General features: G+C 34.3%; 13 protein-coding genes and 1 long non-coding RNA gene across 29 annotated transcripts; 10 read left to right on the top strand and 4 right to left on the bottom strand.

Annotated features, from left to right (window-relative positions):
- The first annotated feature begins 703 nt into the window (after positions 1-703).
- LOC100878135 (very long chain fatty acid elongase AAEL008004) lies at positions 704-17,936 on the top strand. Of its 4 annotated transcripts, XM_012298943.2 has the most exons (7): positions 704-846; positions 5,064-5,254; positions 6,242-6,322; positions 8,461-8,544; positions 10,989-11,045; positions 11,179-11,284; positions 11,858-17,936. In XM_012298943.2, the coding sequence occupies exons 1-7, from the start codon at positions 789-791 to the stop codon at positions 12,322-12,324; spliced, it is 1,044 nt and encodes a 347-aa protein (XP_012154333.1). In that variant the 5' UTR covers positions 704-788; the 3' UTR covers positions 12,325-17,936. The 4 variants fall into 4 exon arrangements, with proteins under 4 accessions (XP_012154333.1, XP_012154335.1, XP_012154336.1 ...); XM_012298945.2 differs by lacking the exon at positions 6,242-6,322; XM_012298946.2 differs by lacking the exon at positions 8,461-8,544.
- Positions 17,937-19,273: 1,337 nt separating this feature from the next.
- Positions 19,274-22,186, top strand: Arl8 (ADP-ribosylation factor-like protein 8). The gene is made up of 3 exons (XM_003700409.3): positions 19,274-19,726; positions 20,400-20,716; positions 20,810-22,186. The coding sequence occupies exons 1-3, from the start codon at positions 19,604-19,606 to the stop codon at positions 20,928-20,930; spliced, it is 561 nt and encodes a 186-aa protein (XP_003700457.1). The 5' UTR covers positions 19,274-19,603; the 3' UTR covers positions 20,931-22,186.
- On the top strand, positions 22,046-22,688 carry LOC100879732 (protein FAM32A). Its single transcript, XM_003700410.3, has 3 exons — positions 22,046-22,185; positions 22,342-22,474; positions 22,551-22,688. The coding sequence occupies exons 1-3, from the start codon at positions 22,100-22,102 to the stop codon at positions 22,671-22,673; spliced, it is 342 nt and encodes a 113-aa protein (XP_003700458.1). The 5' UTR covers positions 22,046-22,099; the 3' UTR covers positions 22,674-22,688.
- On the bottom strand, positions 22,342-26,084 carry udt (protein undicht). Its single transcript, XM_003700477.3, has 9 exons — positions 25,913-26,084; positions 25,352-25,600; positions 25,105-25,262; positions 24,889-25,036; positions 24,377-24,803; positions 24,147-24,301; positions 23,834-24,073; positions 23,533-23,765; positions 22,342-23,417 (listed from the first exon to the last, which is right to left on the bottom strand). Exons 1-9 carry the CDS (start codon positions 25,962-25,964, stop codon positions 23,238-23,240), a joined length of 1,842 nt encoding a protein of 613 aa, XP_003700525.2. The 5' UTR covers positions 25,965-26,084; the 3' UTR covers positions 22,342-23,237.
- Positions 26,085-26,361: 277 nt separating this feature from the next.
- LOC100878363 (nuclear RNA export factor 2) lies at positions 26,362-28,667 on the top strand. 2 transcript variants are annotated; one of them, XM_012298955.2, is made up of 2 exons: positions 26,362-26,969; positions 27,067-28,667. In XM_012298955.2, the coding sequence occupies exon 2, from the start codon at positions 27,105-27,107 to the stop codon at positions 28,539-28,541; it is 1,437 nt and encodes a 478-aa protein (XP_012154345.1). In that variant the 5' UTR covers positions 26,362-26,969; positions 27,067-27,104; the 3' UTR covers positions 28,542-28,667. The 2 variants fall into 2 exon arrangements, with proteins under 2 accessions (XP_012154345.1, XP_003700526.1); XM_003700478.3 differs by having other exon boundaries at positions 26,363-28,667.
- Positions 28,668-28,753: 86 nt separating this feature from the next.
- Positions 28,754-36,315, bottom strand: IntS1 (integrator complex subunit 1). 4 transcript variants are annotated; one of them, XM_076529904.1, is made up of 14 exons: positions 36,110-36,311; positions 35,764-35,946; positions 35,145-35,626; positions 33,787-35,076; positions 33,548-33,723; positions 33,316-33,468; positions 32,572-33,249; positions 30,716-32,503; positions 30,332-30,646; positions 29,796-30,258; positions 29,605-29,729; positions 29,380-29,543; positions 29,011-29,283; positions 28,754-28,937 (listed from the first exon to the last, which is right to left on the bottom strand). In XM_076529904.1, the coding sequence occupies exons 2-14, from the start codon at positions 35,927-35,929 to the stop codon at positions 28,822-28,824; spliced, it is 6,189 nt and encodes a 2,062-aa protein (XP_076386019.1). In that variant the 5' UTR covers positions 35,930-35,946; positions 36,110-36,311; the 3' UTR covers positions 28,754-28,821. The 4 variants fall into 4 exon arrangements, with proteins under 4 accessions (XP_076386019.1, XP_003700459.2, XP_076386027.1 ...); XM_003700411.3 differs by having other exon boundaries at positions 29,353-29,543; positions 36,110-36,310; XM_076529912.1 differs by lacking the exons at positions 28,754-28,937; positions 29,011-29,283 and having other exon boundaries at positions 29,391-29,533; positions 36,110-36,258.
- A 336-nt stretch (positions 36,316-36,651) lies between these two features.
- On the top strand, positions 36,652-40,843 carry LOC100878477 (leucine-rich repeat-containing protein 40). Of its 2 annotated transcripts, XM_003700479.3 has the most exons (10): positions 36,664-37,031; positions 37,727-37,920; positions 37,990-38,193; positions 38,267-38,390; positions 38,515-38,684; positions 38,884-39,026; positions 39,123-39,323; positions 39,422-39,754; positions 39,858-40,043; positions 40,105-40,843. In XM_003700479.3, the coding sequence occupies exons 1-10, from the start codon at positions 36,884-36,886 to the stop codon at positions 40,214-40,216; spliced, it is 1,815 nt and encodes a 604-aa protein (XP_003700527.2). In that variant the 5' UTR covers positions 36,664-36,883; the 3' UTR covers positions 40,217-40,843. The 2 variants fall into 2 exon arrangements, with proteins under 2 accessions (XP_012154347.2, XP_003700527.2); XM_012298957.2 differs by lacking the exon at positions 39,422-39,754 and having other exon boundaries at positions 36,652-37,031.
- Positions 40,410-44,183, bottom strand: LOC100878585 (dnaJ homolog subfamily B member 12). 2 transcript variants are annotated; one of them, XM_003700480.3, is made up of 8 exons: positions 43,850-44,180; positions 43,410-43,560; positions 43,130-43,275; positions 42,919-43,059; positions 42,705-42,835; positions 42,528-42,643; positions 42,207-42,370; positions 40,410-42,090 (listed from the first exon to the last, which is right to left on the bottom strand). In XM_003700480.3, the coding sequence occupies exons 1-8, from the start codon at positions 43,980-43,982 to the stop codon at positions 41,978-41,980; spliced, it is 1,095 nt and encodes a 364-aa protein (XP_003700528.2). In that variant the 5' UTR covers positions 43,983-44,180; the 3' UTR covers positions 40,410-41,977. The 2 variants fall into 2 exon arrangements, with proteins under 2 accessions (XP_003700528.2, XP_076386062.1); XM_076529947.1 differs by lacking the exon at positions 40,410-42,090 and having other exon boundaries at positions 42,367-42,442; positions 43,850-44,183.
- A 1,182-nt stretch (positions 44,184-45,365) lies between these two features.
- Positions 45,366-54,295, top strand: LOC100878697 (uncharacterized). Of its 3 annotated transcripts, none has more exons than XR_001097583.2 (10): positions 45,366-45,898; positions 46,197-46,431; positions 46,521-46,746; positions 46,819-47,135; positions 47,206-47,320; positions 47,399-47,687; positions 47,771-52,698; positions 52,807-52,959; positions 53,033-53,442; positions 53,753-54,295. XR_001097583.2 is itself a non-coding variant. In XM_012298961.2 (10 exons), the coding sequence occupies exons 1-10, from the start codon at positions 45,745-45,747 to the stop codon at positions 53,835-53,837; spliced, it is 6,702 nt and encodes a 2,233-aa protein (XP_012154351.2). In that variant the 5' UTR covers positions 45,366-45,744; the 3' UTR covers positions 53,838-54,295. The 3 variants fall into 3 exon arrangements, 2 of the variants coding, with proteins under 2 accessions (XP_012154351.2, XP_012154349.2); XM_012298961.2 differs by having other exon boundaries at positions 47,792-52,698; positions 53,033-53,253; XM_012298959.2 differs by having other exon boundaries at positions 45,367-45,898; positions 53,033-53,253.
- An 11,146-nt stretch (positions 54,296-65,441) lies between these two features.
- Positions 65,442-68,136, top strand: LOC100878808 (DNA primase large subunit). 4 transcript variants are annotated; one of them, XM_012298964.2, is made up of 8 exons: positions 65,442-65,698; positions 65,846-66,005; positions 66,125-66,462; positions 66,540-66,764; positions 66,839-66,976; positions 67,056-67,434; positions 67,529-67,687; positions 67,753-68,136. In XM_012298964.2, the coding sequence occupies exons 2-8, from the start codon at positions 65,852-65,854 to the stop codon at positions 67,764-67,766; spliced, it is 1,407 nt and encodes a 468-aa protein (XP_012154354.1). In that variant the 5' UTR covers positions 65,442-65,698; positions 65,846-65,851; the 3' UTR covers positions 67,767-68,136. The 4 variants fall into 4 exon arrangements, with proteins under 4 accessions (XP_012154354.1, XP_012154353.1, XP_012154352.1 ...); XM_012298963.2 differs by having other exon boundaries at positions 65,442-65,738; XM_012298962.2 differs by having other exon boundaries at positions 65,442-65,742.
- Positions 68,056-69,354, top strand: Sf3a2 (splicing factor 3A subunit 2). The gene is made up of 2 exons (XM_003700413.3): positions 68,056-68,750; positions 68,827-69,354. Exons 1-2 carry the CDS (start codon positions 68,205-68,207, stop codon positions 69,103-69,105), a joined length of 825 nt encoding a protein of 274 aa, XP_003700461.1. The 5' UTR covers positions 68,056-68,204; the 3' UTR covers positions 69,106-69,354.
- A 161-nt stretch (positions 69,355-69,515) lies between these two features.
- Positions 69,516-71,052, bottom strand: RpL27A (ribosomal protein L27A). Its single transcript, XM_003700415.3, has 6 exons — positions 70,979-71,052; positions 70,631-70,694; positions 70,439-70,536; positions 70,084-70,233; positions 69,866-70,002; positions 69,516-69,660 (listed from the first exon to the last, which is right to left on the bottom strand). The coding sequence occupies exons 1-5, from the start codon at positions 70,979-70,981 to the stop codon at positions 69,874-69,876; spliced, it is 444 nt and encodes a 147-aa protein (XP_003700463.1). The 5' UTR covers positions 70,982-71,052; the 3' UTR covers positions 69,516-69,660; positions 69,866-69,873.
- Positions 71,053-71,552: 500 nt separating this feature from the next.
- On the top strand, positions 71,553-120,247 carry eIF5B (eukaryotic translation initiation factor 5B). Of its 2 annotated transcripts, XM_012298965.2 has the most exons (16): positions 71,553-71,794; positions 72,711-73,042; positions 73,124-73,322; positions 73,442-73,774; positions 73,853-74,053; positions 74,123-74,574; positions 74,652-74,869; positions 74,940-75,142; positions 75,250-75,515; positions 75,597-75,678; positions 75,986-76,167; positions 90,589-90,665; positions 91,935-92,142; positions 92,401-92,496; positions 112,375-112,536; positions 119,634-120,247. In XM_012298965.2, the coding sequence occupies exons 1-16, from the start codon at positions 71,761-71,763 to the stop codon at positions 119,739-119,741; spliced, it is 3,153 nt and encodes a 1,050-aa protein (XP_012154355.1). In that variant the 5' UTR covers positions 71,553-71,760; the 3' UTR covers positions 119,742-120,247. The 2 variants fall into 2 exon arrangements, with proteins under 2 accessions (XP_012154355.1, XP_076393097.1); XM_076536982.1 differs by lacking the exons at positions 71,553-71,794; positions 72,711-73,042 and having other exon boundaries at positions 73,192-73,322; positions 73,420-73,774.
- On the top strand, positions 103,130-105,426 carry LOC143265360 (uncharacterized). Its single transcript, XR_013039833.1, has 3 exons — positions 103,130-103,468; positions 103,678-104,383; positions 104,460-105,426. It is a non-coding gene; the product is annotated as an uncharacterized LOC143265360 (long non-coding RNA).
- Positions 120,248-120,671: the final 424 nt, after the last annotated feature.

Here is a 120,671-nt window from a genome sequence, read left to right as displayed (position 1 = left end):
CCCGTTCAAATTGTAATTATATAATTTATTAGCTAGCATGATTTTACTACTGTACATAACATTAACACATGTTAATATCTTGTATTTCAACCCTGTGATGTCTGCAGAAACTTTCAGTGAAATCCTCGTCCCTGGTCATCAAATTAGGACCACATTTTGAGCACTTTACATATTTTCCATGAAATTAAAAGACCTGTTCAAATTGTAATTATATAATTTATTAGCTAGCATGATACCACTACTGTACATAACATTAACACATGTTAATATCTTACATTTCACCCTGTACTTTATACAATAACTTTCTGTGACATCCACTGAAAGATGCATTACAAATATTTTAAAATTCTGTACACTTATTATTTTATTCGAGAACTACTACATTTTAAAATACTCTACACTTATTATTTTCTTTGAAAACTAGTTAAGTAACCGAAAGAAAAATTAAATAGACTGGTTGTCCTCGGAGTACCAGTTGCAAGTCATTTTTTTAACGTTCAATTTCATTGAAATTGAAGGTTAGGTGTATCTTTCAAACAGATCAAGTTAGCAACCTGACGTCTTTCGAGGATCTTTCGTACAAGGCCACGAATAACGTTGTCCATTTTGTTTTTTTTATCTTTAATATACTTTCATAATTGACCTTCGTCATTGTATCTTATGATAACCTCTTTCTCCTTTTGGATGTTCCAGGAACACGCGAGTCCGTCGGTGAAAAGTTGCGTTGCCATTGATTTATTCGCCACGAATAAATTTTACGGAGGATCCCTGCGGGACAAGGAAGAAAGATGTCGATTATAATGCAGTACGTGGACCGGCTCCACGAGATACTCGACAAAAATGCAGGTAAGCTTATAAATCAGACAACTCCACCTGTATTTGTATCTTTACTACTCGTACCTTTATTACTCGAGTTAAATTTGTATCGTGGGCGGATTTTAACCCTCTGGGTTATTTATTCTGGGTTTATTTGGGTTTGTATTCAAATGATATCGGATGTGTTTGAATATTAATGGAGCTTGAAATAATACAGCAATTGTACAGATATGTATAGATTATTGTACAGATCAGTAAACCAGAGGCACCTTTGGTAGGCACGATCTCTCGAAAACTGTCTCTTTAAATTGTTCGTACAATCGAGCGGGAAATTTAAATCGAGCAAAACTACTTTCATTTCAATCTCTAATAATTTGGAATACATTTGTAATCAATTTTCTGTATATTACTAATATTGTCTTTGAATATTAATGGAGCTTGAAATAATACAGCAATTGTACAGATATGTACAGATTATTGTACAGACCGGTAAACCAGAGGCCACACTTTCTGTCGGCACCTTTGATCTCTCGAAAACTGTACCTTTAAATTGGTCGTACAATCGAGCGGGAAATTTAAATCGAGCAAAACTACTTTCATGTCAATCTCTAATAATTTGGAATATATTTATAATCAATTTTCTGTATATTACTAATATTGTCTTTGAATATTAATGGAGCTTGAAATAATATAGCAATTGTACAGATATGTATAGATTATTGTACAGACCAGTAAACCTTTGATCTCTTGAAAACTGCCCCTTTAAATTGATCGTATAAACGAGCGGGAAATTTAAATCGAGCAAAACTACTTTCATGTCAATCTCTAATAATTTGGAATACATTTGTAATCAATTTTCTGTATTGTCTTTCGAAGTATTTTGATCAATTTTACGACGTTGAAAAGTTGTGAAAGAGAAGAATATACCAAAATGATTGCTCTAGAAAATATATTTGAAGAATATGTATGTATGAACTGACCGAAGTAAAATAATCTTTGTTATTGTAGTGTCACGACAATATTTTGCCTCATTACGCTATTTTTGTTTGAATTTTTACTTGTTATGGAATCTCAAGATTTCCGTGAGGAAAGCATTTGTTTCAGTGTTGACAAACAATGATTTTCAACGAGACATTTTGCAATTGTATATTAATCGAAACCTTCGATCAACAAATTTATAAATAACTGTGCACATCCGACAATTTCCGAAATAAATTTAATGAAAGAAAAAACACGTGGATCACAATAACTTCTTTGTCGGGAAAAATGCATAACAGAATATAAAACTGCAACACAAAAAGTCGCATTTGCAAACTTGATATAATTTTTAGGATAAAAGTGTGTTTCCTCAATTTTGACTCCGCAGGCTGCAAAATCTTGAATCATAAAATTCCATGGATATTTTGTAGAACCGTCTGGAAGCTTGTGAAGATTGTATCTCATACAGATGTTTTCGCATGAAGATTTCGCCAAGGTTGCACAACCATGACCTTGCGAAAAAGATCTTCTAAAAAATAATACAAACACGTTCGTAATAGCGCAATCAGAGCACAAACGCTTCCTTTCAGTGTACGTAAAATGGTCAGAAACAATCCTCTTCATATCAATTCCCGTCAGAAGAAACTTTTATGACTTTTGGAGTCAGCTCACCAGGATTAATCCGAATAGGCTAATCGTTCTTTCGTAATCTCAACTTTCACCGCTTATTTCTTTTCCAAGCTTCCAAGTCAAAAATTCCTATATTCTTTACAACTGTGCGTTCAATTCCTATTCGTTAGATAATTCATACCGAATTCATTTTCAAGCAGTACAAATTAACATCCAAATTGACGTCGTCGAGATAAGTCCATGATGTGGTATGACAGTTCATGGTAATAAAAAATTTCAGAATTTTTAGAATTCCTGGTACAGCTATTTCCACCAGACAGGTTCATCTTTATTTTTTCTGGAAACAGAGGAATTGCGCAGCCTGTTTATTTTTGGACATTGAACAGCTCAAATTGAAAAGTGTTTACCTGCTGCATAGGTCAATAAGTAGTGAATATTTATGATTGCTTCAAAACGGAGTGTAAATTGTCCACTAATAGACTTGTGGAATATACAAATACTTGTGAAAGACTATACAGGTCTTGTATGTGAAACAGGTCAATATGTGAGGCATCTAAAGGCTACCTGAACTTGGCTGCTGTTGCTGATACAAATATTACCATCAGTCTTTACCATTTTCTCAAAGTAAATTGCTTAGGATGATCACCCTCATACCAAATAATTTTGGTCTTCTTTCCTATCAACAATAAGTTATTCAACAAGTGTCTCAACAAGTAATTCAAATGACTAATTTATTCAGACAATAAGTTATTCAAACTTCAAGTGTCCACCCTTTATTCTAATGCAGAAATATGACTAGAACTTGAACTTCATCCTAATCTTATTTCAAGTAATCTATTCTCGTTTCCATCAATATAACAACGTCCACAAGCACAATCCTGTTATAAAAATAATGCAAGCATCTGGAGATTTCGATGAACGCACAAGCACGAAAAATAAGGCTGGAATTACACGAAACAGCAGATAAACATCATCCGTCCCGGTGTGACGGTAGCTCCATCGAGAATGAATAATTCATATCGCGCAGCCGTACGAAACTTTATTCCTGAATCTTCCAGTTGTAGACATCGCTACGTGGAAGCTGAGAATCGGAAAGGCTTTCGTTTTTGATCGGTTTTCATGATTCACGAGCAGCCTCGAGCGCGCACCAAGGTCGCTCGACCAAGGACCGGTTAATGAAACAAATTTGACGACTGGTTTCAACGTAAATGACGCGGTAGTTGATTGAACTTCCGAAGGACGAGAAGGGTAAAGCAGGATGTGTCACGCGAGGAAATCTCAAGGTCGAGGTTATTACACTTTTACCGACTGGGAGCAGATACAGTAGATTCTGAGTAAATGCTCAGTTCGGAGTCGAAAGAATGTTTAATACTAGCTAATCTTATAAATAATTTTAGTTAAATATGTTTTGATTTATTTGTTACTTATAAATGAAAAATGTGTACATGTATGAATTATTACAAGCTCCATTACATTATTTTATAAACTAACACTGTATCTATCAGTTTCTTGGATCTTATAAATAATTTTGGTTGAATATATTTTCTTTTATTTGCTGCTTATTATGAATGAAAAATTTGTACATGTATTATGTATAAATTGTTCATACTCCACACTGGTACATTTTAGAGAAGAAGGAAATTGATTCACCAAAATAGATTGCCATTTTAAAAAATTCTCAACTCTTACACTATAATTGTGTAACATTTTAAAGTAATAATACTTACTGACTGACTTTGTGTAATTCACTATAGTAGATCATAAGCCAATATGATGTATATACATGTTTTTGCTTTCTTCGACAACTAAGTTAATTTAAGAGTAGTCCATTATAGTATATCACAAGCCAATATGATGTATGTACATGTCTTTGCTTCCTTCGACAACTAAATTAATTTAAAAGTAGTCCATTATAGTATATCACAAGCCAATATGATGTATGTACATGTCTTTGCTTTCTTTGACAACTAAATTAATTTAAGAATAGTCCATTATAGTATATCACAAGCCAATATGATGTATGTATATGTTTTTGCTTCCTTCGACAACTAAATTAATTTAAAAGTAGTCCATTATAGTATATCACAAGCCAATATGATGTATGTACATGTCTTTGCTTCCTTCGACAACTAAGTTAATTTAAGTGTAGTTCACTATAGTAGATCACAAGCCAATATGATGTATGTACATGTCTTTGCTTCCTTCGACAACTAAATTAATTTAAAAGTAGTCCATTATAGTATATCACAAGCCAATATGATGTATGTATATGTCTTTGCTTTCTTCGACAACTAAATTAATTTAAGAGTAGTCCATTATAGTATATCACAAGCCAATATGATGTATGTACACATCTTTGCTTTTTTCAACAACTAAATTAATTTAAGAGTAATTCACTTATAGTAAATCACAAGCAAATATGATGTATGTACACGTCTTTGCTTTCTTCAACAACTAAATTTATTTAAGAGTAATCCACTACACTAATTCACAAGCAAAAGTAATGTATGTACATGAAATATTTTATTCCTTAAAAAGAGACACAAGTGTCCTCAGACACATCAGTGTATCATGTCAGTCCAAACACTACAACCTATATCTTCAACAATTCATATTAAATAAAATAAATTGCATTTCAGATCAGAGGACAACGAATTGGTTCCTGATGAGTTCACCATTCCCCACTCTGTTCATATGTCTGACCTACGTGTACGTGGTCAAAGTTCTAGGCCCTAAATTGATGGAGAACAGGAAGCCGTTCCAATTAAAGAACGCTCTGATAGTCTACAATCTATTCCAAATGGTGTTTTCAGCGTGGCTGTTCTACGAGGTAACAACCCCGTCTCGATTGCATGTCCCGCTTCTCTACGTCTTCTTCCGTTTTCTTTCCCTTTCTGCCTTCTGCTCTTACATGTTTGTTTATCAAGTATGCTCTTGCATACTGTCTGTACGAGTCTATTGCATGTATGTGATATGTACCGTCCGATGTAAATCAGGAACAGATCTGGTGTCATTTAGACACTGTAGATGACGTCACCGATTAATCCATTTTTGTTTCTATTATACAAATCATTTGGAAGAAAAGTTTCGTGTTTGTGATGTACCATTTATTTAACAAACAAGTTCATTCTCGGTCTATTATTTTTTAACCTTTTCGCTATAAAGAATATAGTCACCCAACTAAACTTAAACTACACTCGCTTAAATTTTGCATTCATTTTTTTTTTGTTAGAACAGAATATATCTATATGGGTGTTAGTTTCTTGTATTTTATATTACGTTATGAGACTGATATGAAAGTTTGTTTAGTTGTATTATGAGTAAAATCATTTCTAATCTATTATACTCGGTGACCAAAGCAAAAGTGGCGCTGGACGTCACGTGACTCCTCTTGCGCGCGCAATTCAAATACCACATACAGTGCGCCTCCTATCCAGTACGATAGGAGGCGCGGTTCATCTTAACCACCCTATTTTGCTACAATTTTAATAAACAATTCATAATGCACCTTACGACAGACATGAAAAGTTCTTTTGGTAAAAAAATTTAAGCTTAAATTTAATTTAAATTTTCTCTATTAAGATTGACCCGTGAAAGTACATATTTGACTAGATCTGTAGTGAAAAGGTTAATACCCCACACATAAATAATGATCGGAACGTGTTAAAATGAATTAATCGGTACTTAACGCGAAAATCGAAGGTAAGGAGGGACGGTAAATTTCTCAAAGTATTCCAAACTCGTAAGTTTTCATTAGACATAAAGAATGTATAAAACGTGGTTAATTTTGTACAAAACAAATAACAAAAAACGACAGAGCCTGATGGGAGGATGGTGGGGCCATTATAGTTTCCGCTGTCAACCGGTGGACTATAGCAACGATCCAACAGCGGTTAGGGTAAGTTCAGCTTCTTCCTTCAACAGATGGATGGTCGACGATTCAACGAGACGGACTTCAACAAATGTCAAAATTACCTCCTTCATTTATACTTATATACGTACATGTGGCCATATGACTTTTATGTTACACCAGTCCTTTGACACCAGTTCAATTATGGTTCTTTTAAGTAACTCATCGAATAACATCACACTCTTCCTGAATTTAAAATTGATATAGACACATTTATAGACACAATACAATAAAATATATTTATAATAAAGAAACAATATAATTTTGTCAACGAAAAATATTAAAAATTATAACTTAATTATTAACGATAAATATTGTAAGTACACAGTTGCAGTACTATGTAAATGTTGCATCTGTCCGAAGAACGCACGAGTCACTGTAAACATTCTCGCAATAAATTATGTTAATCACAGGTTAACTGTGGCTACGTGTATGTATACGACGATTATACGTTTCACGTGTCTAAAACTGACTGGTAGCTTCTTGCTTTTGTAGGTAGACAACCAAGGGAAGAAAAACGGCCTGCGACCAACCAGTCAATCACGCTAATCTCTGCTTTACGCTTTTTTCTTTTCCGATTCACGTTTCTTTTATGTTGGCTTTTCTATGTTATTTCTGTGCTAATTGAACAGCTTCGAACGTCTGGCAGTTTGTTTCTAATTCTCCAGTGGATTTCTATTGATTATTAATGAACAAATACGAGCATGTTTCTAATTGTGTAATCCAGTGGATTGATTGTCGAAATCAACACATGTACTGGTATATCTCTTTACCCAGTAAATAACTGAATAAAGTATCGAGTACTTATATTTGCTGTACTAGTATCGTGTATAGTGACGAGCATGTCTAATTGTGATCCAGTAGATTTTTATTGATTGTTAAAAAAAAGTGAACGAATGTACCGGTATACCTCTTTTCATACAAAGTAAATAACTGAATAAAGTATCAAGTATGTACTTGTGTTTGCTAATAGTTGCGTAGTAGTGCAACGCGTTGGACTACTACGCGTTGAATATCCACGCGTTGGATATCCACACGCTGGATTACTACGCGTTAGTTAACTACGCGTTAAATTACCACGCGTTAGATTCCTACGCTTAGAATTACCACGCGTTGCATTACTACGCGTTGGACTACTACGCGTTGATTATCCACGCGTCGGATCACTACACGTTGGATATCCACACGCTGGATTACTACGCGTTAGTTAACTACGCGTTAAATTACCACGCGTTAGATTCCTACGCTTAGAATTACCACGCGTTGCATTACTACGCGTTGCACTACTACGCGTTGATTATCCACGCGTTGGATCACTACGCGTTGGATATCCACACGCTGGATTACTACGCGTTAGTTAACTACGCGTTAGATTACCACGCGTTAGATTCCTACGCTTAGAATTACCACGCGTTGCATTACTACGCGTTGGACTACTACGCGTTGATTATCCACGCGTCGGATCACTACACGTTGGATATCCACACGCTGGATTACTACGCGTTAGTTAACTACGCGTTAGATTACCACGCGTTAGATTCCTACGCTTAGAATTACTACGCGTTGCATTACTACACGTTAAACTACTACGCGTTGAATATCCACGCATTGAATCCCTACGCGTTAGATGTCCACACGCTGGATTACTACGTGTTGGTTAACTACGCGTTAGATTACCACACGTTACTAGTATCGTGTATAGTAACGAGCATGACCCTAAAAAATTTAATAGAGTAAAATATATAAAATTCTAGAATTGTAGTAATATAGTATACACCGAAGAAATAAATTACATAAAATATAAGAAAGCCATGCTCGCTGCTTTCCACACTTCTCGTGTTACTCTACCTGTAATACTTGTACTACCATTACGTAATTGTACTATTACAGCATATTTGTGTTTATTATACAGTATATCGATTAAATCCTAACCAGGACTTAATTCGGTCTAAATCCGCTGTCCTAACTCGATGTCCTTCTACAAAGTAGATTAGCGGGTACACCCTCAAACAGCGAGGACTTAGAATTTAATTCTGCTCCTTTTTAATCTCTGCCTACCTTTCATCTTTGATTTGTTTATTCTTTTCATTGATCGGAGAATGGTCTGTGGGCGGTTGTGGTTGCAGATAGCAATGTCCGGCTGGCTGACTGGCGACTATTCTATAAGGTGTCAACCCGTAGACTACAGCGATCGACCCCAAGCAATGAGGGTGGGTGATCATTCCCCAAATTAACACGCAAATCTTCACATAAACACCTTTCGAGATTTCTTACACTTATCAAAAATTAAAGATAATCTGTTAGGAAGGACCTGGGTAGCAGGTCAGAAACATTGGACTTTTACTGATGATTTAGTATTACTCTATTTGACGCGTTTTCTTGGAACATTTATTCGGCACACTTCAACACAAAAACTGCTCAATGTGCATTGGTACAAAATGGTTTAATTAATAGTTCGCTGTGATTCTTTTTTTTTAAACAATCATCACGTGAATGTAATATCACCTTCTAATGTCACGTGAATGTAATATCACTTTCCAAAGTTGTGTTCAATTTTTATATCTTTACTTGTACTATTTTTTGCCTGATAATTAGCAAGTTTTAGAAACATTCAATTACTATGAGCACTCAGTATGTATACTATGTTTTGTCACATAATATTTTGAAAGGAAAGAGCAAACATTTGAGTTCATTTTGAAGATCCTTCAGAACTATGTTTTATGTGATAAGCTTTTGAATTTTGTAAGTTAAAAAATTGATTATCTATCAGTGTCCACAAATGTACATCGCACACTATTGCTCTTATACGAACATTAAAAAATATTAGTACATAACTTCAACCACGTGTAAACTTACAATAAAATGGCCTTAGCGAACATGTTAATTAAACCGTATTAAATTAAATACAAGTTTGAAACGTCACACTAAAACTGATAGAACTCTTGTTAAACCATTTCAAAATTATAAAGCAAATATCTTTTTGCATTTCTCATGCATCCTCTATTACTCTATACAAATACCTGTAGTCGCAACTGTATTATTTCTTCTACATGCCACTAAAAATCTTCAGTAGCATTTGAATACATTGTAGTTATTGTAAATAAGCTAACACACTTCGAAATAGCTGCTTAATGCAATTAACACCATTTAACAGACTACGAATCGTGAACAACAGAAACCTGACACAGACATCATTTATATACATTACACGATGCCAGTTACACTGTTTACAATTCTTTTCATTTGATAACCCTGTAGGTACACTGACAGTTTATTGACGTATGTTACTCGAGAGCAAATCCTCGAAATTTTTTTTAACCTTGTCATTTGTTACAGATAATAAAACAGTGGCAAAATAATGGCGGTCTATGGCCTCATAGAGTTGATATAATTAATGAAGATATTACAGATTTTTAAATTATGTAATTTCCAGATCTCCAAAGATAATAATTACCGAAAGCTTTTCAAATTCTTAATCATGTAATGAAGTTTATACAGGGTTAAACTAGTGTCCCAGAAATGAGGAGGAGCTGATTCTGAATAAAATTTCCCTTTGCAAAAATGGAGTTTGAAGCACCGTTTTTGAATTATTAAGGAAAAACACGGACCAATCAGAGCGCGGGGATTGCTATGCGCTGGATTATTGCGCGTTGGATTACTACGCGTTGGTTAAGTACGCGTTAGATTACTACGCGTTAGATTCCTACGCGTTAGATTACCACGCGTTAGATTTCTACGCTTAGAATTACCGCGCGTTGCATTACTACGCGTTGATTATCCACGCGTCGGATCACTACGCGTTGGATATCCACACGCTGGATTACTACGCGTTAGTTAACTACGCGTTAGATTACCACGCGTTAGATTTCTACGCTTAGAATTACCGCGCGTTGCATTACTACGCGTTGGACTACTACGCGTTGAATATCCACGCGTCGGATCACTACGCGTTGGATATCCACACGCTGGATTACTACGCGTTAGTTAACTACGCGTTAGATTACCACGCGTTAAATTTCTACGCTTAGAATTACCGCGCGTTGCATTACTACGCGTTGGACTACTACGCGTTGAATATCCACGCGCTGGATTACTACGCATTGGATATCCACACGCTGGGTTACTACGCATTAGATATCCACACGCTGGATCACTACGCGTTGGTTAACTACGCGTTAGATTCCTACGCTTAGAATTACCGCGCGTTGGATTACTACGCGTTGGATATCCCCACGCTGAATTACTACGCGTAGAATTACCACACGTTGCATTACTATGCGTCGAATTACCACGCGTTGCATTACTACACGTCGGATTACCACGCGTTGGATAACTACACGTTATTCGAAGCTGTCATTCTCGCATCTGCGCATGCGTAATCCTCGCGCTCTGATAGCTCCGCATTTTTCGTTAATAATTCAAAAACAATGCTTCAAACCCCATTTTCGCAAAGGGAAATCTTACTCAAAATCACGTCAGCTACCATTTCAGAGACCTACATTGCTACACCCTGTATACTTCACTTTATTACTACTTCATTTTCAGTCAGAAAAGTAATTTCATAAAGTCAGAATCGTCGAGGATCTGCTCTTGAATTGTTTATTATACCACGATGATTAAAAATTTTGTCTAATTGATATTTTGCAAAGCGCAGATGGTGCACGCTTGTTGGTGGTATTACTTCTCCAAATTCACGGAGTTCATGGACACGGTAAGTACAAGACACCCGAATATACCTTTTGCATCGGAATGAATCAAATTGCGATATATGATTTGTTATTTTATTTCTCTTTTGGTGACTCGTTGTTGGTCTAAGATTTTCTTGTTGTACACCAAATTTGTAGATCTTCTTCGTACTGAGGAAGAAGAACGATCACGTGTCGACGTTGCACGTTATTCATCATGGTTGCATGCCAATGTCAGTGTGGTTCGGCGTTAAACTCACACCTGGTACGTAGGCGATCCTCTTTAATTAAATATTAATTTAAAAAAGAGAATGTACAAAAGAGTCGTGGAAACGGTTTACGAAAGAAAATTAATAAAAGGAACTGTATAAAAGGATATGAACTAAAATTCATAGCTAATGCTTAAAGATATTGTTCCTTAGAGTTTTACAGTTTTAATAACTCTTATTAGAGCTATAATAACTAGTAACAAAAGGCAGTTAAAACAGTTTTGAAATTACTTTTAAACCGCATGCTTAAAGTGATACTGTTCGTCCTAAAGTTCCAAGGTCCCAAGATTTCCAAGGTTCCAAGTTCAGAAGTAGCAATGTTCAAAAAGCAATCTACCACTGAACATGCTCCAGACATCTGCAGTTCAAAATACCATTCTTGCATCTGACCTAAATACCTGACCTAATTACAAAGAAGATATCGATTAAAGTTCAGTTTATATATCTCCGCAATAATTCTACCTTCTAAATCAAGTTCCGTCTCGATCAGCACCTGGTACCCAAAGAAAATCTAAAAAGCAACTTATCTCGCTCCAAATATCCGCAACTACAGCTTCCTTATTTTTCAGGCGGTCACTCTACCTTCTTCGGCTTGCTGAACACGTTCGTCCACATCGTGATGTACACGTACTATTTGCTGGCCGCGATGGGACCGAAACTGCAGCCTTACCTCTGGTGGAAGAAATACCTGACCGTCTTGCAGATGGTCCAATTCGTTGCCGTGATGATCCACGCGTTCCAGCTGCTGTTCATCGACTGCAACTACCCGAAGGCGTTCGTCTGGTGGATCGGGCTTCACGCGACCATGTTCTTCTTCCTTTTCAACGAGTTCTATCAACAGAGTTACTTGCAGAGAAGGAAACCTCGCAAGGATGGCCAGCAAAGTGTCCACGCGAACGGCGTAGCAAACGGAACGGTCAGCAACGGCAACAGCACCTCCTCGGGAAGAAGGGACGCGGCCGACTATTACGTGAAGGGCGACAGTTTGGCCGCTTCGGAGCTGAATCTTCGAAAATCGTACACGTCGACCGAGTGACCTGATCGCGTCTCTTCGTGGCCGTCATCGATTCGTCTCGTTTTTTTCCATCGATTCATCGAGTCGCAATCCGGGTTTCGCTCTTTCATCCTTCTGTTCTGTAACGGGTCCCTCGAAACCTGAATGGAGAAATGTACGCGAAAGTACAAAAGTTGTTCCGTATTGCGACCAATTTTAATGTGAAATGGTAAAGGGGAAAGAAAGAAAGGGAAGCATGTACGAGAGAGAGAGATATGTGTATATACGTATGAGTGTGTCACAGTACAAGTAGATGGTCAGTGAACATAAATTATTGTCTGCGAATGTACACCTCTGCCGAAGTGTGAAAATCGGTGAATGTTAATATATAAATCCACATTCACTAGTGTACAGTCCGTTTAGTGTTTTGTCAACCTTCGGCTCGCTAACGACCAGTAACGGAAATACGCTTTCACTGCGGAATGCGAACATTCACCGACCATCCGCTTCCACTGTAAGAACATACAGTATGTACATTTTACGTACGTACGTATAGAATGTACCCAAGGTACACCCGGATGTCGCGACTCAATGTCACGGATTCCTGTTGTCGCGATTCAAGTAGCCGTGACGTGTCTCTTCGGTTCGCTGTGCGTACACCTGCCTCTACCGATAAATCGGTTCCATCGAGTCGGCAAGCCGCTGTTACGAATATGGTACAATAACATACGTCTTTGCATTGCCATGATGAACGATAGACTGAATGCATCCGTTTCTCCTCCGATAACTTTGTATCGATATACTGGGAAGCATCCTGGGTTTTGCTAGGGAAAGTGGCGGTGTAAGGGATCGAGGAACTACCAATCGTTTTAATTCGTTCGCCGCAAACTGCGAACGAAGGTTCGCTGAGTGAACGAAATCAATTTTTTTAATTTAGGAATGTTGTTGAATTACGTACACATTCACTGTTTTCAATAGAAATAGATTTGAAGAGTGAATGGTACTTTGTATCATATTAAATAAATACCTTTTGTATTGCATTTATTATGTACATATGTGACATGTTTATTAATTAGAACTTCTTAAAGTAGTTCATCTATGAATGCAGATTTTATACAGCGTCGATGTTTGATCTGCCAAAATCAATTAGCAAACAAGTGGTAACACTCCTTCCTTTACACTCTTCCTTATCCGAAGGAAGCCTATGTTGCAACCGAGTGTACAAAAACTTTGTTTTAAAGATGCAACAGTTACATTACCGACCGTGGTAATCTTGGCCCGTGTTACGATGCAATATTCGTAATCGAGTAATGATTGTTTTCTTACTGACCGTGGTGAAATTGCGAGGCCTTCCGCAACATTTCTGTCTACAAGTAAAAACTACTCTCACCTACTTGGGGTCCGAGTGAAATTGCCTGATCGATTCTCCTCCCCCTTCCTAACCTCCAACCATCGACACTATTAGATATTGTTAAAAATATTTTTCGATTTATATAATTTTCAAGTATGCTGCACAAGACGATAGCGAACCGCAAAATGTTTTTGCTGTCATCGCTCGTGCGCCGCTCAAAGATTATATAAAAACAGGGAATTATATAAGAGGAGCTAACGGTGTGTCTTGGAGTAGGATTACGTAACAATGCCACTGACCGTTATCTCGTTACGTAATTTTAAAAGATCTTTGATTCTCTGTTTTTTCTTTCGGTTAGGGTCCTCAGGTGTTAGAAAATTCATGGTTTATTACAGCTGTACTCGTGACCTTAATTGGAGCGAGTTAATAGAACTGCCCACATATTTTCATGTCACACAATCATGAGTTACATAAACGCCACGGAAACAGGATTTTAAATTTACCAGTCTACAATGAGAGTTTAATTTCGCAAAACTATTCGGTGATGAGAAAATAATTAGGTTATGCGAGAATCGAGTTGTATATCTTTAGGCATATAGAATATTTCACTCTGGAAATTGAAGCTTAAAGTGGTTGTATCGCAGATTTTATTATAAAAGCTCTTTGAAATTTAACTGTTAATGAATGTAAATAACATGTACGCTTCTCTTCAATGGCTTGTATCAAATGATAGAAAAAAGATAAATATTTTCACCTATTTTATATTAAAAATTGTGTACTTTACAATCCAATTCAGGTCCTAACTTTCCAACTTAGTTGTCGCGATACAACCACCTTAAGAACAGTTGCTTCTTTTTTCCCCAAAAAAGTATATATGTATCTTTTATCAATTTTTTACTACTAGCATTTGTTAAATATATTATTTTATAGAATTGTAGCGTTGCCAATTCGTTTTGAAAGTATGCTCCTCGCGAACTTTGGAAAGTGTCGGTAAACAAATTCGATGGTTCTTTATCTGGCAGTGGTACACACAACTAACCGTAATTCAGCATTGTACATAAAATACGTTATCTGTCCGATATATTCGACTCAAAAGCCACTCAGTTAGGACAAAAGAGGGATACGTATTAACTAATCACTGACTGGCTTTTATGTCGATTATGTCGTAAGCATCGCGGAGTCACGCATAGCAAAGAAAACTCATATTGTCGAGGACATTAGAGTTTTCGGTTTCATGAAAGCGATAAGAAGCGTCATCCGTGCCTTGCGAGTAACAGATGTGCCTTTAACGTCTACGTAAGATGTTTTAGAATAGTGATAGACAGTTGTAAGAGGGCGCTGCGTGCACTCAAGGAGCATCGATGAAAGTTGACTTGCGTTATATTGCCACGGATACTTTCACCTACACTAGTGTACATGGAAGTCCATGTAAAGGCAAATGGCAATATAACGAGAGTCTATTGTAATAGTCTGCTGTAGTCGTCTAGTTGCCAAAAGTGGGGAGATAAAATCAATATCGTTTTATTTCTCGTACGCATTATCGCTGCCCGTGTGTTGTACGCAAATGCTCGCCGCTCTTCAGCGGGCATCTGTTTATCACTGTTCTTGACAGTGTACGCAATAACCGCCAACGAATTCGCATTGACGATAAACAAAGGGGTCGCGTTTCATTTTTGTAACACGGTCGGCAATGTCGAATCTGTGATTATCGACATATCGCGTCGTTAAACATGCGTTGTATCAGAGATGTCCAAGAAAGCTCTGTCCACTCTGCTCCAAATTGTACTCGTGTTCAATAGTTATAACACGTTATACGGAAACTCTTAGAGATCAAGTATCAGTAGTAGCACTCCATCTTATACCTTGTCTATGGTACATATTCTCCAGTGGTCACAAAATGACCACGGAATGAAACCAGAAGCTTCCTTGGACATCTTTACGTTATGATGCCACGTCCGAGTCTGCTGTTCAATCTTTCTTCTTTTCTTTTTGATGTAAAAATTATCTAGATTCTAGAATCTAGAATAGTCTTCCTTTTTTCATAAATAGAAGCATGTGGTTTTTGAGCCATTCGAATCCAAAGTAACAGGTATAGCCCTTAGAGACCTCTTTGAACATTGACATTGATTTGACCTGTGTTTGTAAACTCCAGTGAGACGTGTCAATAGTCCAGACTTGTAACCCATTCAAATTAGGCAAGTAGCTAGTCCGCAAGTGGCTTGGTAAGCTATGTTCATGCTCTTGAATACTGGCAACAGGCCAGATGAGCGGCTTGGCAAGTAACGTTCTTGTGTTTCTTGGGCGAAACCCAATTGCCTGGTTAGTTACTTGCAAAATAGCCGAATTTCTGAATCCCTAAATTCCCAAATCATATGGTACTCATATGGTACCTCCGTATGCTACGCACTTCATGCCACGCCCCATACTTTATGCAGATCTATTATTATATTTTAAAACTGCGCAGTATTACTGGCTGATTATCAAACATTGGTGAGAGAAAAAGGAGGGGGAGGACTCGGACGTGACAATACATACGGAATAAACTAGAGCGTTTTTGTATTTAAACCGCGAATCTCTGTAGTGCTAAATTGTTAATCGAATTGTTTAACCTCGTCGCCGGCGTTGTTAAAATCGTTGTTGATTAGTTAGGGGATGTCTACGAGCGTTTATAATGTTTTAACAGACCGTTTCGATTGGGAACACGAGGATCAAAGTTTTTATCGATTTCGCACACGTTAAACCTAACAAAGCAAAATACTTCTATTTTTCTAAGCGGGTGGTTTGTAATATAGGTCGTTTTGTATATTCCATAAATGAAATGTTTTTATGACTGTGAAAAAAAAAACGTTTGCGTGTGTCTCGCGTACGTGTTACGCGATATTTAATAACGGATACTTGCTCACCCTTTCGGCATGAAGGGATTTTATATACATAGCTGTTTGTATGCTAAAGAAACTGTTTGTACGTATTGCCGATAGAATTACAACAATTAACATAACGATTGTCGAAACGTTGTATTATAGTATCGTACAGGCAAACATACGGACGTCGTTCTATAAGTAATCGAATTCGAGGCTTCCCCAAGAATCGGTTATTTATCGAGCAGCTAATTAGACAAGCGCTATCCTCGTACCTCAACCATTCCAAAGTTTCTAAACTCTCAAATTTCTAAAGCTGCAAATCCTTACCTTACCAAATGTCAAATTCTTCAAATTTGAAAGTTTGTAAATTGGAAAATTAGCTATCTATAAGCAAGAAAATTACAAAGTTTTCCTTTCACCTCCACTCTTCCTAGGAAAACATATCAACTCATACAGTAGTATTGCAGTTTTATATATTTACGTAACCATCTCTGCCCATTACGAAATTTATAATTGAAAGTATTTCAAATTAACGGAGCAAAGAATGCACGCGTGAATAATGCGAGAATACGAGGAGCAATAGCTGTCGGCTACTTATCGAACGACGCACGTGATCGAATAGCATGACACAAAACGGTCCACTCGGTGTTTCGTTCGCTTTGCACGTTTCGTACATTTTGTACATAGGTAGGATAGTTTTGTACCGTCGTAAGAAACCTGCGAACAATCATGGTTACAGTCATTGCGTCATTGACGTTAGAGTAAAAAAAGAAAATACAAGAACAAAAAAAAATAAGAGGGATAATAAAGTCACGTAACGTGAGTACCGTGCGCATAATAATAATTTATACACAGATTTACATTTAGATATTACGAATAAAAATAGTTATTTAAAAAGAAAAGCAACAGCAACAACAACGAAAGAAAAACCTTTTTATTATGACTAATGAATCGTTCTGTAAATGCGGCTATGTACATAATAACGATTTACGAATGAACTAACAATAAGCAAAAGTCCTAGGCTCTCTTCAGAATCTTCCTAGAATATTCCTAGGTCCTGTTCTCTCATAACCTACCTATCTAGAGTCTGTCAAGAACTGTCCTAAAATTTCCTTAGAAATTCCCTAGAAATTTCTGACCCTACATTTTTTTGTAGCTAAAAAAAAAACTATGTAGTATCTGTCTATACAATTTGTACAATGTACAGATGTGTCAGCGATGTGAACGAGTTTTATCGCAAGCGACTAAAACCTTTCAGTCAAACAGTTTGCAAACATTCCAAATGCCCTTTCCTCTTGTCATCTAAAAAACAAAGATATGTTGTAATATATTTTTTACATCTATGTTATGTTTGATGAAGGAAGTTACCGATACAAAATCAACCGGCACTTGTTCACTTGACAAATCCTTTGTGAGAAATAAAGGAAGTTATTTGTTATTCATTCACGGTTTTAGTCTTGAACTAAAATACAACCGGCTAAAAGAATTACAGATCTCGTGCAAATTACAATAAGGATACGAAGGGATTAAAACGGAAGTAAGTATGCATACATAATTGATCGCGGACAATGATGAATGCAGTATTCAATACATCCTGACCTATTTCATGAATCAGATTTTACAGAAAGAACTGTTCTCTGTATGCAAAACAACTTGGTTCTCGTCGTCAGAGGCTTATAATAGTTGCTATGCAATCGCTGAAGTAGTTAATATAATGTCATGGATCAGTGGTGCGTAAAGAAAATATGGTCAGAATTTAAAATTCTACTAAAAATAAACTGAACTCGATCATACCGTATTCGCATTGAAATCCATTGAATACCAACAGTAAAGTTATGTGATTTTTACATATAAATAATTCAATCGAGACATTATAATATTGAATTGACTATATACAAAATAATTATCATATTACTATACAGAAAAAAAATTAATATGTTTCGAAATTTCTTAGTATTTATAATGAGTCGCTCTGTAAGAATTAAATTTTAAAGTTGAATACCACTGCCATTATAAGTTTCACGAGAGATCATACTCGTCGGATGAATTTTGATTCGTTCTGCGCATGCTAACTCTGATTGGTTGGATCATGCAACTAAGGACAATGCGCATACGTATTGTGCATTTCTAATGCCAAGTATGGATATATAGTGGTCTTTCGTTTTGTATGCTTTCTGCATCATTATCTTTTCTCGATATTCGTATATTTTGATCACTGAGTATATGTGAAATAGGAGAGCAATGGTAATACAGTAGGAAGCAAGTGCCCACTGTAGAATACAATGTCTATAAGCTATTATAGTAGATAGTTGCTATATTGCCGATTGAGCAAATCTTTTTCACGGGCTTTTAATAGCACATTGGCAACAGAGAAATTTCAAATTTTTAAATATTTAGATTTTCAAGTTTACAAACTTTCAATATTCGAACTTATGAATTTTCAAGTTTCTACATTTTCAAATTTCCAAAATCTAGATTTCAAATTTTTAAATCTTAACATTTTCCAAAGCCCTTGAATACGAGGGGTTGACACTATTAAGTTAGTGGACCTGACCCAGCCCAACAAAAATTTCAGTTACACCCACACAAAACCATACAATACCGAATAAAATTCCAGTTACTTAAAAGACTTTGTAGTATAAAAAAACCTGTAACAATGTGGTATACACGATGTTAAAATGCTGTCAGAAGCATGGAGAGAGGTCGCCTATGTTTCCTACTCACGAAATTATTAATTAACCGAGATACTGAAACGTGACCGACATCAGGTTGAGAACCACTGTAACGTCTTCTGCTGCGCGTCAATGCCCGAACTGTCAAGATCGTTCGACCACTGTCTGCCACCACCTACGATAAGCTTGTTTAGCAGCTGAGATATTTCTTTTTCATGAGATAAATTTGTGTATAACATCTTGTGACGCATCGTAAATAGCAGTGCCGCGCGATTAGTCAGCGCCAACCACTGACTAGCGCGGTACATACTTTCGGAGCTGACGGACTGACGTCGTACTCGAGTGCAAATGATTACATGTCAAATCCAGTGAGCGGTGTACTTTGAGTATATTTTTTTCTGCCGGTTAAAGCAAGAGTTCCTCCGAACGATTGCAAAATGTTGGCCCTTATTAATCGGATCTTGGATTGGTTTAAATCCCTCTTCTGGAAAGAAGAAATGGAACTCACTCTTGTCGGCTTGCAGTACAGTGGAAAAACCACCTTTGTAAACGTTATAGCGGTACGACAAATTCTTTTTGAAATATAATTTTCTGATCAATATTTTTATCCTCATTTTTGTTAATAAAATAAATTTTCAATGTAAATTCTATTCGTTCGTGAATTCTTCGATTTCAACAAAGCTCCAAAATGTTCATAGTTTTGGTTAGATTCTATACTTCGTTCGAAATAATTTTGTCATTGGTTCAAACTCGCATCCGCCCTTGCGTGAAAATTTAACTTGCACATCTTTGTGTATTAATTTTTTAATTGGAAACAATGATGATTCTTGTTACCATATTCCTTTTGTTACATAGATAAATGTAGATATTAAATAATTCCAATAAATATATAAACATCTGCTTTCCTTCAGTTCAGGGGTATCAAAAATTTAGCCCCTGAAGCACGAGTATTATCTCTTGGGGCTATGTCATATGAGATATTTAAGGCAATATCTTTGTTAAGCGAAACATACAAGGGCGCAAAAGAAAGCGTGTCATCATACGCTTTCCCATTTCACATTTTCTCTGTTCTCCTGATACAATTTAGCAAAATTATGCATGAATACTTTTTTAGGATGTCTTTACAAATGTATTAACTAGTCTTTGATATTGTTCTTATAATTTGAACAGCTCCATCTGAATAATAATTGTATTATCTTGAAACATTTTTATAAAATATTTTTCTTCTTTTAGTCGGGACAGTTTAGTGAAGATATGATTCCTACTGTTGGATTTAACATGCGTAAAATTACAAAAGGTAATGTCACTATAAAGGTGTGGGATATTGGAGGCCAACCAAGGTTTAGATCCATGTGGGAAAGATATTGCAGAGGAGTGAATGCAATAGTATATATGGTAGATGCAGCTGATGCTGAAAAAATAGAAGCAAGTCGCAATGAGTTACACAATTTGTTAGATAAACCACAACTCTCTGGTATACCGGTACTGGTTCTCGGTAACAAAAGGGATTTACCTCATGCTTTGGATGAGAATGGACTTATAGAAAGAATGTATGTATAGTTGTTCCACAATGAAACAATAATTATAAGTAAACTTTGTGTAAAATTGCAACTACATATAAACATAATACCTTTTTATTTCAGGAATTTATCAGCCATTCAAGACCGTGAGATCTGTTGCTATAGCATTTCATGCAAAGAAAAAGACAATATTGATATAACATTGCAGTGGCTTATAGCACATTCTAGAAGTGGTGTTCGCTAATACGCATAACAAGTTTTACATTCTCGTACATTCTTATCAAAAAGCCCAAGACATTGATAGCAGAATGGGGATCAAATGTGCAAGGGAGTGTTCAGCAATGATTTTATTCTGGATTGATTGATCGATTAATTAATTATTGTAGAAAATTTTTTTAAATCTAAGCTTTAGCTGTTCTCTGTTCAAATGTATAAAACTCATAGAAAATTTAACGAAAAACAAAAAAATTGTATTTAAGCCAAATATGCTCATGCAAATGATAATGAGACACGTACATCCTTCAAGCACCTTAGAAATAAGTAACAATTTTTTATATTGTGTTTTTAGATGATCTGTTAAGTAACAGTACCAGTTGTTCTATCTTAAAACCATCGAAGAAATGAAATAGCATTTAAAGATTAATGTAGAGACGATGGTAGCTAGTACGAATACAAACGCAAAATATCAATTATCATATAGAATACACGTTTTCAGAATTGTTTCATTAAGGTTAATACGTCACAGCATAGAGATTACAAATAATTGATTGCTATATGTACACAAATATGATGCTAAGTAAACTTGTATAATTAATGGAGAATTATTAACAACATTATACCAATTTATTATGATCCTTAAAATATGACAGTTGTGTTATGTATATACTTCATATATATGTATATATATGAAGAAGAATAAAATGATGTAATCCATTTTTTAAATGAAATGGCTTACCTTTAAACAAACTTTAGTATCATTAAAAAATATGAATAATAAAATATTTTATGTTTTCAAAAAAAACAATGTTTAGCAACAAATTTTAAATATAGAGATTTCATTGGTTTATACATATGACGTCATTAGGTAATCGATTATACGGTGTCGAGAATCGATTTGTTAGAGTGCGTTTAAACTAGCTGAGCAAATACAATCATTTGTCCAGATTAATTAGACGCAATTAAATCTGACTCGATTTAATTGGATACCATTGATAACACGATTCAATTTAGTACAATTCAATTCCATGCAATTTAATTTGGCGCGACTCAAATTAAAATGATTTAATTCGATGCATGCGCAGAACGTATAAAAACTCGTATGATGCATATGATTTCACGTTGAACGGAGTATAGCTTCAAGTGACGTTTTGCGTGTCAGAGAATAATAACAAAATAATTATATAAACAGTTAACATGCCGTCGGCAAACGACGATGACCCTTATGCACATGCAGCTAAGGGGCCCTTAAAGTTAAAAAGTGATCAAGGTGTAATTAAAAAGTACGTGAATATTAAATTTCATTTTCTTTGTAGGTTAAGTTTGATTTTGTTGAGATTGACAGATTTCTAATAACTTCTAAAGTTATTAATTATGCGCATAATAATCTTAATATACTAAGAATTTCAATTAATGTCGTTATGTTTTCTAAAAACTAGGAAGAAAAACAAAGAAGGCAAAAAGAAAAAGTTGGTGGAAGTAACAAAAGTTTTGGAAGAAGAAAAATCTAAGTCTGTGGAAGTTAAACGAACAAAAGCGGAAATAGCTTTTCAGAAGATGCAGGAAAAAATGGTAATTAGTTAGTTTTTAAATTTTTACTTTAAAATAAATCATTTTATTACATGCATTTGTATGTGATTGTTTGCAGCAAACTGAAAGAATAAAACAAAAGGCCTCAATGACACATAAACAACGGGTAGAAGAATTCAATAGACATCTGGATAGTTTAACAGAACACTTTGACATACCTAAAGTTAGCTGGACAAAATAAATGTTTTGCACATTTGTTTCATTTTATCCTTTATTTATACATATATAGTATAAACATAAACAGTATAATATTAAAGTTAAGTTTCAATCTTACATAGAATTGTACTTTATTACAAAAGTTTGTAAAAAAAGAATACTAAACTTCAGATCTTTATATATAATATAGTAATCTTAAAATATGTCTGATTATAATACTTCTATGCTTTTGACTTTTATGAACACTTAAAATCCATTTAAAAGCAAGGCACTTGTTTCTGACAAATACTACATTGTAACATATATAAATAATATATATTACTATGTTACAATATATAAATGTAAATGTAGGTTTCATATATAATGATTATTATAATAAATTGTATATACATAAAAATGTGTGGATTCGATTTTAATATTAGAAGTATAAAATGGCAATAGCTAAAATAAAAATACTAACACTCCTAAATGCAATAAAATGGACGGATTTGATATTAAGATTAGAAGTATAAAATGTCATTAGCTAAAATCGAAATATTAATATCTCTAAATGTAACAATCTGCCATAATATAAAAAGACATTAATATACTATGTAACAATGGAACGTATAAATACTATGTTCATTATTAACAATAAGGACGGACATGAGAATTCTTTTGTACCTCCATTTCCATAGTGAAATACTTGGATATAATTTTCAGTTTCTATCCAAGGATTAGTTCCATCATCAAAATGCATTGGACATCGATCACGTTCTCTTTCATACTCCTAAATTGTGAAACGTGAGTTAATAGTAATTTTAAAAGCAGTCTAACTATGTAACATTGGAATCAAAATCCTGCGTATATTACATCAAAATAAATATAGAAATATTTTATATTACCTGTAACTCTAATGCAACCGCTGCACCTTCGGTAAAATTGCTACTTGTAACATCTTGTTTAAGATCACAAAATGGTCCAATAGCTTCAGACATAAGGACTTTATTTAAGTCTGCTCTTTGATACACCCAACAACGATATTTGCTGAAAGGATCTAGCTCATCATACGTTATTAAATATGATTTTAGATTTTCTTTCCAGTATCCAATACATTTCATTTTGTAATCCGGTAAACCTGTGAATTGAAAATCAAACATGAAATACACAATTTTCTGCATGTTTCATCAGTACATTTAAACTTACTGTAAATGTCTACAGGTCTGCCTAAATGATCTACTGACAAACAATAAGTTTCGTCAATAGCTATCTCCTTTTGATCAGTATCACATACAGAGAAATCTGAAATATTTTGCTTGCAATAGATATTCGGGCGAGGAGATAAAGTAACACCTCCTAAGATTCTAGTTTCAAATAAAACGTCTCCTTTTTGATGGAACATATATTTTCCAGCCACGGGACAACGGACTGGTACTGGATTCCGGGCTAAAAATACGATAAATATTTGTAAGAAGAGATCAAATAAATATATTTGTAAAATATATATTTCATACTGAACCTAAAAATAAATCGTATTTCCAAGCTTCCTTGTTAGGAAACTGTACCCAAGAGCAAACTGTATGAAAGTTATCTTTAATAACTGCAAGACCTCGTCGATATCTAATAATATTGTGATGTCGTCGTACAAAATCAAAACAAACATAATCCTTTTGACTGAAAATAAAAAGTCAATTATTTAATAAAATACAATTAAACATATTTTCTATTAATCATATTAAATGTTCGTACCATCCATCAACGGTCAATCTCGCCATCATAACTCGTGTATCTCTCGTTTCGCGGCAAACGTAAATTGTACGCCTGTAACGACCTTCATCCGGAAATGAAGTTTCAATTATATGTGTTTCATTAATAAAAATGTCGGCCTCAATGTTAGCAGTGTTTATCCACTCTCCGCTCATATCCTCTGGTAATCTACATCCTGGCTCTACAACTTCTGCTTTAACAGGTGTTATTCTTAATCTTTCTGGACTTTTTTCAACAGTCTTTAATGTGTTACATTCGGCAGTAATAGAGACTCCAATATAAAGATCATCATCACGATTCTTTAAAAAACACCGATATTTTTCATCTTTTCGAGATTCTTTTGTATTTGCAACTGCAAAGAAGTGATTTTTGTCTACGAACCAGTCACCCAAACAATTATATTCCACCACTGAAATATGTAGAATATGATTATAATTAGCAATATTGTATAATATTTTGAAGCAACGAATTTACGAAAATAATAGAAATATTACCTCCATTAAAAGTGTCTTTCATACCAGGACATTGCTTGTATGTTATATTAAATTTTTGATTAGTTATTAAAAATTGTGTTCCTGCAGTTTGACATGATCGAATTTGAGCATCAGGATGATTACATTCTCCTGTGAACCTAAATCGATTCTGTAATGACAAAAATTTAATTTCAATCAGTTCATCAGTATTTCATTTTATTATTATTAAATACTTGCCTGATATGCAAATTGCCAAACACCTTCAAGAGATGATCTACAATTTACAGGGACATAATTTTCTGAAAATAATGTTATTAACTGTTGATCAGGTCGCAATCCTTTGCATACATTCTCCACAGTTGGTTCAACGCCATTAGGCAAATTCACACAGCTTACTAAAATGCAATAAACAATTATAATATGCTATAAATCAATTAAATTTTTTAATAAAAGTTGTTACTGTAAATTTTTTTAAAATGATTACCTTCAAGTTTTTCTAGTACATTAACTGTTCTGACAATTAATTTAACGCAATGATAACATTTATCATTCTGAAATACAAATGTATAATTAACGTGGTATTCTTCTAACATGTTCACACAAAAGCCACGATCAGTCATTGTTGCAGCATTTATTTCTGTTAAAGTATTCTTGCCATTTTCCCATGAAAACCATGATCCTCTTATGGTTAGAGGAATTTGACAAGAACTAGAATCTTGAAGAGATTGCGTGACTGAAAAATGTACATAACAATAGCATTACCGATATAAAATTCCATATTGTATTAAAATAATGAAACCAATTTGTTAATTAGGTACAAATTCTTAAGATATAATGACTTATGATGAATCATGTACGTGCAAGACAATACTTATATAAATTTTTCACCGTAACATATTCATAAATATATAACTATGTAATAAACATTAATTGTATTTATTCATTATAAATATTTATAGTGAATAGAATTTCCATTGTTTAATTAAATTTAAATTGTAATAATATGTACATGCACTAACAATTGTTTTGATTTTATGAATCTTACCTTGCCACATAAAACATGCAACAAATAAAAATGAGCGCAGTTTTTCTGTCATTTTGTCATTAAATTAAAAATAAGGAATGTAAATAAGTGGAAAGTTTATTTTGATTAGATCTAGTTATTTAGTTACAGAGCGTGTAAAAAAAGGTTTACAACGCCCTTTCCACTTATGAATCAAAACAATGCTGCCATCTAAAAATTTGTAACTTGATGTAAATACTGCCGTTCTGTGAGAGATCAGGTTTGACGAACAGTCGATTTTCGTTCACTTTGCGCACATTGATTCTCATTGGTTCGTAAAAAGAATAATGCACGTATGCATACGTGTATACCTAGTGATATTTTATTTTGTACGCTTTTTACGTCTTAGATCAACCGCGTTTTTGTACTACTCGTATATTTTGTCTACCATATATATGATTTATAAAATAGAAAAAAGACTCCATGAATTTAGTTGAGTTGCGCGAAATCATTCTTATTTTTGGACAAATCGACTGTGTAACTTTTTGAACGTATTATATGAATGCACATTAACCTTTTTATTGGACCTCCCAATAATAAACATTGAGTGCATACCAGTTATAATAAAATAGTCAAGAATTTCATTGTATAAATGGATCTAAATGATTTAGGAAAACTAAACTATGATAACGGAGGATTATTTTTAATAATCAAACACTTTATTAAAACTTCGAGTGTGATTGAAGTTTCACATTTTTTGTATTCTACAATGTTAAGTATTTAATAAAGCATATTTAATGCAAATTGCAAATTGTTGGAAAAGTGATGTTTTTCCTTACAGTTAATGACTTTGAATGGAACCTTTCATTCAATTTAACTATGCACCATATATCTAAATAAATGTATAAAAATTGTTCATTTCATAACTTCATAATTGTTTTATTTACAATTACATTTTATGAATGAAGTGATTATATAATTGGAAGTTAGTTATTGTTTGCTATAGTGAAACTTTACAATTTATAAAGTATTATTGTACATATCATCGAGAATAATGGCAAATACAGAATCAATTGAAAATATGCCAGCTGTGGAACCAGTAAGATTGAGTCATATTAAACCATCTTTTAGTACTCAAGAATCATCTATTGCATCACGTCAAGATTTGTGGCACAAATTTATTCTTTTTGGTGTAGGACAATACAAAGCAAAAGAAGTATTACGAGTTGTCATCATGGCCTGTGAACCTGAAATTATACTACCTGTTATGTACAAAGAAGAAGAACCGAACAAGAGTACTTTTTTAGCAAAGTGTAACTCCAATGCTATTGAAAATCTTGTGAAGCAAAGCTTATGTATAGCTTTGCCAAATGGACAAGAGTTACGGATAGATATTGTATTAGGATACTTAACTTCTCAAGATCTACAGTTAAATCCAAATAGAACAATAACACAAGCATTATATTATAGATACGAGCCAACAAAAAAGGTATTGAATCTTGATGATTTTGAAAATGAGAAATCATTGGGATCTATATTTTGTCCCATATCTCTGCCTAAAATACTGCACTTTGTTCTACGGTGTACCAAAATGGGAATTTTAAGTAATAATCGTGATTCGAAATTACCTGTTCGAGAACTGAGTTTAAGATACAATAAAATCACAGCCATTCTTCTTTTTGAGAAATTTTTTAATTATCACTTAACAAAATTAGATTTACGACACAATCAAATTGCAGATGTGGAATATTTGCGATATTTTAGTGAATTTAAAATAAGTGAACTCTGGCTGGATGGAAATCCACTGTGTACAAAGTACAACAAGTGTCAAGATTATGTACAAGCAGTAAAAAATGTTTTTCCTCATTTGCAAAAATTGGATGGAATTGTAATAGGCATGGAACAAAAGTTTGTTCCCAATATTCAGAGCAATTTTCTAAGAGATGGTACAAAAACTTGTCTTATCAAACAATTTGTGAAGCATTATTTCACTTTATTTGATCAAGATGATAGACAAGTAATGAATGGCTTATATGATAGAGATGCTCTGTACTCTATGACACTAGGACCAGTATCAAATTATGTTCATAAACAGTTAACTAAAACGTTTGTTACAAATAGAAATCTACTGAAATTTGTTGATTATGCCAAATGTCAAGACTTTTTATTGCGTGGTCCAGAGAAAATTATATCTGCATTCAGAAGTCAGCCACCCACTATACATCACTTTAAGTCATTTCAAGTAGATTTATTACATGAAGGAGAAATTCATCTTGCAATTGCTGTGCAAGGATATTTTTCATTCAGAGAAGTTTCGTGTCCACCAATGTTTTTCAACAGAACTTTTATTATTATGAAAAAAGAAGACAATGAATATTGTATTACTAATGATCAGTGTTATCTTGATGGAACACCTGCTAATAATAATTCATCAAGTGCACACAACACCGAAATAAAATTTGAAGCAAAAAGTGCACCAAAATTTATTCCGACTGTCTTTAGTGTTTCTGAAAAAGATCAACTACTTACGTTTTTACACGAATTAACTACAATGAACATGAAATATTGTCACCAATATCTGGAAGATGCTAATTGGGATATAAGGACTGCTATTACAACATTCATGAGCATGTATACAGTTAACAACGTTCCACCAGCAGCTTTTTTATGACTTAGATGTACTTTAGTCTATTATATATACTTGTAATACTATTTATAAAACAATAAGAACATTTTGTAACCTTGGGTACAAATTTATGCAAATAATATTAAATTACTGTGATTCTGTTGACACAAATATTGTTTGTAATTTATTGTTATAACATCAGTTCATTCCAAATACTGATGACCTATTACCTCAAGAAAATAAAGTAAGCGTTATAATGAGATTTTTATAAAAAAATTGTTTATTTTATTTTATACAAAATAAAAAATTACAATTTTTTATATTACTAACAACCCTGTTGTGTATTCAACAGAGCAATGGTCTTATTTATATACGGTATAGTATTCACATTTGAATTTACTCCTAATTCAAATACCTTCTGCATCAATGGTAGAGCATGTTCTGAAATAAATTAAATGTATTTACTAGTATCAATAAATTTATCATTAAATACGATAATAAAATAAAATTTTACCTTGCATACATAATACGATTTCTGGCAATTTCTCTAAAGCTGACATTAGGATATCGGCTCTAGAGCTGTCCAAACACCTTTGAAATGCAGACAGTATATTTGTATTTGATTCGGGACGATGTTTCAATGCTCTTGCTAATAACGTATGAGCAAGAGATCTTATATTACTTTGCGGCGATACAAGTAACTCCGCTATATTGTCTGTTACAGATTCCAAAACTGAAGGCTTACGGGACGATAAATGTTCAATTTCTTGAAGAGCACAAAATACATCTGAAACAGATACACGTTTATTAGATTATAATATTTTTAATGAACTTAAAACGTTTCTTAGAAGTATACCTTCGCCTTGCAATTTAGATAGTGTACTTAATAACGACGTCCAATGTTGCGGAATAGTAGGTTCCAAAGGAGGAGGAGTAGGAGGAATAGTAATTAAAACCTCTTCTACATCTTCTCCTTCTCTTAGCACTGGAATGCCCGACACAAGTGTTCTAAGTGAAACTAAATTTGGATAGTGTACCTGTAATTCACTACATGTAAGTGTAAGCTAATATCTGAAGTTTATTAAAAGAGAACAAAGCTGTCACTTACTGCAGAACCTGAGCGTGTTTCTGCAAATATTTCAGTGCTCTTTGTGGATCATAAGAAATATATCCCTGCAGTAGTGTAATGAATCGATTTAATAATGGTATCAGATCTTTTACTGGCCCATAATTCTAAAAATAAAAAAAAGTTTTGAGTTTTATAAAACTTAATAACATAGTAAACATTTTATAACATACTTGAAAGCACTGAAAGTAATTCTCTAATGTGTCCTCCAAAGCAGTTCGATGTTCTTCATTAAATAAATGTGGCTGTAACAGTTCTAACAGTCCCATTATTTGTACAAAGAGGTTTAAATGGTGGCCTGATCTGAACTGACTAAAATCCAGATAGCATCTTCCCATTAATGATGACGCTAACATGGGAAGCTGTCTTAGTACTAAAATAGGATGAACAGCAGCCATCTTTCTGGCACATAACTCAAAATCTTGGGATTTCGAATTCCAGGACTTCTGCCGTGGTGTAGCAGCTAAAGCTGTTAACAGTGAATGACTCATACAATCTAACACGGAGCCAGTCCATTCTGTGATCTTTGCTTCTCCAACAAACTTCTTAATTTGGAAAGTATCCAAGTAACATATCACTTTTGGTATCTTCATGTACATATGTAATAAAAATTGATGTGCCATATCGGAATCTACGCTAAAAATTAAACACACAATTTTATATACAAAAACATTTATCAAAGAAAAAAATAACATTGAAATATACATACTCCGAATCATTCATCATACGTTCAGCTAAATATTTTACAACGCTGGATACCATGTGATTATTCGTGGAAACACAGTGTAACAATAAATCGAGACGAGAATCCATTCGTGCAAGTGCAGCATTTCTATTCTGACAGTTGCATATAATAACAGCTTCTGCAACTAAATATGCTACCAATGTCAACAATTGTTTCTCATGTAAAAGTAAAATATTTTCTGGAACATAATGTTTTGGTGTAAACTTGTCTCTACCCTGCCAAAGTTTTGGATTGCAAGTTAGCGCCCATAAAAAATCTAACACGGCTGTTGGATCGTACCTGTGAAGAAGAATGTGTTACTTAAAAGAGTGCTGTACATTACTAAAATCTGAATTATTTTTCACTTACCCATCATCACATTTATCTAATAAATGACCAATACATTTGTACAAAGTTGCCCAACTCGCTCTGTGTGTTAATAACGTCAACAAATAAGGCCTAAACGAGTGTGAACTAACAATGTTGTTATCAACTTTCAATTGTATCTTTGTTTTTCCAAATAGAAGTTTCATTTGTAGCGTAGGACATATACCAATTAATTCTGGTTCCACAGATGCCAACCAATCTATCAATAAACCTGTTCGTGGTTTTAAAATACCTTCGTTGCTGTCGTTCACTAACAATCTTGCCATTGCTTCAACAAGGATATCAGTTTTCTGTTGCTTTAAACAAATATCCAATAATTTACGTCCAACAGCTTCTAAATTTACAGGATCCGTGCTTTCCAAAATAGAGCCAGGATCTCGATTTTGCATCAGCATTGTTAGCTCCATGCTTTTTGGCGTTTTGGTTAATTGAACATTTGCAAAGTCCCTTAAAATAGATAAAACCGGTGCTTTCACGTCCCCTATCAGTTGTATCAAATTCAAACACATGTTCCGTGTCAATTCGACCACTTGTTTCGAAGTGGATGATTTTTTTAAAGGCAACAATATTATCCTCATTAAGGTACAGGAATATTGTGGCATGTGAACAAGAGAAGCTAAGAACTGTTTAACTTGCATCGAACTCAGTACACTACAAATGTGTTGTATCGCTAAGACAACAGCTCCGCTTTCCTTGGCAGATTTTTGCAAGTCTTTCGCTAATGTTTTGTGCAATCGACGATACGCGTCTACCTTCTGATTCATCGGTATATTCTCAATAAATAATCTGTTGATCAAGTGCGGGACATCTGTTTTAACGGAGCACTGTATGACGGACTGCTTCTGAACCATAGCACTGGGAGGTAATGGTTCTTGCAACTGTCCAATCGTTACCGCGTTCTCGTCAGGTAACTGTGGTTCTAATAATTGCAAAACTTGTACAAAAACTAATCCGCCCGTAGCTCCTCTCCTATGCTGAACTTCAACTAATTGTGCCATGTAAGTCTTATCAAGCACCGCTTCGCCAACTGAGCTTGGGTCAATTTGCACACCAGCATCTAAAGTATGAAGCAATTTAGTCATCGAAGGTACAGGAATACCGAAACTTTGAATAAAAAGAACCAACTGTTGTGGTTCCAAGTCCTTGAGAGCTGCATCTATTAAACGTGGCACATTGCTTCTGATCATTCTCAGTTTCAACCAGTCTGGTATGAGCAAAGCTTCTTCGCTGGTATCGACAAGAAAAGCTTTTGGCGGTTCTGTATTTAAAGGAAACCACGTTTCCAGTAAAACTTCAAACAGCTCGTCGTCATCAGAATTGTAAGTCAAAAGAATTATCATGGCGTGAACAACTAGAATATGCATAGTGCATTCTTCTCCTGTGCTCCATTGCACTAATATTTGATCTTGACTTTCAGACCACGTGTACTCCTCTGCTCTTGGGGACCGAGCTTTCTCCAAATAGTTGCAAATGATTACCATGAAGGCATGCAGAGTTTGTTTAGCTTGGGGATTGTCAATTTCAGGCTGGGGCAGAATGGCTGCTATTATTGTACTCCGTTCGACCACCAATTGAGATATTTCGTTGGCTAAATCAGTTAGGTCGGGAAGATCGTCGTCTGTAGTATGCGCTGCGAGGTAGGATATGTAAGCGTGCACGAGATCGGGATTATTTTCAACTTGACAGGCTCCACGAAGCGCGGTAGAAACTAAAGAACGCACCGATAAGAAGTGAGGAATCGATGGCAATTTGCGAAGAAGCCAAACTTCCCTGGAACGAATTTGCATTAATTGGTTTCAAATAATATCACTGAACAGTGTAACTATTTATCAAATTACCTTTCATTTTCTCCGTCAATATCCATAGGCTCTTCTTCGGTAGGTATAGATCCAAGAACCATTTTTAGGCCTGTAATCGCTTGAAGACGACTACCAGTTTGTTGGCTACTCAATCTTCTTAAGAAATATTCTAAAACTTCGTAAGCATGTTGCCGATCTTGTTCCGGATCGGTTAACAACATTTGAAGATGAGCCAATAACTGTTGTTGTCTTGGTTGTTTTTCCACAGTTTGAGCGCTGGTAGATAACAAGAATTCGCAGAGGCATTGTACAGGTAATTGACTGAGAGATCCTTCGCTGTTTTGCACGAGATCCGCTAACCAAGGCATGCTCTGCGAGGAACTTTGTTGTTGCCTTTGTATTATGTCTAACAAGAAATCTGGTTTGCGAGATCTGCAAAGTAAGTGTCCCAGCCTGTGGGACACGTTCAAAGATTGTATTTGTTCCAATACCGCTGGAGGTGGCTTCCTGGCAATACCAGTTGGTTCCATAGTCATTAGTTGTGATAATAGTAAACTATTTTGTTCGGATATTTGTATCCTCGTTGATGCAGCGGCTAGATGTGATTCATATTCCAGTATCTCCTGTTTTTCAATAGCTTCAACTTGCAATTCCTTTGAACGTTCTTGTTCTATGATTTCGGGTAATGCCATCGTTGGTGGAGGGTACGAGAAGTGACTGTAGAGCATTTTTGCATTAATATACGTCTTTACAAATGACTTTTAAAAATAATGTAAAACGTACTTTGTGATACACATTTCCATAAGTGTTCGTAGAATGGGATATTGTTTCCATGCAACAGCACCAATAGTAGATGGATTGTGGGCAGCTAATATTAATAACATTATCCATCCTTTCCAATACAAATTAGATATTGCTAAAGTCGGTGGTACATAACTACACAGGAAAAAGTAAATCATCAATAACGTAAAAATACTAAAGTCGACTTTAAAATATTACAAATAATTTTAAATACTTTGATGGTATGTTTATAGTTACTGGAGGTTGATAAATACAAAGATTGAAAATCAGTTCAATTATATTTAATTTATCTGCCTGTAAGGTTGGAAAACTTTCTGTTGAATTAGCTGCTGCTCGTCGTATTAATTGATCTACTAAATCTAAGGTTTCTGAATGAGTAATACCATTTTCCTAAAATATTATAGTAGTTAATGTCAGAATTAAAACAGTGAATTTAGTATAGTGATTGTATACCTTAGAAAATCCAAGAAGTAACAGTCTTAATAGTGTATTCTGTAACAGTGGGACATCAGAAATTAGACGCAGATAAAATACTCTGTCAGACTCAGGAGGCCAGTTATCCAATTTATAGTACTGTTCTGGAGATTCGAGCAATAAAATTTTGTGTAAAGCGTGAAGCAGTTCATTTTTTCCAATAGAATACATCTGTGGTGCTGAATTTTGCAACCACAATACAGCTTCAAATTGTATTGTTGCCACCATGTTCTGAAATTGATGTAACAGAGCTATGTCTTTCTTGTCGCCTCTTTGTGCTAGAGCTGCGGCTTCTTTAACTTGTGGACTAATAGCTAGTAACATACATAAACATAACAAATCAGCGATCGAAATGAAAACACGCTCTTTAAATTCAAAGTTAAGCAATTGTTGTGCTATATCTTGTCTTTCAGCCATTAATGTACGTGCAAAGGTAAGTAAATTAATGTCGTGCCGACAAACACGCACAATTTCTCTGAGCAAAGCACGCAAAGGTCTCAAATAATCTTCGCGATTCATCAGCAAGTCTTGAAATATTTCTGCGAGTAATTTAGCCGCTTGTTCGGGTAACGTTTGAAACATTACACCCAGCATTGGCATGTTATTTGGGTTTCGTGCGTTTGATAATTCATTATAAATCGTATGCTTCAAGATGGTAGATAAATTCTCTGGGTGTAAACCGATTAATTCTTTCACACCATTTAGATATAAATTAATTACAGCTTTGGTCTTTAATCTCATTTTGACTAATTGACTAATAACTTCAACGTCCCTTTGTGTATGAGATGTACAATTATAACAAATGTAACTCAGCAGTTCTTGAGCAGGTCTCATCAGTTTTGGATTATGTAACCACATCTCCAATCTTGGCACGGCAATATTTCTGATTTCTACAAAACCGCAAGCAGAGGAAAGTAATTTTAAAAAGTTCTTAGTAATTGACTCTGGTTGCCGCCTATTCAACTGCTCTTTCACAGCTTCAAGAACAATTAATTCTATGTTTTCTATACAATGACCATATCTAGGAGTCACAGGAAATTCTATTTTTTCTTTTTCTCCGGAAAACTGTACAGACGAAGATCCAGTATCCTCGTCGTCAATCGTTGATGGACTGTGACAATCACGTGGTGTTAAAACAGATAGTTCTGGTTGTAAAATGCTTTTTGGTGGATGCTGTGTATTAAATCCAGTTAAAATATTGTCAACAAAACCTTTGCATTCTTCGTGATCAACCCATACTCTTTCACCTAAAGCATCCTCAATGTACAGCTATAAAATAAGAGAAATAAATAAAAATCAATTTTGAAGTTATAGAATAAGCATAACTGAAGAACAACCTTTACAAAAATTTCTGGCCAATTTCTTTTATCACAAAATCCTTTCATTAACAAATTAGCTGCGAGTACAGGGACCAATGGGTTTCCTTTAGCTTTATAATTATGTGCTTGATCTCGCTTTAATAATGATGACAGCGCATGTAATATACAGTCATTTGAAAAAATAGAGGGACGAATTTTTGCTAAATACAATAATCCCATATAAACCAATGTATCAGGTTTCCATTTTTGATTCTTAAGAGTTTTAATGGCACCACAAATAATGCCAATGACTTTATCGCCTTCATCGTTATCATTAGCTTCCAGAACCATTGGAACAAAGTCTGCTGGATCACTATCTATGGCTACTAATTCCCAAGCTTCTGCACTTGAGAATGGTGGTCGTTGATGAGTAACATGTGTTGCAAGTTTAGATTTCTTTTGTGGAATATACTGAAAGCTTTGAAGCGATCCCGATGGTGCTTCCTTTTTCCGATCATTACCTACATAAATTTTTTATAAAGAAAGTTATACAAAATAATTTTAATAAAAGATTTTGTTCAAATTTCTTCAAATTTTATAGAATCTTGTGCGTAACTTTTCCATAGACCTAATACTGAAATAAGAATAACTTATTTACCAGAAGTCGAAGAACTACTACTTGGCTTAGAATGAATAACCCCTGGTCTTTTAACATCAGAACTCTCACTACGCGAACTTTTGGATCCAAGTGCAAATAAATCAGAGGGATGCTGAGCAATTTTACTTTTTGCACCTCTGCCAATTCCTGCCTTGCTGCGATCCATTATAATACTTGTGCTTTCTAGATGTACAATAAACAAATTTAATAACTACAGTATTCCCATTCTGTGGCGCAAAATACAAATATAAAATAGTAACTTAAATGTTAGAATTATATATTTTGTTCAGTATTTCAGAATGTCATTAAATATTAAATTAGAAAATGTTTTTAATTTGGAGCTAACCTATTCAACATTTATAACGTAGATTTCCAAAAAACGTTTTCTTGGAAAGTATATCTAATATTGTATATGATTAACAACATTAGATCTATAAATTAATCTTTTATAATAAAAAATGTACATGTAACAGTATTTCTCGATGTCAACAAATTTATGCTTTACAAACAGAAAGTTATCGTAGCAGACACCGCTATCGATTCTGCTATTTCAAGATTCGATAGAATCGAATGATCACACAAAACGATTATTAATTTGAATACCTCAAGAGCGGTAGATAAAAATAGTTATTGGCATTACAAACTACTTTATTCTTCTCAATAGTTTTTATTTATTAATTTCAGTCATTAAAATTATACTTACATATTATGTTTTACATATTTAAACAATTTTTATTAATTTTTGTATTACTGTTTCAATAGGAAAGTCTGCACATGTCTGTTCTGATTGGTTCAACATGCTCTAACTTATAGAATCGCATATGCGCATTTATGATGTGATACCGAATGTATATAACCAGCGATATAATGTTTATTTGAACGGGGTATAAATCTATTGTTGAAGTATAAAATAGACCTATCATCCTATAGGATGATTCATATTTCATGTACTGAAATACCGATCGTACAAAATATCAAAATGTTCGTTGCGCCTCCTACGATATAGAGCGGTGGATTTAGGAATGACAATATATGCTCATGTCATCAACGCGCAATGAATAAAATAATGAATTAATATTACGCTTATCAATCTGTAAACAATGTGTGCACTAAGAACAATATGAGTGGTGTTAAAAAAAAAGTCAATCATTTGGCAGTATTTAAGCAACGAACAAAAACTGACGACAATGCTGAACTGTCTGAGGTTATTATTATATCCGCAAGAAAAACTGGAAATTTAAATCTCTCGTCGAGAGGCTTGTCTACGGGTACACACGATAAACATGAAACTTTATTCAATGTTATTTACACGAATTTTGAACTCATTTGAATGCTTGATACCTCGATGTTGCACTTATCCATAAATTGATTTGCATGCTGTTCGTATTTGTATTTCATCGTCGTTTTCATGATTTTTTTATTTACATTATTTTAGCATTTATAATCAGAATATAAAGTGTTTAACAATTACGAAGAAAGAAATCGTTTATTTATAAATCATAATTCGGGTCTCAAATAATTATATATTTTAGGGACATTATAATAAATTTATGGAAATTAAATATATAAAAAGTACATATAAAAAAGGTGCACCCTTGGCTTCAAGCTTTCCAATAGCATTGCATTACTTACAATTAAATTATTATTAAAAGATGGAAAGACAATTATATTATTACCAGTACTTTTACACGCTTTTATTAAATGTAGCATGTCATTTTATCCATTAAATAGGTACTACACACAACACGTTTTATAGTCATAAAATTATTTTTTTTATTTTCATCCATAGATTGCTTTGCATGTTAGACTATGTATAATGCAATAGAGCAAGCCATACTCATGATATCATGCAAGATTCTTAGATATGGGATGTAAGGTAAGTTATAATTTGATATGTTAGTATCCAAAAGTAAATAATTTAAAAAATTTTATGATATACTAAAATTAATTATATTTATTGTAGTACCTAATAAAGTATGGAGTATAAATGAATTGACCGATGAAGAGGTAAAGGAGTTACATTATGAACTTGATTATGTACATGAAAATGAACGATGGTGGGAGCAAGAATTACTCAAGACATTGGACTTGAGTTTTAACAGCTTAGTTGTAATTGATTCTAAAATAGAATGTTTATCAGAGTTGACCACATTGCTTGTAAATATTAAAATGACTATGAAGCATTAAGTAATAGACTCTATCTAATAAAATGATATAACTTTTCAGTTACATGACAACTTGTTGGAAAATCTACCTCCTGAAATTGGTAATTTAAAGAAATTGGAAGTGTTAAATTTATCAAATAACAAGCTGAAACAATTACCACATCTATTTTACCAACTGAATGAATTACGTGAATTATGCTTGAAAAATAATAAGTTAAATAAACTGAGTCCAGCAATTGGAGACTTAATTATGTTGACTCATTTGGTAAATTGTAACAAATTTTTTATATGACAACATATTTCTATATATACATATTAATTATATTTTTTTTGTTTAGGATCTATCCAACAACAATTTATCTGAATTACCAATAGGTATGGGATATTTAGTGAGATTGAAATCTTTGGATTTAAGTCATAATCTGTTAACAGAATTACCACCAGATTTAACAAACATAAGAGGTATGACTTAGTGTAACAGAAATCATAAAATAGATATCAGTAGGAAAAGTAAATAGTTTCACACTGTTTCTTCCTGCATAATATGAATATTTAATAAAAAATCTATGTCTTCTTTCAATGATAGCGTTACAAAAGTTAGATGCAAGTTGTAATCAGTTGGAAGTGTTGCCACCTATGGGTGATTTGAGGAAGGTAGAAACAGTGATGTTGCAAACAAACAAATTAACAACATTCCCTGATATGTCTGGTTGTACATTATTAAGAATACTTCACTTGGCTGATAATAATATTACTGTACGTATTATTGTATGTTGATCTCAGCACATATAGTGATTGTTGTGTAAAATCAGTATGCAACTTATATTATGCAAATGTATTTTAATGTAACTGTGATAATGTACACTTCATTATTACAAGCATAATATTTTGAATAAATACATAACGTGTAGTAATAATAATTGTATTTATAACTATCCAAAATATAATTTTCTAGGAAATTGATATGTCTTGTTTGGAAGGTGTGGGACAGTTAAAAGTTTTGACATTAGGCAATAACAAAATTGAAACAATACCAGAGGATATAATAAAAATGGTATATTTAGAAATTTTTGATCTGTCACACAATAAATTAACTATGTATGTAGTTTGAATTATATTAACATTGCATTTTATTTTATCTTATTATAATCATATATACATTATCATTATTTTATTTCAATGTTTTCTTCGTAGGATACCGAGTTATGTTGGTATAATGCCGAATTTGAAACAATTTGTAATTAATGGAAATGATGTACAGAATATAAGAGCTGATATAATAAGGTGTGGTACACCTAGAATTCTAAAACACATACGACAAAGTATCGAAAGTACAAACTTAAATACAAAAGAATGTGTGATATCAGATGCCAATCCAAGTATTTATCCAGATAAGTATGTACACATCTTTAGATTTTGATCTGAACGCTTTCAGAGTGGAATTGAGGGTATTAACAACAGAGTATTAACAACAAAATTATTTAATCATTTAGATATACAATGCAAAGTACAAAATTGCTTAGTTTGGCTGGACTAAACCTCACTGAATTGCCGCAAGAAGTGTTGGAGAATGCATGTAAAGCTGATGTAGGCACAGTGGATTTAAGTAGAAATAAACTCTCAGAGTTACCTGATCAGATGTGTGTTATTGCTAAAGTTGCTGATTTAAAATTGACATCTAATGAATTAACACATCTACCAGAATGGATTGGTGAAAAATATAAACATTTGCAAGCTTTGGATTTAAGTAGAAATTTTCTAGAATCGCTACCTTCCACGCTTAGCTTACTGAAATACTTGCGAGAACTTAATATTTCATTTAACAGGTACTATGTACATACTACATATAAACAACTTAACAAATACAATTAATGTTTACTTGTACGTATTTTTAGAAGTTTTTAAAGTATACAAATGTTTTTAACACAGGTATAAAAAAATACCGGAATCTATTTACGATATTGACTCTTTGGAAATATTAATTGCAAATGACAACTCAATCACGGATATTGATGTACCATCTTTACAAAAATTACAAAAATTAGCAATATTAAATCTTGGAAACAATAACATTGGATATGTACCACCGGAGTTGGGTAACTTGAAGAATATAAGGTAAATAAATTTTAATACTGAGAATTCGAAAATAAAATCATGCATAATCAAATTCTTTCAGGAGTTTATTCTTATCTGGCAATTTATTTAAGCAACCACGGCAAGCAATTTTAGCAAAGTCTACAGAAGAAATTCTTGCATATCTTAGAGACAGAATACCTCGTTCAAATTGAAGAATTGTTGAAGTGCATTTAAATGTTTAGTCCACTTGGATAAATGTTGTACAAGAAGTAACAAAATATTTAAGATGCCAACTAAGAATTGTTATTTAAAAATCACATTTTATAAATAGATTATTTAATGAACCATAAATGAATATTTTATAAATTATTTTTCCTTGATACATTCATATAAAGAAAACAGATATTTAAGATGTTTCTAAAATTTCTTTATTTTGAAATTAATTAAAATATTTTGACATGTGTAACATACATTTAAATAAATATGTGCCATTAAATGAATCCTAAACAAATTTGATATGTGCGATTCAGTAAATCGGATCATATAAATATTTTCAATTTCGAACATTAATCATCACAAAATTGTTAAAAAAAGAATAAAACAATTAGTATTGATAATCTTAAACATCACACAAACAGGCTTTCCACAAAACGAGTACATTGATTATCTATCCTATATTACCCATATGTAACATTGTCATTTATAATTAACAACAGATACACATAGTTATTTTATCTTAAAAATTTTGTTCAATTTTATATTCATATAAAAATCTGTAACACGTTAATGTGTACGGTTTCTCGTCAGCAACTTAATAAAGGTCACTTGTTATAATTTTATCAGTGAAAATAAATCTACATAATGATTCTGATGTGTTCCTCTAATTAAATAATTTCATAAGTAGAATGATATATATTTATGTACGTGTATGTATGCTTCATAAACTACTTGCTTCTTTTGTTGCTTACAATATACCGTGCATATTTTGTATGTGATAACAGAAGGAATGTAACTAGTGTCATACTGCATTGAAGGGTAATAATTTATATATTGTGATAATATTTTTGATATTAATACTGTGAATCTAATTGTTCATTCGGACGAACAACAAAACTGGTTTGAATATAACTATTAACGCAATCAACATAGGCCTTACAAACTGGAATTGCTTCTTCAACATCAAAACAATTGTTTGTTTCCTTTTTATTTAACAGAAATGCGTACAACAATTTCACTTGATTCCTTCTAATGTTAATGACTTTAGCATACATTGTATAATTTATTTTTATATATCTTTATAAATATAATTATGATTAACGTTTAATGAGTTTTCTAAATCTTTGTTATCTAGAGCTTCTCATGTATAATCAGCTTTAATGTTGCAACAATACTTCTATCAAAATCATGAGAATTATTATATCCACGTCGAGCTTCAATTGATTATTGAACTATTATATTCAATGGCCTCCCCGACACGATAAGATTTAAACATTAAAATTTTATTGGCATTAAAGTATAGGCAAATACTTTAAAATCAATATTTTTACAACTGACTATGCCACTGAATTGTTCACTTATAGAAATCTAGATAATTTCGTCTAATAATATGCATAAATCAATTAACTTTTATAATCGCGTTATCAGTCTGATCAACTTTAAATTATAGGTTTAACTGGATTAAATATTATAAATTTATATTTCATGCTCAAATTTATCATACATGCAACTGCAATGAATCTGTTAACAACGAATTTACGATTTGAGAATAGAATAAAAAGCTTATATTCCCTATGTGAAAAATTCATAATGGACTGTGAAGAATATTATTTATAAATCTGGATGCGAAAATATATAATATATATTCGCATGTGTATTATGCTCAATATTCTTCACTTCATTAAATAATAACTACACACGTGTAAATACAATATACACCTATCTACAATAACATTCTATTCAATTATATAGTGTCGCTATGCTCCTTGTAATTCTTGTACCTTTTTACATGAAGGTGTGTCAATATTTTTAGCTTTGAAAAATAAATCTTGGTCTCCAAAATTTCTTGCTTTCCACATCATTGTATCCCCTAAAGGTTAAAAAAATTTATATCTGTAGTGCACTGTTATTTTTAAAGACAATAAGTAATGTAATGTGAGAATTAAATAATGAAATATGATAGAATCAATTGAGCTAGATACTTACTATAACTCTTCTCTCTGAAGCAGGCATGTCTCAAATTATTCAGGAACTCTTCTTCAACAGAAATTTCTAGCCTACGTAAACTGCCTTGATATTCAGTATGAAAGTTTTCTTTGACATAGTATGGCACCTTTAATCCTTGAGTTGTTCTCAGGACAGAATATTTTCTGTATACAAATTAAAATGTGCATACAATCATTTTCACACAAAAGTACACACTCTTGAAAATTCTTAAGATACTGGAAACAGCACCCAAGAAAAATAAAGTAATAGTACCGATTAAAACTAATTTATTCACTCTTAATAAATTGTAAGTACACTTACGCGTTAGAGTGCAAACTATATACAGGATCTGATATAAAGAAACTGCTCATCATAGTTAATAATATTAATAATAAAACAGGCAACATCTGAAGGAATGTGGTATATCCATTTGCTTGCTAAAAATTACAATTTTTGTCAAATTTACAATACATTAAAAATAAACATGTATTTACACACCTGAGAATGAGCATGCTGAGCTTGTGCATCTGCCTGCCTTGCCCATCTTCCAGAACGTCTTGTATAGAATTCCTGTTGTGGAAATCCACCTCCAAAGAACATATTAAACAACTCTTCTGCCGTAATATCAGCTGTAAAAAATTATTATCAGTTTGTCAATAATTACTAATTAAAATCAACAGTATTTGACATAATGCAAATATGTTGAAAGTACTTTCAAATCCTCTTGTATAATTGTAGTGTGCATGATTTTGTCTAGCTTGAACATTCTGTATCCTTTCTTCTTCTGGACCATACATATCATATTGTTTTCTTTTTTCCACGTCAGTAAGAATAGCAACAGCATTTCCAATAGCTGCATGTAACATATATTATATGTGATAAATTGAAAATGATAAATTTATGACAAGTAAAACATCATTTACCTTTAAACGCTTCAGCAGCACCTGGGGCTTTGTTTTTGTCTGGATGTAACTGAAGTGCTAATTTTTTATATGCTTTCTTGATATCACTATCTGTTGCTTCCTTGCTTACCCCTAAAATTTCATAATAATCTTTGCACTTTTTAATCCTGTAATCAAAATGACAATATTTACATTAATTATTTTTACATCAAATATAATCTTAACAAAGAATTAATAGTTCATCCACTAATGACAAAAGATATATTTATATGAATTCAATGGTTTTACATTATGTCTATACCTTTTAACATATTCAAGTTGTTCCTTTGAATAATCAGTTGAAACTTGAGTATATGTGGTTTCTTTAGTGGTTGTTTGACGTTTTCTGACAGTAGGTTCACCATCAGACTTTTGATTTTGTTTCGAAAGCATTGTTACTTTCGCTAATACATCTGTGAATATATATTCTTTTATGTTAATTTATTCTTTGCACAATAAATTAATACATTTTCATTACTGCAATTAATAACTTGTTTAGACATACTAGTCTTTTTTTTATTATATCATTGAATAATAGAAATACACGTAAACGAAAAATTTTGTTTTTCCATTATTGAGAAAACCATGCTTAAAATAATTTCTTACAAAATTTAATAACAACTTTATTAATAAAATATATAACTACTTAAACTTCAAGTAAGATTATATACAAACAATGACGTGTATTTTACGTTAGTTTACCTTCTGCTTTTTTTGTCGGATAAAGTTTCTGTGCTTTACGTACAAATTTTTCCGCCTCTTCATATTTCTTTTCTCGCAAGTATCTTTCAGCGAGTTCCATACACCGTTCTGCCTCATCTTTATTGCTATCCATGATTTCTACTAAAGACCGAATTAAAGCTTATCTTAATGCAATGACGGGGCAGAATAGTAAATAAATTCAATAAGAAAATTAATCCTTCGCCATAGCAATTTTAATAAGTTGCGTCATGAATACAGGAGGAGCTAAGTAGAGCACTGTACTACGTGTAATAAACCCTACTGTAAGCGCTGTCTTGCGCTATCTACGGCACACTGAACACTACTCACCAATGTGAATAATTTAACCAATTAGAAGTTATACATCAAATATTTAAAATGACAGTAATATCAAATAGTTTTTAAAGAAATAGTAAGATTTGTTATTATTAATACATGTGTACGTATTTGAATGGTCGAAAACTACCATAGAACTTTCAAATAAACTTTGTCAAAATGTTCATAAGAATGTAGATAGAGATTCTGGAAGAATAAATATGTTTTTTTTTAAGATACAAAATGAATTACATAGTATCAAATAATTATTAATTTTTTATAAATGTAAATAAAAGATAATTTTCATTCGATATAAGTTCGCCTTCCACAAGAACTTGAAAATCGATTTATTTCTGTAAATAGAATTCCTAGGGTGATATAGCTAGGTCGTAAATTAAGCCTTTTTAGTTAAAGTGAAATTGGAACTTACAGAATCATATGTTGCTATTTGTAAATTTACAAACTTTCTCATTTTTAGGTTGGAAAATCTGGAAACATTTAAGTTTTCAAATTTACCAATTTTTAATTACTGTACAAAAAGTTAGGATACCTTCCTATATGGCAATTCTAAGAACTATTACTATAGATTTGTTTGTGACATTATAACAGAAGTCTACTGTAAACATTCCATTCTACAACAGAATATAACTAGATGATGATTTAGTCTCACTAGCCTAGGGAAATTTTTATTCACAAATGTGATCCTCATCTAGTTTGTTTCCGACTTCGTGATATACTTGGCGGAGAAATATAAACGAATACCAATCGATGATAATGTGGTAACATACAAGACTACTTATCGACAATTGGGTAAAAATTATCGACAGTTAACGACGTAATCGACTTTATACTGAGATTATAATCTTAGGTAAAGGGAAATTTTAAAACTACCATCATAATTCTTATCTTTACCACTCTAAAATCGTAGGAGGCAAAACTACTGCTTGCACGGTTGGTAATGTAGGGCACCCTATTTCGTCTGTAATAGAACAATAGATGTGATAATATTAATACCATACATTGCATGATAAATTTATTTGATTCATACATATGCAATGTTACATGCATTCGTATATAATTTCATTTTACTATCTACTCCGTGATCAAAAGAAACGACAAATCCCTGCTTTCACCACAAAATTGACCGCTTGGTGCAGCACTTTGTTCAGCATCGCTAAATCTAAGAAGTAAACACTGTGTTCCCTTCTGATCGTAACAGGTTTCTGCGATAATTTATTGATAAGTAATCTGATTAATGAAATAAATATGCATACAATATGCAAATAGATTATTTCTGAATACTTTTTCAACGCTAACTCTGTTCAGTTTTTTCAGTCTCATCACGTTCTTGCTTATTTGCAATGCATGCGTGAGTAAACCAATCGCACCGCAGAGAATTTGAATTTAAAAGCGAGCTGAAGCAGTCGTCATTTCGAATGACAGTTGCGATCTGTGAAGTAGCGGGTAATGAGACTGCAAAGACGCAAAAATTAATGTAAGGACGAAGTAGCCACGCATTTAATTTTTTGTGCTGCTTCGTTCTAAATATCGCTAAAGTAAAAATGTCGAACAGTATTAAAGTGGGTATTAAATTGAGACCTTTAAATGAACAGGAAAAAAATGATAATTTATCAATACGATGGATCGTACAAGGAAATAATGTTGTTTCCTTGGATCTGGAAAGCAGAAAACTCGGGGATAATAAATTTCAATTTGGTACGATCGAAAATATTTTTATTGTAAAATATAACCATACTTATGATTCTTATTAGATGACATATTATGATTTTATTTTTACATGTTAGTAATTTATTAGTAAAAATAATTATTGATAAGTAAATAAGCGTTAAAATCTGTGGGTTATAATTGATTCGCCATTGGATTTTTTATTCTTTCAACTTTTTATGTCGCAAAACTTGTAATGCATTATATGTATTTATAACCCAATCAATGTGCTTTAGGTATCTTAATTTACTTCATACTTTGTATTTTTTATTCTTTTATCAAATTTCAGATTACATTTTTGATACGAATACAACCAATTCCATTGTATTCAATAGTATTGTGAAACCTATCGTTGATGGTGCTATAGATGGTTTTAATGGCATAATATTTTCTTATGGTCAAAGTAATTCAGGTAAAACATATACCATGTTAGGTGCTTTAGAAGAACCAGGAATAATACCTCATACAATTAATTACATATTTCATGCTATTTCAAATATGAGTGGACGTCAATTTTTGTTAAGGTTTGTGTTACTAATTAATGTTGCTTTATTTAAGAATACAAACAGAAATTATTGTCTAATGATTCTATGGATAAATTCTCACCTTTCAGGGTATCTTATTTAGAAATTTACGATGAAAAAATACATGACCTTTTAAGTGAAACTGATATCGATTTAAGATTACATGATAGCGAACAAATAATCATTAACTGTAAAGAAGAAATTACAAACTCTGCAAATAATATGTTGTCTATTATGAAAAGAGGAATAAAGAATAAAAAGATGAAAGAAACTAATGGAACTGAATATAATAGAAGTCATAGTGTATTTCGGATTGTAAGATAACATAAGATATTTTATATTTCAAGTGCTCTATAGTTTGGTACAATAAATCAACATCATTTTTAGACAATTGAAAGTCAAGAAATTGAAGCAGACTCAAAACATTGTGTACTAGTATCGCAGTTAAATTTAGTAGATCTTGCTGGTTTTGTAAAGATTCATCATAATGATCTTATTGAAGAACATCAAATTGATGCATCAGTTGCTACTTTAGAATCGCTAATTATACAATTGACTCGAACACAAGCTGTTCAGAAACAAACTGATTATAATAATACTAATGTAACAGAATTGTTACAGTCATCGTTAGGTGCTAATGCTTTAACAGCATTAATATGTACTGTAACACCTGTTGCTTTGGATGAGACATACTACACTCTATCGTTAGTATACCAGTATTATATTACTGATGTATTTATTATCATTTTTTTAACATTTTGTTTCAATTATTAGACTTGCATCTCAAGCCAAAAATATTAAAATTATGCCACAAAGATGCATGAGGTCTGATACATCACTTCTATTAAATCACACAAAACAATTAATTAAACTTCAAACAGAACTAAAGGTTCGTATTATTATCTGTACTTTTATTTTAAGAATTACAACATTTTCTTAATATTTTATTTTTAAATCATTTTATTAGAAAATAAGAAATGAAAATTCTATAGAGTGTGAAGAAGTAGAATCTAATAATTTACAAGAGAAACATCACATTAATTCCTTGTTAGAACGTATAAAATTATTAAAGACTCAAATTATTACTGGCTGTACGAAAAATTGTGAAGAATCATCTAAACATAAATCTAGAAGAATACCCAAACTGTATTTACCTACGCTTCCTACTATAATTGGCTTACCTACAATAAAAGAAATGTCACCGGAAAAACCGTGCCGAAAAAGCATTAGAGAATCAGGTGATCTTATGAATCAGAGTAAGTACATATCTATCTGTGCAATTCATTTGCTTAAACTACTGTTTATGGTTCAGTAAGTTAGTCTTACTTTATATTCTCAGCATTTGAAACAACCTTCGCAGATTTTGAGACGGAATTACTTAAGAATAAATTAAGTCGTGAAACCAAAGAAAATGGAAATTGTACCGAAGAAAGATGCATTGAATGTACAGAAAATGGTTTTGGTATTACATCTTCGAATAATAGTTCCTCTGTAACACCTGAAAAGCAAAATCTTTCGGTACAACCCTTAAGCACACCAAAGAACGTTTTACGGAAGTATATTTCAGATTTGACAAAAGATCTTACGGAGCTTCGTGAATTTACAACCTTAGAGAAACAATTGATGTGTGAAACAAATTATTGCGACGTACATAATGTAGAAACACGCGAGACCAAAGCTGGAGGGACTGACGACTCATCCTCAAATCTAATAATACAATTAGCAGAAGACAAGGTTAAATTAACAGAAGAATTAGAATTAAAAATTCAAGAACTTGATGGAATTAAAAATGATATTCAAAGTTTTAGATTAGATATCGAACAATTACAAAAGACTATTTATTTACTGACACGTGAAAACGCAGAATTGTCAAATAAATTAATTGCTGAAAAAGAACATTCCAAACAAACTGAACTGGATTTGAAGAACACAATCGAGGTACTTCATACACGTATTTCGAATATCACAGCCGAAAAAATAAATTCAGAAAATGATTTAATAATTATGAGTCAAAAATTACAAAATGCACATTTAAAAACTTCGGAAGTATGCAGCGATGAAGAGTTAATGACCAAATATCAAAAAAGAATTGATGCATTGAAAACAGAAAACATTGAATTGTCATCTATCATTGCAGAGAAAGATAAAGAACTTGAAACTATTAAAGAAAGTAAATCGCTTTTGTATGATCATGAATGTATGTACAAGGATAAAGTTGCAGCTCTTACAGAAAATAGTAAATTCTTAATTCTGGAAAATAGCGAGCTCTCTACGGACTTAATGGATAAGATCGAAGAAAATGAAATGTTAAAAAAGGAATGTGACGTTTTGAGAAGTAAACTATCTGCAATGGGAGAAGTGAATTCTGATGAAGATGACACAGAGCGATTAAGATCAGCGAATAAACTTTTGAAAGCTGAGATTGTAGAATTAAAAATGAAAATAACAATGTTAACGGATGAGAATACAAAGTTTTCGAATAATTTATTGGAAACTATAGAAGACCTTGAAAATTCACGGAGTGAAAAACAAGACAATAGCTCATTATATTTATCCACGGCATCTGACTATAAAAATAGTTTTATACAATTAAATGGACCTAAACAACTATCCCAAAATGAAAGTAGCGAGATATTAGCAAATAGAGTTGTTATGTTACAGGAAAAGATCAATCATTTGACTCACTTAAATAAAAAATTAAGCGACTTAAAATTATCATCTTGCAATCAGTGTGCTCATTTGAAGAATCTGAACGAGAGCCGTAGGGCTTTGAAACTTGAAGCGACACTTTTAAATCATAAATTGGAGGACTTGCAAAGAAAATTTGATCAAAAATGTGCTGATACAGAAGCTTTGAAAATTAAAGTAAATCAGGAGTTGAATTTAAGTTTTGGCGATACGTCTTTCAATACTACTTTTTCGGAGGGAATGAATGTAACTTTCGTAGAAGAAAAAGTTCAACATTTAAGCAGTGAATTACAAGCATTGAAGGATAACCATGACAAATTGTCAGTACTGTACAAAGAGAAGTGCGATGAGCTCGAAAAACTACATGATGAAGTAGTGGATACAAAAAATACTGATAGTGGCTCGAAACCAAAGAAGTCTGTACTTAAAACTGAGAATAGAATCGAAAGAATCCAAAAGAGTATTGACTTAGTCAAGGACGACATAGATGAATTAAAGAAAAATAGCATGAACTTTACTTCTGTACTTAATAAATTTAGGACAGAAAAAGCGAAACTACTCGATGAAATTAGTACATTAAAGAGCATCAATGAGGAATTACAGCAGAAGGTGTCTGATAATGAAATATCAGCAGCCATAGCTACAGAGAAAGCACAACTTCTTGAAAGTGAAATGGTAAATATGAGCAAAGAAATTGAACAATTCTCTGCACTTGAAAAAACGATAAAAAGCGAAAAGCTGGTACTGGAAGTGGAATTGGAAGATTTGAAAGTCGAAAAAGAAAATAAAGATATTCTTATCATAGAATTACATAAAACGATCGATGACTTAAACGAATCTATTTCATCATTGAAAACTGAATTGAACTTGATGACTAATCAAAAGAACGAATTAACTATTTCCACGGAATTGATTAAACGTAAGTATCAAAATGAGCTGGAGTCGTTTAGAAAACACTATGAAGAACTAGAGAAAGAAAATGCAAAAAGTACAGAAGCTGAGAAACTTGCATCATTAAAGGTAAAGGAATTGGAGTCAGATATAGAAAAGCTTCAAGCAGATTTGACAAGACAAGAAGATCTGTGCAAAGAACTTCAACGAAAAATATGTCAGCTAGAAAATCTTTTACAAGAGAACGAAAATGAAAAAGAAGCACTTAAGGAAAAGCTGCAAACACTTGAAGGTAAATTGATTGATTCTGAAAATGAGTTAGTGACTAAGTATAAAAATGAATTTGAAAGCTTAACAATGAAGTTTGAGGAATACACCAAAGAGTCTGAAATTAAATTAAACAAAATTAATGAAACGTTGAACGAGTATGCTACTGAAAATGATAATTTAAAACAGAAACTTGAAAAGCTTCAAGATATTGAATTAAAATTCAATGAAATAAAGAACAAAGGAAAAGATATATTAAACAAAGAGAAACTTTTGTGTAGTGATAATAAAAAATTGAAAGAAGAATTGGATACTGTCAAAGAATGTATGGTCAATGAATTGAAGTCGCTTAAGAATAAAATAAATTCCACAGATATTTTGAACAAAACTGCAAATGAAATTTTTATAATGTTCCTGCAAGCAGTTATGTCCAAAGAAGAAGAAATAATTAAAACAATGAGAGAATCATTTGAGAAAGATAAACAACAATTGGAGGATGAAAAACAACAAAGTGCAGATGCAGAGAAACGCATGACACTATGGATGAAAGAACTTGAATCAGAAACTGAAAAATTACAAAAGGATTTAACGAAACGGGAAACTTTATGTTCGGAACAGCAAAGTAAAATTTGTCGTTTGGAACATCTTCTAAGTGAAAATAACTATGAGAAAGAGATACTTAAAGAAAAAATAGAAGCACTCGAAAGTGATTTGGGTAATTTGCAAACGGAACTAGACAAGCAAAGTACTGTGGATATTCAACAAAAAGAAGAAGAAATTATTAGTGCCCAAAAAAGAGAAAAGAAGATACAAGAAATTTATAAGAAGAAGGAACTTGAAATTCTTTCTAAAATGAAATTTGAGAAAGAATTGTACGAGAAAAGAATAGAAGATCTTAATTGTATTATAGAAACCTATAAAACAACAAATTTGGAATTGAAGAATAATATTGAAGGTCTTGAAGCAAATGAGAAACAGCTTAAAAATATTATAGATGCAAATTCTTCTGAATTAAAACAGAACAATCAACGAATAAAGGAATTAAATTTTGATTTTGAACAACTTACAGAAGCTTACAATGAAGTAAATCAGGAACTTAAACAGAAAACATCACAAATTGAAAACATTACAGCACTCTTAAAACATAAGTGTGACATGCTGTCTGAATACAAAACTAAACTTGAAATTGTCATGCCAGATTATGAAATGTTGAAAAATCAAGTTAAAGAGCGAAAAGAATGTATAGAACGCTATAAAGAAGAAATAGAAGAACTTAAAATGGAGAAGGAAAAACAAATTGAAATAATTAAAGACAAATTAAATTCTGAAGAGATAAAAAATGTAGGATTAAATAAGCAACTGAACGAATTGAATAACAGGAGCATAGCTTTGGTAGAGGAATTAGATAATCTGAAGGAAAAATATGAAGAATTGCAACATGCAAATACAAAATTGGAAAGAAAGATCAGAAATAGTACAAGTAAACTAAAAGCTGAAGCAGAAATGGAGGAATTAAGAGACATAAATAAAACATTAAAAAATAATTTAGAAGGAGCCAGTAATCGCATAACTGAGATGCAAGAAAATAAAAATAAAATTTTGAAAGAATTAGTCAATTTGAAAGGTCAATATGAAGTATTGTTGCAAGAAAATGTTGAACTGAAGAAAACACTCTCATCGTACAAACAAAACATTCCATATTTATCCCTGGAAGAATATGATTCTCTTCTTCAAGAAAAGAATAAAATAGCATTAGAATTAGAAGGTAAAAAGTTATTATTGAATCAAAGAGAGAAAGAGATAAAATCACACATAAGTCAAATAAAAGATTTAACTGTTAAAAACAGAGATTTTGACAACCAATTGCAAAAATATACTACTATCATTAATGAACGTGATACAGAAATTGCGGACTTGAAGAATAGGCTGTATGATGATCAAGCAGGAAATAAACTGGTTACTGAATTAGAAGAAAAATTGAAACTTTTGGAAGAAAGAAACAAGAAACTCGAGGATCAACTGCAGTTAAATAATAATGAAAAAGTGTTTCGCTTATTAAGGAAAGAAAATTCAGAATTACAAATTAAGCTTAATGAATATGAGAATAAATTAGATCTAAGAAGTAGTAGCAATAGTTCAAGATCAGTTAGTCCAGCCTTTGAAAATACCAGAAGAAGGCATAGTAGGAATGAGATATTTAACCAGAGAAGACAATTGGAAGATGTTATTTCTAATATAGATATCGATGAAGATGAAGAAACCTGTCAAATATTGAGGAAAAAGATTCAAGAATTAGAATTACAATTGGCAGCAAAAGAAGGTCAAATTTCAGCTTTAGAAATTCAGATCCAAAGTGAATATTTCCCTTATCAACAAAAATGTAAGGAGCTTGAAAAAAATTTGTTGGCATATCGTTTACGGGTAAGTATAAACTTTTGATCTTTTATAACATCTTTTAAAGCAATTTGCAGATAAACAGACACTGTTCGATCAGTAAGATGGAGTAGTAATTCAGCTGTTTTTTTTCAGAACACTGAACTTAATTCTGATGTACGACAACTTCAAAAAACTATAACAGATATAAACGGATGGGAATGCGATACTTGTAGACGGTGGCAAATTAATAAAAGAGACAAAGATTGTCAAACAGAAATTCGCAATCTCAGTAATGGAATAATTGATGTATGCAAATACAATAGGAATGCAAAATGTGTGATGCTATAAATTAATATTAATCGTAATAATCTGATTATAGGATCATGCAAAGATAATGAAATTAAAGAAAGAAAAAGGATTATTAAAAGATATGTGCATTTCACGATGTCGACGAATAAAAGAATTAGAGGAGAAAGTAAAAGAATTGGAAGAGCTGCAGAGTACACCGGCTTTAAAATCTGCTGAATCTTTACAAGACAAGCAATGCGCTTCCTTGATGTATTTTAAAAAATCATTTGACTTGGAGAAGAATGTGAAACCGTGAGAAACACATTTCTTGAAACATATTTGGCTTAAAACTATGCTATCAAGATTAAATTTCTTTTTACTGATGCTTAACTGCTAAACTGTAATTAACTACAGGAATGAAAGCTTCCGTACTATATCTTTATTAATGTGTGCAATGTAGAGCAACTATTATGATTTAACGATGTTAAATTTAATTATAAAGTTATGTATATTTATTTTTTTTTTACAAGCAGTATTTGAATGACGCAATTTATGCAATTTATTTAAGAATGCGTTATTTATAATTTTATCAACAGTACAACATTGGTTGATAAAAATTAACTGCTTCATGCGTAGGAATAATATGTTAACATTCTTTGTTAGCTGTTTATATATTTTGCACTATCTGTTTTTCATTTTCATGCGCATCTATTTGCATGTTCAGTTTATTGTTGCATTTTATTTTTATATTGCCTTATTACCCAAAGTTCGATTTGTTGGCGTTACATATTGTATTTATTATTTTCTACAGAGAGATGAAAGAAAACGTTCCATCGACGTTAGTAGAACTAACAAATTTTTCAAATTATAGACGAAGCATACGGAATAAATACTGAAGATAGTCTTCCAGATCGTTAAAACACAAAGTATCGTTAAGTGTAAAGAAACTGCTATTCAAGTATTATATTCATTCCTTCCGTTTTCGGGATAATGTAAATACTAATAGAATTAAGGTATTTATATCGGAGGCATTATATTTTTGTATTTTCTTAAGTCTTGTGTACAGAACAGTAGAACTAATTTTTATATACATCTCGTGACGTTAAAGGTGGCTAGATAGACGTTATATTTTTTACGCCATCTTTATATACGAACTGTGATTCACAAAAACATTCACAATATAATTGTATTGATACATATAAAATGTGCCATAAATTAATATTTCCTTAGAGTTCAAATCTAAACTATATGCGTATATTGTTTAATTATAATATGTGACAGTAAAAAATGTGTTTATCAAGTTTATTTGTAACAATTTAATTAAAAAGTAACAATAAAAGAAGTATTATATAAATTTATCTATAAAAATCATATTATAACCCAGAAACATGTCCGTGGAACACTTTTTAAGGGATACATAAGAACTATTTACGTCATCATCGTGGGTGCCCCGACTACTTTTTCTTTGATTACTTTCTTTGTAAAAATAGCATGGGCGTTCCACAAGATAGTTATTAAATGATTAAACAATAAGTTTAATTAAGTTATGCACTGTATGAAAAGTCGTGAAAATAAAGAAAAATTTATCAACAATCATTGTGTATTTATTGTTACCTAAAAAACCCAACAGAATAAAAATTTACATATTCGAAAGAGAAAATTTGTAAAATTACAATCGTAGCTCTTAAATTCTAAATTCTAATTCTAAATTAAATTCTAATCGTAGCTCTTAGCTCGGTATAGTTCTCTGAAGATTTTTTAAAGCCTTCAGAGAACTATACCAATTACCAGGTCACACCACGTGGAGGTGGCTACGATAGCGACCCACCCTAACTCCAAATCCCTTCCTCCCTCCAAATGCAACCTCATTTATCAGAAGGATAAATGAGTTCTAACTCTACATAGCTCATAGGCTCGCATATACAAGTTCTTTACCACAATCCAGTAAAGAACTTGTATCACACACACACACACGTACATTAACTTAATACTAATCGCAAGGGATCCCACACACGCACGCTTAACTTATTCTAAACGCCGCACGGTACCTCTCATTCTAAGATTGCACTCAAATAATCTATGACGAATTCAAAAAGCAAAGGGGAAGAAAAGAAAGTTAGAAGAACTTTCGCAAAGAAGCTAAGAAAGTTAGAAGAACTTTCGCAAAGAAGTTAAGAAAGTTAGAAGAACTTTCGCAAAGAAGCTAAGAAAGTTAGAAGAACTTTCTGTGAAAAAAGGGGACCATTATTTTTCGCCAAGTGAACCTTGCTTTCCATGGGTCAAAGGGTAGCCCATAGTGGCTTACGTGAACCACGACGGCAAAGATGAACCGAAGATACCTTTGGCAAGAGCGAGTGATACACCCCAGTTGGCGGAGGGTTTCCCATTTCTGACGCGCGGGCGACTTATACAGAGGACACCCTTACCGTGATGCCCCTTGGCAGTATGGCGGCAGATCAGGGGGGCACATCATGCTATGAGAGGTGCTCCCCCCGACCGGCCCCGCCGGGCAAAGAATATCACTCGCGCTACACCGGCACTTGCAGCTCACCTCTACCGCGTGTTCACAGCGCTATGAACCCCCAATGATCCACTTGGGCGCAGAACGATTGACAAAAAATAAGTGGGATACTACAAGCTAACGCGCACAAAGTTTGAGAATTGTGAAGATGAGTGCAAGTTGGAATGAGAGGTACTTACAAGGACCCACCCGCCCTACCCACGAGCACACATAACTTAGAACTAACGCACGCATAAAAGTAACTTAAAACTAGCGCACGCATCCCTCGATGATCCCACGATGATCCCACGATGATCCCACGATGATCCCACGATGATCGATGTCTTCAATGATGAACTATTCATTACCTGTAAAATAAATAGGTGTGAGAATGAAGAAAGGAAACAGAAAAGGAAATACAAGATTATCTAGTTAAAATAAAAACCTGAAATATCTGAATGAAATTAAGGCAAACAAGAATTATTAACACAAAAACCTGAGACGTCTCAATAAAATTAAAACAAACAGGACTCGTTAAAATAGAACCCTGAAACATACAAATACAATTGAGACACATATGAATAAATAAATTACTTGCATAAAATAAAAACCTGAAACATACAAAATCGATTAAGCCCTAAATGTGCCTTTTGTTCTAAAATTGCACTTGTATAATTTAAAACTTTGTAGAGAAAAGGGGTAAAGAAGAAAGTTGGAAGAACTTTCTTTTAAGTTTCGAGCAATTGACAATAAAAATGATAGGCTATTACTACAATCTAATATGTAACAAGTTAAAGAATATTTGTAAAGATAAGTGCAAGTTAGAACAAAAGGCACTTTGCGCAAGCTTTTCGCCACATGTGGCGAAAAACCTGCGCCCGAGCCCACCCAACCTCCCACAGCTCGGAATTAGAATAAAACTAATGCACTGATCATAACTTATCAAAAATTAAATTCTGAAACAGAGAAAAATTTATTAACATAGAAAATTAGGCGAAGGAGTAAAATATTTTAAATAAAGTCGCGAAATAAAACCGTAGCCCTCAGCTCGGTATAGTTTTCTAAAGACTAAAAAATCTTTAGAAAACTATACCGATTACCGGGTCACACCACGTGGAGGTGGCTACGATAGTGACCCACCCTAACTCCAAATCCCTTCCACCCTCCAATTGCAACCTCATTTATCGGAAGGATAAATGAGTTCTGACTCTACTTAACTCATAAGCTCGCACATACAAGTTCTTTACCACAATCCAGTAAAGAACTTGTATCACACGCACACACATACATTAACTTAATACTAATCGCAAGGGGCCCCACACACATACGCTTAACTTATTCTAAACGCCGCGTGGTACCTCTTATTCTAAGATTGCACTCGAATAATCTATGACGAATTCCAAAAGCAAAGGGAAGAAAGTTAGAAGAACTTTCTATTGAAAGCAAAGAAAGTTAGAAGAACTTTCTACTAAAAGAAAAGAAAGTTAGAAGAACTTTCTGTCAAAAAAGGGATTCAGTATTTTTCGCCAAGTGAACCTCGCCTTCCATGGGTCAAAGGGTAGTCCATAGTGTCTTACGTGAACCACGAGACAGAGATGAACCGAAAATACTGGCAAGAACGAGTGACACATCCGCGGAGGGTCTCCCATTTCTCCCCGCTTGCGTTTGAAGCAAGTCTGACCGCAGAGAGGAGACCCCTGCCGTGAGGCGGCAGATCGAGATGAGCCATCAATCGATCGGCCCCGCAGAGATGTGTCCCTGGCGCTACACCAGCACTTGCAGCTCACCTCTGCCGCGTGTTCACAGCGCTATGAACCCCCAATGATCCACTTGGGTTCGGAACGATTGACAAAAAATAACCGAGTATACTACAATCTAACGCGTACAAAGCTTGAGAATTCAGAAGATGCAAGAGTGCAAGTTAGAATAAGAGGCACTTACAGGGACCCACCCACCCTACCCACAAGCACACTTTACTTAAAACTAACGCACGCATACAATTAACTTAAAACTAACGCACGCATCCCTCGATGATTCCTCGATGATCCCTCGATGATCGATGTCTTCAATCTTCGCGTATACGCCATTCACACATGCACTCATGCATACTACAATATGTTACAATAGATGCAACTTAAAACTAACTTAAAATTACTTAAAATTAATGCATTTGTTGATGATATCCCTCGAAGGAAGTCTTCAATGATGGTCTATTCCTTACCTATAGAATGCACGCAGAATTCATGCTAACATTTAAATTTATATTGACATTTTCGGAATAAAAGTGAAATAAAACTCGAGTCGACTCGATAAAAATACGCAAATAAAATACAATGTACTTGGGAAATATATAAATTAAGAGAAACATGAATCATTAAAATAAAAACCTGAAACATACAAATATAGTTGAGACAGGTATGGATCATTAAAAATTACTTACATAAAATTAAAATCTGAAACAGACAAAATGTAATTAGGCACATATGAAAAATTGAATTACTTACATAAAATAAAAATCTGAAACAGACAAAATGTAATTAGACAAAATAACAAGTTGAATTACTTACATAAAATAAGAACCTGAAACAGACAAAAGTAGTTAAGATAACTATGAAACAATAAAAATTACTTACATAAAATAAAAATCTGAAACAGACAAAATGTAATTAGGCAGATATAACAAATTGAATTACTTACATAAAAGAAAATCTGAAACAGATAAAATGTAATTAGACACATATGAAAAATTGAATTACTTACATAAAATAAAAATCTGAAACAGACAAATATTTATTAATAAAGAAAATAAATTACTTACTTAAAATAAATTCCTGAAACAGACAAATATTTATTAATAAAGAAAATAAATTACTTACTTACAATAAATTCCTGAAACAGACAAATATATTAACATAGAAAATAAATTACTTACTTACAATAAATTCCTGAAACAGACAAATAATTATTAACATAGAAAATAAATTACTTACTTAAAATAAATTCCTGAAACAGACAAATATTTATTAATAAAGAAAATAAATTACTTACTTACAATAAATTCCTGAAACAGACAAATATTTATTAATAAAGAAAATAAATTACTTACTTACAATAAATTCCTGAAACAGACAAATATTTATTAATAAAGAAAATAAATTACTTACTTAAAATAAATTCCTGAAACAGACAAATATTTATTAACACAAAAAATAAATTACTTACATAAAATAAATACCTGAAACAGACAAATATTTATTAATAAAGAAAATAAATTACTTACTTAAAATAAAACCTGAAACAGACAAATATATTAACATAGAAAATAAATTACTTACATAAAATAAATACCTGAAACAGACAAATATTTATTAATAAAGAAAATAAATTACTTACTTAAAATAAATTCCTGAAACAGACAAATATTTATTAATAAAGAAAATAAATTACTTACGTAAAATAAAACCTGAAACAGATAAAAGTAATTATGACAGAAAATGGAAGGAGCAAAAAATGAAATCTCCCTTTATTCGAAACGAAACTCTAGAAAAATCGAGATCATAGGTTTTGAAAACCTTAAAATTCGAAATGAAATTATAGATTCAAAAACCTCAACTCCGAAATAAAAAGATGTAGAGATTAAGAAACCTCAAAACTTGAAATAAAATCACGGTACTCTTCGAAAACCTCAAATTTGAAATAAAAACCTAAAGAGATTAAAAATTTGAAGACCGAATTGAAATCACCAGGTGGTCCAAAGACTTCGACACTCGAAGTAATATTGTCGCATGAAATGAAAGAGAAACTGAAATCAAAGTACAAGAATTAAAAACTAATCAAAAAATAAAGTTAGAGAGAGGAAGAAATAAAGTGTTGAAAAATTTGAAGCTAGAAATAAAATGAGATAGAGTATTAGAGGCCCTATCAGTGAGTACAGGATACAGGACACACACCATTCACACACTCACGCATACTATAATACATTCTAAATGCCCTACATGTACCTCTTATTCTAAAATTGCACTCGCATATAAAACTTTGTAAAAATTGCAAGAAGTTAGGAAAGAAAGTTGGAAGAACTTTCTTTTAAGTTTGGAGAAATTGAGAAAAAATAACAAACTATTACTACAATCTAATACGTAAGTTAAAAAATTGTGACAAAGATGAGTGCAATTTAGAATAAGAGGTACTTACAATGTGCGCAAGCTTTTCGCCACATGACGTGACGAAAAACCTGCGCCCGAGCCCACCCTTCCTCCCACAAGCTCGGAATTAATGTAAAACTGTACATAACTTACCAAAAATAAAATGCTGAAATAAATAAAAGTTATTAAGACAAAAATGAATGATTTCATTACTTACTTGAAATAAATATCTGAAACAGACAAGAATAATTATGACAATTATAAAATATTGAATTACTTACATAAAATAAAAATCTGAAACAGACAAAATTCTATTAACACAGAAAATTGTGGGAGGAGGAGGAAAATTTTTCTTTATTTCATACAAAAATTTCAAAAAACAAAACGCAATGAAAATTGCGGATTTGAGAAAACGACAGAACATGGCAAAGATGAAACACTAAAACAGACAAAAATTTATTAACTCAGAAATTCGAGAAGAAAGAACAAAGTGGGAACTTACCAAAAATAAAAATCTGAAACAGACAAAATTTTATTAAGGCAAATATAAATTATTTCATTACTTACGTAAAATAAAAATCTAAAACAGACAAAAGTTAATAAGCCAAATATAAATTATTTCATTACTTACATAAAATAAAAATCTGAAACAGACAAAATTCTATTAACACAGAAAATTGTGGGAGGAGGAGGAAAATTTTTCTTTATTTCATACAAGAATTTGAAAAAACAAAACGCAATGAAAATTGCGGATTTGAGAAAACGACAGAACATGGCAAAGATGAAACACTAAAACAGACAAAAATTTATTAACTCAGAAATTCGAGAAGAAAGAACAAAGTGGGAACTTACCAAAAATAAAAATCTGAAACAGACAAAATTTTATTAAGGCAAATATAAATTATTTCATTACTTACGTAAAATAAAAATCTAAAACAGTCAAAAGTTATTAAGCCAAATATAAATTATTTCATTACTTACATAAAATAAAAATCTGAAACAGACAAAATTCTATTAACACAGAAAATTGTGGGAGGAGGAGGAAAATTTTTCTTTATTTCATACAAGAATTTCAAAAAACAAAACGCAATGAAAATTGCGGATTTGAGGAAGCAACATAACTTAGCAAAGAAGAAGCACTAAAACAGACAAAAATTTATTAAGACAGAAATTTGAGAAGAGAGAACATTAACTTACCAAAAAATAAAATCTGAAACATACAAAATTTTATTATCCTATAAAATTGTACGAGAAGAAGTGAAACAACCCTATCGAAAAACAGAAAACACAATGACAATTACGAAATTAAGAGCAATCAACAATAAAACAATTTATTCAAAATCAATTCCTGAAACAGAGAAAAATAATTAGCACATAAAATTCGGGGAAATTAAAATCGTGAAGGGGTATACAAATCGCGAAGGGATAGGTATACAAATCGCGAAGGGATAGGTATACAAATCGCGAGGGGGTATACAAATCGCGAAGGGATATAAAAATCGCGAAGGGGTATACAAATCGCGAAAGGATATAAAAATCTCGAATCTCAAAATTTAATCACGAAGGGATGCAAAAATCTCTAATTTTGTACTGTAATCGCGAAGGGACACAAAAATCTCTAATCTCAAAATTTAATAGGGTGGGCATAAAAATCTCGAATCGCGAAGGCATGCAAAAATCTTTAATTTCAAAATTTAATCGCGAAGTTATGCAAAAATCTTTAGTATCGAAATTTAATTGGGAGGGCATAAAAATCGCGAGTGGCTTTGCTCGTAAAAATTCGAGCAAAACGATACATTTTGTATCGTTCAAAAAAATAGCTGTAAAACACAAGGAAATATTAGCGAGCATAGTGACAAAATGACTGTCCATCCTAAGATGGACAGCCATTAATAGTTCCCCTCTTCTTTGGCAAATTTTGCCGGGGCTCTTCGGCATATAGCCTCTTCTCTCTTCGGCAAAGCCTCACAAAAATCACTCGCGAAATTTTACGGTAACTCGGACATTCTTAGTTTTCAATTACATAAATTCTCAATTTTGCTATCAATCTCCGTAAACAGATAGCAGACAGTTTTATAAAAATAAAATTGCGTTACTATCCATTTATTTCGATCGATAACAAAATCGAAATTTTATGTAATATCTAATAAGTTAGTTTGATAATCAAGAAAAATACTGAAAAAAGATATACGACCAGCGATTCTTAGAATGCGCTGTCCGTAAAAGAATGTCCGAGCAGAATATTTTATTTCACTGCACTTCACTTCACTGTATACTTCATTTTTGCAGTCGGATCTAGAACCCGACTGCGACTTATAAACTAAAAGGCCTGGCCTGAACGAACAATCGAGTTCAAGAGATATTAAATATATTCATATTTAATTTTTCTCTTCTCGATTTTTCGTAAACCCCCCAGATGCAAGCATCTCACGTGTGAGAGAGGAGGACAGAGAAACGTGAAAGCTTGCTCTGGCCCTACCTACTTAAAACTAACTCATTCACACCAGAAGTAAGCTACCTGCCTGCCTATCGCTATATTTAAAAAATTGCAAAGTCCATTCTCACAAAAACACACTCCACGGTTCTCACACATACCACCCGGGTGCAAATAAGCCTAATCCTAGGGAGTACGTCCCGGGACGTCTCCGACACCCGAGTTCAATACAACATTCACACTCTAAGTTCATACCTTTTTGCTGAAATCGATCGACAATCGACAGTGAACATTGAGCATATTTCATTTTCGTACTCTTTCGAATATTCAATGCAATATGTACATGTAATAATTTTAACTACTCATACTATTTTCTAACTTAATCAATTTATATAACTTTGAAATGACTCTACTTGCATTTTGTATGCATTTTCAAATGACTCTACTTGCATTTTGTATGCATTTTCAAATGACTCGACTTGCATTTTGCATGCATTTTCAAATAGAATTTTGGAAAATTTAAAAAATAAATTTAATCGACACAAGGTCCACGACCTAACCACACACACACGTGTAACTTGTGTCGATAATTCACTGTCAATTTGTCGATCGCCAAAACATCTTAAAACTAAACCGTGTCCACCTGCCCTAACCCATGCGAGTAGCATCTAAGCACGCGCATGAGTATAGAGCATAAAAATGAACACGGCCACATGTATTTTGACCTACCAGTTTTCTTCATGTGTGCTGAAAATCCTGAGCTAAAAGACATGATTAGTAACATGCTAATAAAGTGTCTTCCAGCAAAAATTGACTCTAACTTTAAAAAACTTTCAAAATGGAAAATGGAAGATCACTTTGCAAAAATCTAAGTATATCGGTAGTTTCATTTTTAACAGATTTGTGATATCAAAGTAAATTTCTAAATGACTCAAACATTCACAAATAACTTTGATATCAAAATCTGTTTCTCGCGATACTTTCTTGTACATTTATTTAAAAAATTTTCACGCGTACGTAAAAATTGAAAGTGACTCGATAACTTTATCAAAATGACTCGAAAACTACTGTGAAATCGGAGGGTCATCCGACTTCTATGTACTAATTTTAATTTTAAATTGTAAAGAAGTTAAAACGCGATGTACAAGAAAACCCTGACCTGATCTAATAAATATAATAAACAGTTTGTACGAATTTTGCACGATCGTACAGTCGTGGTCACTATGCTCGCTCAAAAATATAAAATACAACCAGTTCCCGTGTCGCTTCGGACCATTCGTCCTACGACATGATGGGAACCGGAGGAACCATAAAGCATGCGACTCACCGATCGCTGACTTGCGCCACTGCGATCGCTTTACCGGTAAAGCATCAGAGATTTGGACTGCTTTGGACTGCTTTGGCAACGTTTGGATTTGGCAGTTTGTCCATTGGATTGGCAGCTTGTCCATTGGATTGGCAGCTTGTCCATTGGATTGGCAGCGTGACCTGTAATCATAGCAGGACAACAATTTAGTAACTGTCAATCAATTTGCATTTCGAGTAACGTATACATTTTTGAAACGCAAACAGTTAATAAACAAGTTAAGCATGCATGCAGTACTACATTACAAAAACCAGTAATAAATTTGCAAATGTATATCAAAACGTATAGTCACTCAGTGAAACATTATAAAATATTCGAAAAAATATGTCAATGCACTTGAATAATTATTGTATGGCACAGGTTAAAACGTTTGCAAATTTATACCGAAACACATAGATAACTACATGGTAAAATACACTAAAACACCCGTGCAAGTATTCCAAAACATTTAAATAACCACTCCATAATACACACTAAAACACCAGTAACAATTTGTTAAAATATTGAAATAACCATTCCATAATACACACTAAAACACCAGTAGCAATTTGTTAAAACATTTAAATAACCACTCCATAAAATATATTAAAACACCAGTAACAATATGTCAAAAGACTTAAATAATCATTCAACATAATACACTAAACCACCAGTAACAATATGTCAAAACACTTAAATAATCATTGCATAAAGTACACTAAAGCACCAGTAACAATATGTCAAAACACTTAAATAATCATTGCATAAAGTACACCAACACCCAATAACAGTTTGTAAAAGCACTTAAATAATCACTCCACAAAATACATTAAAACAGTAAAAAATTAATAAAACATTTAAATAACCGCACCATAAAACACAGTAATAAATCCGTATACACATGCACAATCACTTAAGGAAACACACTAGTAAAGTCACTGATACTTGTAGAACCACACCATAAATTTTATTAATACACCCCCATAATTAATAAAAAATAATTATTAAAGCACATTAAACACTAGTAATAACACACTAGGTACACTAATATATCCGTATATGCATGCAGGTAACACACTGGTTAAGTCACTGACACTTGTAGAATCACACCATAAAATTTGTTAATACACCCGCATATTTATTAAAAAATATTTATTAAAACACACTAAACACTTATTAAAGCACAGTAGGTAATACAGGGACAAGCACAATATCGGTAAAGTAAACCCTTGACTCGTACCGGTAAATGTTGACAGGGCCGATCCGACCTCCTCGACTTCCAAAACAAAACTGAGCAGCGGCGACCTCTTCAAGTGCAAGTGCGATTGGTAGTTTACAGTAGCCAATTAGACATCACGTAATCGACCAATAGATCAAATCGAAGTGCAAGAGTGATTGCTAGTGTACAGTAGCCAATCAGACATCATGTAATCCACCAATAGCGTGCAGCCACTCTCATTGGTTGCTGTATAATTATTCTAACGTCATATTTTTTATAATTTTATATTTTTTGGTAGTTTATTAACAAATTTATTGTTGTAATTATTTAAATTTATTAATTTTTTTTAACTTAATCTTGCAGATATGTTGCAAAATGATTATTTATTAATATACATATATGTATACATATATCGTGAATTATTAGGTACTTGCCTAATCTGAACGCCCCCTTATGCAGGTTCATCGCCGCGCCATCTAGCAGTAATACGCGGAGCTACAATAGAAACTTCGCTGATAGTATATTACCGTAGATGTGTAATTAATTAGTTACCGATAAAATCCGGTCGGTACTCTGCACGTGTTCGTCATAGTTCAGCAGTTTGTTGTTAGATGGCGCTGTTAAGAGCATTTGTGGCGGTTTTTTTAAAAGATTGTTTCGACATTTACATTCATGTAGTATTAAATTAATACATTGAAAAATCAAAAGTGTTTTTAAAAAAAATTATATTTTAATGTATTAAAATACTATATGAATGTATAATGCATTGTTTCTATTGTACTCGTCAAACTTTAAAATTAAGTACTATGATATACAAACCAATGTATTAATTGACAATATATGTGAAGTGTGAAGTATGCTTCGGATGCGCACAAAATCCCGCCTTTATCTTAGAAGACGCAAAACTTGCGTGACAAATGACAGATATTCGTTTTAACATATTGAATAATTAATACGTATCTATATAAACACCTATACTTAAACTTTACATTCAAATATTATATTTGACAAAGAAATTAAATAAAAAATTGAATGTTTTTCAGATTTATATGAAAAATATAGAAGACTCTGACTTAATATCTTTACTTGTTATTGTTTTCCAGAAACTAAGAAAATAGTTTGTTACTTTTTTGTTTGTTTGTTAATAGTTTGTAAACGTTGGTAATATATTAATTATACAGTGCTTATTGTTACTTTTAATAATGAAACAAGCGGTATTCTGTATTTATCCTATAACTTATCTTACTATAAATGTTATTTTTAGATAAATATGGCAGATATGTTAACCAGAGATGAAATTAATGTAAAAAATAATCAGATTTCTAACAATATGTACCTACATAATTTACAAATGTATAGCATTCCACCATCTGGGTATGTCAAATTAGAAGAATTACAAGAGTGGTGTGTCAACCGATTAAAATGTAATTATATTATGTTTAGTATATAACATTAAAATTACATTTGTTAGCTTAATTAAACAGGAATGAACAGAAGCTTAACTCCCAAAAATGTAGACTCTAATATAATACTTTCATTCCAGTATTAAAATTAGTAAAGCAAATATCAGTACAAAATTATAAAAGATCATTTAAACATTGTTTGAATGCCTTGATAAAAGAACTGGAAGGAAATGATCTACACAATTTTTTAAAACTCATAAGTACACCTGACTGTCAATTACAAGAAACAAATAAACAGTCTTTAAGAAGAAATGATTGCATGTCACATTTCTTATTAAGAGCTGCATTTTCTTTTGAACATAGGAAAAGGCAATGGTTTTTTGAACAAGAAGTAAACTTATTCAAATGGAGGTGTTCTTCCTTAGATGAAGAAAATATGAAAACATTTATTACTACTCATGATCTTCAATTTCCATTTGTTAGTAACTTATATAATGTTTCTTATTAAATGAGATACATGTTATTCGTATTTGTTAGTAAATATACTTTCTCTAGATTTCTGAAGTTGAAAAACAAAATATTAAAGAAGACTTAGAAATATCTTGTCCTGATAAAGATATTAAAGATGTAAAGTTTTATAAAGCACATTTTACTAAAGTGCTCAGTTTAGTTAAAAGGCGACAAGTGTTTTTGCAAAATGGTATTGCCTATGTACCAGAAACAAAGATATGGTGTTTAATTCTTTCCAAATTTAAGAAAATATTAAATGATGGATTTTTGGTAAGATTATAGTAATATAATTATATGTTTTAAAGAGTTATAGTGCTTTTTTTAAAAGTTATATCTTATTCCAGTATGGACGAGAGATGGCATCAAATGCTTATAATGATGAAAGGATAACAAATATTCTTGCTGCACTTCCAAAGTGTATTAATACAACACATTTCAAGTATAATAAATTTAGAGAAGTAACCATTAGTGAGTTGGATGAGGTATATTTGAACTTTAAATATTGCTTATAATTTATATTCATATTAAAAATTATAAACTTGATTTGATGTTCTTTTTCAGTTATCAAGAACATCTTACCCATTATGTATGAGAATACTTCATGAAGCATTAAAAACAAATCATCACCTTACAAATGGTGGTAGAGTCCAGTACTGTTTATTTCTTAAAGGAATAGGTCTTAATTTAGGGGATGCATTGAAATTTTGGAAAGATGAATTTACTAAGAAAATAAATGAAGTCACTTTCAATAAGGAATACAAATATCATATACGGCATTTGTATGGCATGGAAGGAAGACAAGCAAATTATGAACCATTTCATTGTACAAAAATATTCAATTCTACTGTTGGTTTACGAGACAATCATGGTTGTCCATTTAAACATATGACTCATGATGTTCTCAGAAAAACACTTTTTAAGTGTGGATTAGTTCACCAAGGTAAATAAATTAAGAATATTTTAGTGTATGTCAGAAATGAGTGGGTTAAATTAGCTTGTGACACAGTTAATTTATTTAAATTTATGCCTTCAAGATGTGAAATCAATAGTGCAACTTTCAAAAGAAGGATCATATCTTCAAGCTTGCAAAAATTATTATGAGATTACCCATAATTGTATAACTGAAAAAAGTTTTGACCATCCAAATGTCTACTTTGATTACAGCTGTACAATGTTTGAAAATATGTATTTAGGTAAGACTAACAAATTTGTTTTATCTTTGAACTAAAATTTTTACTTTATAACTTTATTATTTTAGACACAGAAGACTGAAAGATACGTTTCATAAAAGTTAACAAAGTGAACAATGAAAAATGAATATTTTGTTTAATGCATTTGTATAGTATAAGATTTATTATTTTCAGTTTACTTCAGAAATAATTATACTGATTTAACTACAGATTGATTGTACAGTACTAAATATGAATTAAAAAATTCGAAAGTTTACAGTATAAAAAAATACGAGTGCATGTGGTCGGTGTTAAGAACTCATAAGTGCGCTTGCGCGTTATTCGATCAGTATCGATTCACAGAATGAATAAACTCGTCATTCGATAATCGATAGGTTCAATTCTACGCGACTCAACGTATACTTCAAATGTAACTAAAGTTAACCCAACTTCTCTTACGAAGAAGCGTCGTGCGTTTATATTATAAAACAAATGTAAATGTGTTGTGTTTCGAAAAAAGTATAGAAGATAAAAAGTAACAATGGATTTTCAAAATCGACCTGGAGGCAAAACTGGCGGTGGAGGCGTTGCCTCCTGGTCAGAGAGTAATCGTGACAGAAGAGAACGATTACGACAACTTGCATTAGAGACTATTGACCTCAACAAAGATCCATATTTTATGAAAAATCATTTAGGCTCTTATGAATGTAAATTATGTTTAACACTTCACAATAACGAGGGCAGTTATCTGGCTCATACACAGGGTAAAAAGCATCAAGCAAACTTAGCTAGAAGAGCTGCTAAGGAAGCGAAGGAAGCACCTCAAACACTTGCGCCTGAAAAACCTCGAGTAGAACCGAAAAAATTCGTAAAAATTGGACGACCTGGATATAGAGTAACGAAACAACGTGACCCAGAATCAGGACAACAAAGTTTATTATTTCAAGTTGATTATCCAGAAGTTGCTGACAATGTTATTCCTCGACACAGATTTATGTCAGCATATGAACAAAGGGTTGAACCACCAGATCGTAAATGGCAATACCTGTTATTTGCTGCAGAACCTTATGAAACTATAGCTTTTAAGGTAATATCAATAAAACTATTTGTGAAGGCAGTACTTATCAGATTCTGCTTTAAAATATAATATTCCAATGTTTCAGGTCCCTAGTAGAGAAGTTGAAAAAGCAGAAGGAAAGTTTTGGACTCATTGGAATAAAGATACAAAGCAATTCTTTCTTCAGTTTGCATTTAAGAATGAAAAACCATCTGTTGGCAAAGTACCACCACCTCCAGTTCCTTTAATACGACCTGGTTTAGGACCACCTATGGTACCAGTTCCACCACCACCAAGACCACCAATGTTTAACCCAGTACCACCACCACCAGCTCTTTTAGCCACAGGAATGCAAATACCTCCTCCACCTCCACATCTAGCATAATTCTTTGATATATAATTGTAAACAATAAATTTGATTTATACGACTTCTATAATTTGAAGACATTACACTTAATACTATTTGAGATTTCAAGTATCTCATATAGTGTTAGATGTAGTAGTGCAAGTTATAATTCCCGATGATGAAATGAAACATACGTTTCCTTTATTGTAAACAAAGTATTCTTATTTTTGTGTGGAATATTTCATCTTGTATATAACAAAAGTACAAATATATTCTTGATTTCTTATATGCAGCCCCTACCTTATATTATACATAAAGACTGAAGTATAATACACAAGTTATGTAACTTATTTAAACTGTTCATTTATTTTTACTTCTACAGAAATATGTATTTTCACTTTATAAATTAAAAATTGATTACGGAATCAATGAATGAAAACGAATGCAGGTACTGTGTTTATATGCATATATATATATATAAAAAATAAATACAACAAAAGTAGAGAAATTCGGTTTTTCGTTTTTTTTTTTTCATTTTTATTAATATAAACTTAGTAGAATGTACAGCAAGTTTATTCGTAAAAATAGTCGTTCCTGAAACAAACAAAATTGAAGTGTTATATTCACAAAAATTAAGTTAAAACTTCAGTGAATTATATTCAAATTTTTCAGAATAGAACATTCTACACGATTTTAAGTGTTGTACGCACTTTTAAGACCGCCCGTTCACAATATCATCATAAAATACTTTATTGTACAAATGCAAGCAATACTTTTAATAAACACATGATGTATATACCTTCATGCTTAAGCACTAAGGACGCAAACACCTCCAACAGCCTTAATTTTGTCTTCTGCTGATTTGCTGAAAAATTTAGCTTTAACGATAACTGGTTGTTTAGGAAGGTGGCCTTTTCCTAGGAGCTTGTAGTATCCCTATAAAATAAAATAACAAATAAGGATATGAACACAAATATCCACTTACATGTAAATACATATTAATATTTTGAAACTTACCGCTTTTACGAGATCAATTATTGGTACTTTCCCTGTTGAGTCTTTATATTTTAGCCTGGTCTGTTCAGAAACTAATGTCCATAGTTTGTCCAAGTTTAAAGTGGGACACCATTTTGTATTTCTCCTTAAGTGATAATTTCGCATACCAAGCTACAAACAAAAGCATAAGAAGTTACAAAATGCTAAGCACAAGATACATATTTAATGTTTGTACGTTCCATCAGAATATAAAGTGCATTCAATGTAATTCAGTTCGCCGGTAAAAAATACTATCATCAGTCATACAATTGCCAAAATTAACTTTTTATTTAACTCTAATTTTTGAGTATGATATATATACAGAACTGATACTCACTTTACCGAAGTAACCAGGATGGTATTTATCAAAGTTGATACGGTGGTGGTGCAACCCACCAGCATTACCGCGACCTCCAGGATGTTTCCTGTGTTTACCTAAAATAAAGACAAATTTTTATTGTTAATCTTACAGTTTCTTACAGTTACTTATAAAAGGCGGGTTTGACTGATATTTCGTACACTGTCGTACCTATGCGACCATGTCCATGACTCACATGACCACGAAGCTTCCTGGTCTTCTTCTTGTGTGTTGACTGTCAACAATAAAAAAGAAAAAGCAAATAAGTTACACAAGTTAATTACTTACAAATTTGTAGAAATTGTAACGCATGTTTTGTCACAAAGGTTAGATTTAACAAAATCATATGGATAGGAATATCTATAATTAAATATTTCAATACCCATAACAAAAAATAATAACTTCAAGCAAAAATTTATGAAATTTTTAATAAGATTATCAGTTTTTCTGTTTTATTTATGCACGGATGTTGTTAACAATACTGGATGAAGTACAACAGTTCCAACATCATCTACTCACCATCTTGATCGCAGTGTAAAGAACGAGACGCGTGTTCTTTACATGGAAGTTGCTATTTTTCACGCAGATGGCGTATGTGTGTAACAGTAGAAATGTTATTCTAAGCTAACTTCAGTAAGATTTCCACCCATTCGATATTTTCTCACTACTAGGTGTGAAGAAAATATCGAGAATGCTGAATTGCTGAACCACCATTCTTAATGTAGAAAGTGCACAAAATAAAAGACCACTGAGTATATTTGATGTATGTCGTAAGAACGCTTGCACGTTGCTCTTTATTACATGATTTTCCATGAAACGAATAGTTGATTATAAAAAAATTAACAAATTAATTATACTAAACTAATTATTTACAATCCCATGCAAATTTTAATTCATATTTTGGATCATTTTTAAATATGCGTGTTTTGCGGTATTTTAAAGAAACAAAACGATTTTATACTTTTAAAGTAATGGAAATGAAAATAATTATATTAAATGAATTATTTTTACCAATGATAATTCTTGTTATAAATTTATCGCATATTAGAAATTATTTTTAATTTTTATGTGTTGCGCATCTTAAACAATTGCTATAATGTATGGTTTAGTAGCGCACATAGCCGTGCAGGCCCGGTTAAAGGTGCAGGTAAAGATTCGGTGATCTGATGAGTTATTTGTAATCATTTCTAGTTCTGATATATTTGAATGTGAAGTTGAGTCTAATTGTAAAAAGAATTTTGTAAGTATAGTTATAAGACAATTGTGGACGTATACAAAGAGAATCTTGAAAGTAGTTCAAGATGCAGGAATCTCAACCGAAGAAAGGCAAGAAAGGTGAGAAAATAATGATGCGTTTTACATAAATGTGTCATCAAATAAGAAAAAAATAATAGCTTTTTAAATCTCTATATTAGTTACCGTTTTTTATTGAAGTTTTCGGATTTTCAACTCGTTTAATAAACGTCGTCTGCTTTAACTTAACCTCAACTTAACCGCTTTTATGTTACATACGGAAAGGATAATATTGTATTTTTACTAGTTTTACGATGTCTATAATTTGGTAGTTTAAACTTTGGTTTGTCTATTTTATTTTAAGATTGTAAAAGTTTAAAAAAGTTTGAATAATGTTTTAAAATACTTTGGTTATGCAGCTCATATTTCATAACTTCAACATGGTATTAGATAACGTGATCTTGCCTCGAATATAAATATGTTATAGATAATTTAATTCATGCATTAAATGTTCTATCAATGAAGTGTTCTATAAATATATCGATTCTTGAAACTTGCAGAAGGTGAAAGTTGTTATAATGTAGATGGTGAAAGTTACAAATACCTTGAGTGATGTAGGATAATTTCCTGATTTGTTTAAGCAATTTGTGTAGAATGTATTAACAATAAAGTGCAATTTTGTCAATCTTTAGTATACAAGGTTTATTATTTGTAATATAAATCAAATAGTTAAAATAGTTTTTAATAGGTACTTTTTAGTATTTTAATCTTTTACTTCTATCAGTTTTATAAAACAGTATGTCACTGAAAAATACTCATATTTTATACTGAAATTCACATTTTGATTACATCCTTGATTATATATCTTGTTATGCAGATTAAAGACTATGATGCTTCTAAAAACTCTAGTTTTCCATCACATACATGTACATACATAATCATTTCCATTTTAACAATGCATTATAAAATGATGTAGATCGATATCTGATTTAATCTATGACTATTTGTTGATAATCAGCCAGAAGAAAGCGCAACGATAGTGATGAAGATATTGAGAAAGTCTTGGCTGAATTGGAGTTAGAGTATACTGGACAAACGAAAGAAGAGAAGAATGAACCAGTTGAGCAGAAACCTGAAGATGAGGAAAAAAAGAAAAAAGGGAAAAAGGAGAAAGGGAAAAGAGACAAAGGTGATATTATTGACATTAAACAAGAATTAAAGAGTGGAGTACTTCTGGAAGATGATGATATTGATGATGATTTTGAAATTGGCACTGTAAAAACTGCTGCACAGAAGAAAAAAGAAAAGAAAGAAAGAGAAAAACAGAAGAAACTTGCCCAGAAGAAAGCGGTATGTAATTAATATATTTCTTTTTTCTTCAGCATTTAAAATATATATTATAATTTATCATGTTTAATCTGATCGTAACAGGAAATGGCTAAGAAGACCGAAAATGAAGAAGTAAAGAACGAAGTTGTGCCTGAAAAGCAAACTAAAAAAGAATCACAAGCAAAGGTACCAGAAGTAAAGGATGTCAGTGCAACAGATGCTGCTGTGCCTGCTGAGGGTGAGGAGGGAAAAAAGAAGAAAAAGAAAGCAGGAAAGGAAGAGGCAAAAGAAAAAGAAAAAGGTAGAAAACAGCTTGTTGTCATTTTCTGTTTTCAATATAGTAAATTAATACGATTTGTAATTGTTAGGATATAACATTAATTGGTCTCTACATTTAGTATAATTAGATATGTGCAATAGGCAAAGGTCCTGGGAAGAAAACTATTGCTGCTATGCAAGAGGCCTTAAAGAAATTAAAGGAAGAAGAAGAGAGATTAAAGAGGGAGGAAGAAGAAAGAATACGACAAGAGGAATTGAGAGAACAAGCTCGGTTAGAACAGCTCAGACTTGAACAGGAGCGCAAAGAAAAGAAGAAACTTAAAGAAAAACAACGAAAGGAAAGGTTAAAGGCAGAAGGAAAGCTTTTGACAACCAAACAGAAACAAGATAGGGCAAGAGCACAAGCCATGATCAATGCATTAAAAGCTCAGGGTCTAGATTTGCCAGATGTAGGAGAAAAGAAACCAAGAGCAGGTAATTAAAGATTATAGGAGAATTAAAGATTAAAGGTTATAGGTACATATTCAGATATGTGAATGTGAATCGTTTTAGGAACTCGTATAAGACCAAATAAAATGAAGCAGCAGGTGAGTATCGATGAGAAGGATGATGAAAAACTGGAGGAGAGTATAACAGATACGGACAGAGTCGAGGTAGAAATTGTAGATCAACAATCGAAGGAATCGGAAGAAAAGAAAGATGACGTTAAAGACTCCTGGGATGCAGAATCTAGTGAAGATGAACAAGAAGAAGGTATTAAAACGCATAACATATTTAATGTCCACTTAAAGAAACGTGTTTTAATATATAGTAACTTAACAGATAAATCAGATGATGCAACGAAAACTCCTGTAAAACATACAGAAAGAATTCTTCCGCTCGATAAAGCCAAACCAGCACAAACCCTAATAACTAGCAAAGAATCTTCGGAGAGTGAGTCAGAAAGCGAAAGTGGTAGTGAGTCTGAATCGGACGAAAGCGAAGATGATAGTGGAGTAGAAGATAAAGTTTCGGATGCAGCGAAGAAAAAGGAACGAATTAGAGAACGAATACAACAGCGGAGGATAGAAGCGGAAAAGAAACGATCATTAGATAATCTTAGAGCCGCAGTAGTTTGCGTTTTAGGCCATGTCGATACTGGAAAAACTAAAATTCTCGACAAATTAAGAAGAACGAATGTACAGGATGGCGAAGCAGGCGGTATTACTCAACAAATTGGTGCCACGAATGTTCCGATTGATGCCATTCGAGAATCAACGAAACACGTGAGAGGGGTAAGTTACGTTTCCAAATAATTATCTTATATTTAACAATATTTAACAATAACGTTTAATAACATATTTTTTTTTAGTATGCCGACAAGAAATTTAAAATACCTGGGCTCTTAATTATAGATACTCCTGGGCACGAATCTTTCAGTAACTTAAGAAACCGGGGATCTTCTCTTTGTGATATAGCGATATTAGTAGTAGATATTATGCACGGTTTAGAGCCGCAAACTATCGAAAGTATTAACTTGCTGAAGGCAAAGAAATGTCCTTTCATCGTAGCATTAAACAAAATCGATAGGTAACACACTTTACATCAATCATTATGCTTCTGGTCGAATATGTCGTACTACAAAACACAATTTTCGTAGATTGTACGATTGGCAAACTATGAGTCGGAAAGATGTCCAAGATATTGTAAAAAGTCAAGCTATAAATACGCAGCGAGAATTTGAAAAGCGCTCGAAAGATGTGATCGTACAATTTGCTGAACAAGGGTTGAACGCTGCATTATTCTACGAGAATCCAGATCCTAAAACATATGTTTCCCTTGTACCTACTAGTGCGATTACAGGTAAATTATAGTCTACCCCGGTATTTTGGGGGTTGAGTCAACTCGAAAGGGTTCCTTTCATACAAATTTTGCAATCCAGTTAATAAGAATATTTTTTCTTTACACAGGTGAGGGAATGGGTAACCTGTTGTCGTTAATAGTCGACGCCTGTCAAGGTCCACTAGCTAAAAGACTCATGTACTGCGAAGAGCTTCAAGCAACAGTTTTAGAAGTGAAAGCATTGCCAGGTCTTGGAACTACAATAGATTGTATTCTAGTCAATGGAATGTTGAGAGAAGGTGATACAATGATAGTAGCAGGCACCGATGGTCCCATAGTGACTCAAATACGTTCGCTTCTCATGCCACAACCGTTGAAAGAGTTAAGAGTCAAAGTAAGAACTACCAGGGAAATTTACAATTCATAATGAATCGCGAACAATGCATAACGGTGCATTTTATTCAATGAATTTCAGAACGCATACATCGAACATCGTGAAATTAAAGCTGCTCAAGGAGTAAAAATCGCTGCTAAGGATTTGGAAAAAGCAATTGCAGGTAGGCAATCTTTTTATGTTTATTGGTAAGTTTTCTATAAAGAAAATGGCTGCACCATTCATTTAAGGTACTCATCGCTAATTAAGAACAGTTACAAGTTGTTACAAATTGTTAATTTTTCAAGTTCAACCATTTTGTATGAAAGTTTACATATTTGTGAAAGCAAATATTGGGTGATCCTCTATGTGTTCTTAGTTAAAGGACGTATACCTTGTATCCTAGAGTGCATAAGGAAGAAAAATATGCATAGTATGCATACATTGTACAATGAGAAAGTAAATTACACGACTGCAATTTTTGTGAACAGGACTGAATCTCCAAGTAGCTCAAAAGCCGGACGAAGTGGAAGTTTTAAAGGAAGAAATCGCGAAAGAGTTATCCAGTGCCCTCAGGAACATTCGACTCGCAGAAAGAGGGGTTTACGTGCAGGCATCAACCTTGGGTGCGCTGGAAGCGTTGCTGGACTTCTTGAAAAGCAGTAAAATACCAGTGAGTTTCATTTTGCACACCACATATTTAATTCCATGGAAAGGTCGAGTCCCAAGAAATGAGCAACATACTACAATTTAAAAAATCTCATACGGCACTATTCGTTCCACGTTACCCGTTTCATTGGTATTTTTCTTCATCGACATAACGATAGAATGATAAAATAGCGAGTAAAACGTAATCGCGGGAGCGAACAGTGCAATCAACAGAAAAGATAGACAGTGAAGCAGACAGAGAGGCAGTTCGAGGGAAAAAAAGAGCAGCAGAGAGAGGGACGAGAGAGAAAGGGAGCCAGTGAGTGTGTATGTGTGCGCGTGAGAGAGAGAGAACAGCAGCAACGAACTACTTCCTTCTTAACAGTTTAGCAGGATACGACTCATTGGTCGCATACGGTGCTTGTAGTTGTGATCCATCGTGCTATCAGCCCTGTTGTGCATCCGTGAGCACGCCTTGTAGCCTTCTATACAGGGTGTCCCGTATGTTACACGGGGTGAGTCACGACAGACAGAAACTCAACTATCTCGAACGCAGGAAAATATGACAAAGGGGAAACTTATCAAAGGATGAAGTATGCAGATGGCTCTTCATCAACGTTTTTTTAAAATATCTTTTTTAAGTTCATACTGGTTTTTTAAGCGGAATCTTTTAAATTGGTAATTGATTGTACCAATTGATTGTAATCGATGTCGAGATAATTTCAACTATGTAGGAAATTGTGATCTTGAAGTGATAGACTACAGTAATTATAAGTGACCTTGGACGACAGAAATTACGATAAATCGAGCCAAGTACTAGCACCGTGATGCAAGATTTTTTGATGATCTTTAACTATATCATAGTCAAAGATATACAATGCTATTTGAAAGAGCATCGATGATCTTAAAGAAATCTTGAAAATATCTGTATAAGCAGGAGAGTTGTTATTGCTCTCTTGATTACTTATTTTGTACAGAGTACAATAGGAAAGATGGCGATTTTGGTCTTTGAGGACGTAGAAACTTAAAAATTTTTAAATTCATGATTTAGTATGTCTCTAAATTTAATACCAGGTGCATGAGCGAGGTAGAGAATCGCGATCGAGTTGTGTACATTATACATATGAACATATATGGTTGCATTTTCTTCGTACCATGTAGCGAGCGAATCACACTGTATACGCGAGGGCAATGTGGACTTCCTTTGGATAAGGAATCGCATACCAAAGTCGAAAGTTTTTAAATTTCTAGACCCACAAATCCCTGGATCCAAAATTTCTAGATCCATAAATCCCTAGATACAAAATTTATGGACCTTCAAATTCCTTAGACCCTCAAATCAACTAATTCCTGAAATTCCTACGACTTCCAAACCCCAAGGTTTTCAAATTTATGGGTTTCCAAATTTGTACACGTTTCGAAAAATTTTTGTAAATGGTGGTTGCCACATTAGATGTAGGGAAGGCAGATTTGCCGTTGACTGTACTGGGAGTTGCGTTCGACGTCGCGAGAAAAACAGCAGGGACTAGTAGAATATAGTGGGGATTATTCCCCTACAGCTCAGCGAATCGAGAAAGTAGCGATGGTAACCGAATGTGGTTCGCTCGGTAATGCCTACGTTGAAACGCGAATATAAAGTAAGAATCGAGAAAGACCGATAATCTAATCGATCGAACAACACGGAACAGCTTATTTCCCCGAAAAATATGATTACGCGAAACACACCGTATAATGCGTGTACTCGAAAACGTGTTCGGTTGGCTGACGTGGCACGCGCAATATCGAGTTCACGGCTAGTATCATTCGACGTTGTTCCGTTCGTAGCTCTCTGGCATCGGTGCATCAACGTTCGCACGATAAAGTAGAAAAGAAAAGGAAAGAAAAGAGAGAGGGAGAGAGAGAGAGAAAAAAAGAGTAGTATAGCTAGGACGGTTCGGTTCGAGGTAACGTCCGAAACGGCCTTAAGCCTGTCCTTCCTCGGATTATGAATGGGCTACCCCCACTCGTATCGTACGATCACGTGGCTCGTGACGTCAGCTTTTATCGCCGGCATACGCGACACACGCAGCCAGCCAGCCAGCCGTAAGTACGAGTCCGTCACTCGACGGGCAATGCGGGTATGCTTTTACATATGGCACGCAGGAGGGAGTCGAAAGAGAGCGACAAAGAGAAGAGAAGAGAGAGAGAGAGAGAGAAAGAACGACAAGGGGCAACCGTCTCGTGCATCTCGCTCTTTTCTCTTTTCTTTGGACGAGAGTCGGGTTGGCGGGCTAAACTCACGCGGCATAGAGATTCTCGGAGAAGGCCCTCTCTTCTGCCAACACAGAGGAGAGACACACGGACGCGTGTGGGCTGGAAGAAGGAATACGTGATCAACATACAGGAAACTGCCCACACTCGGAGCAAAAGCACCGTGGGTGGACGGACGGATCGACGAACGGGCGGACGTATATACACGACTGGGAATCGTAACCCTCTGTCGGCCCGTAAACCCGTGTTGCCGTGTTGCGCCAGAGATGAGACACGAATATCGTGCACCGGCTGGTATGCGCCTCATTGATTCCAGTATCGTTACTGCCGCGGGCATCCGTCTTACAGCTGCACCTATCCGCGCACTATCGATTTCTCATTGATATTTAACGATACACTTCTAATATCGTTAACTATGGCTAATCGACGTTAAACGTAACTCATAATTTTACGTTTCAAATTTATTTATTTCTACTGGAACCGTCATTTGTGTTATTAGGTTAGTTAGGTTAGGTCTGGGGTTAGGTTACTATGTTTCGTAGGTTAAGTTTCGGGTTAGCTACTAGGTTTCTTAGGTTAGAACTCGGGTAGGGTCACTAGGTTTCTTAGGTTAGTCTCGGGTTAGGTTACTAGGTTTCTTAGGTTAGGTCTCGGGTTAGGTTACTGGGTTTCTTAGGTTAGATTCGGGTTAGATCACTATGTTTCTTAGATTAGGTCTGGGGTTAGGTTAGATTAAATTGCTGGGTTAGGTCTAGGGTTAGGTCAGATTTCTAGTTTAGGTCTTGGGTTAGGTTAGATTTCTAGTTTATGTCCGGGGTTAGGTTAGATTTCTAGGTTAGGTCTGGGGTTAGATTAGGTTAAATTGCTAGGTTAGATTTCTAGGTTAGGTCTGGGGTTAGATTAGGTTAAATTGTTAGGTTAGGTCCGTGGTTAGGTTAGATTTCTGGGTTAGGTCTGGGGTTAGATTAGGTTAAACTGCTATGTTAGGTCCGGGGTTAGGTTAGGTTAAATTGCTAGGATGAGTAGATTGAGTCGCGGATTAGATTAATTAGTCTTGGTTTCGGGTTAGGTTACTATGTTAGGTTGGATCTCTGATTAGATTAAGTTGCTGGGGTAGTTAGGTCTCAGATTTATTTAAATTGCGTTGCTAAGTAAATTTTTATGCATGTATGTTATAATGCATTAATATGTGCATGTACAGCGCGATAACTGTAATGTTCATTATAATGCGAAACAGTTGGTATCGTTATCGTAATGAGAATAATGATTAGTATCATTATCGTAACGAGAATAAGAGTTAATATCGTTATCATAACGAGAATAAGGATAGCTATCATTATGATAATGGAAATAAGTTAATGAGAGGAAGGATTAACATGTTGACACATTGAGGAAGTTTGATAGATTGGGTAATATTTTTATTTTTAACAAAGCTTACTAAATATTTTATTATATCAGGCACTCACATTTCCAAATAATTCATTACAGTACTTTTAATTAGATAATCGAATAAATTTCTAATAATGTAGATGATGGATTCAGAGAATTTGTAATGATAAATATAATTATAATATATACGATTGAGTAGAAATTTAAATGTCACACACGAATGGCAGTCGTTACTAAGAAATTAAAGTGCACGATGCTCGAAATTTCAGCATACGATTCACTCTAAAATTAAAGGGAAGACGGGGCGAATTCGATACCCGTTCACCGATCACTATTTGTCGATGTCCGCGAAAATATCGTGAACGCTCGCGAATAACGCTTAGTATTTACGAAGCGAGTTGCTTCGCTTCGGCTTCGAGCGCATACGTAGGCATATCCGCTCGATTATGATGGCGTTGGCAAATTGAAGATTCTTGCCGAGCGTCTTCCTGTCCTCGTCCTGTTTAGACGAGCAGGATCGGAATAAATAGTTTAACCGGGACACGCGCTATTCTTCTTGGAACGAGCCCTGGACACGCGGCTCGATTAATAATTAACCGTCGTCTTTTCTGATACTACTCACGTACAAATTAACGTTTTAAGTCCTCGAACGTACATAATCTTTCGAGAAAACAAACGATCACGAAGCCGCTGTTAAATCAAAGCAAACGATCACATACCGTCAATTATTTTGTCCTATATTCTTATCTCTGATAGCGTTAGTTTCCTGTATTTGTTGGGTCACATATTCTTTAATTGTGATACTTGTAAATTTTTATATTATTAACCCATTTGCTACAGCGGTCTCCAAACAAGGATTTAAATATATTCAATGTCGCCCAATGTGCACCCCAAATTCCAAGGTTCGAAATTTGTCCACGTCCTTAATTTCCAAATGGTACGAAACGTCAGTATCAGATACTGACAATATCTTATACCAAAAAGGTTAAAAGTCAGATACCAATAAAAGAATTAAATCTGGATTCCCTTGAACCAGCAAGAATTCACTTGACCTACGTCGAGTTAGACAGTTAAGTTTGAGCATCTGCAGGGATGTAAAGAGACGAATCGAAGGGAGAAAGTTTGCGGGATTATTTTTGGGATTTTGTCGTAGTGTGCGGTGCGGTCGGTTCCGTTGCATCGTGAATCGTGACGAGCGGAGGTGCAGCTCGCGCTCCTCTTCTGCAGCAGCAGGAAAAGATGGCTCGTTTCCTCGCATTGTTTTTAACCGCGGCATAGAAGCAGCTATACCGGGACATGGGAGCGGATATGCGGAGCGCGGACACGCGAGTGCACGCTCTGTCGGTTGTGTGCCGGCATCCTACGATGTTCGTGCTACAGGTTGTATCACGAAAGTTGTACGTCGAAATTAATTGGCATGCTGAGGGTTGGCTGAGAACGTTACAGTCGAACAGTAGATGATTGGAATGAACTTGGAACTTGACAAGAGGCGATCTGATGAAGAAATTAAATTTGGAGAGGAATGGAATTATAGGGGCAATTGTCATTGAGTTAGGAGTTTGTATGAAAATGTCAATTTTGTGGTTATGGTGTTGTGGTATTTAGGGAAAGTCTTGGGGCGTTCGATGGGATTTGGGCTAGGGACTGTATGACCAATTCAATCCTTTGCACTCGATTTCTAACCAAATTCCTACATCCCCCAATTCCTAAGTCTCCAAGTTCCCCACATCCCCAAATTCTCACATCCCCAAGTTCCCATATCCCCCAATTCTCACATCCCCAAATTTCCACATCCCCACGTTCCCACATCTCCAAATTCCTACACCTCCAAATTTCCACATCCCCAAATTCTCACATCCCCAAATTTCCACATTCCCAAGTTCCCACATCCCCAAATTCTCACGTCTCCAAATTCTCACATCCCCAAGTTCCCACATCCCCAAATTCTCACAACCCCAAGTTCCCACATCCCCAAATTCTCACATCCCCAAATTCTCACATCCCCAAGTTCCCACATCCCCAAATTCTCACAACCCCAAGTTCCCATATCCCCAAATTTCCACATCCCCAAATTCTCACATCCCCAAGTTCCCACATCCCCAAATTTCCACATCCCCAAGTTCCCATATCCCCAAATTTCCACATCCCCAAATTCTCACATCCCCAAGTTCCCACATCCCCAAATTCTCACATCCCCAAATTTCCACATCTCCAAATTCTCACATCCCCAAATTCTCACATCCCCAAGTTCCCACATCCCCAAATTCTCACAACCCCAAGTTCCCATATCCCCAAATTTCCACATCCCCAAATTCTCACATCCCCAAGTTCCCACATCCCCAAATTTCCACATCCCCAAGTTCCCATATCCCCAAATTTCCACATCCCCAAATTCTCACATCCCCAAGTTCCCATATCCCCAAATTCTCACATCCCCAAATTTCCACATCCCCAAGTTCTCACATCTCCAAATTCCTACACCTCCAAATTTCCACATCCCCAAATTCTCACATCCCCAAATTTCCACATTTCCAAGTTCCCACATCCCCAAATTCTCACATCTCCAAATTCCTACACCTCCAAATTTCCACATCCCCAAATTCTCACATCCCCAAATTTCCACATCCCCAAGTTCCCACATCCCCAAATTCTCACATCTCCAAATTCCTACACCTCCAAATTCTCACATCCCTAAATTTCCACATCTCCAAGTTCCCATATCCCTAAATTCTCATGTTCCTAAATCCCAACACCCCTAAATTCCCACCTCCCCAAATTCCTACCTCCCCAACTTCCCACATCTCCAAACCCCATCCCAAAATTCTTTTGTGAGACACCCTGTATAACATGCAGTTTGAGGAGAGAAGCCGGTCGGAGGATTAGCGGCTGAAAAGGAAAGAAATAAACGACGTTGACCGGCAATCGCGAAATCTTGACGGAAACTGATTAACGATAGCATTTTGTTACTCCTTGTCAACGTGTTAGTACAATGTTGTTTCAAAGTAATATATCGTTTTATTTATGGTTCTATTACTTGTCATTGTGAAGATATATTGGAAGGTGGTTTTCTTCCACGAAGATTCTTTCACGATTTCATACAGTCCTATTAATCAACTTGCCTTTAACATTCAACGCACACGGTGCGTCATGATTTAATTACGAATGTACAGCATAAAAATTACTCGGTATATAATCAGTTTAACACAACATGGAACGGGACGTGGTAGATTTAATATATATTGAAAGAATTATGGAAGATGTTTATTAAGGTTCAACTAGGTACATGACACACCTGGTGCGTCTTATGTGGTACATGTGTAATGGAAGATATACTTTATGTATACGTGGTATCTTCTGTTATAACATACATTACATGTGTTATAACATACGTTATATTTTATGTTCGCGTAGAAGGATAAATTATATGAGATGTACTACGTCGACGCACCGGGTGCGTCATGCGTTTGTACGTCACTAATGACGTTATGTACATTATAACATACATTATATGTTATGTATGTATATATAAATATTGAGTCACAAATTGTATGACATGTACTATGTCGACGCACCTGGTGCGTCATGCGTTTGTACGTCACTAATGACGTTATATACATTATAACATACATTTATGCTATGTATGTATATATAAACATTGAGTCACAAATTGTATGAGATGTACTACGTTGACGCACCTGGTGCGTCATGCGTTTGTACGTCACTAATGACGTTATATACATTATAACATACGTTATATTTTATTATAACATACATTACATGCCATGTATGTATATATAAACATTGAGTCACAAATTGTATGACATGTACTATGTTGACGCACCTGGTGCGTCATGCATTTGTACGTCACTAATAACGTTATGTACATTATAACATACGTTATATTTTATTATAACATACATTATATGTCATGTATGTATATATAAACATTGAGTCACAAATTGCATGAGATGTACTATGAAGACGCACCAGGTGCGTCATGCGTTTGTATGTTGTTAACAACGTTACATACATTATGACGTACATTATACTTCATGTATATATGTATGTAACCATTGAGTCAAATTATATGAGATGTACTATAAAGACGCACCAGGTGCGTCACGCGTTTGTACGTCATTAACCTCCCTGACCGCAGGAATTTCTATCGGCCGATCTCGATTGAATTTCAAATGATAGTTGGTTGATGAACCGGATATTGAACCCCTTCGATGTAATTAGAAACCAATTATGATAATGTCGAGAAAGTTCTCGCGGTTGAAGGTACATTGAATTCGCGCACAACAGGTTCGCGAGGGAATTTCAATTAGCGAGCAACCGTTCTCCCGGTTTCTTACATTTTGTTTCACGCGGATAGATGATTATCGAATTTCGTTTCTACCACCTAGCAGCACGCCGTAATTATACGAAAGTGGTAAGAATTCTTTTGATGCTATTTATACATACGAATCGCAAACACCGTGTCGAACCAGTAATTATTCGCGCTCGCGAATCTCTAGCGGAATCAATTATCCTCATTGCGAGACACAGGCCAACGCCGAGTTTCAGTTCTTTGGCAATTTTTTTTGCCGGGTAAATGGTGCCGTTTAGAACCGTCGGTGGAATTCGTGCGAAAACGTAGTTGCAGTGCAGTCTCGCTATATGGCCCATGTTACTGGAAGAGAATTGTGTAACCGGCTATAAGAGTGGAGGAGGTAGAAATCTGTCGTTTCATAGTGTAATACATTAGGTATTCGAGTGACCTATAAAACGTATTCGGCGTGCAGTCTCGCTATATGGCACGTGTTGCTAGAAGAGTAACAATTGTACAACCGTTTATATAAATGGAGAAGGCAGAAATCTATCGTTTCATATTGTAATACATTAGGTATTCGAGTGATCCATAAAACATATTCGGCGTGCAGTCTCGCTATATGGCACATGTTCCTAAAAAAGTAACAATTGTATAACTACTTATATAAATGGAAAAAGCAGAAATCTGTCGTTTCATAGTATAATAAATTAGGTACTCGAGTGACCTATAAAACGTATTCTGCAGTCCCGCTATATGGCACATGTTGCTAGAAGAGTAACAATTGCACAACCGCTTATATAAATAAAGGAGGCAGAAATCTATCGTTTCATATTATAATACATTAGGTAATCGAGTGACCTATAAAACGTATTCTGCAGTCTCGCTATATGGCACATGTTGCTAGAAGAGCACCAATTGTACAATCGTTTATATAAATGGAGAAGGCAGAAATCTATCGTTTCATATTGTAATACATTAGGTACTCGAGTGATCTATAAAACGTATTCTGCAGTCTCGCTATATGGCAATTGTACAACCGCCTATATAAATTTTGGAGGCAAAAATCTGTCCTTTCATACTGTAATACATAAGATAAACAGTAAAAAATTACTTTCGCACGATTTATCATTAACGCTGAAATCAACGTTAATCGCACACTTTATCTCAATAAAACATGACAGGCAAATCCTACAAAAACACGCAAAACAGAATTTTTATGATATAAAATATGAAACCTGACACCAGTCATTTTGACCATTACTTGTCATTAAACATGTTCTTTTCGTAAGATAATTATGATTTTCCTGTCGCAATATCTGTGTGATATGAAATACGCTTGATTGTACGTGATGTGAAACACGTTCCATATTACGTACAGTCGAGTGCAAATTCCTTGGGAAAAATGTGGCAACCGAGAGAGAATAGACCTCTCATTAGCTGATTTTCTGTGATTTGAGATTTTAGTATTTGGGAACTTTGAGAATGGTCTAGGGATATGGGAATGTGGAGATTTGGTAGTTCAGAAATTTGGAAATTTAGGAATTTGAGGATGTGGAAATATGGGGCGCTGGAATTTGGGGATATGGGAATTTAGGGATGTGAGAATTTTGGAACGTGGAGATTTGGGGATTTTGGAATTTAGGGGTGTAGGGATATGGGAACGTAGAGATTTGGTGGCGTAGAAATTTGGGGATATGGGAATCTATGCATTTGGGAATAAGGAGCATTGGAATTTGGGGATATGGGAATTTAGGGATGTGAGAATTTTGGAACGTGGAGATTTGGGAACCTTGAAATTTGGGGGTGTAGGGATATGGGAACGTAGAATTTCGGCGATGTAGAAATTTGGGGATATCGGAATCTATGGATCTGGGAATATGGAGCATTAGAATTTGGGGATATGGGAATTTAGAGATGTGAGAATTTTGGAACGTGGAGATTTGGGAACCTTGAAATTTGGGGGTGTAGGGATATGGGAGCGTACAATTCTGGCGGTGTAGAAATTTGGGGATATGGGAATCTATGGATCTGGGAATATGGAACGTTGGAATTTGGGGATATGAGAATTTGGAGATGTAGAAATTTGGGGATGTGAGAATTTTGGAACGTGGAGATTTGGGTTCCTTGAAATTTGGGGGTGTAGGGATGTGGGAACGTAGAGATTTGGCGGCGTAGAAATTTGGGGATATGGGAATCTATGCATTTGGGAATATGGAGCGTTGGAATTTGGGGATGTAGGAATTTCAGTACGTAAGAATTTTGGAACTTACTAATTTGGGAACCTTGAAATTTGGGGGTGTAGGGACATAGAAACGTAGAGATTTGACACTGTAGAAATTTTGGGATATAGGACTCCATGGATTATAACCCCTAACACGATAAATTCCATTAACCCCTTGCACTATGGCTTATTTGTCAGGTGCGTCAGACAGAACTGCCTAATTAAAATAGACAAAAAAATTGAAATGTTATTTCAATACGTTATTATTCAATTATTGTCTATGCAAATTATAATTAGACTTGAACTTCAAATTGAAGCGTATTAAAAATTTGAGTAAAATTGATCACGGCCGAGGTACGAGTGCGACACGAGTCAGACTCGTCAAGGGGTTAACTTCAAATTTGATTAAAAGTCCCTATACAAATTGTTCGAATCACCTTCCATACAGGTTGCAATTACCGTCTCAGAAAGGAAGAAAGTCGATTACTTTTTTTAATCCAAAAAGCGGAAATCACCTTTTAACAGAGGCGTAAGCTTAATAAATTAGAGTTTCCTTGTTCGGGAAACGTTCCGCAGTTATGACGAGAGGCTGAAGAGGATCCGTGCCCTGCCGGCCGGTTTTTAATGCCGGAAGCGTCCCTCTTTCTCCTTCGGACCCCTCTGTGTTCTCTCTTCCTCTCGACTTCCTCCCGTTTTGTACCAGCATTTCTTTTGCTGGCAACATCTGTCGTCCGTCTTTTCTCCGTGAACCACCGTGTCTCTTTCCCTCCACTTTCTCCGTTACCTTCCTTTTCTTTTTTCCCTTCTTTTACCCCGTCTTCTTCGCGTTCCTTTATCCCCCTCGCTTCTTTCTCTCTCTCTCTACTTCTTTTCTATTTCTCCTGTTTTGTTCTTTTCCAGCATCTGTTCCGCTCCGACGAGTCTATTGCCGAATCCTTGCGAAATTTTCTTTCGAAACGCGTCTTTTCAATATTTTTCTTCGGGGACATAGATGGGTCTGGTGTTGGGACACAATTGGATTTCATTCGGTCAAGGTTATATCCATCTTTGATGTGTATCGAATAAAGTTAATATTCTGCATGAATTTTTATGACGAAAAAGATATATGGTCTACTTAAAAATTTTATGATTACAAAATTTTATTAGAAATTGATTTAAGACGCAGTGTTTTAAATAATTCTTAACTCTGGTCTCAGAGTGACAAGTACTTTTGCAATCTTCTTAGATATTTTTATTATTTCAACATTGTTTAAATTGGGAATTCAACAGAATTCGGATTCAACAGAATAAATTATATAGACTTCATCAATTTCAATGACCTTGAAATATGTCCTCAAGTACGCCATTTTGTACAATTTTTCCCTATACATATCACCTCCATTTAACTTTAGTTTCAGAGATATGTGCAAAAATATTTTTATTACAATAATTATTTATAGCATCTCACATGCTTCACCGATTTCTATGACCTTGAAATATGTCGTCAAGGTCAACATTCTGAACAACTTTGCTCACATATGTAATCATCTGTCGTTGTTAGTTTTTAAAATATAATAAAAAATCTAGGGTTGGATTTACAACATGTGTGGTACACATATGAGTACATAAAGTATATTTTATTACTATGTCATCTGTTTTTTTAATACCTCTAACATAATACAATAAACTATAATATACTACAGTATAAATATAGTAAGTGTTTAACATATCACCGTCCTCATTTAATCATGTCACGTATGTGTAGTAGATATATGGCTGCACATATGTCTTGCTGTGACATCAAGTAAATGTATAAAAGTCACATAGCTGTATTATACCTAAAGAAAAGCAGATTTAGTGGATATATTACATACAACTATATTTGCTATTTTAATATATAAACTTAAAATTCAAAACCTAAGACAATATAGACTTTGTATGTACAGTAAAAATATCTTTGACAAAACTTGAATGAAACCACCATCATTTAAATTAAACCAGAAACACATATTTCAAGGTCATTGAAATCAGCAAGGTCATACATAATTATCCAACACATCCTCAATTTCCGAATCGTGAAAAAAAATTCATCTCGAAAATTATAGAACGAAATCTCGTTAATTTTCGAGGGTTATTTTTAGCTCAGTCTGACGATATTTTCGTAACGCGTTCACAAACACGTAGATAGTTGACGCGTCATTAATTGCATTCCCCCGCCAACGTTCTCTCATTTTCATTGACCATCTCCCACGCTACACCTTTTTCGTTTCTCTCTCTCTCTCTGGTTTTCATTCATTCTCCCACTCGGCTCTCGGTCCTTTTACCTTATTTCAACGGATGGTATCACAATTCACTGCTCATCAATGAAACATGACTAGCTGTCGGTGTTTCGGTGAGTAGGCTCATTTATCGAGCGGTAGTGCCTTCTAATTGGCTCTCGTTTTTCTTTCCTTTTTCCTCCTTGTTCATCGCCGACAGTTCATTCATTACGTAAAGGTCATGGATTTCACCGGGTCTGCTCTGTTACCCGTCAACCATAAAGGGTCATTCATAACGGTTCCCCTATTCGCTCTATAATTAACGCGTCGACTACCGGTTTCACGTATTTTATTCGGTTAAATAATCGAAAGCTACTATAGGTTTATTATATGTTCGGATTTCACTATAAATTTTACTATAAATTTTATTATAGGTTTCACTATAAGTTTCACTATAAGTTTCACTATAAATTTTGCTATATATTTCACTATATATTTCACTATAGATTCCACTATAAGTTTCACTATAAATTTCATTATAAGTTTCACTATAAGTTCCACTATAAATTTCATTATAAGTTTTACTATAAGTTTTACTATAAGTTTCATTATAAATTTCACTATAAATTTCATTATTAATTTCACTATAATTTCCACTATAAGTTTCACTATAAAGTTTCACTATAAATTTCACTATATATTTCATTATATATTTCACTATAGATTCCACTATAAATTTCACTATAAATTTCATTATAAGTTTCACTATAAGTTTCACTATAAATTTCATTATAAGTTTCACTATAAGTTTCACTATAATTTGACTATAAATTTCACTGTAAATTTCACTATAAATTTCACTACAAATTTCACTATGAATTTCACTATAAGTTTCACTATAATTTTCACTATAGATTTCACTATGAACTTCATTATAAGTTTCACTATGAATTTCACTATAGATTTCACTATGAATTTCACTATAAGTTTCACTATAAATTTCACTATAAAGTTTCACTATAGATTTCACTATGAATTTCATTATAAGTTTCACTATGAATTTCACTATAGATTTCACTATGAATTTCACTATAAGTTTCACTATAAAGTTTAACTATAAATTCTACTATAAATTTCACTATAAATTTCACTATAAACTTCACTATAAGTTTCACTATAAATTTCACTATAAGTTTCACCATAAATTTCACTATAAGTTCGACTATAGATTTACTACATTGAAGACGTTAAAAAATGAATCTTTCCAAATTGAAATTTTTATACACAAAAATTTTTCAGGATAAAAATAATACACCAGAAAGTTTGTAAAAATAAGATCATTAATTTGTGAAAATTTGATGAAATTTTCAAATAAAAATTTGTTGCGATGGTTTTTCGCGAGCGTTAATTACGCGAGTATTTATCAGGTCTACGATGTGACTTGTTTGTAAGTGCATAATGTTTATTTCTATGTGTCGCGTCTGGTCCCAGCCGAATCCGGAGAGCATGCGTCACTAGTTATTTTTGCTCCCAAACAGAATACACGCACAACCTTCCACCGTATTTATGGTACAGTGACAGTGGTTTATGTTTTACTCGAATATTTTTTATTTCATTTCCAAGTACGGCACTCCGTTGCGAATCGAGAGCTATCCTTTAAGGCTTTCGTCGCGAGCGATGCACAGGTTGTTTCAAGAAATTTGTATTTCAAGAAAGTTGTATTTGAGAAATCGATGAACACTCTATCATTTTGCACGAGACTTTGTCTATGAGATTTAAAAAAAAAAAATATTATGTTCTACACTGTGGAAGAATTTTGTGCTGAACAAGAATTTTGAAGCACCCTGTACATTCATCGTCGGAAATCGCCTATTAACGACAAAATGCGTACGTGCACGGCTATCAATCTGGCTGCTGAATTAGTGTGTCGAGTTCACGATAGAATAGAGATGTTCTTTCAGGCCTTTAAACAAATCGTTTATCAAAATTTAATCGTAGCTTTCTGACTGCTACACGATAAACTTCTCTTTTTTGCAGTACGCTGGAATTCGTATCGGTCCTGTTGTCAAGAAAGATGTTATGAAGGCTTCTATTATGTTGGAACACGACAGTCAGTAAGTATACTTCCATAGTTTTAAATAATTGCATAACATTTTTATTACAGTGAACTTATTTTATTTAAGTCTTAAAATTGATGACTTCAGGAATACATATGTATCTAGTAATTTATCTGATAAAATGTTACAATTATGTTTGTTAACATAGACTGTGATTATCAATTACGTTTTAATAATATTTTGTGAATTCTAATAATTATTTAAACGTCCTAATTATCGCTTTTAATTACATTTGCATTACAGTAGACTCTAGTTATATTGCCACGAATTGAAATGCGGTCTCTAACGAGTAAATTTCTAACGTGGCGATATAATGCGTGGCGATATAAAGTGTGGTAATGTAATTCGTAGCAATATAGTGCGTGGCGATATAGTGCGTGGTAATATAATGTGTAGGAATACAGTGAGTGGCGATATAACGCGTGGCAATGCAATGCGTGGCGATATAATGCGTGACAATACCATGCGTGGCGATATAAAGTTTGGTAACGTAATGCATAGTAATACAGTGCGTGGCGATATAGTGCGTGGTAATATAACGTGTAAGAATACAGTGAGTGGCGATATAGTGCGTGGTAATATAACGTGTAAGAATACAGTGAGCGGCGATATAACGCGTGGTAATACAATGTGTGGCGATACAATGAATGACAATACCATGCGTGGCGATATAAAGTTTGGTAATGTAATGCATAGCAATACAGTGCGTGGCGATATAGTGCGTGGTAATATAACGTGTAAGAATACAGTGAGTGGTGATATAACGCGTGGCAATACAATGCGTGGCGATATAATGCGTGGCGATATAATGCGTGGCAATACAATGCGTGGCGATATAACGCGTGGCAATACAATGCGTTGCGATAAAATGCATGGCAATACAATGCGTGACAATACCATGCGTGGCGATATAATGCGTGGTAATATAATATGTTGCAATACAAAGCGTGACAATACAATGCGTGGCGATATAATGCGTGGTAATATAATATGTAGCAATACAACGCGTGGCAATGCACTGCATGGTAACATAACACATAGCAAACTTCTAAAAATGATGAAACTTACGAAAATGAAAAGTGGCAATATAACGAAAGTCTACTGTATAAAGCTGATCCCTGCAGTAACTATTTCAAGCGAAGGAACAAACGTGAAATGTAGATTAACATCGACTGGAATACTAATATTCTTGCTTCAGAACGTAATTAGAGAGTAAATAATCGATCGATAGATTTAACGCAAATGTTTAAACCTGTTTTTTGATAGATATGCAACGATCCTCGCGTTCGACGTGAAGATCGAAAGAGACGCACAAGAATTGGCAGACTCGCTGGGAGTGAAGATCTTCCAGGCAGACATTATTTATCACCTCTTCGATAAGTTTACCGCTTACAGAGAGGAACTGAAGCAACGTAAACGGAACGAAAACAAGCATATCGCCGTGTTTCCATGCAAACTTCGCATTTTACCACAGGTACGTATCATCCTGACCAAAATGAATCGAAATTATCGAACTGCCATGACCAAGATAATTGTATAAATTTAAATTACTTGAATGATTATTAAAACTATGACATAGATCAAGTTTTTAGTATCGATATTAGCAATTCGGATAAGTAAAGATCGATAAAGTTGACCCTCACTTCCTTCAATATGTTTGCGTATTAATTGTCATGGGGATTACTGTTGCTCAACGTGATATATTTTTCTTTTTAAAATGCATTTGTTACAGCATATCTACAACTCTCGTGATCCTATCGTTATGGGTGTAATGGTCGAGGCAGGAATCGTGAAAGAAGGAACACCGCTCTGTGTGCCTAGCAAAGACGTGAGTACTCGTTTATATTACAAAATTTGGTCATCACACTGACGCGTCGAATTACAACGCGTCAAAATCCAGCGCTGTGAAATTCCACGCGTCGAATTACAGCGCGTGGAAGTACAGTGCGCGGAACTACAACGCGTCAAAATTCAGCGCTGTGAAATTCCACGCGTGGAATTGCAGTGCGTGGGATTACAACGCGTCAAAATTAAGCGCTGTGAAATTCCATGCGTGGAATTACAACGCGTCAAAATTTAACGCTGTGAAATCCCACGCGTCGAATTACAACGTGCCAAAATTCGGCGCTGTGAAATTCCACGCGTGGAATTACAACGCGTCAAAATTCAGCGCTGTGAAATTCCATGCGTGGAATTACAGTGCGTGGAATTACAACGCGTCAAACTTCCGCGCTGTGAAATTCCACGCGTGGAATTACAACGCGTGGAATTACAGTGCGTGGAATTACAACGCGTCAAACTTCCGCGCTGTGAAATTCCACGCGTGGAATTACAGTGCGTGGAATTACAACGCGTCAAACTTCCGCGCTGTGAAATTCCACGCGTGGAATTACAACGCGTCAAAATTCAGCGCTGTGAAATTCCATGCGTGGAATTACAGTGCGTGGAATTACAACGCGTCAAACTTCCGCGCTGTGAAATTCCACGCGTCGAATTACAACGCGTCAAAATTGCACGCGTGGAATTACAGTGCGGGGAATTACAACGCGTCAAAATTCAGCGCTGTGAAATTCCACGCGCCGCATTACAACGGATCACAATGTAGCGCTGTGAAATCCCACACGTCGAATTACAGCGCTTTAAAATTCAGCGCTGCGAAATTTAACACGTCAAAATGCATAATCGAACCGTCGAGGTAATCCGAACTCTACCGAAGAAAACCGAGCACTCAACTGAGTCTCTTTTCCGTATACCACTCTTCAAAGCAAGAAAAGCTATCGTTGCACGCAACTGTACCCAACAGGAATATAAATCGAAGAGAAGTTCCGTCGCCTAGCATAATTGCATCGCGGAAAAAAGTTGCATCGGAACGAATTTGCAGTCTCGTCACGATATCAACGCGTCTCTTTTCCCTTCTTATCTTTGAATACGATTACCGGCGAATTCGAGTCGAATCCTTAAGGGGCTCCGTTGGTTCGAGCTGTTTTAACCACGCGTAGGTGAACTCGTTCGAGAGAAATACGTCGATCCAGTTGGTCGATCGATTGCTTCGAACAATCGAATGCACCGAACTCGACACTCGATCTCAAAAAAACTGACTTAATTTTAATAGTTTTAATGTTTGTATCGTCAAGCTTTTAAATTGTCAAATTTTGGTTTCGTAAATCCTTAATTTCCAGCTCTTCAAATTCTCTATCGAAGTGTTCAAGTTTCAAAATTATAAATTTTTTAGTAAGTCTTGAAACGTGTAAGAATTTCAAATAGTTGAAGTCACAATTTATTGAATTTTAAATTTTCAACTTTCCAAACTCCTGAGTTTCCGAACTTTCAAATGTTCAAACCTGCAAGTGAGCAATTTGCAAATTCCCAAATTTCATTTCCTTCAACTTTTTAAGTTTCCAAACTTCTCAACGTCCAAACTTGCAAGTGACCAATTTGCAAATTCCCAAATTTCACTTCCAGCTTCCTAAGTTTCCAAACTTCTCAACGTTCAAACTTGCAAGTGACCATTTTGCAAATTCCCAAATTTCGCTTCCAGCTTCCTAAGTTTCCAAACTTCTCAACATTCAAACTTGCAAGTGAGCAATTTGCAAATTCCCAAATTTCACTTCCAGCTTCCTAAGTTTCCAAACTTCTCAACATTCAAACTTGCAAGTGACCAATTCGCAAATTCCCAAATTTCTCTTCCAGCTTCCTAAGTTTCCAAACTTCTCAACGTCCAAACTAGCAAACAACCAATTCCCAAGTTCCCAGGTATCACATCCCAATTCCAAGTCCCAACCTTCTCAAATCCCAGCATCTCTCCAAAATCCCAAACCCACCATATCTGAAATCCTCATACCTAACATATCTGAAATTCCCAATTTGCAAATTCCCAAATTTCACTTCCAGCTTCCTAAGTTCCCAAACTTCCAAACGTCCAAACTAGCAAATAACCAATTTCCAAGTTCCCAGGTGTAACATCTCAATTCCAAGTCCTAACCTTCCCAAATCCCAGCATCTCTCCAAAATCCCAAACCCACCATATCTGAAATCCTCATACCTAACATATCTGAAATTCCCAACTCTGCAAGCCATTAAACTTTGCAAGTCGAACTAGACAAACAACGCGTAATCTATCTGAGTACATTTTGGTATTTCATCGATGGCAGCGTTACCGCAACACCGTCGACGTGTCTCGGTGACGATTTAATGGACGATAAAAGGCCTGAATGATTGACGCGTTCAGAGGTCCGCGAATTCGAAGGGATCGTGTCGGGTTGATTGCCATTCGGATCGGTTTCCTCGTGTTTAATCGTAGGAGGGAAAAGTGGTGGGTAGCCAGTTCCTTTGGCTGCCTCGCCTTACGCGGTAGCACGCGATACCGGTACAGGTTGCCTAGCCTCGATGTCCCGTGGGCGTCGCGATGCCATTAGCAGCCTGCAAATTCCCTCGAAACAAAAATTCCACGTATATTCCCGTGAACACAACCACCCACACGGTCACGCCACCAAATGATTTACTAGGCAAACCGTAGGAGAGGGTTCGCCTCCGAATAGGAGAGCCTGACCAACAGCCTCTTTGCGTAACATCGTTTCAGATTTTCACGCGTGGGAACAGCTTGATTTATACCGGCGTAAGTGTTCCGAGCGATCATCCTTTTAAGCCTGTGTTCAATAGAAACTCGACAGGATTCAATTAGTTTGTCAAACTTCGGCCTTACTGCAGCCTGCAATTTTATGCAGAAATTTTCTTAGGAAACGATTTTCTCAGATATGTCATTCTCAGTTTTGCAATCGGAATGGTGTAAAAATTGTGTAGTACGACAGGTATTAAAATTAGAAGTTTTTATGGTGTTTTCAGGAATATTAGCTTGAATGTTCTTCAAAGTATTTGTAATGGAAGTGATGGTAGTAGCAAGGAATATTGAATTATTTCGTAGCTAATGGATGTTGTGAGTCAATATGGGTAAATATTGGAATAAGTTTGAATTATGTTATCAAGAATTATTGGGGTATGGTGGATGTGTTAATGAATGATGGGTAATGTACTGAAATACATCGCGGTTAAGTGCAGTGCGTTGAAATACCACATTCTGGAATACAGTGCGTCAAAATACAACGTTCCAAATTTCGAGGCATCGAAATGCAATGCGTGGAATTATAATGCACTGAAATCCAACGCGCCGAATTACAACGCATCGAATTACAGCGCACCGAGTTACAACGCGTCAAAATTCAGTGTTGTGAAATTCCACGCGTCGAATTACAGTGTGTGGAATTACAACGCGTGGAATTACAGTGCGTAGAATTACAACGCGTCAAAATTCAATGCTGTGAAATCCCACGCGTCGAACTACAACGCGTCGAATTACAGCGCGTGGAATTGCAGCTAGTGGAATTGCAGCGCGTGGAATTACAGTGCGTAGAATTACAACGCATGGAATTGCAGCGCGTGGAATTACAGTGCGTAGAATTACAACGCGTCAAAATTCAACGCTGTGAAATTCCTTGCGTCGAATTACAGCGCGTGGAATTGCAGCGCGTGGAATTGCAGCGCGTGGAATTACAGTGCGTGGAATTGCAGCGCGTGGAATTACAGTGCGTAGAATTACAACGCGTCAAAATTCAACGCTGTGAAATTCCTTGCGTCGAATTACAGCGCGTGGAATTGCAGTGCGTGTAATTGCAGCGCGTGGAATTACAGTGCGTAGAATTACGACGCGTGGAATTGCAGCGCGTGGAATTACAGTGCGTAGAATTACAACGCGTCAAAATTCAACGCTGTGAAATTCCATGCGTCGAACTACAACGCGTGGAATTACAGCGCGCTAAACTACAACGCGTCAGAATTCAGCGTTGTGAAATGCAACGCCCCGAAATATAACCAGCCGAAATACAACTTATAAACATAGAACATCTAACAATCCATCGACATCCATAAAAAGATTTCCTCGACATTCATAAATCTCCTCCTAGTACGATAACGGTGAAAGGCCACCGTTTCATACACGCGAAAGTCCCCATAAATGAGGCAATATAACGAGAGCCTACTGTAGGCCGACGAAACGTAATGCATTCTCGGCGGCTACATTACGAACGCGGACAACGGTATAAATTATTCGATCCAATAATATCGAAGCGTATGTGGGTGATAGTAACGCATAAAATTTGTATCGGCCGCGTTTCAAGCTATCCCTGTGGCCCGTGGTGCATGTGCAACGGCTGCGTGTGCAACAAACATTTCTCGCCCGCGCGTAGAAAGCAGCTCCGACCACGTTTCTTGGCCCACGCGTCGACACCAACGAAACTTATATGTGTCTATGTACGTGTTTCTTTCGGCCCAACCCTGCTGCTTCGTTGCATTTTGGCCTTTCGGTAAATTCAACTGAAATTCCATCGGTAGAAAGTGTACGCTGCTATTTTTTGTTATTGACTTGCCTCTTTTTTTTCTCTGGTTTTTCTTTCGGGTGGAATATTTTGACAGAAGAAATTAATTACTCTCTGTTGGAGAGAAGGTTTCTATACTTTTTGGTAGGCTGGTGAATACTTTGATATCTAATTATTTATTGGAAAGATACATCTCTGTCTATGGCGAGTAATTCCACGCGCTGCAATTGTATGCACTGTAATTCCACGCGCTGTAATTCGACGCTTTGTAGTTCGACGCGTGGAATTTCACAGCGTTGAATTTTGACGCGTTGTAATTCTACGCACTGTAATTCCACGCGCTGTAATTTAACGCGCTGCAATTCCACGCGCTGTAATTCCACGCGCTGTAATTCTACGCACTGTAATTCCACGCGCTGTAATTCGACGCGTTGTAGTTCGAAGCGTGGAATTTCACAGCGTTGAATTTTGTCGCGCTGTAATTCTACGCACTGTAATTCCACGCGCTGTAATTAAACGCGCTGCAATTCCACGCGCTGTAATTCCACGCGCTGTAATTCGATGCGTTGTAGTTCGAAGCGTGGAATTTCACAGCGTTGAATTTTGACGCGTTGTAATTCTACGCACTGTAATTCCACGCGCTGTAATTAAACGCGCTGCAATTCCACGCGCTGCAATTCTACGCACTGTAATTCCACGCGCTGTAATTCGACGCGTTGTAGTTCGAACCGTGGAATTTCACAGCGTTGAATTTTGACGCGTTGTAATTCTACGCACTGTAATTCCACGCGCTGTAATTCGATGCGTTGTAGTTCGACGCATGGAATTTCACAGCGCTGAATTTTGTTGCATTGTAGTTCCGTGCGCTGTAATTCCACGCGCTGTAATTCCACGCGGTGCGAGTCTACTGTATCAAATACAAGAGCAGTAATAAAGAATTTGAATAACCGATACTAGAACAGATTAATAACGTAACGATAAAATGAAGGCATTAAAACGAGATTCGCGAGATGCTTGCCGAATCACGTACAAATCGTGCCGTTTTCTTTCGCACGAGCTTCAAAACGTCTTCCTTTTACGATCGCGCCCGTCCATTTGAAGTTAAACGTACCTGTCTATACATCGCGGAACTGACCTCGGACAACAACCTTTCGTGATATTCGACATCCGGTCGGGATCATCGTTTCTCAATAAAACAGATATACGATTCTATTCATCGTACATATTTGCGCGTGAAAATGCTCCGCGCTTTTCGATGGAAAAAAGAAAACAGAGGAAAACGTTTACGCTCCACATCGTGAAGATATTTTCGAAACGAGGAAGATTTCATTTATAGACAGAGCTCAAGCTGTGAAGTTCGAGAAGTGTTCTTAACATACTTAAGATTCTTCGATATATCGAAAACATCCGGATGGAAATAGAACGCGATCTTAAACGTAACAGTTTATAAAATTCATTCGATCAATAAGAGTTCCTCCGAGAAATTGGAAAGGTTGGGCAAATATTTGTATTATCTTCGTTTCTTCTGTGAACTATTGTCACTTTTTTTTCTTTTCATACAGAATTTAATTTTCTTTAGGTTAAATCCATCACTACCACATTTCAACCCATCACTACCACCATATTTAATTATTAGGATCTCAAATTATTTTCGCTCTTGTACAAACAGCTATTACCATAGCTATTCTTTTCTTTTTATACAAAATTTAATTTTCTTTAGGTTCAACCCATCACTACCATCATCACTACCATATTTCAACCCATCACTACCTTCATCACTACCATATTTCATTATTATGATCTCAAACTAATATTGCTCTTCTACAAGCAGCTATTACCATAGCTATTCTTTTCTATTTATACAAAATTCAGTTTTCTTTAGGTTCAACCCATCACTACCATCATCGCTACCATATTTCAACCCATCACTACCTTCATCACTACCATGTTTCATTATTATGATCTCAAACTATTAGTGCTCTTGTACAAACAGCTATTACCATAGCTATTCTTTTCTTTTTATACAAAATCCTATTTTCTTTAGGTTCAACCCATCACTACCATCATCACTACCATATTTCAACCCATCACTACCTTCATCACTACCATGTTTCATTATTATTATCTCAAACTATTAGTGCTCTTCTACAAACGTACTATCACCATAGCTAATTACCATTTTTTCTTTTTTTACAAAATACAATTTTCTTTAGGTTCAACCCATCACTACCACCATCACCATATTTAATTATTGTGCTCTCAAATTATTATCGCTCTTACATGAACGGACTATCACCATAGCTTTTTTCTTTTCATACAAAATTTTCTTTACAATCAAACTATTATAATTTTGTTAAAAAATAAGTTACGAATCATAACTCATTTTATTAAAAAATGATCACAAATCGTGCTCGGTAGTGGGTCATTCGGTGAACAGACACCAGACAAGCTATGGTAGATTTGTAAAATGAATGAGCACGAAGAACATGTTTGAGGTGACAGAAAAATCGATCGGTTTTCGAAGATAAAATCTGTGAACGCTAACAGAAGGCATTTCCACGGCTTGTATCGTTATCGGGCGTGCACGCGCGTTGCGCAACGGCCTCGATAGACGCTTTAACGTCGAGCGGAAATCCGGCGGATTCTTTTAGCCTGCCGTTTTCTTGCCGTTCCGCCATTCCTTCTCTTCGTCTTGTCTCTATTCATCTTTTCCTAGCGACCGTTCGGTGCCGTTCTTCTCAGACCTCGATGAAAATTATTTCAAATACAAAATGGAAAATGATACTACCGCGACCGTGCGCAAAATTACTTTGCGCCCTTGATCAATTTCCGTGACAATTATTTTCGCGTGCTTTGTACTGACAGCGTTGTATGCAACATAATTATGTAATTATATAGTGAAATAGTTTACTAGATTAATTTGTAGGGAACTGTGAAATGAAGTTGTAGTATGATCGTACTATGAAGTAGTGAAATACTAAAGTAGTACACAAGATTAATTTATAAATGTAACTGTAAAATGAAACTGTAAAATGAAATAGTAGTATGATTATAATATCATGTAGTAAAATATTGAAATAGTACAGAAGATTATTTTATATGAAACTATGAAATGCAATGGTAAAATGATTATACTATCAAGTAGTGAAGTATTGAAGTAGTGTACAAGATTAATTTATATGAAACTGTAAAATGAAATAGTAGTATGATTATATTATCATGTAGTAAGATATTGAAATAGTACGGAAGATTATTTTATATGAAACTGTGAAATGCAATAGTAAAATGATCATACTATCAAGTAGTGAAGTATTGAAGTAGTATACAAGATTATTTTATATGAAACTGTAAAATGAAATAGTAGTATGATTATATTATCATGTAGTAAGATATTGAAATAGTACAGAAGATTATTTTATATGAAACTGTAAAATGCAATAGTAAAATGATCATACTATCAAGTAGTGAAGTATTGAAGTAGTGTGCAAGATTATTTTATATGAAACAGTGAAATGAAGTAGTAGCATGATTATATTATTAAGTAGTAAAGTATTGAAATAGTACAGAAGATTATTTTATACGAAACTGTGAAATGCAATAGTAAAATGATCATACTATCAAGTAGTGAAGTATTGAAGTAGTGTACAAGATTATTTTATATGAAACTGTGAAATGAAGTAGTAGCATGATTATATTATTAAGTAGTAAAGTATTGAAATAGTACAGAAGATTATTTTATATGAAACTATGAAATGCAATAGTAAAATGATCATACTATCAAGTAGTGAAGTATTGAAGTAGTGCATGAGATTGATTTACATGAAACAGTGAAATGAAATACTAGTATGGTCATATTATCAAGTAGTAAAATATTGAAATAGTACAAAAGATTAATTTATATGAAACTATGACATGGAATAGTACTATGATTGTATTAACAAGTAGTGAAGTATTGAAGTAGTGCATGAGATTGATTTATATGAAACTGTGAAATGGGATAGTAGTATAGTCACCCGACGAAATATTAAAATATCGAAATAGTACAATGGAATAGTGAAGCAAGAAGTAATAAATATATATTTATTGTTAAGACTAAAATAATGTAGTAGAGTAAACTGAATCAAAGAACTGTGAGATAGAATTGTGGAACAGGGTGGCTACAGTAAAATAATTAAACAGTGAAATAAAATAAAGTGGTTCACTCTTGAATAAAGTGGAAGAATATAATAAAATACCAAAATACAGTAACTCACGTAATAGAATTTCTCAACCCTTTGCATTCAAAGGTATTCTTGCATTCGCCAAATAACCTTAAAATCTGTTAGCCTAAAATTTTTCTGAATGAAGACTACTATTTCTCTATCCTTAACTACCACTATCCCATTCCACAATGCATCAAATTCATCATAAAAATTAAAAAACATTTATTTCAAATAGTACTAAACTTCACAGTAAACGTCACCTTCCTAAAATAAAAAGAAAGAAAGTAAAGCAACATAACAGTCAGTAACGCAGAAATAAATAAAAGAAAAAGAAGACCGTGCGTTAAGAGATTAATGAAACAATAACGGACTGTAATGTGTTAATAACGACAACGTCCGAAGCATAATTAGCGGAACGGCGTTATGAATTTAAACGCGACTTCCGGTCGGCTCGGTTGGTTCGACGTTCGACGATAATTATATCAAGGAAACGCGAAGGAGATTTTTCGAACCGCCACGAATTATATTCCCGTGGCGAGTGACAGGAACTAGAAACTCCGTGGTGTGTGAGTCCCCTTCCGGCGGAAGGCCGCTCGTAACGTTCTTCCTCTTTCCTCTCCCCTCTCGCTTCTTCCTCTCGATCCTCTTCTAACTACAGGCCGTTTCATCCAATCTGTTACTACCCGATATCTGTCCTACGATTTATTAACCCTTTGTACTCTAACGTGACTCATTCCGTTTAACGATGGAAACTCTGCTTTCGGTCGCTCTATTTCCCTTTCGTCTATTCGCTATTTTCTCGTTAAGGTTATATATTTTATACAAGGTTTATTTATTTTATATAAGGTTATTATTTATTTTATATAAGGTTTATTTATTTTATGCAAGGTTATTATTTATTTTATATATGGTTATTATTTATTTTATACAAGGTTGTTTTTTATTTTATGCAAGGTTGCTTTTTATTTTATACAAGGTTATTATTTATTTTATATAAGGTTGTTATTTATTTTATACAAGATTGCTTTTTATTTTATACAAGGTTATTATTTATTTTATATAAAGTTGTTGTTTATTTTATACAAGGTTTATTTATTTTATACATGGTTATTATTTATTTTATACAAGGTTGTTTTTTATTTTATACAAGGTTGCTTTTTATTTTATATAAGGTTGTTATTTATTTTATACAAGGTTTATTTATTTTATACAGGTTGCTTTTTATTTTATATAAGGTTGTTATTTATTTTATACAAGGTTTATTTATTTTATACAAGGTTGTTTTTTATTTTATACAAGGTTATTATTTATTTTATATAAGGTTGTTATTTATTTTATACAAGGTTTATTTATATTATACAAGGTTGTTGTTTATTTTATAGAAGGTTGTTTTTTATTTTATACAAGGTTGTTATTTATTTTATACAAGGTTTATTTATTTTATACAAGGTTGTTGTTTATTTTATACAAGGTTGTTATTTATTTTATACAAGGTTGTTTTTTATTTTATACAAGGTTGTTATTTATTTTATACAAGGTTTATTTATTTTATACAAGGTTGTTGTTTATTTTATACAAGGTTGTTTTTTATTTTATACAAGGTTGCTTTTTATTTTATACAACGTTATTATTTATTTTATACAAGGTTATTTTTTATTTTATACAAGATTGCTTTTTATTTTATACAGGGTTATAATTTATTTTATATAAGGTTGTTATTTATTTCATACAAGGTTTATTCATTTTATGCAAGGTTATTATTTATTTTATACAGGGTTACATATTTTATTTTTATAAGGTTATACTCATGGAATACGAAGAGGTTATTATATTTAAAATAACACAATAATTTCTAAATGACTAAATGAATTTATTATTTAAGAACGACTTGAAGGACCTCTTTAAAATTTGTTAAATTAAACTTGATTTATGAATATCAAGTATTTATGAACATCGGGTATTTTTTAATGCTAAAACTTAACTGACGAAGATCACTGTTCAAAAATTTCTTCATTTCAAGTTACAAATGCATTTCGAATAGCAAAATTAACACGCCCCAGCAGATTGCCCGAGCGAGGAAAACTAATTAACGAGTACGAACTTATTACATTCTTTAGACGCGCTGTAACAACAGTCAGGCGTGGTTTTCCATCCAAAGAATGCTTTAATCGAAGAAATTATGAGGAAGATGTAATTTCATGAGCTTGTATAAAACTGACCTACTTGAAAGGTATATTTTATCAATTTTAATTCGCTGGTTAATTATTCTGATATATTAAAATAAACATATTAAGTTACTTCCTTTTTCGTAAATCCACTTTAGTGCTGTGTGTGCAACTAAATAGTGTTATAGTTTAAACTGTCTTTAAGAACGCTCTAAATTTGACTGGCAAAATCATGCTTTCTTTAAAATAAAACATGACTCCCAAAACGCTCTAGATCTGACTGTGAATGGGCCCGAAATAATAATTCAAAAGAAAGTTGCATTGTAGTCTCGAAAAAAATCGAGTAGCTAGCAAGATATAAAAAATATTCTACTCAAAAGCGAACCGAGAGGTCTCGATGAAAACAACATACTCCCAAGGCAAATCGCTCTAAGTAACTATGAATATCCCATAAATAATAATTTAAAAGAAACTTGTACTCTCCAAAAAGAACCTCGTATAAAAGCCCAAAAACTATCAGGCAACTCGATCGAATACTCGGCGAAAGACTGAAAAGAAGTCGATCAAATAAACAGCGAACGTAAAATAATAAAAAAAAAGAAGTAGAACGCAATCCTTTCTCGGAATCCGATAAATCGGCTGAGCACGTGAAAAAGAACAAGCCCACCGGCTAATATTAGAGAAAAGGTCGAAGCGTAAAGAAGGACGCTCGTAAACGACGAAGAGATGCCGCCCCCGTCGGAAGAGGAATGTACAAGAAAAAGAGAGGGAGAATAAAAAAAGAGATCCTCGAGGTGGGAAGTGAGAGGAAAGGGTGACGAGACAGAGGAGGGTTGAGGGTGAAACGAGCATACGTGGGACACTCGTGGTCGTATCTACGTTTAGAGCGTCTACCGAGTGATAAACGACCGGAAGGAAGCCAGAGGCGTTTCCACGAAAGTTACAGGCAAGCCGGAAGGCCGAAAGACGGGATGTGGTTGGTGAGTAAGTGGTGTCGATGCGTTGGTGTTGGTGTATCCTTCTCTCTCCCTCTCTCTATCGTGTTTCTCTAAGTAGGCAGCTGGTTAACGTTGCTATCGTAGAGAACGGAGAGGAAAAAAGGAGAAACAGCTTGGGAAAGTGAGAAGCAAGAGGAAGACAGATAAAGAGGGCGAAAGAAGCGGCCGGGAAGAGAAAAAGAGAGACGTAGTTGGCCGGATGTCGAGTTTCCAATGTCGAGTAGATCATTTTACCCGGGCTCGCGATTAATTTTGCCAACGACGAATACCAAAGATAATCGCCGTGTCGACGAATATCCACGGAAGAATGCTTATCGTGACGGATTTCGGTGATCGGCTGCTGTCATCGCAGGGATAAGTGGATGTGGATATTTATGCACTCGATTTATCAGTTTCGAGTTTCACACATTTCGAAATTCTTCTATTCCTCGAATTCACCATTTTCTAGGTTCTCAAATTATTCTCAAATAACCAAATTTTGGGCTGGACTGAGATTATTTGAATTTGCAGATTTTTCAATCACCGGGTCTCAAAATTCCCTACCTCCAACTCTAACTTTTCTAATCACATTCCACACGACCAAATCCCAACTTTTCTACCTTCCACAAATCTCAACTTCCCTACATTCCCATATTCCCAAATTCCTTAAAATTCTCTCCTCGAGTTCCGACTTCCAGGTCCACATCTCATTTTGTATATTTCCAATCGCTCTCAGATTCTCTAAATCCCCAAATACCTAAGCTTCGCATTCGTAAATCCACTCTCTCCAAACACCTCCAGACCCAGTAGCGTAATCCTAGCTATCTCGAATACACGAACCTGTTACTCGAAAACTTCATCGAATGCCTACTAATTAACCCCTTGCCGTGCTTTAACGCTAGAAAGACTGAAACTTTGATTCATTTTGACTGCTTTGGGGCAATATAGGTATAACACATATACAGTCAGTGTAAAAGGTATTCGTACAGTAATTAATTTCAACAAAAATGTTGTGAAACGTCATTTATTAACAAAATTTAAACAAATAAAAAATACATACACATTCTTACATAAAATACATAGACATCTAAGAATATGTATGTATTTTTTATTTGTTTAAATTTTGTTAATAAATGACGTTTCACAACATTTTTGTTGAAATTAATTACTGTACGAATACTTTTTACACTGACTGTATATATACCGGAAATGAAGGAGGGGGGAGGTAACTGCAATTATTAATAAACGCATTTATATGTTGTACAAAAAGTCACAAAATTCTAAGAAGCTGTGTCATTCTATACACAATTGTTTTTCTAATTGAAATTGAAAAGCAGTCAAAATGACTGCCTTAGGCAATCTAGTGTTAACGAGTCTGACTCGTGACGCATTCACAACTCAAATGCGATAAACCTTACTAAAATTTTGAATACTCTTCAACTTGAAGTTTATAATTTGCGTTGTCAAGGATCCCTGAATATAAAATACTTAGAAAATTTTAATTTTCTTTGTTCGTTTTAATGTTATAGTTCTGAATGGTTAGTCTTGACTGACGCACCTAAATAAATGGCACGGCAAGGGGTTAAAGGGCCAATGATCATAGCAGCTCATATAAAATCAATCAACGTTAAGTATGAAAGTTAATCAGCGTCCCAAAGGAAGTACTTTCGAATAGTATCTCTGGGCGAGTCGGTATTTCACGTAGGTTTGAAAATACTTGTCATGCATAGAGAGAGAGAAAAGGTCGCAGAAATGTGAATTTGCGCGTGCACTCGGAGCAAGCAAAGCCACAACGACGGTTGGCTGTTAGCCGTTCAGGCTCGTACAAACTATAAAGCTTTCTAAATCGGTGCGGCTCACGAAAATAGACTTCCGGTTCCCGTCTCACGCGTTCGCTCGCTGCGTCGCGTCTGCCTCCGAGTAATGCCAACACCGACCCCTATTTCTGTCTCCCTCTTTGCTCCGCTTTTCACCGTCTCTTCCTTTCTTTGCTTTCGTGAAAATCTACCTTACTGTTTACTGGTTTTGAAACACATAGTTACTAATTTTTCTAATACGAATCTTGTAATTGTTTATGAAATATTTGCTAATTTTGTATATGGTGTGTGGTACATTTTTGAAGGTGTACATTTGATAAATAAACGAGCAGCCTTATATTGTAATTATTGCTCTTGTACAATATTATATTTTTTACTATGTTTAAATGAATTACAATTAATGATATAAAAATTAATTCGAGAAAGTCTAAAAATCTCAAAGTGTCCGAAAAGTTCCAGTCTCCTAAGATTCCAAATTTCAAAATTTCCACAATGTACCTGAAATTACAAAAATTATTAGGGAGAGGAGTTCATAATGACCTAATAGTGTAGCTATGAGTGGCACGCGAAATCGATTGTTCGATACGGAGCAATTGAACGTCGTCTTACTAATCGACTCGAGTATGTTTTGTCGTGTAAAGAGGGATACGATGACAGTCAGAGAATGTGACAATTGCGAGTTATTAGGGTGAGAAAGAGTAAAAGAGAATGTGGCTGGTTGGCTTGACGCCGGTTGACTAAAGTTAGACTCATTGAGAATGGCCGGTTTGAAATTGGGTGTCGCGGGGGACCGTGTCACGGCACGTTTCTTGCCGACCGTAAACAAGAGAATCAGGCTGCGAGACGCCTACTACTGCGTATACCACGAATGAGACCGAAATACAGAGACACAATGCGCTCCTTACTCCCTTAATTTTCTTGCTACGTATTTTCTGACTGCGCTTCGCACTTTGTGTACGAATTGTATGCTTGTGGACTGTTTTTACTTCTGGGGAGTTTGGAGATTATGGGAGCAAGAGATGATACAATTTGAAATATGAATTGAATAATAAAAATATGAATTTGAATGTTGAAAGCACACTGGTGTTGGTTTATAACTTCTCAATAAAGCGTTCAAAACTTTATGTGAATCAAACTTTGCATTTGGAATATGTCAATAAAGTTTGAAAGTAAGAATGTGGGCACTCTACATAAATATTGAAGAGTAGTGCCTTGTGGAGATCGATAAATTATGAATTTGAATGACGAAAGCACACTGGTGTTGGCTTAATAACTTCTCAATAAAGCGTTCAAAACTTTATGTGAATCAAACTTTGCATTTGGAATATGGCAATAAAGTTTGAAAGTAAGAATGTGGGCACTCTACATAAATATTGAAGAGTGGTGCCTTGTGGAGCTCCATAAATTATGAATTTGAATGACGAAAGCACACTGGTGTTGGCTTCCTCATAACTTACCCATAAAGCGTTCAAAACCCTATGTGAATCAAACTTTGCATTTGGAATACGTCAGTAAAGTTTGAAGGTAAGAATGTGGACACCCTACATAAATATTGAAGAGTAGTGCCTTGTGGAGCTCGATAAATTATAAATTTGAAAGATGAAAGCACACTGGTGTTGGCTTCCTAACTTCACAATAAAGCGTTCAAAACTATGCGAATCAAACATCTTTGCATTTGGAATACATCAGTAAAGTTTGAAGGTAAGAATGTGGACACCCTACATAAATATTGAAGAGTACTGCGTATCTTGATAAGTTATAAATTTGAATGATGAAACCAACTGCTACCTTCCTTATAACTTATCAATAAAGCGTCCAAATCCCATACGAATAAAATATCTTATTTTTGCATTTGGAGTCTATCGATAAAATTTAGTAAAAAACTGGGACACCCTGTATAAAAATGGAAGAGCCTCGATAAATTATAAATTTGAATGACGAAACCAGCTAGTACCTTCCTTATAATTTATCAATAAAGCGTCCAAATCCCATATGAATAAAATATCTTATTTTTGCATTTTGCATACGTCGAGTTTGGTAAAAAAGTGTGACACCCTATATAAAAATTGAAGGGCCTCGATAAATTATAAATTTGAAAGACGGAACCAGCTGTGGTACCTTCCTCATAAGTTATTAATAAAGCGTCCAAATCCCATATGAATAAAATATGTTATTTTTGCATTTTGCATACGTCGAGTTTGGTAAAAAAGTGTGACACCCTATATAAAAATTGAAGGGCCTCGATAAATTATAAATTTGAAAGACGAAACCAGCTGTGGTACCTTCCTTATAACTTATCAATAAAGCGTCCAAATCCCATATGAATAAAATATCTTATTTTTGTATTTGGATTCCATCGATAAAGTTTGCTAAAAAAGTGTGACACCCTGTATAAAAATGGAAGAGCCTCGATAAATTATAAATTTGAATGACGAAACACCGGTATACTTTCCCGAGAAGTACAGGCGCAATTAGGTGTATATGGTGATACGTGCGTGGTAGAGGAGTGTCGAAAATTGGAGGATCTCAGCACCATAAAAGTAACGAGAGGCAGAGGCACAGGAAGAATATGGGAGACGAGAAAGAAAACGTTCGAGTTCTCGAGGGGACCGAGGGAACCGACTCGTGTGTGGGCATATTGCTCTTTTGGCGTGGGTTTCGAAATACATGGTCGGTCATTGTCCATCGATCGACACCGTGCTTCTGCTTGCTTGCTTCACTTGCTTTCGCGAACTTCCTTTTATAGCGATCAAATGTAACCTTACGTTTATTCCTTTCTTCCTTCTTTCGATATCAAACTATTTCTTCATGTGAACTGATAGAAAGGTCGGACAGAAACTATTTCTATTTCGTATTCAATACAAAAGGGATTTTAATAAAAAAACTCCCAGTTTTTTACCATCAAACTTTATCGACATGTTCCATAAATAAAAATAAGAAAACTTTGTATCTCAACAAGCAATATCAACATTGCACTTCAACTGTGAAGTTCAACTGTGTAGCTCAATTAGCAATATTAACATTGCATCTCAACTGGCAGTTTCAACATTGTACCACAACTGTGAGGTTCAACCATGTATTGCAACTTCTTCTATTAACATAGAGTTCAATAGAGTTCACATAGAGTCTGTTATAATTTTTGAACAAAGTACTTGAACCCTATTTCGCAACATTTATCGACATCCATAAATAAAAATAAGAGAAAGACTTTCTATTAACACAGAGTTCAATAGAGTTCACATAGAGTCTGTTATAATTTTTGAACAAAGTACTTGAACACTATTTCGCAACATTTATCGACGTCCATAAATAAAAATAAGAGAAAGACATTCTATTAACATAGAGTTCAATAGAGTTCACATAGAGTCTGTTATAATTTTTGAACAAAGTACTTGAACCCTATTTCGCAACATTTATCGACGTCCATAAATAAAAATAAGAAAAAGACATTCTATTAACATAGAGTTCAATAGAGTTCACATAGAGTTTCTTATAACTTTTTAATAAAGTATTTCAATCCTATGTCGCAACATGTATTTCTACGAGATGTCGATCTTCTAACAGATAACATAAAGACCTAATCCCTTAACGATATTATCTAGCGGATATGATACAACAAATATCGACAGGATTAGTTACATAAGAAAAGTTACATAAGAAAAATAAGTTGTATCAGAAATTGTTTTCTTCACTTGGTAGCATTAGCAGGTAATCGGCAACACCTTTTCGTTCGAGAAAATTCCATTTCCGTCGATTTGTACGCAGGTTGTGACATTTCTAAGAATTATTTCCAGCCTTTCCGAACCATTCTGCGGCGTCGGTTCTCTCTCTTTTCTTCTGGTTATCTCCGCACTCGTTGTGTATCGTGTAGCGATACGTGGATACCAGATACTCGGTACACCACTGATTAATACCGACGTTTGTCGCCCGATATATCCGGTGATTAACGTCACTCTTCCCGTCCGGAAAAGGACGCGACTAAAGTGGCGACTTAAAAATATTCGCTTCCCGTACTAATTAACCCGATTGCGACATCCAAAATTACCCTGGTAATTCCAATAATAATCTGAACTTTCCGAGATGAGTCCATTCTTCATAAACACGTCTCCTCTTTATAGGAAAAATTAGGAAAATTACTGGAAGGTAAATTATAAATTGATACAAAGACTTAACGAATCAGAATATCTTATTTATTCTGTGACGTGTTGTCATCTTTATAGCACAAGAATGTCTCCTCAGCAAAAAATTGGCCACGAAGAGACCAACGTTACCATGTTCGTTGACTATTCTTTATCCTTTAACCTCTTAAACTTTCCCCTGCAACCAAGAAAGCACTCTGACAAAACTCACATCACCTGCTTTCGCCATTTGCATCTATACAAACCCTAAATGTCTAACACCTTTAAACACTCTTTCTTTCGTCAAATATTTTTGCGAGGTTTTTGGAACATCCTGTAGAAACAAGAAAGCCCGAGCACGTCGTTTAGAATCGTGTTATTGCCGTAACACACCTGCAGCTGCAAGAGCGTCAAGTGGGCGACAAACCCGGACGCAACGTTGCTCGGAGACAAGCACAGATTGCCGCTTATCTTCTCGAACAAAAAATCGAATAGTTTGTGCAACTACGAATAATTAACCCCTTCGCTGGCTAAGTCTGGTCATCGCAGACGGTTGATTTATCAATGAGTTAATTTGATGTGTTAGCCAGATTTGTGCTCCTTCGATGACCACTTAGTTTGCAGTTGGAATTCAAGAAAATAGGTGAATAAGGGATGATGCGTGGCAAAATTACTGTAGTTGAGAAATTTCTTTTAGGAATGTTATAGACTAGTTTATATCTTAATGTTGATACCTGAGTTTATTGATTGATTGATTTTATGAGGATTGCTATGATCATTGGCTCTGATACCTCAGTTGGTGCTTGATACACTGTATATGAATGGGAGTAGATATAAGTGACTTTCATATTAAAAATTAAATTGAAACATAGACCATAAAATATGAAGGAATGTACACATTAACCCTTTGCATTAACTGTTAATTTTAAAAATTTGATGAATGCTTCTGAAATTATTATTTTTCCATTATAGTCACTCTTATCATATTTAAACGTCACATGCACAATATAGACGTAGTTAAAAAATATTTCAAGTTGTTGTTGCCTGCCGAAGTTACTTTTTTCCAGTGCATCAAACACATGAAATTTTGTACCAAAACTGAAATATCCATAAAAGTTCTAACAATTACTGAAGTAATTTGTATTTGAAGTATTCTAACAATTATTGAAGTAATTTGTATTTGAAGTGTACTAACAATTATTGAAGTAATTTGTATTTGAAGTGTACTAACAATTATTGAAGTAATTTATATTTGAAGTGTACTAATAAAAATTGAAGTAACTTAAGAATGTAAGAATTGAGGAACGTGCTCGATCAGTCGAGGTTACGTAAACGTTACTTTTTTAACACCCTGTAGACTTCGTCCTACAAGATCCAGCAACCTACGTAGCCGCGTATCTGCCTACTCGATCCACCGATTCTCGACGGCATTCGCGTCGAAAAACGTTACCTACGTCCGAGTCGGCCCTGACGACGCGCAATGCTCAGGTACTCGGTTTTCTCTCGACTTCCGCTCGCAGAAAGGAATGCATAGGCGGAGTTATACCCACGCGGCGAGACACACGCCGATCGTGGATAGAAAATAAAAAGAACGTTCGGCGACACGATCCGTATGCCACGGAAAATTTTTACAATTTTAATTGATCCCTTGATCAAGTTTCCTCGTTTCGATTAACGCTTTGACCGACATTGAATTTACCGGAAAGTCTGATTATTTTTAACAGAGCTTGACCTTTTTTATTGACTTGATATTTAGGAAATATAAAAGCACAAATCTACGATGTTTTTACATTTGCAAATGATCAAATGAAAAAATTATTGAACCTCGAAAATTCTTTACATTGTGAACGCCTTCAGATCCGATAGTGTAATTTTACACAGCTTGAATAAGTGAGACCTTCTTATTATTTGCTGCGGAAATGATTAATGACTAATAATAAATAATAGAGATCAAACTCAAAAAATAAATCTAACATTAGATAAAAATAAAGTGAATTTATAATTTTGATCACTAGTGTGTTAGTCGATGTCTAACGATTGTCGTATTTTGATTTTGCAGTTCATAGAGTTGGGCATGGTGACGAGTATAGAGTACGATCACAAGGCTGTGGAATCGGCGAGAAAGGGTCAAGAGGTGTGCGTGAAAATTGAACCGATACCAGGAGAGGCGCCGAAAATGTACGGCCGTCACTTCGACGAAAAAGATTTTATCGTCAGCAAGGTAAGTTAATGAATCAAATTCTCTGCATCAACCATTTTTTTTTTAAATAATGTGTTGGTAATGAACACATTTGTCGATGAATACATGTCCATGAAATATTTCTTGTAATCCACAAAAATTCGTATAAACCAAAATACACGATTCTGTTTAAAAAGTATCTGATCATTTCTCGAAACATAAATATAAATTTACCATATGTTATTATATCATATATAAAAACGACGGACTTTCTTCTTTTATATTTTTCATATATTAAAAAATGAAAAATTTCGCTATTTGAATATGTAAAAATTGTTGTACATCTCCCAAAAAAATTATTGCAATTTAAGCTTGCGAATTAAAGATATATCGATGGAGTAAACGATTATAAGTCGAAAATTTGAAAAGACAGCTGCTCGGAAGGAATTCGATCGACAGGTGGTTTGGGTCGTTGATGAAATTCCGCTAGAGAATCAAGTGTACGTTTTCGTTCTTTCTTTTTTGTTCTTCTTCTTCTTGTTTGCCCCACTCTTCGTTGTTCGCTGTGGTCGATTCGCATGGCTTTGCAATTTCATCAAAATCAGAGGCGAGACGGAAACGATCCTTATTAGTATGCGAGACTTTGGTCGAAAAAGGAAGATGCACATCCGGCAGCGATCAGGCGTCCAACGTCGACTTCCGGCCTTCGCAGAACTTCCATTCCATTCTTCCTCCTCCACCACCACCGTTTCCTCCACCTTCTTGCCTTCTGCTTCTTCTTCTTCTCTCTTTAGCGCTTTTCCTTTTTTTGTTAGCTTCGGATATCGATTTACGAATCGACCGATCGTGTACTTTAATGGAAACGAAAATGATCGTTCTCTTCTTACTAATTGAAGCGTACTTATTGAGTTGACGCGTGTTATATTGCCACTTATTAGATTACCACGCGTTATATTGCCCTTTATTGGATTTCCACGCGTTAGATTTCCATTTATTGGATTTCCACTCGTTATATTGCCATTTATTGGATTGCAAGGCGTTAGATTTCCACTTATTGAATTGCCACGCGTTATATTGCCATTTATTGAATTACAACGCGTTAGATTCCCACTCATTGAATTTCCACGCGTTATATTGCCATTTATTGAATTACAACGCGTTAGATTCCCATTCATTGAATTGCCACGCGTTATATTGCCACTATTGGATTGCAAGGCGTTAGATTTCCACTTATTGAATTGCCACGCGTTATATTGCCATTTATTGGATTGCAAAGCGTTAGGTTTCCACTTACTGAATTACCACGCGTTATATTGCCATTTATTGGATTGCAAGGCGTTAGATTTTCACTTATTGAATTGCCACGCGTTATATTGCCATTATTGGATTTTCACGCGTTATATTGCCATTTATTGGATTGTATGGCGTTAGATTTCCACTTATAGAATTGTCACGCGTTATATTGCCATTTATTGGATTGTATGGCGTTAGATTTCCACTTATAGAATTGTCACGCGTTATATTGCCATTTATTGGATTGTATGGCGTTAGATTTCCACTTACAGAATTGTCACGCGTTATATTGCCATTTATTGGATTGCAAGGCGTTAGATTTCCACTTATTGAATTGCCACGCGTTATATTGCCATTATTGAATTACAACGCGTTATATTGCCATTTATTGAATTACAACGCGTTAGATTCCCACTTATTGAATTTCCACGCGTTATATTGCCATTTATTGAATTACAACGCGTTATATTGCCATTTATTGAATTACAACGCGTTAGATTCCCACTTATTGAATTTCCACGCGTTATATTGCCATTTATTGAATTACAACACGTTAGATTCTTACTTATTGAATTGCCACGCGTTACATTGCCATTATTGCATTATCTCGCGTTATATCGCCACTATTGCATTATCTCGCGTTATATCGCCACTATTAGATTACCATGCGTTATATTGCAAATTAGTGAATTATCTCGAGTTGCATCGTTAAAATTGTCAAAATTTTATTTTAGTACTCGTAGACCAAAATGTTGAAATCTCGAAATATCACTAAAAATCAATGTACGAGATACTTTTATTCTACGTATTTTCTATACCAAACTTAAATTTACTCTCCATTGCATGTATCTCTCGAAGCCTCATCCGTGGCAATATAACGAGAGTTCACGGTACATACGGATTTAATTAATTATTCTTCCACCGAACAAAAGGCACGCTACACCCGTGATTCTAATGGTTAAATAAATTATCATCTAGTTAGTTTAAATGAATTTTAATTAATAAAAAGGATACGATAACTATCGAGATGTAATATGCATTACTTTTTCCACGAGGCATTTTAATTTCAATTTCATGTATGTAGATTCGCGTTATCAATGAAGGTATTATAATTCGAAGAAACACCGAAACGATCGTTGTACTTGCACGAATTGCATGTTAAACAACGTGTCAACTAGTATATCGCAGTGTATATACTCCTTTCCTGTTGCTCTATCTGCTTTTTTCCGGTTGTGCACGCGTGCATACGAACGTTTCTATACCGAGTACATAAAGTTGTTCTAGCTTCGGTATCTTTGTGTGCTGGCGAGCGGAAATCGTTGTTACCGTTTGCTTCGTAGAATCGATTCTCCGGAATCGCTCTGTTCCCACGATGATTCGTGGACCGACGATTTCGAACCTTCGCCACGACTTTCGTGGAAATATTCGTTTATACAAATTAACGAATATTCTCTTCACTTTGGAGCAATTAGGCAATCTATAAATTCGTACAGCGTCATCCGGATATATGACCGTAAAAATATCCAGTTATATAATCACAAGATAAATCATACAGTATTTTTAAAAATATTTATTCAAGTAAATATTGAAGGCTGCTATGAACCATTCATACAATTTTTGCAGAGTAAAAGTTTTACAAAACGGGTGCAAAGTTAAATCTGTAAAAAACCAGGACATGCAATATATGGCATCAAAAACCGGTCCAAACTTGGTACTTTTATTACGACTTGCTAAAGCTCGTAACTCCACATTAAAACATCCTTATAAAGTATATTAAAGTCCGGTAGTAAAGAACACAGTGTATACCGTATCAACATATCGATATTCATATCGACGTCATCGATACCGTCGTTCCACGACCGGCGACCGTGTTTCTAACGACCGTCGGTTTTTCGTTAGAGCGTGCCAGAGTCACGGGGTTAAGCAACACAGGCGATAGAGTAGCCTGAAACCGCTGATAAAAATGTGTGTAACTACGAAAAACCGTAGGATACTCTCTCAAGAGTGAAAGAGAGGAGAAGAAAGGAAAGAATGAGACGGGAAGGAGAGCTGCGTGCGCATCGTGCGTGCGTAGAGTGCGTAGGAGAGAGAAAGAGAGCGAAAGAAAGAGCAGGAGCATGAATGGCAGAGCGTACGGGAGCGAGACAACGCCGGTGCGACGGTCGGAGAGAGAGTGAGGCGCGCGCGGTCTGTGGCGGAGGGGAGTGGTGGGGGGAGGGCGGGGGGAAGTAAGAGGGGCGTGGCGGGAGGCAGGCGTCCTCAATAGCCGCGTAAAACCACCATTGTGACCGATCCATGAATGAAACGGGACTTCCGGCCGGGAGTGGGGGGCGGAAACAGTTGTAAAGCGTTACGTTAGTGAATGGACCGTGTGCGCGAGCATGCGCCCGTCCTCGCGAAAACCGATTCAAGGAAATTATTCGTACGCTACCCGTACCAATTCTACGCTTTTCTTACACTCACTCTTTTCTCACACTTTTTCATACCCTTTTCTTCCTGATTTTCTACGCGTCGTCGACTTAACTCGTTCCGGAGTATATTTTATTGCCTAGAGTAGGATTTTTATTTTTTACAAATTTTGTCTGTATTTATCGTATTTAATTATGTAATTATCGTATTTATGGTTTTAAGTTAATGGATTGAGGGAAGAAATTTTGAAGAACATAAGCACTGTGACGAGTTCGATTTGCAACAAATTCGAATGTAATAATTCTTGCTTGATTGTGTGATCATTTTAGTTTGAAGTATTAGGTTGGAAACTATGAAACGGGCGTTGAATGAAAATAAAAAACGAAAAGCAATTTTTTACATTATTTATTATATTCAATTGAAATAATTTCTATTGGCATCTACGAGTTTTTACCAACGATTGGGCAAATCATATATGCCTTTTTGAAAAAATCTTTATTTTTAGAGTTAATAAACAATTCAAAGAAACGCCCGTTTCATAGTTTCTAACCTAATACATTATTAACTCTCTGCACTCGGACATAATTTTATTGTTTGCAAACAGCAACTTTACGATATTAATTAAAATGTTAAATGAATTCTTCTGAAGTTACTATTTCTCTACTAATAATTTCCACTGTTATCTATTTCACTATATTTGTACATCACACGAGCACTATTATAGAATTAATTAAATAATGCTCGTTTCAAATTATTGTATTAAATCGAATGGCGCTTGAGAAGCGCCTCTCGACATTTAATACAATAAATATATTAACACTATTCCTACCGCGACCGGTCAAATGACCGTTTTCAAAATTTCGATTAGAATTTCCTGTATAAAGCGTAATTGAAACGCCTTTAAACTTCATGACTTTTCCTGAAACATGCATATAATACTTTTTTCAATATTAATTTCGTTTTTTATTGTTTATTTTTTGAGAAAAATTAGTAGTCTGTCTTACCTACCACGACCGGTCATTTGACCGGTAGAACGATTTATACCTTTTTGTAATAGTATTCTCTCAGAGGCCCAATTCCGAACTTATAAATACGTTACAAACGAAAGGTAATGCAGTTTTAGCATGATATTATCCAAAAAGTCCCCTCCAGGTACTGCTTTACGGCCCTTCCAAGCGTATACTTATAGTTTTCGCTCGCCTATCGGTCTCGCGGTATTTATTTGCCTGATTGGTATTCGACGCAGTCAAGAACTTAGGATTTTCTAACACTGTCTCATTTACTATGATTATAAAATAAATAAAATTTTAGCCGAAGGGGACGCCCAAACGTTTTTTGATGAATTGAAATCAATAAACTCTTGCGACGCGAACATAGAACATCAGTACGTCAAAGTCACAAGAAGTATATTCAGCAGTTTTTTATTATTTTGTATTTCTGTTCTATTATTATTCTACCTGTATTTTATGTTGTTATAAGTATTGTTTTATGTGTTATAAGTGTCATTTCCAAAAAACTAGACAAAATCATCAGTACTTCGCCGTAAGTTTCACATTTTATCTTTTATTCATTTCTTTATGTATTTGGATTTACATTTATACATTTTAGTTTTTATTTTGAATAAAATTTATTTTCAGTTGAATATTCATGTCCCAAATGTCAAGTTTGAAGAGTGTAAATTCATTATTAGAAAAAATAAATGATATTGATGAAGAATGTACCGAAAATGATCAGGAAATTTTTTATATTGAAAATGACAGTGCAGAAAAACGTAAAACATGTCAAATTAGATATTGCAAAGATAATAAAACCAATAAAATTGGTCTGCAATGTAAAAAGTATGTATGTGGAAAATGTACAATCGAGAGGCCTATTTGCAAAAAATGTGGTGAAAACGAATAAAGTACATAGTATATACTTCTAAATAAAAGAAACTATATTTTTATATTATTAAATTGCCTATTATTTTCATCCTATACTAAAAAATATAAGTTGTGCTAAAGACCGGTCATTTGACCGGTCGCGGTAGGAATAGGTATACGTGAAGTGTCGGTAGGAATAGTGTTAATGTTGACTGCTATGTTGATACAATAAAAAATCTGATTGACGTATTTTTATTTTTGACGAGGCCTATTAATGCCACAGTACTGTATTATATTTATTATTCACAGCAGTGAACAGTTAATATGGACATTTCTAATTAGTTTAATAGACAAAGTCTTAACAACATAATCGACGTGACACACTATATTTGTACATCACACGAGCACTATTATAGAATTAATTAAATAATGCTTGTTTTAAATTATTGTATTAAATCGAATGGTGCTTGAGAGGCGCCTCTCGACATTTAATACAATAAATGTATTAATGTTGACTGCCGTGTTGATACAACAAAAAATTTGATTGACGTATTTTTATTTTTGACGAGACCTATTAATGTCACAGTACTGTATTATATTTATTATTCACAGCAGTAAACAGTTAATACGATCATTTCTAATTAGGTTAATAGACAAAGTCTTAACAACATCAACGACGCTAACATATATTTATTATTCACAGCAGTAAACAGTTCATATGAACATTTCTAATTAGGTTAATAGACAAAGTCTTAACAACATCAACGATGCTAACATATATTTATTATTCACAGCAGTAAACAGTTAATACGATCATTTCTAGTTAGGTTAATAGACAAAGTCTTAACAACATTAACGACGCTAACATATATTTATTATTCACAGCAGTAAACAGTTCATATGAACATTTCTAATTAGGTTAATAGACAAAGTCTTAACAACATTAACGACGCTAACATATATTTATTATTCACAGCAGTAAACAGTAAATAAAAACATTTCTAATTAGGTTAATAGACAAAGTCTTAACAACATTAACGACGCTAACATATATTTATTATTCACAGCAGTAAACAGTAAATAAAAACATTTCTAATTAGGTTAATAGACAAAGTCTTAACAACATCAACGACGCTAACATATATTTATTATTCACAGCAGTAAACAGTTCATATGAACATTTCTAATTAGGTTAATAGACAAAGTCTTAACAACATTAACGACGCTAACATATATTTATTATTCACAGCAGTAAACAGTTAATACGATCATTTCTAGTTAGCTTAATAGACAAAGTCTTAACAACATTAACGACGCTAACATATATTTATTATTCACAGCAGTGAACAGTTAATATAAACATTTCTAATTAGGTTAATAGACAAAGTCTTAACAACATCAACGACGCTAGCATATATTTATTATTCACAGCAGTAAACAGTTCATATGAACATTTCTAGTTAGGTTAATAGACAAAGTCTTAACAACATAGTCGACATGACACACTTAGAAAATAAACATTTACTTCAGTTTTTATTGAAAAGTGTTAAATAAATGGTTCGGTGTGTATTACAGATAAGCAGACAGAGCATAGACGCGTGCAAAGAGTACTTCAGGGACGATCTGGTGAAAACGGATTGGCAGTTGATGGTCGAATTGAAGAAGCTGTTCCAGATACTCTAGGAGCCGGTGCTGGACACGATGGAACCGCTAAAAAAGAATCGACAGCTCGAGTGTCCGGCAATCGAGGCGAACCCCGCGATCAGTCACCTCACGAACTTAATCGAATTCGTATCCGATCGTTGTCGATCGTTCTATCAATTTGTAATATATGTCGAAGTTTTCGATATTTCAGTCGTTGTCATTGATATCCGCTAAAAAAAATGAAAAAAGAAAGAAAGAAAAGAAAAATCGACGCACCGCCTTGCTTCGATCCCTGTGATCCTCGCGAACGCGAAATCCTTGCGCGACCGATGTTTCCCTTGTTAATTCAAGCTTGAAACGAACAGAAAAGAAACAAAATTATTTTTTAAAACAAAACCGTGTTTAACCGTTTCGCTACTAAGAACTGTAAACCCCTCGTTTGTGCAATCACAGGAATACAATGACACATTGAGAGAAAAAATATTAAATACACGACTGGGTGTAAGTGGAAATTTACTAATAAAATTATTTTATTTACGTTCGTATATTGAGTTAGATGATAAAACCTGCACAACCGTTATCGTACGATCGTTATCGGGCCGTAGCGAAAGGGTTAAGCGATAACTAAAGGAGACTGAGACTTTTTTTAAAAACCCTTTGCACAATTCATATTTTCCCGAGTTACAGTCTTGTCGATCGTTAACTCGTATATTTTTTATCCGATATGGTACTCGAGTGCAACGTAGGTTAAGGATGGTTAAGGAACGTTTCATTTGGAACTTGGGGAAATGGTGGGTAAGTTTAGGGAGGAATGGGTGGGAATTTTGGGGATGTTTGAGGATGGAAGATTTGGGGAAATGTAGGGGATAGTGTAGGGCATGGGGAGAATTTTCGAATTTTCTTATTATAAAATTTTGTAGTTATTGGATTTTATGATCTTCAAATTTTGGAATTAGTAGAATGTTAAAC

This window comes from Megachile rotundata, chromosome 1 (assembly GCF_050947335.1).
Source record: "Megachile rotundata isolate GNS110a chromosome 1, iyMegRotu1, whole genome shotgun sequence".
Taxonomy (NCBI): Eukaryota; Metazoa; Arthropoda; class Insecta; order Hymenoptera; family Megachilidae; genus Megachile; species Megachile rotundata.
The sequence above is the reverse complement of the archived record's forward strand: the minus strand, read 5'-3'. Positions and strand labels throughout refer to the sequence as shown.

What these genes read in the sequence shown, in the direction of transcription:
- RpL27A (XM_003700415.3), bottom strand. An exon ending in ATCCTGGTTACTTCGGTAAA is followed by an intron (nt 70,234 to 70,438) that starts GTGAGTATCAGT and finishes TTTTGTTTGTAG; the next exon opens with CTTGGTATGCGAAATTATCA. An exon ending in TAATTGATCTCGTAAAAGCG is followed by an intron (nt 70,003 to 70,083) that starts GTAAGTTTCAAA and finishes TTTATTTTATAG; the next exon opens with GGATACTACAAGCTCCTAGG.
- LOC100879732 (XM_003700410.3), top strand. Translation starts at nt 22,100, where the DNA reads ATGCCGTCGGCAAACGACGATGACCCTTATGCACATGCAGCTAAGGGG. An exon ending in GATCAAGGTGTAATTAAAAA is followed by an intron (nt 22,186 to 22,341) that starts GTACGTGAATAT and finishes TCTAAAAACTAG; the next exon opens with GAAGAAAAACAAAGAAGGCA. An exon ending in AGAAGATGCAGGAAAAAATG is followed by an intron (nt 22,475 to 22,550) that starts GTAATTAGTTAG and finishes GATTGTTTGCAG; the next exon opens with CAAACTGAAAGAATAAAACA.
- LOC100878363 (XM_003700478.3), top strand. Translation starts at nt 26,925, where the DNA reads ATGGCAAATACAGAATCAATTGAAAATATGCCAGCTGTGGAACCAGTA.
- LOC100878135 (XM_012298943.2), top strand. Translation starts at nt 789, where the DNA reads ATGTCGATTATAATGCAGTACGTGGACCGGCTCCACGAGATACTCGAC. An exon ending in CAGCGTGGCTGTTCTACGAG is followed by an intron (nt 5,255 to 6,241) that starts GTAACAACCCCG and finishes AAAAAACGACAG; the next exon opens with AGCCTGATGGGAGGATGGTG. An exon ending in CGGCGTTAAACTCACACCTG is followed by an intron (nt 11,285 to 11,857) that starts GTACGTAGGCGA and finishes CTTATTTTTCAG; the next exon opens with GCGGTCACTCTACCTTCTTC.
- LOC100878585 (XM_003700480.3), bottom strand. Translation starts at nt 43,982, where the DNA reads ATGGATAGCAATAAAGATGAGGCAGAACGGTGTATGGAACTCGCTGAA. An exon ending in TGCTGCTGAAGCGTTTAAAG is followed by an intron (nt 43,060 to 43,129) that starts GTAAATGATGTT and finishes TGTTACATGCAG; the next exon opens with CTATTGGAAATGCTGTTGCT. An exon ending in CTCAGCATGCTCATTCTCAG is followed by an intron (nt 42,644 to 42,704) that starts GTGTGTAAATAC and finishes TGTAATTTTTAG; the next exon opens with CAAGCAAATGGATATACCAC.
- LOC100878697 (XM_012298959.2), top strand. Translation starts at nt 45,745, where the DNA reads ATGTCGAACAGTATTAAAGTGGGTATTAAATTGAGACCTTTAAATGAA. An exon ending in GGATAATAAATTTCAATTTG is followed by an intron (nt 45,899 to 46,196) that starts GTACGATCGAAA and finishes ATCAAATTTCAG; the next exon opens with ATTACATTTTTGATACGAAT. An exon ending in GAGACATACTACACTCTATC is followed by an intron (nt 47,136 to 47,205) that starts GTTAGTATACCA and finishes TTCAATTATTAG; the next exon opens with ACTTGCATCTCAAGCCAAAA.
- LOC100878808 (XM_012298964.2), top strand. Translation starts at nt 65,852, where the DNA reads ATGGCAGATATGTTAACCAGAGATGAAATTAATGTAAAAAATAATCAG. An exon ending in CCATTAGTGAGTTGGATGAG is followed by an intron (nt 66,977 to 67,055) that starts GTATATTTGAAC and finishes GTTCTTTTTCAG; the next exon opens with TTATCAAGAACATCTTACCC. An exon ending in GTGTGGATTAGTTCACCAAG is followed by an intron (nt 67,435 to 67,528) that starts GTAAATAAATTA and finishes TATGCCTTCAAG; the next exon opens with ATGTGAAATCAATAGTGCAA.
- eIF5B (XM_012298965.2), top strand. Translation starts at nt 71,761, where the DNA reads ATGCAGGAATCTCAACCGAAGAAAGGCAAGAAAG. An exon ending in AGAAAAGAAACCAAGAGCAG is followed by an intron (nt 73,775 to 73,852) that starts GTAATTAAAGAT and finishes GAATCGTTTTAG; the next exon opens with GAACTCGTATAAGACCAAAT. An exon ending in AAGATTTTATCGTCAGCAAG is followed by an intron (nt 112,537 to 119,633) that starts GTAAGTTAATGA and finishes TGTGTATTACAG; the next exon opens with ATAAGCAGACAGAGCATAGA.
- Arl8 (XM_003700409.3), top strand. Translation starts at nt 19,604, where the DNA reads ATGTTGGCCCTTATTAATCGGATCTTGGATTGGTTTAAATCCCTCTTC. An exon ending in CCTTTGTAAACGTTATAGCG is followed by an intron (nt 19,727 to 20,399) that starts GTACGACAAATT and finishes TTCTTCTTTTAG; the next exon opens with TCGGGACAGTTTAGTGAAGA. An exon ending in AATGGACTTATAGAAAGAAT is followed by an intron (nt 20,717 to 20,809) that starts GTATGTATAGTT and finishes TTTTTATTTCAG; the next exon opens with GAATTTATCAGCCATTCAAG.
- Sf3a2 (XM_003700413.3), top strand. Translation starts at nt 68,205, where the DNA reads ATGGATTTTCAAAATCGACCTGGAGGCAAAACTGGCGGTGGAGGCGTT. An exon ending in ATGAAACTATAGCTTTTAAG is followed by an intron (nt 68,751 to 68,826) that starts GTAATATCAATA and finishes CCAATGTTTCAG; the next exon opens with GTCCCTAGTAGAGAAGTTGA.
- LOC100878477 (XM_003700479.3), top strand. Translation starts at nt 36,884, where the DNA reads ATGAGTGGTGTTAAAAAAAAAGTCAATCATTTGGCAGTATTTAAGCAA. An exon ending in TCACACAATAAATTAACTAT is followed by an intron (nt 39,027 to 39,122) that starts GTATGTAGTTTG and finishes TTTTCTTCGTAG; the next exon opens with GATACCGAGTTATGTTGGTA. An exon ending in CCAAGTATTTATCCAGATAA is followed by an intron (nt 39,324 to 39,421) that starts GTATGTACACAT and finishes TTAATCATTTAG; the next exon opens with ATATACAATGCAAAGTACAA.
- udt (XM_003700477.3), bottom strand. Translation starts at nt 25,964, where the DNA reads ATGACAGAAAAACTGCGCTCATTTTTATTTGTTGCATGTTTTATGTGG. An exon ending in AGATTGACCGTTGATGGATG is followed by an intron (nt 24,302 to 24,376) that starts GTACGAACATTT and finishes TTTTATTTTCAG; the next exon opens with TCAAAAGGATTATGTTTGTT. An exon ending in CAGACCTGTAGACATTTACA is followed by an intron (nt 23,766 to 23,833) that starts GTAAGTTTAAAT and finishes TTCAATTCACAG; the next exon opens with GTTTACCGGATTACAAAATG.
- IntS1 (XM_003700411.3), bottom strand. Translation starts at nt 35,929, where the DNA reads ATGGATCGCAGCAAGGCAGGAATTGGCAGAGGTGCAAAAAGTAAAATT. An exon ending in TAGTAGTTCTTCGACTTCTG is followed by an intron (nt 35,627 to 35,763) that starts GTAAATAAGTTA and finishes AAATTTATGTAG; the next exon opens with GTAATGATCGGAAAAAGGAA. An exon ending in CGTATGATGAATGATTCGGA is followed by an intron (nt 30,259 to 30,331) that starts GTATGTATATTT and finishes TTTAATTTTTAG; the next exon opens with CGTAGATTCCGATATGGCAC.